The 144,179-nt window shown below is 33.9% G+C and overlaps 10 protein-coding genes and 1 pseudogene across 12 annotated transcripts; 4 read left to right on the top strand and 7 right to left on the bottom strand.

Moving 5' to 3' along the window:
* Positions 1 to 30,457: 30,457 nt before the first annotated feature.
* Positions 30,458 to 32,404, bottom strand: LOC133673032 (cytochrome P450 71AU50-like). Its single transcript, XM_062093632.1, has 2 exons — positions 31,371 to 32,404; positions 30,458 to 31,289 (listed from the first exon to the last, which is right to left on the bottom strand). The coding sequence occupies exons 1-2, from the start codon at positions 32,247 to 32,249 to the stop codon at positions 30,675 to 30,677; spliced, it is 1,494 nt and encodes a 497-aa protein (XP_061949616.1). The 5' UTR covers positions 32,250 to 32,404; the 3' UTR covers positions 30,458 to 30,674.
* A 5,054-nt stretch (positions 32,405 to 37,458) lies between these two features.
* Positions 37,459 to 38,078, bottom strand: LOC133673321 (cytochrome P450 71AU50-like). The gene has a single exon (XM_062094057.1). It carries the CDS (start codon positions 37,996 to 37,998, stop codon positions 37,459 to 37,461), a length of 540 nt encoding a protein of 179 aa, XP_061950041.1. The 5' UTR covers positions 37,999 to 38,078.
* A 7,346-nt stretch (positions 38,079 to 45,424) lies between these two features.
* Positions 45,425 to 47,006, bottom strand: LOC133672420 (cytochrome P450 71AU50-like; annotated as a pseudogene).
* Positions 47,007 to 57,131: 10,125 nt separating this feature from the next.
* LOC133673320 (uncharacterized) lies at positions 57,132 to 65,854 on the top strand. Its single transcript, XM_062094055.1, has 21 exons — positions 57,132 to 58,412; positions 58,685 to 58,888; positions 59,498 to 59,602; positions 59,820 to 59,885; positions 59,966 to 60,130; positions 60,415 to 60,489; positions 60,585 to 60,715; positions 61,057 to 61,171; positions 61,255 to 61,324; positions 61,418 to 61,536; positions 61,636 to 61,692; positions 62,030 to 62,161; positions 62,286 to 62,378; positions 62,892 to 62,977; positions 63,051 to 63,117; positions 63,192 to 63,258; positions 63,342 to 63,478; positions 64,479 to 64,570; positions 64,661 to 64,727; positions 65,070 to 65,152; positions 65,605 to 65,854. The coding sequence occupies exons 1-21, from the start codon at positions 57,132 to 57,134 to the stop codon at positions 65,852 to 65,854; spliced, it is 3,462 nt and encodes a 1,153-aa protein (XP_061950039.1).
* Positions 65,855 to 66,563: 709 nt separating this feature from the next.
* LOC133672733 (cytochrome P450 71AU50-like) lies at positions 66,564 to 68,746 on the bottom strand. Of its 2 annotated transcripts, none has more exons than XM_062093243.1 (3): positions 68,514 to 68,746; positions 67,441 to 68,351; positions 66,564 to 67,325 (listed from the first exon to the last, which is right to left on the bottom strand). In XM_062093243.1, the coding sequence occupies exons 2-3, from the start codon at positions 68,305 to 68,307 to the stop codon at positions 66,711 to 66,713; spliced, it is 1,482 nt and encodes a 493-aa protein (XP_061949227.1). In that variant the 5' UTR covers positions 68,308 to 68,351; positions 68,514 to 68,746; the 3' UTR covers positions 66,564 to 66,710. The 2 variants fall into 2 exon arrangements, with proteins under 2 accessions (XP_061949227.1, XP_061949226.1); XM_062093242.1 differs by having other exon boundaries at positions 67,441 to 68,356; positions 68,514 to 68,745.
* Positions 68,747 to 72,733: 3,987 nt separating this feature from the next.
* LOC133672725 (uncharacterized) lies at positions 72,734 to 75,478 on the bottom strand. Its single transcript, XM_062093232.1, has 6 exons — positions 75,197 to 75,478; positions 74,624 to 74,947; positions 74,484 to 74,533; positions 73,977 to 74,045; positions 73,139 to 73,271; positions 72,734 to 72,932 (listed from the first exon to the last, which is right to left on the bottom strand). Exons 1-6 carry the CDS (start codon positions 75,303 to 75,305, stop codon positions 72,916 to 72,918), a joined length of 702 nt encoding a protein of 233 aa, XP_061949216.1. The 5' UTR covers positions 75,306 to 75,478; the 3' UTR covers positions 72,734 to 72,915.
* A 4,022-nt stretch (positions 75,479 to 79,500) lies between these two features.
* On the top strand, positions 79,501 to 80,203 carry LOC133673491 (large ribosomal subunit protein uL24z). The gene has a single exon (XM_062094339.1). The coding sequence runs from the start codon at positions 79,585 to 79,587 to the stop codon at positions 80,023 to 80,025; it is 441 nt and encodes a 146-aa protein (XP_061950323.1). The 5' UTR covers positions 79,501 to 79,584; the 3' UTR covers positions 80,026 to 80,203.
* Positions 80,204 to 89,237: 9,034 nt separating this feature from the next.
* LOC133673068 (serine/threonine/tyrosine-protein kinase HT1-like) lies at positions 89,238 to 94,085 on the bottom strand. 2 transcript variants are annotated; one of them, XM_062093693.1, is made up of 5 exons: positions 93,413 to 94,085; positions 90,857 to 91,726; positions 90,222 to 90,677; positions 89,892 to 89,996; positions 89,238 to 89,703 (listed from the first exon to the last, which is right to left on the bottom strand). In XM_062093693.1, exons 2-5 carry the CDS (start codon positions 91,673 to 91,675, stop codon positions 89,431 to 89,433), a joined length of 1,653 nt encoding a protein of 550 aa, XP_061949677.1. In that variant the 5' UTR covers positions 91,676 to 91,726; positions 93,413 to 94,085; the 3' UTR covers positions 89,238 to 89,430. The 2 variants fall into 2 exon arrangements, with proteins under 2 accessions (XP_061949677.1, XP_061949678.1); XM_062093694.1 differs by lacking the exon at positions 89,892 to 89,996 and having other exon boundaries at positions 93,413 to 94,084.
* Positions 94,086 to 98,540: 4,455 nt separating this feature from the next.
* On the top strand, positions 98,541 to 101,788 carry LOC133672913 (pentatricopeptide repeat-containing protein At2g22070). Its single transcript, XM_062093478.1, has one exon. It carries the CDS (start codon positions 98,651 to 98,653, stop codon positions 101,006 to 101,008), a length of 2,358 nt encoding a protein of 785 aa, XP_061949462.1. The 5' UTR covers positions 98,541 to 98,650; the 3' UTR covers positions 101,009 to 101,788.
* A 7,862-nt stretch (positions 101,789 to 109,650) lies between these two features.
* Positions 109,651 to 113,686, top strand: LOC133672539 (alanine--glyoxylate aminotransferase 2 homolog 1, mitochondrial-like). Its single transcript, XM_062092978.1, has 9 exons — positions 109,651 to 110,032; positions 110,225 to 110,455; positions 110,809 to 110,979; positions 111,068 to 111,211; positions 111,349 to 111,528; positions 111,678 to 111,903; positions 112,833 to 112,946; positions 113,063 to 113,149; positions 113,374 to 113,686. Exons 1-9 carry the CDS (start codon positions 109,799 to 109,801, stop codon positions 113,415 to 113,417), a joined length of 1,431 nt encoding a protein of 476 aa, XP_061948962.1. The 5' UTR covers positions 109,651 to 109,798; the 3' UTR covers positions 113,418 to 113,686.
* Positions 113,687 to 114,745: 1,059 nt separating this feature from the next.
* On the bottom strand, positions 114,746 to 120,420 carry LOC133672540 (transcription factor TGA1-like). Its single transcript, XM_062092980.1, has 8 exons — positions 120,223 to 120,420; positions 118,457 to 118,802; positions 118,288 to 118,362; positions 117,711 to 117,770; positions 117,474 to 117,615; positions 116,517 to 116,788; positions 115,580 to 115,828; positions 114,746 to 115,261 (listed from the first exon to the last, which is right to left on the bottom strand). Exons 2-8 carry the CDS (start codon positions 118,646 to 118,648, stop codon positions 115,109 to 115,111), a joined length of 1,143 nt encoding a protein of 380 aa, XP_061948964.1. The 5' UTR covers positions 118,649 to 118,802; positions 120,223 to 120,420; the 3' UTR covers positions 114,746 to 115,108.
* Between the last annotated feature and the right edge of the window lie 23,759 nt (positions 120,421 to 144,179).

Here is a 144,179-nt window from a genome sequence, read left to right as displayed (position 1 = left end):
TATGAAGAATGAACATGCAACATGCCAAGCCAATGACATAAAAATAAAAGCGCTTACTGGGAGGCAACCCAGCACAAAAAAAAAATCAGATTTGCTTTCTTTTTTCCCTTATCTTTTATTTTTCGCATTTTACTTTATTTTTGTCATTCTCCTATATTCCATTTCTTTTATTTCAACATTGAGGACAATGTTGTGTTTTAAGTGTGGGGGTATTGGGAGAAGTTTGGTTTTCTTTGTTATTTTTCAAAAAAAAAAATTATGTTTGATCTTTAGAACTCCCATTGATTTTTGAGAATACGAGTATTATATATGAGAATTAGTTGAGATAGATGAAGATATAAATCAAATGAATGAGTGTGCATGCCAATTTTAAGATTTAATTGGTTTAGGGATTGACTTTGAGAATATGCCATGTTGACTTATAGTGTTATACCAATGCAAGCTTTTGAGCCTTCAACATTATATTTTTTTTTATTGTGTATTCTTTCAATGATATGTATCTCTAGAACTTGCTTCATATCTTGTTAAGATTACATTCGCATTACATGTGTACATGAAGATGATAAAGGCATTAGAAATTTTAACCACTTGAACCAAAAAGCCAACCTAAAGCATATTGTCCTTAGTGAGCCTCTTTTGAGCTTGTTTATCTTTTCTTTGCTTTATCCATGTATAAGCCTTAACTTTTTATATGTTTTCCTTTTCCCCTGGCCAAGGATTAGTAGAGCATATACTTGTGATATCTTATGGAATTATAGTTGGAAATTATGTGAAAAGAAAGAAGAAGTGATGCTTGATGAAAAGATGGGCAAAGTTGCCAAACGTGAAAAACAAAAAAAAAAAAGTGTTCCTTTATATTCTTAAGATTTTATGTTGAAAGAGCTTGAAATCAAAAGAAGAGAAGCATTGATGATTAAAGATGGAAAATTTATGTGCTTTAATGGAATATCTTGTTTGAAATATCATTTTTCAAAATGCTCTACTTTCTTTGGTTTGAACCTTTCCTTTTACTCTCTTTTACCTCACCTTAACCTTAGCCCCATTACAACCGGAAAATAAGACCTTTTGATTCATGCATTGCTTGTAATATGTTAGTAATGGAGATGAGATTGAAAAGCAAGTTTATGGTAGAACATATTCTTTGATTGAATTTGAGAGATTTAAACACATAAGCCCTAAACACGTGAGTGTTGGAGTGTACATCAATGAGAGGACCTATCACTTTGGCATGGCATAGATTTCATTTAAATCCGAACGATTAATTGAGTTTTGAAGTTTGCAGGTAAATGAATTCATGAGAATTATACTATTTATCATTCTTAATTGTATTCTTGTTTATAATGCATATATTCTTGGACATTGATGGGAGATTAAGAGATTGATCATAGTTATTTTCAATTTGATTTTATCTATCCTTTCTCGAGGACGAGCAAGAGCTAAGTGTGGGGGTATTTGATGTAACCATATTATTCGATAGTTTCACCCACATTTAACTAGTGTTTTGCCTATGTTTTATGTATAAAATACATTGATATTCTTTGTTTTATGTTTTGAAGGCACCTTTAGATGAAAGATGCAAAAAGGAGTAAATTGGAGGTAATTGGCAGATTTGACCCTCGGTCGATGTTTTGTGCAGAGCGTGAGTTATAAAAGTCAAAACGAAGTGATTCCGGTGGCATTAGAAAGCTAACATCCATAACGTTCTGGAAATCTAAGTCAAGAAAAATAAAAATACAAAGAACATGGAAATCACATCCTTCAAAGTCAAAACTCGTATTCTGCCAGTGTTGACCTTTGTCCATTCAAAATTCAATATCTGGAGCTGTAGATATCCAATTGATGACAACTCAATTGTTTTGGATTCCTGACTCAAAAGTATATAAACGCTCCAAATTTCAGCTAAAAACGATGTCATATGAGGGAGATATGAGTTTTCAAAGATGACAACTGAATTCTGCCAGCAAACAGGTTTCGTGAAGAAACGAGTCCAAATTACATCCCGAAGCATCAAAACCGACATCCAAGTTTTAATTTCAGCAATTTAGCTCCTCAAGAACATCAATCCAGAAGGTCAAGGAAGGCAGCCACCAACCTCAAGCCACCAACCTCAAACCACCAACCACAAACCAGCTGCCAGCCACCAGCCACCAGCCACCAGCTGCCTTCACACTACCACCATCTCTTGATGTTCACACTTGAACTTTGATTTTTCTTACTTACAATTTGTGTATAAATAGGCAGCTAAGTTTATGATATGAAGAGAGCCAAGAGAGAGGGAGAGAGAGTGCAGTAGAATCAAAGAAAGAAGGGTGGCAGCCATAAGAGAAGAAACACAAACTCTCCCCTCTACAACCCAAAAATCATGTATTCTTTCATCTTTAGGAGTAGTTGTTCAATAGATATGCAAGGCTAAGCTCGTTTTCTTGGTTGTAAGGACGCAAACACCTTCAGATTTCAAGAACTGTGAGATTTATTCTTCCATTTATTTTCAGTTTGTATTATGAATGAGTATGTTTGTTTTTCTATGCATATTTTCTATGATTGTTTATCTTAATTGCTAGAGCGGACTCTAAGTTATTATTGTGAACAATCTATTGCTAAGTTTGATATCAACACCGGAGTTGTGGTATATAAACTTGTGAAGCAACTAAGCTTGATAATTGTAGCGGAACTACGTTGTTTTCTTGCGACCAAGGTTTGCGATGTGTTATTATCTGCATTGTTTTATTATCTGATAAAAACTAAGGTCTTGTCGTGTTCTCTAATTTTTGGTATGTCTATGGTTTAAGAAAAGTCCTCGTTAGTAAGGAGGTCCTTATCTTATCGGGTAAAAACCTAATTGTGCTAACGTCAAATAAAAAAACTACTTTTTTAATATCGGGAGTACATTTTACGTATAAATCCGTAATCCCGGATAGTAAAAAAAAACAAAATATTTTTTGGGTGTTTTTTGAAATATTGGCCTTGTTCTCGTTATTTTAATAAACTAGCTATTAAAGTCAAGATGCATGCTAATACATATTTTTTGAATTTTTGTTGTATGAAAATATGATGTGATTTTTTCTTTGAGAGACTTGGCCATATGCATGAGAACAAAAAAACATTTTTTTTTAAGTTTTGACGAAAACCGGGTATTTTAATACCGCATTTGTGTTTTTACGGTATATAAAAAACGAACCAATATTAACTAAAATGGATAGAAAAATATGCGAGAAAATCATGGATGTTTTTGAAAATGTATTTTTTTTGTAAATTTTTGAACGCGCCGGACCTGGAACAAAATTAGGCTAGGACCGACCCGAATAAAACACAAACAACCTTATATTGGGCGAGTAATTATTTTTCCTTGAATTGCAGAAATGTGCACATTGCAGCAATCACCATGATTGTCCACCCCCTGCCACAACCACCACCACCACCGGTCTATCCACCTCCATATCCACCAACCTAGATCTTCATAAGAGGCGGATCAGCCATCGCGACTGTCACCATCGTCAGCCTCTACAGATTTCTTCTCCTTTCTTCCTTTTCTTGAAGCAACCACCGTCTGCCACTGCAGCAACACGATAAGACCTTATCTTTTTACCTGATAAGATAAGAATTGCTTACCGAGGAGGACTTTTTTTAAACCATGGAAAGACCAAAAATTAGAAAACACGACAAGACCTTAGTTTTTATCAAAAAATAAAACAATGCAGCTTACCTTATGTAGGGTGTATTTGGGGTGCTAGTATATTCCCTTTACGCAACCAGTCTCCGTACCCGATCTCTGAGACCATTTAGGGTTCCTAGTGACCAAAATACTAGGTGGCGACTCCCATTCCATTTTTTTCACTGATAAAAGACAAGAATTACTTGTCTTCCCACATTTACTAGATATATATCCATACATGAGGGTGGATGATCGCCGCGACGCCGCACACGTGCGACAATCCTAATCTCTTATGATCAAATCTCTACCCCCATTTTGATCTCATCCAAATATTTTTTTTTCTATTTGACTTATACAATTTTACCTTTTGAATTATGATCATAAATTATTTATATTAGCTTATCCTTGATTCATCATTGTTGTTAAACATTTTATCCCGGCGCCTAGCTATATTGTTTCCTTTTATGTTTTACACTTCCTCCGGCGCCTTTTTTCTTCAAATTGTCTTCTGAGAGGACTGCTTGTGAGGGACAAATAGTGTACTTAGCAAAGAAAACGTCTAATGGTTTTGGAGGCCATAGTCGCACCTAGTTGAGAAACAGCTAGATTTGCTTCTGATTTGCTTCTTCAAAACGTCTAATTTGAATTAGTTTAATTAATGAAATTAAAAGAATTAATAAGTTTGTGGACTTAATTAATATTTGATTTAATTAATTAAATAAATTCAGGGATTTAATTGAAATTAATTCAAGGGATAAAATTAAAATTTATTGATTAAGGGACCCAATTGATACATTTCAAAACATCAGGGACCAATCTATAATCTGTCATTTTCCATGCCAAATGACGCCGTTTTAGAATCCTTCTGTTCATCATCTGCTTGTCGAAGAACGGTTCAACAGGGAAGCTGGAAAATCGGCAACAAAGTCGACCCAATCGTGACCATGTCTTTTGCCACGATCCCGGTAGTGGAGGAGACGGTTTTTGAAGCTCTCTGGCCTTATAAAAGGCAGGGGGAGAAACAGAACAACGGGGGGGATTTTGGGGGACTGAAAATGAGAGAGCAGGCCACGAACCAGTGGGGAGAACACTGAAAACCAGAGCATAAATCCAGAGCAAAAACAGAGACAAACGCAATAAAAAAAACTCAGAGGACCAACATTAACATCACCATCTTCTCGAACGCAGGGGACAGAGAGAAGAACGAAAACACAGGGAGAGTGGAAACAGAAAAAAAAAAAAAAAAAAAAAAAGAGAGAACGCAAGCAAAAAGTGTGATGAACAAGAAAGCACACAGAATCCCTGAAGGAGCAACTTAGCAGTGAACGTTATGTTGATCTAATTAAAACAAGACACTGACACATTTAGTTTCATTTGTTAAGGCGATATGTAGGAATAGCTTCTACATCTTTCTGTGGAGAAGGATGGGATGCCCAGCCAACAATAAATAGGTTAGGTTGCATCTCATGCCTTTCAAAACACACCATTTAGGAGAGACAAAAGGAGAGTAATATCCAATGAAATTGTCGCACGTGTGCGGCATCGCGGCGATCGTTCACCTTCACTGTAATGGATATATATATCTGGTAAATGAGGGGAGACAAGGAATTCTTTGTCTCTTACCGGTGAAAAATAAAATGGGAGTCACCACCTAGTATTTTGGTCACTAGGAATCCTAACTGGTCTCAGAGATTGGGTACGGAGACTGGTTGCGTAAAGAGAAGGTATTAGCACCCCAAATACGACCTACCTAAGGTAAGCTGCATTGTTTTATTGTCTGATAAAAAATCTAAGGTCTTATCATGTTGGTCCGTCCATGGTTCAAGAAAAGCCCTCCTTAGTAAGGAGTTCTTATCTTATGGGGTGAAACTTAACCGGTCTAATGTCTATAAAAGAACTACATTTTTAATATCAGGATTACGTTGTATGTATAAATTTGTAATCCCAGACATTAAAACAAAATATTTTTATTTGTTATTTTTTGAAATATTGATCAAAGTTCTCATGACTTTAATAAACCGGTTATTAAAGCAAAAATGCATGCTAAAATAATATATTTTTTTGAAGTTTTCTTTGTTGTATAAAAATACGATATGATTTTTTAGCTTTGTTGTATAAAAATATATTTAGTTTAAAAAAATATTAAATTATTTTTTTTTAAGTGGTTTTGATGTATTAATATTAAAAATTAAAAAAAAATCTAAAACAAAAATTTTAACAAAATCACATTAAATTATACCGTAATATTAAACAATGCACTTAATACACTGAAAGTTGACCAGCAATTAAAAACGGTGCGCACCATTTCTTTATGTGGAGAAGGATGGGATGCCCAGCCAACAATAAATAGGTTAGGTTGCATCTCATGCCTTTCAAAACACACCATTTAGGAGAGACAAAAGGAGAGTAATATCCAATGAAATTGTCGCACGTGTGCGGCATCGTGGTGATTGTTCACCCTCAATGTAATGGATATATATATCTGGTAAATGAGGGGAAACAAGGAATTCTTTGTCTCTTACCGGTGAAAAATAAAATGGAAGTCGCCACCTAGTATTTTGGTCACTAGGAATCCTAACTGGTCTCAGAGATTGGGTAAGAAGACTGGTTGCGTAAAGAGAAGGTATTAGCACCCCAAATACGACCTACCTAAGGTAAGCTGCATTGTTTTATTGTCTGATAAAAAATCTAAGGTCTTATCATGTTGGTCCGTCCATGGTTCAAGAAAAGCCCTCCTTAGTAAGGAGTTCTTATCTTATGGGGTGAAACTTAACCGGTCTAATGTCTATAAAAGAACTACCTTTTTAATATCAGGATTACGTTTTATGTATAAATTTGTAATCCCAGACATTAAAACAAAATATTTTTATTTGTTATTTTTTAAAATATTGGCCAAAATTCTCATGACTTTAATAAACCGGTTATTAAAGCAAAAATGCATGCTAAAATAAATATATTTTTTTGAAGTTTTCTTTGTTGTATAAAAATACGATATGATTTTTTAGCTTTGAGAGACTTAGCCGTATGTATGAAAACAAAATTTTTTTTTTGTTTTTTTTTTTGAAAACTGGGTATTTTTAATACCAAATTTGTATTTTTAAGATATAAAAATACAGACCAATATTAGTCGAAATGACGTAGAAAAATCCGTACGAAAATTACAACTTTCAAAAAATATATATATAGATAATAAAAAATACACAAAACAATAAGGATAAAAGAAAAACAAATAAATAAATAAAAAATTGAAATGGACTGGACTCAGCCCAACCGCGTGGGCTGGGCTGATGTTCCAGCCCAAAGAAAAAACAGAAACCATGACTGGTTATTGTGCATGAGCACAGTAACCAGTTAATTAATTAGCCGGTTACTGTGCACAACACAGTAACCGGCTTATTATTTCTTCTTGCATGCAGAACGTGCACAGTGCACGTTCTGCAAGCAAGAAGATGACTAATGACCGGCGACTAGGGAGGGGAAGGGAATTTACCTGAGGCGATGATCTCGGATGGCTGAGCTGATGGTGGTGCTGACGACTGTTCTCGGTGGCGCTGCAGTGGCGGTTACTGGAGAAGCCCGATGACAGTGGCGGTTCTTCTTCTCCACGGCGTAGGGACACCGGGCCACTCCGGTTCACTCTTTCTGTCCTTTTTTCTTCCTTTTCTCCGTTTGCCTCTCTCGGTCTCTCTGTTGATATCCCCGGTTTTCGATTTCTACTGTTTCGGTTCCTTCTCTCTCAACACTGTCGGTTTCTCTCTCTCGGTTTCCCTCCCCGTTTTCTCCCATTCTTTCTCTTTTTCTTTCCTTTCGGGTCACTATTTATGGGGGCGGGGGGGCGGGGTCGACCCTGCCCCATCCCATTGTCGCCTATGCATGGGGTGCACGTCGCCTGCTCTGCCACGGCGCCGACAACGGTGGCCAATGGAGGCGTCGCTTGTGGGACACGGCTGCTCTGGCATCTCATCATGAGATGGGTGGCGTCTGACTTCAGCTCTAAGGCACGTGGGAGGAGGAGACAAGGGGAAGAAAACAAAACTTTTCTTCCCCTGCTGCACGTCCAGGGGAAGAAGAAGAAGAAACAGTGCCGCCTCAAAACGGCACCGTTTCGTTCTTCTCTTCTTTTTTTTTTTGAAAACCGCATGAAACGGCGTTGTTTTTCTTAAAACGCGCCGTTTCATTTAAATGAAAACTAGCGCCAAAGCACCAGACTACAAGTCAATCCTTCAATTTTCCATAAACTTGTAGTCAATCCTTCAATTTTCCATAAACTTGTACTTTCTTCCTTCCTAAGGTCAAGTTTTTCTTACTTGTTTTCGTTAGCTCATCTTTGAATCAAGAAGCGCATCTTAAATGATTCTCCTAGTGATGTTAAATCATTCGATCGTCTTGTGTTACTGTATCCTCATCCTCTATCGGACTCTTATGTCTTAGCTTCTTCTCTTGGTCCTATCGTCCTGTTGTTAATTGTAATTTAGAGGCGACTGACTAATCGCTAAGAGTTCGTCCCCGAAAGAACTCTCAGTATGGCATTCAGTAAGAAGTTAGCCAAGTTCTTTTAGCCGTTATGTTAGGGTGACTCGAGAAAGTTTGAAAGGGAATTCCGATAGCCCTTAATCTTCAAGCTATCTGGCTTCATGCCGTGAAGGAGGAATCCGAGTTACATCCTCTTAAAATAAAAAAGATCATTCATCAGTGTTTTCAATAATTAAGAGTCAATTAGGTGCGTAATCAAACTCATATCATTACTTACGATCTCACTCTCTCAATCTCCTCCTATCTGAATTCTTTGCTTAGTCAGAGTTGAATCCTATAATAAGGACAAGAAAGAATGGCATTCAGGTAAGGCATGATTCGGAAGATAGTGAATCTCTCCTTACTTGACTCTGGAAAGCTCTTTCTTTGCAACTGGCAAGCAAGACTATGGTTAAAGGGAAGGAATAAGCAAGAAGGCAAGCATTACTCTACGCGGTCTAGAATAGCTGTCTATATAGCGCCAATCTGTTATGCTAGTGAGTATCCTTAAATAATCTAGGGCCAAGCGTGCCAAGTAGTTCCCATGCTCAATTAGAGTAGCTTGGGTTTCAATAAAAATATAAAAAAATTAATTTAATATAATCTAATAAATAAAAAGTTAATATATGATTTGGTTAGCCTAAAAAAAATACCAAGAATTTTTTAAAATTTTTTTAAATAATATTAATTTATATTTTTTATAAAATAAAAAATTAAATTAACGTTAATCAATCCACTTAACTTGTGATTAAAGATGCATCGATAAATCGATTAAAAACTATAATCTTGACCTATACAATAAAGAATCAAATAAAATATTTAAGAATATATAAATTATAATGAAAGATCAGTTGAGTGATGTTTCAATTAATAAGTTACGTTTTAAAATTTAATTTAAAAAAATAATCTCATGTGTACCCGTTGAGCAACGATCGTTGGTCTGACTCGAAATCAAAAGGTTCCACTTCCTAAAGAATTAACCTTTTTTCTTTTAGTTTATTTTATTTCTCAAAAGTTCCCAAAAACTTATGGTTTTTTACCAACAAACCCCTACTTTTTCTAAAGTTATCTTCTCTTCCTAAAAAAAATGAAAAAAAAATCTAGGATTTATTTAGGAGTTTGCACTACAAGATTTCACAGTTTTACTGACGGACAAATTTCATTGGTGTGTGATTAGAAGTTCGTCAGTGATTTTTTTACCGGTGTACTCACCGACAGATTACGTCCGTCAGCTTTCCCTTCGTCGGTGATTCCCTATTCCGTCGCTATATCGGTCGGAAAAATAAAAAAACCATTTGCTGATGGTTTTACAGATGGAATTTACGCGCCAAAAAAAAAAGATTCCCGCTTGAAATAAACCAATGGATTTTTAGTCCGTCGGTATATTGTAATTGACCGACGGAAACTAGCCGTCGGTAAATCTGTCGGTGAGTGTATGAAATACCGACAGAATATTTCCGTCTGTAAATGCGTTGGTGATTGTGTTAAATGCCGACGGATTATGTCCGTCGGTAAGTCTGTCGGTGAGTGGTTAAAATACCGACTGAATTCATCCGTCGGTAAAATCCTTGGTAATAGTTTTTTTCTTAATTTGTTTTTAAAAAATTATTTAGGATATATAATATAAAACTATATAAATTAATTGTAATACAAACCAATTATGCAAATAAAATTTATATTAAACATAAAAAAAAACAAAGTTAAATAATATTCATTACAAACTGAATATGTTTCAAGAAAAATAATAAATGAAGTTTTAAAGGTAAATAATGTTGATTACAAATTAATATAAAGGTGATGGAGCTTGGGGAGGAGGAGGAGATCCTGGCGGAGGCTGGTGGTTATACGACCAAAAAGGATTAGGCGCACATGTTCCGCTATTTGACAATTTCATAATCATTTCGTAAAGCTGGTCATAAGCCGCTTTTTGTTGTTCATGAGCCGCTTCATACTCCGCTTTTTGTTGTGCTTGAGATGCTTTGAATTGCTCAGACTCCGCTCTTTGTTCCGCTCTTTGTTGTGCATGAGACGCTTTGAGTTGTGCGTACTCCGCTTTTAGGTTATCGTATTTCTTGGTGAGTTGTTGCAAAGCCACGAACTCCATAGATTGGGAGCTCGATATTGATTGGGAGCTCCCAATGGTTGAAACACTACGGGTCGACTGCAAGTTGTCGGCCGTAGTGTTGGAGAGCCCGTAAACCCGATTTTTATCGGGTCCACCTAACGAGCCAACCTCCATCCATAAATCCGGATCGAATTCCGGATGGGTCAAAGTATCGTCCCCATATCTCTCCCTCAACCGATTATTATAGGTCTCCTGAAAATAAAATAAAAAAACGTAATCATCATATTCAATACAATAAACATAATAACTTACAAAATAAAATGGTTGAACAAACATACCACGAAATGCTGAGCATGGTTATCAACGAACTGTTGCGCCCCTTACTGGCAGTCTTGACTTCGCACGTGCGTCTCCACAAACAGCTCCATCGGGCTCGGCTCATGTCCAAGAGACGCAGCTTATAATGAAAAAAGATATATTAACAACAACTGAATTTAATGATATATTTCATTTAAATTAATCTTACCATCCGTTTCGTATGTGCAGCAAACGGAACGGAGCCGCTAGTGTGAGTTGTCACCCCGCCATGAATTGGCCGATTCTGGTTGCCAGCACCGGACTGTGAGCATCGTCTGAACCGCTCAGACGTCACGTGCTCAAGATAGTGCGGCCATATATCTTCTGGGATGTATATCGGTTTGAAATCCCTCCAAACCGCAACATCGTTCCAGCCTTGGAAACCTCTATCCCTTGCGGGTTTTTTTGCCTTTTTCTGTGCTTCGTACCAAAAATCACGCAACCTGCTTCACGCAACCAAAAATTACATTTCGAAACATAAATTTTTGTCTAAAAAAAATCCTGTATTGTTTTCGATCTTACCTAGTTGCCGCGTGATTTTCCCACACCCTCCTCACAACAGTGTTATGCTCAATGTCCCAGCAGAATTTGTGCTTTGTATAAATAAACAAGTTTAAATAAAAATAATAATTTATTTACAATTACATTAATAAGCTGAAAATTATAAATTAATACCAACCTCAAACCTGTTAAACCATGCATTGATTTGAGGCATCCATTCAGGATGCCTGGATATCTGACTCCATTGAAACAATTGAATCTCCATCAACGATTTAAACGCCGATGATATTACTCGGGCTACTTCAATGTTTGTGAACCTGAAAATAAATGAAATAAATTCAATAGTGATTACTTCATAAATTATGTTGTAATTTAAAAAAAAAAACTAAAACCTTAACAAACTTACATTGAAAGGTCGTCCTTCCACTGTGCCTCGTACTTGCGGGTAAATTGATTCCGCTGCGAAGGCATGCCGCCTCTACGCTGTGAAGTATCGCTGGAAGAGGCAACATCGGTTGACGGCGCAGGTGGTGTAGGTGCCTCTTCTTGAGAAGCACCTAAGGAAATATCATCCTCGCTGCTAGACGAACTAGCTGCAACCGCACCTGAGCGACCAGCTCTGGTTTTCGTTCTACGCATCTACACAATTTGATACAAATAATTATATAATTAAATTCAAATGTAAAAAAAAAATCGACAACACCTCCCCTATACCGGATACTACCCAAATCCACAAACCTGCACATATTAACAATAGCCACAACCAATTTACCCAATCTATACTAATTATTCCAACATATTCAATTACTAATCCTAAGGTAAATTCAACATTAAGAATTACAATTCAAGTAATTATTCAATAATTATGCGAATACAACAAAACAATAATAAAAAAAAAACTCAAGAATAACAATCAAAATAAATGGAAAAAATTAAACACAAAGCATGCAATAATAGAGTAAAACTAATAATTATTCCAACATATTCAATTACTAATTCTATGGTAAATTCAACATTAACAATTACAATTCAAGTAATTATTCAATAATTATGCCAATATAACAAAACAATAAATTAAAAAAAAACTCTAGAATAACAATCAAAATAAATGGAAAAAATTAAACACAAATCATGCAATAATAAAGTAAAATTAATAATTATTTCAACATATTCAATTACTAATTCTATGGTAAATTCAACATTAACAATAAAAATTCAACAAATTAACTAATAATAATTATGCCAATACAACAATAAAAAATATTCAATAAATTCAAAAAAAAACTATATACTTTAGCAATGAATTATGCAAAAAAAAACTATAGACTTTATCTACATTACAAAAAATACACCAAAACAAAAAAAATAGCAAAAAAAAAACTATTAAAGTAAAATGAAATAGAGGAAACACTAACATTTTAAACTGATGAAGATGATGAAGAAAACTTGCTAGAGATTGGAGGTGAAAGCTTTGAAGAATGGAGAGGATTCACCAAAGGAGAGAAACGAAGGAGAAGAAAAAATGAACTGAACGGGCGGTCACTTGAACTTATATGGCCGTTTTACCGACGGATTCCGTCGGTGATGTGTTAAAAATCCATAGGTAAATTTTGAATTTCGCACCAAAATTTTTAATGACCCTCCATATTTTTCGTGGTCCGTCGGTAATTCCGTCGGCAAGATTAATCGATCAGAGGTGCATTTAATGCGCAACCCTTTGAAATTCACGCGGTTCGTCGGTAATTTTGTCGGTAAAATTGACCTGCCGACAACTTACCGACGGACTTAAATTCATCGGTGTGGCCGTCGGTGATTGGGTGGCATTTCAAGTAATATTTTCGAACTCTCTGTGAAATGCCGACGGACTTAAGGCCGTCAGTGTGGCCGTCGGTGATTGGGTGGCATTTCAAGTAATTATTTTCGAACTCTCTGTGAAATACCGACGGACTTAAGGCCGTCGGTGTGGCCGTCGGTGATTGGGTGGCATTTCAAGTAATTATTTTCTAACTCTCTGTAAAATGCTGACGGACTTAAATTCGTCGGTGTGGCCGTCGGTGATTGGCTGGCATTTCAAGTAATTATTTTCAAACTCTCTGTGAAATGCCGACGGACTAAGTCCGTCGGTGATTTGGTGGCATTTCAAGTAATTATTTCATGTCACAAAATATATCATCCATTATCAATAATTATTTCAAGTAATTATCTCATAATTGTGGCATTTCAACTAATTATTTCAAGTAATAAATATTTTGTGTTTCAAAATATATATATCATTCATAATCTAAATTACATGAAAAAAGGGTATTACATAGGGCTTCATTTTTGTAGTTAGTCAGAATTTTCTTCTTCTTCGTCATCAATTGAATTGTCATCACCTTCATCGCAATCTTCAATATGAATATCATCTTCTTCATCGATATTTGGTTGTCTGCTAGAGCTCAAAACAAAATTTAACTCCTCTGCGTCAACATCAACAAGACTATCATCGAAAACACGAAAATTTGAATTTTCTTCCAATTCAATCGAAGGAGCAACTCTATATGGTTCAACCAACTCACTAACTTGAAAGACTTCATCTCACACACTTGTGTCTTCGTTCTCATCCTGAACAACCTCGACACGACCCCAGGGTTTCGTTTTTAAAACTAACAACCAATCCACTCTTGATCGATCCTTTCTAAATGAAGGGGTGTATGTGTAATAAACTTGTTGACATTGCTTTGCGAAAACAAAGACATCATTTATGTTGCGGAGTCTAGCTTTTGAGTTGATTTCGACCAGACCATAGTGCGGATCAACTCTGATTCCTCTGTCAGTCGTGTCATACCAATAGTATTTGAATAAAAACACTATATTCTGCTCGTTATGATATTGCAGTTCGATGACCTCTTCTAATCTACCATAGTAGTCAACTTCTAACTCACTACTAGTGGATCCCTTAACACAAACACCGTTGTTTTATGTCTTTCTTCCTTGCCTGTATTCTTCAGTATGGAAAACATATCCATTGACAAAATACTCGTTGTAGCACTTACATTTTCTTTCAGGCCCCAGGTTTAGTGAAGACAATGACTTAGGTGCACTCCTTCCCATTGATAAACCTTACATGTAATGTACAACAATAAACAGTAAATGAACGAGAATCTTGTAATGACATGCATACGTACAGTAATTTTGCAAGTTAGAATGAGTTTGTGATAGTGCTTACATGTGTTCTGAACCACGTGGCAAACTGCTCATCTTGTAATTGAAAGATCTGGGATTCGGTCAGCTGTGAGTTATTGGAGAGCAAATATTGATGATTTTGCCTGCAAGTGATAATGAGTGTATGATATTGTCGCACGTCTGAAAATTCGCGCGGCGATTCGGCTTGGCGATTTTTCTTTATGCGTTTTGCTTTGATTACATTGTTGGGAGTCGCCACCTAGTAATTTATTGAAGGCTACTAGGAAACCCGGGTACTGGTCTTATCAGAGATTCGCAGGTAAGGAATTGGTTGTGGTTAGGGAAGGTATTAGCACCCCTAACGCACCCTACCTGAGGTAAGCTGCTTTGTGGACTTGATGTGTTAAAGAAGTTTTAAAAATTATGTTCTTTCATCGAATTTTAGAAATATGACTTACATGTAAGTTCATAATTGTTTATCCGTGAGCAAATCAAAATCTTAAATTCTTCTTTATTCTTGTAATTTTATCATACAAAAAAACATTCATAAACAAAATACAAACAAACACATACATTTTCACTGTATTTTTTCTTTTCTTTTTCTTTACTGTATCTTTTCTTTTCTTGTTCTTTTCTTTTTTTGCTTCCATGTTTACAAAATACAAATTTCAAAAACTCAAAACTAAACAAATATTACATTAAACAAAAATTACATTAAACAATTATAAAATTACAAAACAGCCATTCAAAAATCCATAACAGTGCTGGGACTAGTTCTGTGAAGCCAAAGGACAGTAAGAACAGTGGCGGCGCGTCTTCCCATGCGCCGCCGCCACTGGCGGCGCGTGGGCTCACATGCCGCTGCCGATGAAGGTGGCAGAACCAGTAGATCGGGGCCTTTTTCCTCTTCTCTGTCTTCCTATGCCGGCGGTGAAGGTCATCGTCACCTTCAACAAAGGAAACAATGCAACAACAGAAGTTGATTTTAGTTTTGCTTTTCTCTTTTGGATTTGCTCCTCTGCCTTCTCTTTTAGATCGGCCGATCTGCCCCTTCTTTTTTATTTTTGTCTTCTCCTCTTCTAGTCCGGCTTGTGTGGGACGGCGTTTGTGGGGGAGGAGCTGGAGGAGGAAGGCGTTGTTGGGTGCTGCCGGATGAAGAGGGCGCCTATGTGGGGTTGGTCGGCTGGAAAAGAAAATCGAAACCAGGGGGAAGATTTGTGGCTCGGTGGAGGCCGGTTCTGTGGAGCTGCTTCTCCGTTGCTGTTGATAGCTGGCCAAGGGAGTGTGGACGGTGCTGCTGGGTCTGTGGGGGGTTTCACTCCGATTGGCTTTCCCAAGGCCACGGGAGGCGGCAGCTGGAGAGGTTGTCAGCAGATGATGGAGAGAGAGGAACCGGCTAGGAGAGGGGAGAGGAAGATGGGGCTACGGTGGAGGCTGATTTGTGAGGGGAAGCTGGTCTGGTTTGTCTTGGCAGAGAGCAAGGGAGGAGATACCTGCTGGGGAAGGCTTCGGTGTGAGTGGTCCTTGATTCTGCAGGGAAAATGGCGATGGGAGGGGTTGCTGGGTCTGTTGGCTATGGGAGAAGGAAGTGAGATGGAGAGGGGAACAGTGTCGGCAGTGAAAGGAGCCAAGCTCTTGGCTGGCCAGGAGAAGAGAAAATTTTCCAATAGGGAGGGGGCTGCCCCGGTTTGGTTTGCAAGAGAGGGGCTGCTGCTTGTGCCAGCTGCTGCTGGTTGAGGGAGAAGAAAAAAAAGTCCTCTAGAGAGGGTGGCTGGGGAAGAAACCAGAAGAGAATCAGCTCTCTTTCCCCCCTCCCCTCGTCTCATACGTCAGGTCTGCATATATGAAGGAAAAGGGAGCAGCGGGGAAGGAAGAGGGACCGGGGACCATCAGTCCTGTTGCCAGCTGCTGTGGGGAAGAAGAAAAACCAAAGGGAAGGGCCTCCTGTCGGCTGGAAAATGGAAAAGAAGGTGGGGCTGCTGTCTAGGCTCCTCCCCTGATTTTCAGTCGAAAGAGAGGGATGAAAAATGGTGTTGGACCCGGGGGGAGCGGCTGGTTTTTGGGTGAGGAAAAAGAAAAGTTAACTTTAACCCTTTTTTTTGTGTTGCCTCTCCCAAATTACAATATCCCCCTTTGAAAATTCAGTATAGCATGGTATTTATAGGAAAAGTTTTGCTAGGTTTTCAAACTAGTCCCTCAACCTTTCCTTTCCTTCTCTTTTCCTCTTTTTTTTTGTAAATTTTGATTTTTCTTATTTTTTTGTATTTTTGAAAAACAAGCAATATCAGCGTCGACTCAATGAGGAAAATCAATGAACGTTAAAAGTTGAATGCGTTTGAAAGACCTTTGAAAATTTAAATTCTTTTTAGACGACGCTGAAAATGCTAAAAACGATGCAAATGTATTAAAAACTTATTTTTTTTGGATTTTCAATGCTTTTTGCTATTTTTGGATTTTTTCTGAAAATTTATTAAAACATGGGTCAAAAATTGGGTAGCAACAAATATTACAATATATAATTAACCGTATATTACTAACAAAGTTTAATTAGTATAAACTTATTGAATAAAAGATCTCAACTCATCACAGTTAAATAGAACATATTTGTGTGCTTGTTTGAACTCTATTTCCGACAAATATGTTCCTCTTACGACATTTTTAGGTGTGGGTCGTCCAGTATTGGAGAATATTGACAAGTTCCCACTAGAAGGCACTTCACCGCCATCATCATGTCGTGGAACGCGATTGATTCTCGTTCTCAGATGAGGTTCAAAATAGTACGAGATAAATGTTGAGATCTCCTTGACAATATAGGCCTCGCATATCGAAGCCTCAACATGCGCCTTGTTCTTAACCTTTTTCTTGAGATTAAACAAGTACCTGTATTGAATTAACTAAGTATGTTCAATTAAGAAAAACATAGAAAATACTTTTATATATGAATTACATTACAACTGTAATATCTAACCGTTCGAATGGGTACATCCATCTATATTGGACTGGTCCTCCAGCTTTTGCCTCGAACGGTAGATGTATAGGGAGATGCTCCATTGAGTCAAAAAATAATGGAGGGAATATCATCTCGAGTTTGCATAGTGTCTCGATGATATTCGTTTGAAGCCTCTCAATGTGATCAACATTCAACTTGTTGGAGCATATATCTCTGAAGAAATGACTTATCTCCATGAGTGCATCCCATATTACCCTTGGCAACAAATCACGAAAAGTTAATGGGATGAGTGTTTGCATAAACACGTGGCAGTCATGACTCTTCATTCCATACAATCTGCAGTCCTCTATATTAACCAGCCTTGATATGTTCGATGCATGTCCATCCAAAAAATGCAGACTCTTAAGCCATTTGTAGACTAGCAGTTGTGTGTTTTTCTCTAACACGAAGCTTGCTCTTGGTTTTGCGACCCGTAACTCATCATAAACCAACTCCATATTTTTACGGTTACAGTATAAAGCTATATCCAATCTAGCCTTGATGTTGTCCTTTGTCTTCCCCTTCACATACATGACGGTGTTGAAAATATTCTCAAACATGTTCTTTTCGATGTGCATGATGTCAAGGTTATGGCGGAGCAGATTGGTCTTCCAATAAGGAAGCTCAAAAAAGATACTTCGCTTTACCCAATTATGGGTCAAACCAAAACCAGGAAACTTTTGCTTACCTGATTGAAGGCCAAACACAATGTCACCGTACTCTGAGACAACATCATGCAATTCTTCACCAGAAAGATGCGGGGATGCAACATCCTTTTCAACTCTGCCAACAAAAAAATCTTTTCTGTTCTTTCTGTACCTGTGATGAAGTGGCAAGAAGCGACGGTGACAGTAAAAAAAAGAAGCTTTACCTCCATTTGCTAGCGTGAATGCCTTGTTGTTTTCCATGTAGTATGGACATGCGAGTTTCCCATGCGTGCTCCAACCAGAAAGCATTCCATAAGCTGGAAAATCATTGATAGTCCACATCAATGCCGCCCTCATAATGAAACTTTATTTCCTCGATATATCATAAGTCAGAGCTCCGGAGGACCACAACTGCGCCAACTTATCAATCAACGGTCGAAGACAAACATCTATATTCCGCCCCGGGCTTCTTGGACCGGCTATGACAGTAGATAACAACATGAACTCCGGCCTCATACACATTCCTGGTGGCAAGTTATAAACTGTGAGTATGACCGGCCAACAAGAATAAGGAGCAGCAAATGACCCAAATGGGTTGAATCCGTCTGTACACAACCCAAGACGCACATTCCTTGATTCAGCTGAAAAGTGAGGATGCACACTGTTAAAGCGTTTCCATGCTTCGCCGTCAGAAGGATGAACCATCACTCCATCAACCGCATGGTGTGCTTGGTGCCATGTCATGTGCTCAGCAGTCCTTGGTGACATGAATAACCTCTGCAGTCTAGGTGTGATCGGGAAGTATCTAAGTTTTTTATATGCCACTAGAGTCTTGACACGACCAAAAGATTGATGTCTTCTCCCAAGTGCAGGAGTGTCTTGTATAAATTATAAGCAACAATAATACTATAACAATAGTAACAATAACAATAATAGTGAAGAAGAAGAGGAAGAAGTTGATGAGAACTTTGAGATGAAAGATTAATGTAAGGATTAAACAATGATAACAACAAATGTCAAGGTTCGAGGATCCACTAATGGTACTTCAAACAAGTATAGTATAAACTCTTATTATTTAATTGGAAACCACACACAAAGGAGGTTCCAATCAGATTATAAATTGTTAACATGATTACATTAGTTATCTTATTCGAATAATGCTAATACTTGTAAATGTTGTCAGGCATTCATGATTATAACTTATGTTAACAACAAATCAAGTTCCTTTCATAGCTCAGGTGTCGGTTATACCATACAGTATGGGCTATGAAAGTGCCAAGTATTTGTTGTACCAAGTGTTATACAACATAAATCTAGATTAACCATTTAACAAGCAAAGTATTAAAAGTGAACAAGATAACAAATATGAAGCATGTTAATATCCAACATTAAAGTCCATGTTAAGTTTATATTATACTTATTCTTACACCATTAGTGTACCCTTTTCACCTTGACATAATTAACTTAGCTAGACATAATGAAAGAAAGAAACATAAATAAACAAGATAAGAACATAAGTAAGATAAAAGTTAACTAAGTAAAGGAAAGGAAATGAAAGGCATAAACTTGATATTAATGAAAGCAAAGCATAAGCAATACAAAGAGAGAAAGCAAGAGCATGATCTTGATCTCAACACCAAGATGCCTAAATACATGGCAAATGCCTCCTTTTATAGGCCAAAATTCGGAACTATTGATTTGTTGACTAATTGATGAGTGGGTGGCCACATCTTGACTTGGTGACAATTCTTATCTTCTTGTCTGCCCAAAACGTCATTGATGACGTCATAATTTGAACAAAATTGAATCATGAAAGTTCTAGGAAATTGTCTCATCTTTCCAGGGTAAAAATTCGAGATCATTTGGACTTCTAGAACTTGAGATATGGGCTGAACACTGAACAGTGTCTGGGCTGCAGGACAGATTCGGACTTCTTCGTTGTTGCTACAATTTGGACTTGAAAACGGCCTTTTTAAATCTTGGGCTCCACATGAAAGTTGTAGGCCTATGTCTTATCTTTCCATCCATATAAAATGGACCTAAATCCAAGATCTACAGATCCAGATATGACCCAATTACCGAACAGTGTTCCAGTTTGGACTGCACCAACATCTCTTTTTTAAGTTTGGCCATCTCTTTGTTCTTTCAATTTCAGTACTTCAACTCATCAATCAATTCTTTCATTTATGTGATAGGCCTGCATTTAAGATGAACATTTACCATAAATTAAAGGTATCTTATATAATTAGATATGTTATTAAAACATGCTTTAGTTGAGGAGTTATTAATACTTTAAGTGCAAAATGATGATATAAAACCTTGATAAAAATACACTTTTAAGTACTAATCACACCCCCCAACCAGCTTATTACTAGTCCCTAGTGATTAAGGCGTTAAAATAGAAAAACAATTTGCAAATTCCACAAAGCAAGGCATTCATCATTCAACTTCCATTAATCTATTCAGATAAACAAACTCTCATTAAATTTTGTATATCTGCTCAATATCTCTTAAACAAAATATTAATAAACCTTCCTTGTTATGTGCTCAATGTATGAAACATAGATGATGGGGCTTTTATTGGAAGAAAACAATATTTTGTTCTAATGTTTAAGGTTAACTTCCTTGGGTTGGGATTATTTTATTTTATTTTACTCTTTTTTTTTAAATATCTATACATATAACTTAAAACACAATGCATCTTTAACCCATGTAACGAGCTTTCAGCTAATGACTCCCAGACCAGTTGATCTTAGGGCATTAGGTGTTGAGACACCCCTACGAGCTTAGTAACTCGGGTTGCAGATACTGATACGTAGATAGTGCAATGTTTGATTCCCTTAAGCTTTTCTCCTTAACCCATGTAACAAGCTTTGGGCCAATAGCTCCCAAGTCAGTTGACTTTAGGGTATTAGGTGTTAAAACACCCCTTCGGGCTTAATTGCTTAGGTTAGGGAGGCTACGAAACCAAACTTATCTACGTTTTTATTATCATCATTTTTTTTTCTTTTTTTTTCTCTTTTTTTTTTTGCTTTTTTTTTTTGCAAATTATAGACTATCCCTATCCCTTAGTTGTTACCTTTAACAAAAGAACATAAATAATGTAATAATCCAATGTGCAACCCACAATCATATGTTAAAGTGTGTGTGTGAAAATGAAGGTTTAAGAATATTTGTTAAATGAGTATATGAGCAGAACCAAATGATAACAATACGAGAGTTTGTAAACCTGAATATTTCAAGAAGTATTCTAATAGGCCTTGTTATGAATATTGCAAATAACCATTAGAAAATGTTTACTAAGACGCGTCTCAAGAGTCATTCCCCCTTACTCTGCCATCCTAGTAATAACAGTTTTGCCAAATGGTTTTTTTAAAAAAACAAAAATAGTTAGTTGGTTAGTTTTTTTTTTTTTTTTTTGTCGTCTACTACCCTCTCCCCCCAACCAAAACGAGACATTGTCCTCAATGTCCTAAGGTAGAAAGATAGAGTATAGAAGACATCACCTGAAACAACGAACACTGACAAACCTGAAACACACTTAAACAAATATAAGAGATAACAAAACAGAAAAAAAAATATTATGCTATTAATAAAACTGAAAGACATAAATTTTTACAAACTCAGACTCAAATCGTAGTTGTGATTGTGGCTCACATCTTCCCTTGGTTTTACGTCCAAGAACGGCTTAAACGCCCTCTATGGGTCGGGGATAGGCTTCCCATCCAATTTTCTTAAAAACTGGCAAACAGGGTCTTTTTTAGTCAGATTCCCAAGACTAAGTCGATCATGTTCTTTATGAAAATGGGGCCATAAATCATGAATAGCACGATGCACATCTCCACTAGGATGCGTCTCAAGGGTTAATAGAAGATTATCTAAAGACCCCTTACTCAGGCCATCCTTAATGAATTGTATTTTATCTTCACGGTTTATAGATACCATTCCTAAAGAATGACATGTTGCATTACAAGTCCATCTGGCACATTTGTGACAGACTTTTAGTCGTTTTGCACGACGTTTCTTTGCAAAAGTGCTTTTACCTGTTCCAAGCATGTGTGAAATGAAAGAATTGGAGGACTCACCTGATAATCGGACCTTAGCTTCAATCAGCCAGCGAATATCTTCAGGAATTCCATGATTCATTAATAACTTCAATCTTGCACACCTAGCACGGTAAATTTTTGTAATCGCATTCTGAGGCAGAGCGGGAAAATACTTTTTCAATTTTTCAAGAATGGTGTCCATTTTGAAATGAGAATTGGAGAAGAGATTCAAAGAAGAGAGAAAGAGCAAAGGATTGCACAAATATATACAGATATCAGTTATTATGGGAAACTGAAAGAACCGACTGAAGTCACGGAGTACCGTTATCCGCCTTTTGACCGGGATGAGAGACTAGCAAAACAAGAGTCACACCAAAAGGAAACACAAAAACAATGTGAGAAAAACAAAATAATCAACCTTTATCTACAGGATCATTCAAACCAATGGATTCATTTTCACTAGGAAAATTATCAAAGTAAGTTTTCAAACGATGTCCATTTCTCTTAGAAACATTGTCATTCTTTGAATTCTCAATATCAAAGGCCCCACAAGGATACACATGTTTCTCAATAAATGGACTGCTCCATCTTGATCTTAACTTTCCAGGAAATAAATGGAGTCGAGAATTATAAAGCAAAACTTTTTGACCAGTATCAACTTTTTGAAAATTTTCACAAGTTTTGCAGAATGCATGTGTGTCTTTGAACATGGTGGGCCAATAAAATCCATTTTGAAAGATTTTTTCAATGGTCTTTTTTGACGAGAAATGACTCCCACATGCTTCAGAATGACAAAATTTAATGACACTACTTACCTCATTGTCCGCAATGCATCTTTGAAATATTTGATCAGGACAATGTTTGAATAAGTTAGGGTCATCCCAATAAAATTGCTTCACTTCGTTCAAAAACTTACCTTTGTCTTCGATACTCCAATGAGTTGGCAAGTCTCCTGAGGCAAGGAAATTGATATTTTTAGCAAACCAAGGCATTGGACTAAGAGAAAGTAAGGATTTGTCAGGAAAGTAATCATCGGTTGGTGTGATGTCAGATATCGAATTTGTTGTCACTCTTGACAAAAGATTCGCATCAACATTTTCGGTGTCTTTTTCATCCGTGATTTCTTCCTGAGAATAAGTCATTTGCAAATCATCAAACTCAGTATTACTCAAAGTAGATTCAAATTGATCACAAACTAATTCTTCAATAAGATCTACTTCTTGTAAATCATTATCATCTCTAGGTTGCTTGCAAATGTTGAAAATATTCATCTCCAATGTCATGTTCCCAAATGATAGCTTCATCAGTCCATTCCTACAATTAATCAATGCATTAGAAGTTGCAAGAAATGGACGTCCTAAAATAACAGGAAATGAATTGCATGCTTCAACAGGTTGTGTGTCCAAGACAATAAAATCCACGGGATAAATGAACTTATCGACTTGTACTAACACATCTTCAACTATTCCTCTAGGCACTTTTACAGATCTATCGGCAAGTAAAAGAGTTACAGAAGTTGGTTTTAACTCACCTAGATTGAGACTTTGAAAAACTGAATATGGAAGTAAATTCACACTAGCTCCAAGATCAAGTAAGGCTCTTTCAATTTTATGTTCTCCAATAAAGCAAGAAATTGTAGGACAACCAGGGTCTTTATATTTCAAAGCATTATTGTTCTGAAGAATGGCACTTACTTGTTCGGCTAAAAAGGCTTTCTTTTTCACATTCAGTTTTCTCTTCACAGTGCACAGATCTTTCAAAAATTTAGCATAAGAAGGAACCTATTTAATAGCATCCAACAAAGGTATATTGATCCTTACCTGTTTGAAAGTTTCAAAGATTTCAGAGTTGTGATTGACTTTCCTTTGTTTCGTCATGGCATGAGGAAATGGAAGTGCTGGCGGAGAATCAGTCTTTTCTTTGCAATGATTAGATTCAACCCCTTCCTTACCCTCAGAGATTAACTCATCATCATTCTCACAAGGTTCAAGAATGGGTTTTTCAATAACCTTACCACTGCGAAGAGTGATGACTGATTTTACGTGATCCATGTGTTGGCTTCCAGAACTACTTGCATTTGCATGGTACTGCCCCTTGGGATTTTGTTGTGGTTGAGATGGAAACTTACCTTTCTCTTGGAAAATGAGAGCAGATGTCAATTTTGCAAGAGTATCTTTAAAATCTGTCATGCTTTGAGCAAGTTGAGTGTTAATTGCCTTTTGCTTTTCCATAAATGCATGCAATGTTTCCTCAAGATTTCTTCTAGGAGGGGGAGCATAAGGAGGTGCATATCCATGAGAATTTTGGAAATTATGATGTGCTGGAAACGATGGCTGTGAAGTTTGAGCATTATTGTTCTCACTCTTCCAACTGAAATTTGGATGATTTCTCCAACCAGGGTTATATGTTTGCAAATATGGGTTATGGTTGGGCCTTTGAAAACTGTTTAATGCATGGGCTTGTTCATGGAGACATTCTTTAAAAGAAGGCAAGGTTGGACAGTCATTGGTTGAATGTTCGTTGGTTTCACAGATTTGACATGCAATGTCTTGAACAGATTTTAATTGACCACTCTTTTTTAATTCTAGTGCCTCAACCTTTCTAGCTAAAGATGCAAACTTGGCTTGGAGGTCATGATCTTCCCTAAGGTTGTACATACCTCCACTAGATGTATGAGGTTGGGTTTTACTTGGTGCCTCATAAGTACCTGTGGTGTCCCAATTTTGCCCATTTTCAGCTAGCAAGTCCAGGTATTCCATTGCTTCATTAGGGTCTTTATCCTCAAAAGTTCCATTGCACATCAATTCAACCATTTGCTTATCTCTAGGAGTTAACCCTTCATAAAAATGTGAAACTAATCTCCATGTTTCAAAACCATGATGGGGGCAAGTATTAAGTAAGTCTCGATACCTATCCCAACATTGATAAAATGTTTCTCCTGGTTTTTGAGAGAAAGTAATGATTTGTCTTTTGAAAGAGTTTGTTCTGTGGGATGGAAAAAACTTCTTTAAAAATTGTTGTTGCATATCATCTCAAGCACGAATGGATCCAGGTCTCAAATTTTGTAGCCATGTTTTAGCTTTATCTTTTAATGAAAAAGGAAAAGGCTTCAATCTAATGGTGTTCATGCTACAATTTGAGTCATTATACGTGTTGCAAACCTCCTCAAATTCCCTTAAATGCAAGTATGGATTTTCTAAATCTAAGCCATGAAAAGATGGTAAAAGTTGAATAATGCCTGTCTTAAAATTAAAATGAGATGCATCAGGAGGAAAAACTATGCATGAGGGTGCACTTGTTCTTGTGGGATTCATGTGGTCTCTGAGAGTTCTAACCCGAATATTCTCATTATTCTCATTATGAAGCGATTGGTTATCTTCTTCAGCCATATTTTCTGAAAATGATGAGGATACCCTACAAAGTCTACCACTTAATGTACGTGACCACACTCTCATGCACGTGTAAGAAGAGAATAAAAGGAAGAAGAAAACAAAAGAAAGAGAAACAAAACAAAAGAAACAAAGTTAGATACAAGAAAAGAGAAAAGAGAAAATAAAGTAAATACTATAATTTGTACAAGAATTTACCTCCCCGGCAACGGCGCCAAAAACTTGACACGACCAAAAGATTGATGTCTTCTCCCAAGTGCAGGAGTGTCGAAGTAATAAATAACCCGGCAAGACCGAGGTCGAACCACAGGGAGGTTGCTTGTATAAATTATAAGCAACAATAATACTATAACAATAGTAACAATAATAATAATAGCGAAGAAGAAGAGGAAGAAGTTGATGAGAACTTTAAGATGAAAGATTAATGTAAGGATTAAACAATGATAACAACAAATGTCAAGGTTCGAGGATCCACTAATGGTACTTCAAACAAGTATAGTATAAACTCTTATTATTTAATTGGAAACCACACACAAAGGAGGTTCCAATCAGATTATAAATTGTTAACATGATTACATTAGTTATCTTATTCGAATAATGCTAATACTTGTAAATGTTGTCAGGCATTCATGATTATAACTTATGTTAACAACAAATCAAGTTCCTTTCATAGCTCAGGTGTCGGTTATACCATACAGTATGGGCTATGAAAGTGCCAAGTATTTGTTGTACCAAGTGTTATACAACACAAATCTAGATTAACCATTTAACAAGCAAAGTATTAAAAGTGAACAAGATAACAAATATGAAGCATGTTAATATCCAACATTAAAGTCCATGTTAAATTTATATTATACTTATTCTTACACCATTAGTGTACCCTTTTCACCTTGACATAATTAACTTAGCTAGACATAATGAAAGAAAGAAACATAAATAAACAAGATAAGAACATAAGTAAGATAAAAGTTAACTAAGTAAAGGAAAGGAAATGAAAGGCATAAACTTGATATTAATGAAAGCAAAGCATAAGCAATACAAAGAGAGAAAGCAAGAGCATGATCTTGATCTCAACACCAAGATGCCTAAATACATGGCAAATGCCTCCTTTTATAGGCCAAAATTCGGAACTATTGATTTGTTGACTAATTGATGAGTGGGTGGCCACATCTTGACTTGGTGACAATTCTTATCTTCTTGTCTGCCCAAAACGTCATTGATGACGTCATAATTTGAACAAACTTGAATCATGAAAGTTCTACGAAATTGTCTCATCTTTCCAGGGTAAACATTTGAGATCATTTGGACTTCTAGAACTTGAGATATGGGCTGAACACTGAACAGTGTCTGGGCTGCAGGACAGATTCGGACTTCTTTGTTGTTGCTACAATTTGGACTTGAAAAAAGCCTTTTTAAATCTTGGGCTCCACATGAAAGTTGTAGGCCTATGTCTTATCTTTCCATCCATATAAAATGGACCTAAATCCAAGATCTACAGATCCAGATATGACCCAATTACCGAACAGTGTTCCAGTTTGGACTGCACCAGCATCTCTTTTTTAAGTTTGGCCATCTCTTTGTTCTTTCAATTTCAGTACTTCAACTCATCAATCAATTCTTTCATTTATGTGATAGGCCTGCATTTAAGATGAATATTTACCATAAATTAAAGGTATCTTATATAATTAGATATGTTATTAAAACATGCTTTAGTTAAGGAGTTATTGATACTTTAAGTGCAAAATGATGATATAAAACCTTGATAAAAATGCACTTTTAAGTACTAATCAAGTCTTTCCCCTGCTAGTTCTAGGTTTGTAACGGGAATGCCCGCATGTCATGCACTCGGTCATCTCAGCATTTTCAAGGTAGTATAACATGCAGAAGTTAGGGCACATGTCAATTTTGTGGCATCCTAAACCGAGGGGTTTCATCATGGACTTCACAGCATAGAAGTTTTCTTTCAGCCTGTTTCCTTCAGGTAAAATGCTTTTTGCCCATTCAATAATCTTGTCATACCCGGCCTCACTCAACTCGTGATTTGACTTGATGGTGAACACCTGTGCTACGCTGATAATTTACTGTGGTTCGTGCAGCCATCCCATAATGGTTCGTCAGAATCTTTTAACAAATCAAAAAACCTAGCTGCATCTACATTAGGTTCTTTTTCTACGATTGGACATTGACTGCCATTACCTTGATTCATTCTCATTACATCCATAACCATATTTCTGTAAGGATCAGTGTTGTCATTTTCCGTTTCATGCACGTTGCTAGCACTAGAACTAGACACAACCACCGTTTCTTCCATTCTCCTCTCACTTTCGCTAACAAATACTTCTCCATGTGCATACCAACACTGGTAATTCTCCATAAACCCTTTGTGTAGAAGATGCATCATTACAACATCTGGATGCAGTTACTTTTTATTTTCACACTTCCTACATGGACACCTAATACCGCCTCCAGTAAAATTTCTGGGAATAGATGTTGTAAAATTAATAAAACCCTGAACCCCGTTACAGTAATCCATCCTCCGCAATCCTTGGGGTGAATCTCGATACATCCATGAACGATCATCCATGACTTATATCGAACCTCTATAAAATTATGATGACATCATGTATTAATTAACTAAGTTAGGTAAATAAACTTGTAAAAATATTACTTTACCTCAAGATTATCCAAAAAACCAATCACAACTTCTCATATATAAATATTAAATATTCATTATTATTTATCAACGTCCATACGAATTAAAATATATAAATTTACAGAAATTACCACTCCGCAATACCATTGATAAAACTTTAAACGAGCCCATTAAGCAAGCTATTAATTATTTCAAAATAGCACATGTAATTCGGTAATTCCATAAAGAAATAACAATTTACAAACAAATACAATCTTACAAAATCTAAAACAAACCATAACAGGTACAAAATTATACATTCATATACTACAAGTTTGTTTGAGAAATAACAATAAAACATGTACATCTACTAACAAAATACATATACTAAAAAAACAATAAAATTGACATTTAATTAAATGTTAAAATTTAAAAAGATATAATTACTTACAAAAATTGATAAAATCCGTTGGTAAATCAGAACACGGATGCTGTGACCACAAAACTTCAAGAAATATAACTTGTTGTGCTGATATGAGGAAGATTTTTTTTTTTTTGAGGGGGGGGAAGGGGGGCTAGTTGTTTGCAGATGGGGAGAGTTGGGATGAGGAAGAAGAAGGAGAAATAGGGGATGAGAGGGTCGGCAGAGCTGTCATATATTAACTTTTTCAGACGGTTTCACAGACGGAAACTCCATCGGTTATTACGTCGGTGATTCTGACGGAAACATAGACACGTCACCGTACGGATCTGCAATTTCAAATCCGGTGAAACCGGTCGCATCACTGTACAGGCACTGTACAGTCTATCATTTTGAATCCGTCGGTGATTCTATCGGAAAAAAACCCCTGCCAAAACCTCCATGTCAGCGACCCGCTTTTTTTTTTAATTTGAAAACTTTTCCGTCCGTAATTCAGTCGATAACTACCGACGGAAAAGTTTCCGTCCGTAATTACAGACAGAATTACAGACGGAAAGTGGTTGTCGGTAATTTCGACCTCAAAATACCGACAGAAATATTCCGTCGGTAAATCTGTTGGTATTTAGCGAATTTTTGGTAGTGTTGGTATAGATTTTTTTAAAAATGTTTTAATTTAAAAATTTATCTTTAAAATTTTATTTTTAAAAGAAACACATCAAAACGATCTAAAAACATAAATAAATTAAAAACTAAAAAAATTAAAAAATATATGATTGGATCACAATGTCAAATACCACCCTAATCTCTTATGATCAAATCTTTATCCCTATTTTGATCTCATCCAGAATTTGTTTTTCCTATTTTACTTATACAATTTTACCTTTCGAATTATGATCATAAATTATTTATATTAGCTTATCCTTGATTCATCATTGTTGTTAAACATTTTATCCCTAAAGATAAGGTAGTGAGGATTACAACTTTATTGTTTAGTTTTATTGTTTATGTACTACTTTCAAAACTTAAATCAAGATGCTTCTTGTCTAAGAAGTAGTATGTATTTGCTGGTAGACATAATCATGATGTTGAATTCATTTATGTTGTGTCAAGAGAGAGCTCAAAGACAAGTAACACAAGACACATGCTTCTGAGTGCTGATTATTTTTTTATAAATTGGTTGGAATGGGTTTATTTGAGTATTTTACTACCTAAAAAAAATATAGACACATGTTGAGCATGCATCATCTACTTGGTCGTCTTTAAACAGCATATGCAATTAATTTCAGCGGCCAAAAAGGCCCTTCCAACGTGGCTTCAGCTTCGTCTCAGTATCTCCTCATTTGATATGTGGCGCGTGCATTGATGAGAGGTCTAATTTGTATCTGGTTTTTTTTTTTTCCTTCTTTTTTTCCTTTTTAATTTTCAATGTTTGTGCCCTGCCACCCGATTTTTCAAGTCAACTCCTATACATCTATGTATTTTTTATTTAGACCCTGATTTTTTTGTTATATTTTTTTGGAACAATTCATTGAATTATATTTTTGTTTCGATTTCATTCTCATTTAATTTTTGGTATGTCTAAGATAATTTTTAAAGTTGTTTTTTTTTCGATTCACCCTCCATAAATTTTTTTCGATTCACCCTCATTGAATTATATATTTTTTTGTGCTGCCATGGTGCCTTGATATTGGAAAAATTATTCCACTCTTTGAACCATTTAGTTGGATCATCACCAGAGTATCTTGGAAATTCAATCTTGAGAACATCTATCTTCCTCCTTAAACTCTTCCCTATAATGACCACTACAGTCAATGGTGTTACTGCTGGATGCGTCTTTAGTCGAAAGCAAGGCCACAAATAGCTTATTGATGACTTCCTTCATATGATGTAACTTGTCATGAAGACTGAGTTCCATTCGACTCACTATTTTGAAGTCCTCCAAGCCTAGCTTCTAAATTTTTAGTTCTTTTTTTGTTGGTTGCCATTGTAAGATATAGTTTGTGATACCAATGATAGGTACAGTCAAAGCAATTATAATTGCTAATTAGATAAAATTCCTCTAGGAGGATGAACCACAGTAATTGACTCTGAATAATCATATTCATTATTGCATAATAAAAGGGTTTAAATACATCAGCATGCTGATATGAGTCTACAATTGATTCCATGAATCCAAGGGAAAGACTTATAAACATTCCATTCTTAGAGTAGAGAAGCAGCAAAGAAAATCTCTACATGATCACAGTTCCAACAGAGAATATTAATTAACTAGAAATCGAAACGTTGCTCAAGTCATAATCAGAGGTGAAGGCGATATGTAGGAGTGGCGCACAGATGATTTGCTCTCGGGGTTGCAAGACCAAACTCCTCAGTCATGTCCAATTCCTCCGGCAACATATTGTTAGGAAGTTCCCAGACAAAGCAATGCACCAGCTGTGCCACAATTTGCCGAACCATGGTTAGTCCCAAATGCATTCCAGGGCAGCCCCTGCGCCCTGACCCAAAGGGGAGAAGCTGGAAATCGCGTCCACGAACATCTATGTTACACCCAGCAAACCTCTCTGGAATAAACTTATTTGCATCAGTCCAAGCACTTTGGTCGCGTCCGATAGCCCAAACGTTTACAATTACACGTGTTTTTTGCGGGATGAGGAAGCCATCTACAGTGCAATCTTCCATTGACTCGTGAGGGATAAGTAGAGGTGCCACTGGATGGAGCCTGAAAGCTTCCTTTATAACCATGTGCAAGTACTCCAAGCCCTCCAAGTCTGATTCTTCCACCATTCTATCCATGCCTATTTTCTCTTCTAGCTCTTTCTGGACTTTCTTCATTACTCTTGGATGCTTGATGAGCTCGGAGAGAGTCCACTCAATTGCTGTGGCTGAGGTGTCCAATGATCCTACAAGCATGTCCTGAAAGAGAAAGATACAGATTTAAAGATAATCAATGTGATTTATGTGCTGCTTACTAACAGTTATTTTAATTCTATTTACCAAGATTATGGCTTTGATGTTGTCTCGACCAATACGATACTCAGTTTCTTCAGATCCCAAGAAGTCCAACATGACATCAACAAAATCTTTGGTTCTGTTTTCATCCTTAAATTGAATGTGCTCATCAATAATCTTCTCAAGGAAGTCATCAAAAACCTTGCCTACGGCCTTCATGCGCTTTGTAAAACCCTGAAGGTCAAGTGGTGCAATTGGAGGGATGTAATCTCCCAAGTTAAAACTTGCTGCTAAACGCATGCCCTCATGAATCACTGGTTTGAACCCCTTCTCATCAAATTCCTTTTCCATGTATTTCTTTCCAAAAACCATCCTACAACTGATGTCAGCGCTTAGAGATGAGACCTTGGCACTAAGATCAACGGCAGCACGCTCACGAGAGGCATCTTTAATGTAGTCAATCAAGAGGTCAAGCTCTTCTTTCCTCGTGGACATGAAAGAATTTATTTTATGGTTGCTAAGCAACTCAAGGGTACACATCTTGCGCACGTTGCGCCAATAAGAGCCATATGGAGCAAATGATAAGTTCTTCTGCTCGTAAGAGAAATGCTTCGCAGCCTCATTTGGTGGCCTACTAGCAAACACGAGGTCATTGGTCTTAAGAATCAATTCGGCAGCCCGAGGCGATGAGACAACTACAGTAGGCACCAAGCCTAACCGCATATACATGATAGGGCCATACTTCTTTGCTAGTTGATGCAAGTCATGGTGAGGGAACTTCCCTAACAGATGTAAGCTACCAAATATAGGAAACCCTATTGGACCAGGGGGTAACTTGCAATCCTTGATCTTTCTTTTGGAAAACCAAGCTCGGAGGAAGGAAGCGAGCGCAATCAAGGCTAGAGCGGTTAATATCCAAGCCATGCTGTGTCTGATTTATTAAGGTTGGTTTCTATGTTCCAGTGGTGAGCTATAGCTAGCTTTTCTTAGTGAAAGCAAACCTAAATCCAACTCTTGCTTCATAAAGAGAAGACGCTACACATAGTCGTAACTAGGGAGATGATGACAGGAAGAAGACAAACTGGGGATAAGTTCAACGTCTTTATTTTTTATTTTGAAGAAAGTGATCAATTTTGAATATCTGAACTCAATTACTTTTCTCAATTTGGTTCCAACAATTCTACTAGTAGGACGAAATCAATCAAGAAAAAGACATCAATGTTAGCATAAAGGTGTGGTTTCTTGCGTGTAAGAGTGGCACACATATAGACACGTGGTAGAATAAAAGCATGTTTATTTTTGTATTTTAAATGCATTTTAAAAAATTATTATTATTATTATTTATTTTAAATTATTTTTTGTTTGGTATTTTCATATTATTTTGATGTGTTAATATTAAAAATAATTTTTTAAAAAAAATTATTTTAATAAATTTTAAAGTAAAAATATTTTGAAAAAACAATCGCTACCACATTTTTAAATACCTTTAAAAACCTTTAGCAGGATATACATTTAGTCATGTTCGAGAAAGTTGAATCAAAACAAATTTAGTGAGATTTTATTATCTAGCCATAGCCAACCACACTTGAATATTCTTTAGTTCCTTTTAAAGCTTAACCAATCTAAGCTTAATCACGTTCGGTAAAGTTGAATCAAAACAAATTTGGTGAGATTTTAAACCACACATGAATATTCTTTAGTTCCTTTTCAAGCTTAACCAATCTAGACTTAGTCATATTTTAGCTTAGCTAATCACACATGAATATTCTTTAGTTCCTTTTCAAGCTTAACCAATCTAGACTTAGTCATATTTTAGCTTAGCTAATCACACTTGAATATTCTTTAGCTTCTTTTCAAGCTTAACCAATCTAGATTGTTTCAAGGTAGCGATATTTTAGCTTCTTTTACTCGAGACCCAATGTTGACTGGGACGGTGCGCTTTTTATTTGTTCTTCTAGTTGTTTTATTTAATTGTTTTAATATTATATTTATTAGAAATAGGTCTGATTTATATCATCAAGTGCTTTTCAAGCAATGTAATCTTCCGCGTATTTTAGAAATCGGTATTTGTATATTGTTACTCCACGAAAATATGAGACTAGTTTTATTGAATTAATTTTTTATTTTTAAAAAATTAAAAATTAAAAAATTAAAATTGAAAAACAAAACACCCCTATTGATTCTTGATTTGAGAAAGAAAGTGTGTGTTTTTAGGGGAAAAAAAGTTATTGGCTGGATAAGATTTCAGTCGTAAAAAGCATTGTTATTGGTACCAATAAATTCCTTTTTATAAGAAATATTCCATTGAGATGTTTTTTAATCTTCATCATGCCTGAAAAAATAAAATGAATCTAGGAAAGTTTTTTGAAATCGAGTTGATTATGCTTGTTAAGATCACTTTTTTTAAAGTTTAAGATTGTAAATGAGTTTCTAAGGTTTTTAGAATGTTTTTTAAGTGTTTTAAAATTAAAATTAATTAAAAAATTGTTTTTTTGATTTTTCAAGTAGTTGGACCTTGATTTTCTAAATTCTATTATGGTTGGAATCTATATTTCTAAATGAAGCGTTGTTTGTTGTTCGTTCTCTAAAACAAGTTCTTTGTTTTTTAAAAGAAATTGTAATTTATCCTTACACGCAAAAAGTATTTAACGGAGACACAGAGGTTTAGGACCTTGGGTTTCTTGTCAAGCACGCTTAGCCTAATAGGCTAGGCTTAGAAGTGAGTCTTTTTTTTCATTATTTATCTTTTTAATTCTTATTCAAACTTCCTTCCTTCTGTGTATTTTTATTTTACATTACTTTTTTAATTTAAATTTTGATTAATACCATTTGTCTTATTTTTTACATTATTCATCATTCATCTAAACAGAAAATGGATTTTAAAAGACAAAATTATTAAAACTATTAAGAGCTATAACGTCCAGGTTATAAATTAGACGGGTTAATTCAAGTTTATTCAGGATGTTATTTTTGTATTTTTAAAAAAACAAAAGAAAAAAATATCATGAATATCATATATTTTAGTTAATTGTACACTTTACGTTCATAATTTTAAAAATTACAGAAAACATCCTATATCAATGCAAAAAATAAATAAATATACCGTGATACATAATATAACAAAAAAACCTCATATATATGATATTGGTTCAGTCCAAACTAGAACATCATTCGGTTATTAGATCATAATTGGAGCTGTAAAACTTGGATTTAGGTCTGGTCTATATAGATGGAAAGCTAAGACATAGGCCTAAAACTTTCATGAGAGTTCAAGATTCAAAAAACCATTTTCAAGTTCAAATTGTAGCAACAACAAAGAAGTCAGAATTTGTCGTGCAGCTTAGACACTGTTCAGTGTTCAACCCATATCTCGAGTTCTAGAAATTTAAATGCATCAATTCTTTTTTAGTTGAAAAGCTGAGATAATTTTCTAGAACTTTCATGAGACTATTAATGCATTTAGGCATCTTAGTTTTCATATCAAGATCATGTTCTTGCTCTCTTTATTTGTATTTTTATAATGCTTAAGTTTTGTTTGTATTAATCTCTTAGTTAACTTATATCTTATTTATTTTATTATCTTGTTTATTTATATTTCTCTCTTTCATTATGTTTAGTTAAGTTTAAAATATCAAAGTGAAAAGGTTGCACTAATGGTGTAAAAATAAGTATAGTATAAACTCAACATAGACTTTAATGTTTGATACTAACATGTTTTGTATTTGTTATTCTGTTCACTTTTAATATTTTGCTTGTTAAATGGTTAATTTAGATTTATGTTGTATAATCCTTGGTATAATAAATATTTGGCACTTTCATAGCTCAACCATATGGTATAACTGACACCTATGCTATAAAAGGAACTTGATTTGTTGTTAACATAAGTTATAATCATGAATACCTGACAACATTTACAAGTATTAACATTATTCGAATAAGATAACTAATCTAATCATGTTAATAATTTATAATCCGATTAAAACCTCATTTGTGTGTGGTTTCCAGTTGAGTAATAAAAAGAGTTTATATTATACTTGTTTAAAATATCATTAGTGGATCCTCTAACCTTGACAATTATTTTATTCTTGTTAAATCCTTACATCACTATCACATCTCAAAACTCTCTTCAACTCCTTTTCTATTATTATATATTTCTTTATTTGTAATTTAAATAGTTAACCTCCCTGTAGTTCAACTCTAATTTTATCGGGTTATTTATTACTTAACACTTCTACACTTTAGAGAAGAAATCAAATCTTTTGATCGTGTCAATTACTGATCTCATAGTTAAATACTAATACTGTATTTTTGACTTCAAACAATGGCACAAAAAGCCCATGTAGACTAAGATTTCGCTTCTCTGCCATTAATCGAATGGAAATTGAACAATTTAATATTGAACCAGATATGAATTCAACGGATCAAGTATAATCCTTTTCAATTTATACATAAATGTAAATACCAACAGAAATGCAAATGGAAAGAGGAAGATGTCTTTATTGATCGTGATCGGTTATTGAATGATGACCAAGAAACATCAAGATCAATTATCCGTGAGATTATTGGTGATTTGAATATCCCTGCCAGGGCATTCATGATTGACAAGATATTAACTTGTGCTCGGCAAATGGCTATGGATAATCTTTACTTGAGTCGTAAGGTTTTGTATAGGAGGGTAAAATTGATGTCCCAGCGGGTTTTGATTCTTCAGATGATGATATTGGGGCTGAGTTAAACTTAGCGCTGCTACTAAATCATCCAATGAGGCTTTGGAGGTTATTAAAGTTGAAGAAGGCTATGCTAAGCAGCCGTGTGCAGTTTGCTTGGAGGAACTTTTGATTGGTGGTGAAGCAATTATGTTGCTTGTGGTTGGAGGCACGATCATCTGGTAGGTCCGATAGAAATGGGGTGTACGAGACTCTCTAACACTACACCTGAGAACTTGTGGGCAACTCATGGTGTTTTGATTGTTGGATGCTCGCAATAGATTTTGAGCACTCAAACTCTAAAGTTCACGGATGTTAGACCAACGAGTACACACTTAGGCAACCTATCTTAATAAAAAATATAAATAACTCACTGCTAATTATGATGAACTCTGCCGATTGGTAATGGAAATGAGATCACAGATGGGTGGTACATGTATACCTCCTAATTGGCCTCACGGTCCCACCAACAACCAGCCTTCTTCTCCTTCTCTAGCGTCACCTCTATTTTAGATTTATTATATTTGAACGTACATTTTTAATAAATATTTTATTTTTATATTATTTTAATTATTTTTCTACTTATATTCAATATATTTTAAAAATATTACTGACGAGGTTACAAACGAAACAACTCTATCAGTATATTCCAGAGAGAGTTAGAAAAGAATTGTTGTAAATGTCACTGCTACTGTTAACTCACCAACGAAATTACAGATGGTGTTTTATCAGTGATATGTTATATTTATCGATGGATATACCAACGGATAAATAAAAATACCATTGACAATACATACAGTTTTCATGTTGGTGATATGTTAATTTTACCGATGGAGATACCGACGAAGTGAAGAACATAATTTATTTATTTTTTTTGCACGCTTTGTCCGTCTGTAAATCCATTAGTATATATATTACTGACAGACCATAAATTACTGACAAGAGTTTTTTCGACAGACTGTTTCTGTCTATGAGCCCGTCAGTAATATACATACCGACAGACTATGAGTACAAATGCTCGGCAAATGGCTATGGATAATCTTTACTTGAGTCGTAAGGTTTTGTACATGAGGGTAAAATTGATGTCCCAGCGGGTTTTGAGTCTTCACAAGATGAAATTGGGGCTGAGTTAAACTTAGCGCCTGCTACTAAATCATCCAATGAGGCTTTGGAGGTTATTAAAGTTGAACAAGGCTATGCTAAGCAGCCGTGTGCAGTTTGCTTCGAGGAACTTTTGATTGGTGGTAAAGCAATTCTGTTGCCTTGTTCCCATGTTTATCACTGTGGGTGCATTCGTAAATGGTTTAAAATGATTAATTGATTCATGAATGGTTAATTTTGTTCCCATGTTTTTCCTGAACGATTAGGGTTTGTAATCTCTTATAAGTTTTAGAATTTATTAGTTCAAGAATGAGAGATCTTGAAGTTCAATCTGATTTGATTGAACTGAGGGACGAAACCTTGGCACTCAGATCGACAGCAACTCGTTCCTGTGCTGCTTCTTGAATGTACTTAATCAACAGATCAAGCTCCTCCATTCTCATTGGCTTGAAAGACGTAATTTTCAAGCTACTAAGCAACTCTACTGTGCACATCTTACGTATGTTGCGCCAATACGAACCGTATTGTGCAAAAGCCATGCCTTTTTGTCCATAAGAGATGTACCTTGCAGACTCGTGAGGTGGTCTACCAGCAAAAACAAGGTCATGGGTCTTAAGAAATAATTCGGCAGCTTCAGGCGAAGAGACAACAATGGTCGGCACCAGGCCTAACCGCAAATGCATGATGGGGCCATATTTTTGAGCAAGCTGATGAAGAGCTCGATGAGGAAACTTCCCTAACAAATGAAGACTTCCAAAAATTGGAAACCCTCTTGGACCAGGCGGTAGTCTCTTATTCTTGGTGCTTAACCATTGGAGCAGAAAGATAAGTGCAACAAAGGCTAGAGAAGTCCAAATCCAAGCCATGGATGTGATTCTATAGCTTGCTGTTCTTGAAGTGTATAAAATCTCTACCCTTTTATTTACTTGGATATTGTGACTTAGGAATTGAAAGCCTGAAGGAAAAACAAACAGAAGAGGTAAGTTCAACGTTGTTGTTGTTTGTTGTTTTACAACAACATATTAACTCTTCAAAGTATTTTTTACTTGAAAATATATTAAAATAATAAATTTTTTATTTTTTAAAATTTATTTTTGACATCAACATATCAAAAGATTTAAAATTATAAAAAATAATTTAAAATAAATGAAAAATATTTAAAAATATTTTTTTAACGAAAAACATACTAACTCTTCAATTTGGATTTCGAACAACATGTTACTTAGGATAGCATAAATTATCCAATTTTAATGCACCGAAAGTTGACCAACAATTAAAAACGGTGCGCACCATTTCTTTCTGTGGAGAAGGATGGGATGCCCAGCCAACAATAAATAGGTTAGGTTGCATCTCATGCCTTTCAAAACACGCCATTTAGGAGAGACAAAGGAGAGTAATATCCAATGAAATTATATGAGGTATTTGTCAGAGAAGCTCTACAATGTTTACTTTTATTAGAAGAGAAATTATTAATTGTTTTCTATTAATAAAATATTATTGTAATTTTTATTTTATATAGTAAAAATTTTCTCATACCACATAAATTCTTATATGTAGTATTATTTATTTTCCTTGTTATCTTAGAGTTGTGTATTTTATATAGCATGCCGGCATTAGAGACTAAAATTAAGTGCAAAGTAACAAAAGTGCCGTAAGCTTTTGGTATTCTAGATTTGTCAGAAGCTAACCATTTCTTCTTTCTTTGTTTAGGTTAAATTAAATTGATGTTCATGTAATTTATATTATTTGGGCTTCCTGGATTTTACTTTCTCTTTACATCTTATCCTCCGTGCCTTATAGCATTATGGTAGGTCTGGTATCTTTTATGGATTTTATTTACCAATAACAGGTCTCATTGATGATTTTTTTTAATTTTTTTTTGTGTTTGCGCCCAAATTTCTATTTCTTTTTTATTTATGTCCTACTTTTTTGTTATAATTCATTGAATTATATTTTTCTTTTCATTTCATCCTCATTTAATTTTTTATCTTGTCAAATTCAATCCATATTTTTTTTATTGTTATTTTTTCTTGAGATTCACCCTTGGTAAATTTTTTTCATAATAGATTTCATTCTCTTTCTTTTGATTGTTTTTTTTGCTTTGCAAAATTTTTAAAAGCAGTAATTTTTTACTCGATTTAATTTTTCAACGTGTAATTGGTTTGAGTTTAAGCTTGGTTAAACCCGTGTTTAAGACTTCACTAGTTACAAGCTTTGAAAAACAACATAACTTCATGAGGTTTGTCTAATATTGTATTAGTTTTTTTATCATTTTTTTTAATTTAATATAGTGACATATACTTTGAATAATTGTTGCCAAATATTTTTTTATAGTTTATTTGTTATCATTGTTTTTAGTTTAAATTAAATTAGTGGACTACCCGATTTTATTAAATCACATTGTTTTAAGTTCTCGTATTTCTTTATAAATATTACTGTTATCTAAACATCTTTTCTTTTTGATGGACCCGCGGCGCAGCACATCAGTGATCTATTGATATGCTAATATTTCTTTATTAGTATATCAATAGAAAAAATATCTCGCCCTCATTTTTTGCAACAAAAAAAAGAATGACATCACCACATTCCCGGCAACTGCCACCGCTTCATCCGTATTTGTATGCTCAAATTCGTGAACCAAAAAAGACGTTTGCATCCGAGCCCCTGATCTCTCTTAAATTTTATATGATCCCCCTTTCTCTACGAAAATGGAAAAACCCTCCTCTTATGCTGATATGATAAAATCCCCACCCGTCTGTTCTCTACAACTCTCAACACTCCATTCCTCTTCATTTACCCATGACTGTTCTCAAATTTACTATCCCACTTCGCACGCATCACTTGAAATTAAATGAAAGGTAAATGTTCAGATGGGTGCCGAAACAACGGTGGTATGTAGCCGATAATGGTTGTTGTTATTCAAAGTTGATATCAGTTATGGGAAAGAAAGGTCAAACCCAGATGGCTATGTGGCTCTTTATTTGAGATGCGTAACAGGGGTTGGATTTGACTTGTCAGAAGTCCGACTGCAGCAAATCCCCATCAAAAGAATTGTATCTTCGTTGAATCAACAATGACTTTGATGATCAAAGATTGACGTATAGAGGGCAGATGGGCTAAACCAGTTTGGTTGATTTTGAGGACCTGTTTATGAACTGGTGACTGTCTCGAATCTGAGGTCCCTACAACCAAGTTTGGATAGTCGTCAGCTTTAATTGAGAAGAAAAGGCCCAACCCACCAGAACCAGCAGCTCTGGACTGGGCTTAAGAGCATGTTTATCATTGCCTTAAACTATTTTTTTTTTTTATATAAATTAATATTTTTATTGTTTGGTTGCTGATCAAAAGATTAATATCATGTTTGATTTTGCCCTCGAAACTCAGCGCTTTCCTTGTAATTGTAGGGGGCAAAATCATCAGTGTAGTGTAGCAATCCATAATATACCGAGCCTTGATTTGAATCACTACGTACCAAATGTAGCAATCTATTTAATCGAACAGCAACATAATTAGACTCAACAGTCAATTCTAAGAAAACTGATAGATTGTGAACTTGGAATCCCTTGTGGTGGTCCAATTGTTGCCGTATTCTGAACTTGCTCCAAGCAATCGTAGACCTCAACAAGTAAAAGGCCTTCAACACGCTGAACGAAAATTAGGCCTAGCTTTCATCCTTTTCTTGCTAATATCTAACAGCGTTTATATTACCTCTGCATTTGCATTATGATATCTTTTCAAACAACAAAAAAGGAACTTTCATTTTGTGAGACAGTGGCTTTGATTGACACGAAATGCAGTGGATAGCAGGGGAATACATGGACGCAAGTACAAGCTCCTAATTGATCCAGAGAAATACAAATGCTTGATACATGAAAGCAATTTGAAGGCTGATGCATCTTTCGGTAACAAACCTGAACCTCTCTGTCCTCGGTGACCTTGTTTCCCCGCATAGCTGCAAATATACCACTTGCTAGAGACACAACTATGCTGAAAAATTTGTGGTTGCCATGCAGAACCAGCTGTTAACAGAGGCAATAGTACCCAGAAAAAATGAAGCATCTGATTTCGAAAACAAATTTAAAGCCTTCTACATAATGAGATAACATCAATAATTTACGAGAATGATATAATATATGATAAATGACCATCAGTTAAATGTCCAGGAGAGGTGATGTAAGGGTTCTGAACGGTCAAATGCGAATCTTTTACTATTGAACCACATGAAAAGCCTTGCATATATATATATATATATATAGATTAGTTGGATAGGTCAAGCTCTGCAAGAAAGGAATAAATTTCTTTTTTCCTCCTTTTCAAATAATTTTGAACATGCTCTAAACTTCATTGTTTGCTGAAGGGTTATATGCATTTCAAAGTATTTTTGGTACACTGCAAGCTAATGTGCTTGCTATTTGACCCAAAATAGAAAATTTTAGAAGTAGAATTCCTTTAACATGTCGCAGACATCTCCCACCAGCACGCTAAATTATTTCATCATGTAACTTGACGTGATAAAGGCAAGCCCTCCTGAGATCCTTGATGTAACTTTCTCTGCTACTTTCTCACTTTAACATATGAGGTAGCTTGGGGCTACAAGGGGAGGGGAAGAATGGGGAAAACGGCATTCAAGCTAGGATTATAATGGTCCTTCGATATCTACTCGATCATTGTTGGGAAACCTTCTGAGTGTACACAAAAATGCCTTTTCAAGATACTACATGCCCTAAAAAAGTAACTTCTTTTAATCAGAAGTCACATTTATCCAACTTGACATACAACTAGCGGCTCCTTAGAGTTTGTAGTGTCTGTCTCACGTGCTGTTCATGTTCCTTATAGGATTTGAAGTAAACCAAGATGTCCTCGATGAATACGACAACAAACTTATCAAGGTATGGTTGGAATACTCGGTTTATTAAATCCATAAAAGTACTGGAGCATTAGTTAATTCAAAGGGTAGCACCAAGAATTCAAAGTGTCCGTAGCGAGTTCTAAAGGCTGTTTTTGGCACATCTTGCCCTTTGATTCGCATCTGGTAGTATCCTGATCTTAAATAAATCTTTGAGAATACTTTAGTACCCTTTAACTGATCTAACAAATCATATATTCGTGGAAGCAGATATTTGTTCTTTACCGTCACTTTATTCAGCTGACGGTAATCTATACAAAGCCTCAATGTTCCATCTTTCTTCTTCACAAATAATATGGGTGCTCCCCAAGGTTAGTTGCTTAGTCGTATGAGCCCTTTATCTAAAAGCTTCTGCAATTGAATTTTCAACTCATCTAATTCTTTTGGGGCCATTTTATACGGTAGTTGGGCTATAGGAGACACCTCAGGCAATATGTTGATGGTGACTTCAACTTCTCTTTCTAGGGGTAGTCCTGGCAATTCTTCCGGAAATACTTTTGGAAATTCCCTCACAATTAGAATGTCAGACAGTCCTTTTTTACTTTTTTTTTTAATTTAACACATAGGCAAGGTATGTTGTACAACCTTTCTTTAGTAGTTTTCTTGCAACTATACCCGAGATTATATTTGTAAAGTTGGAAATTCTCTCCCCCTTGAAGACCATTGTTTCACCCTTATCCCCTTGAAAGGTTACTGTTTTTGTAAAGCAGTCTAGACGAGCCTTATTTTTTCCCAACCAATTCATACCTAGAATTATATCAAAATCACATAATTCTAGGGGTATTAAATCTTCTTCTAGTTTACACCCACTAATGTTAATTCCCACCCCTTCAAATGCAACATATGCTTCCACAGTTTCACCTAAAGGTGTCCCAATAATAAATTCTTTTTCTACCCTTTTTGTTTCCTTACTCAATTTGGTTACATTTTTATTTGCTATAAAAGATTTGATTGGTAAGGATCCCAACCATTGGTTCAAAGTAGCCTCCCTGAGTTGTCAAATCTGCAGGAAAAGGCTGCCTGAGTTGACCTCTTCACATCGTCGCCGGTGTCGCCGTGTTGTCATTCATCCTGAAACATTCACATGGAATTGTAGAGGAACTACAAGGGATCCGTTTCGTGCAAGTTTTGTTCGATTTTATGGAGAAATCAAGCATTAAATGCACCTGCAAAGTAGGTATCCTAGCAGTTTCTTTCGGGTAAAAGAATAAGACAATGAATAGTGACAAGACGACGCGTCGTCTGGTCCTTTTTTTCTTAATGTAAAACGGCGCCGTTTTGGATTGAATTAGGGATTTAAACTGATTTTTAATTTAGTCCTCTAGCTTTCAATTTCTTCCAATTGAACCCCTAATTGACCATAAACTTTTGATTTAATATAATTAGGCCCCTGCAGAACTTCAACTTCAGCCCCGTATTTACGCGTCTTTTGCAATATGGTTCTTGGTCTCGGATTTATGTAATTTAACCCCTAATTGACCATTAAACTTTCAATTTCTTCAATTTCACCACCGATTTTTGTCAATTAAGCCCCTAAAATCTAGCGTCTTTTGCAGATTGGTCCTTGGCTGTCAATTGCTTCAATTTAACCTCTAATTGACCCCAAAACTTCAATTTTCTTGCAATTTGGCCTCTAATTTCAATCAATTAACTTGGTAAAAATTAAATTTGGTCTCTTAAAATTCCAATCTCCTCAATTAAGCCTAAATTAGGCTCCCAAACTTAATTTTTCATCAATTAAGCCCCAAATAAAATTAATTTGACCCATTTAAAGTATAATTAAGTCCTTGCACTTAATTAAATCCTTCAATTGAACCCAAATTAATTCTTAAACATAATTAAAATTCAATTTGGCCCATAATTAAATCAAATTGGCCTATTAAAAATTTAATTATGTTCTTGGACTTAATTTTTATGCAAATTCATCCAATAAGCATTTAATTTGACCTTGAATTTGCATTTGTTTCTCTATTTTTTGGCATAATGGGGTACAATTAAATCTTTAATTTCCTCCAAAATTGCAGCTTGATATTTTTCTATTTTTGTAGTCCTCCTTGATCTACTTTCTCCACATTGTCAGCCTTTATTTTATTTTTTTATTTTTTTTATTTTGAAAAAAAATGAATTTTGGGGGATAACACATAATTGGGTTATGACACTTAAGGTGGGGGGATTGTAACATCCCACATCGAAAGAAGAGTGTCCAGAGCCAACTTAAGGTAGTTGATACCTAACCTTGCAAGATGCGTTTTGGGGCCTGTGGGCTGCCAGGAACAAAACCGTAAGAAGTGGAAGTCGGGTTGGGCTGAGCTATAGCAGATAATATTCTGCAAGCGGGAGTGGGTCGAGCCTTACATTGATAAAGCTTCATCAAAATCTTCACAATCAACTGGTCCGAAACGAGCCCAATGTTCTTCCTCAAAAACCTCCCATGTCAATTCTCTCCATTTTTCTATGTAGGCACGGCGTAGCTATTGCCACCATTGATTAGCTTCACCTGCGAGGTGGAATGATGCCAATGACACTTTTTGTGCTACCATGGTGCCTTGGTATTCGAAAAATTGTTCCACTTTATTGAACCATTCAGTTGGATCATCACCAAAGTATCTTGGAAATTCAAGCAACTTAGATGAGAACATTTGTCTTCCTCCTTCTGCAGACTCCTTAAACTCTTCCTTATTGTGGCGAGAATGACCACTACGGTCGTTGGTGTTACTGCTGGATGGGTCTTTAGTTGAGAGCAAGGCCACAGATAGCTTATTGATGACTTCCTCCATGTGATGTAACTTGTCATTAAGACCGAGTTCCATCCGACTCACACTATCTTGAAGTCCTCCAAGCTCAACTTCTAAATTTTCAATTCTTTTTTTGTTGGTTGCCATTGTAAGATATAATTGTCATACCAATGATAGCTCCCAGTCAAAGCTATTACAATTGCTAATTAGATAAAATTCCTCTCAGGGTGAGGATGAACCACAATAATTTACTCTAACTAATCATACTCATTACTGTATAATGAAAGGGTTTAAATACTTAAAACAAGGAATTCAAATAGCTACGGTTAACAAAATAATAGCTAATAGCTATGGACCAAGCCTTCCAATGGAATGATACCAGCAAATCCTCATCATGCAACTGGTGTTTTCTCCACATCCCCTGCATATGGCACGTTTCTCCCCCTGCATGAGGCACGTCTCTTGCATGATTCATGTCATAAACCATAGATTCTTGATAGGAACACGTAGTGACCTTCTTGGTGGTGTATCAAAAGAGCTATAGACATTCCATTCTTAGAGTAGAGAAGCAGCAAAGACAATCCTTACATGATCCCACTTCCAACAGAGAATATTAATTAACTAGAAATCGAAACATTGCTGAAGTCATAATCAGAGGTGAAGGCGATAAGTAGGAGTGGCGCAAAGATGGTTTGCTCTCGGGGTTACAAGACCAAACGCCTCAGTCATGTCCAATTCCTCCGGCAACATATTGTTAGGAAGCTCCCAATCAAAGCAATGCACCAGCTGTGCCACAATTTGCAGAACCATGGTTAGTCCCAAATGCATTCCAGGGCAGCCCCTGCGCCCAGCCCCGAAGGGGAGAAGCTGGAAATCGCGTCCAAGAACATCTATGTTACTCCCAGCAAACCTCTCTGGAATAAACTTATTTGCATCAGTCCAAGCACTTTGGTCGCGTCCAATAGCCCAAACGTTTACAATAACACGTGTTTTTTGCGGGATGAGGAAGCCATCTATAGTGCAATCTTCCATTGACTCGTGAGGGATAAGTAGAGGTGCCACTGGATGGAGCCTGAAAGCTTCCTTTATAACCATGTGCAAGTTCTCCAAGCCCTCCAAGTCTGATTCTTCCACCATTCTATCCATGCCTATTTTCTCTTCCAGCTCTTTCTGGACTTTCTTCATTACTCTTGGATGCTTGATGAGCTCGGAGAGAGTCCACTCAATTGCTGTGGCTGAGGTGTCCATTGAGCCTACAAGCATGTCCTGAAAGAGAAAGGTACAGATTTAAGGATAATCATGTGATTTATGTGCTTCTTACTAACAGTTATTTTAATTCTATGCATTCTTACCATGATTATGGCTTTGATGTTGTCTCGACCAATACGATACTCAGTTTCTTCGGATCCCAAGAAGTCCAACATGACATCAACAAAATCTTTGGTTCTGTTTTCATCCTTGAATTGAATGTGCTCATCAATAATCTTCTCAAAGAAGTCATCAAAAACCTTGCCTACGGCCTTCATGCGCTTTGTAAGACCCTGAAGGTCAAGTGGCACAATTGGAGGGATGTAATCGCCGAAGTTAAAACTTGCTGCTAAACGCATGCCCTCATGAATCACTGGTTTGAACCCCTTCTCATCAAATTCCTTTTCCATGTATTTCTTTCCAAAAACCATCCTACAACTGATGTCAGCGCTTAGAGATGAGAACTTGGCACTAAGATCAACAGCAACACGCTCACGAGAAGCATCTTTAATGTAGTCAATCAAGAGGTCAAGCTCTTCTTTCCTCGAGGACATGAAAGAATTTATTTTATGGTTGCTAAGCAACTCAAGGGTACACATCTTGCGCACGTTGCGCCAATAAGAGCCATATGGAGCAAATGATAAGCTCTTCTGCTCGTAAGAGATATGCTTCGCAGCCTCATTTGGTGGCGCCTATTAGCAAACACGAGGTCATGGGTCTTAAGAATCAATTCGGCAGCCCGAGGCATCGAGACAACTACAGTAGGCACCAAGCCTAACCGCATATACATGATAGGGCCATACTTGTTTGCTAGTTGATGCAAGTCTTGGTGAGGGAACTTCCCTAGCAAATGTAAGCTACCAAATATAGGAAACCCTATTGGACCAGGGGGTAACTTGCAATCCTTGATCTTTCTTTTCGACAGCCAAGCTCGGAGGAAGAAAGCGAGCGCAATCAAGGCTAGAGTGGTTAATATCCAAGCCATGCTGTTTCTGATTTATTAAGGTTGGGTTCTATGTGCCAGTGGTGAGCTATAGCTAGCTTTTCTTAGTGAAAGCAAACCTAAATCCAACTCTTGCTTCATAAAGAGAAGACGGTACACATAGTCGTAACTAGGGAGATCGATGATAACAGGAAGAAGACCAACTGGGGATAAGTTCAATGTCTTTGTTTGTATCGCTTCTTGTTTTTTATTTTGAAGAAAGGGATCAATTGTGGATATCTGAACTCATTTACTTGTCTCAATTTGGTTCCACCAATTCTACTAGTAGGAGGAAATCAATCAAGAAAAAGACATCAATATTGTTAGTATAAAGGTGTGGTTTCTTGTGTGTAAGAGTGGGACACATACACATGGGATAATTTGTTTATGTATTTTAAAAGTGTATTAAAAAAGATTTAAATTTTTTTATTTTTTTTATTTTAAATTAATATTTTTTGGTGTTTTCATATTATTTTAATATGCTCATATAAAAAATAATTTTTAAAAAATATATATTATTTTAATATATTTTTAAATATAAAATATTTTGAAAAACAATCACTACTATACTATCGAATATTCTCAAAAACCTTTAGCGGGATCTACAGTTAGTCATGTTAGGGAAAGTTGAAGCAAAACAAATTTAGTGAGATTTTATTATCTAGCCATAGCCAAACCACAATTGAATATTCTTTAATTTGTTTTCAAGTTTAACCAATCTAGACTGTTTCAAGGCAGTGATATTTTAGCTTCTTCTAGTCTATAAAATTTGTTTGTAGGGCTAATCTTATCTCTAATGGAAGATTCTATTAAGAAGAGTTAAATTTGTTTTTTCTTTTTCTTTTGTTTTATTTTTAATCATATCCTACCAAGTGAAAAAAACAGATTGAGACCCAAAAATTATTATAACAAGCTTAATCCTGAAAATTATTGCTAGTGCGCTTGTCGTGATTTAGTATTTTACAGGCAATCCTTAATTTATAAAAACCTAACAGACATTTTTAATCACTGTTGATGGATGAAGATTTATCAAAACATTTTTAATATTTAATTGAAAGATATTTACTTTTAGCATAAGCCCATAATAATCATGAATCCAATTAATAGGCTCATCTCTAACACCTTGTGGGCTCGGACTGCATACCTGAGCCCAGCACCTTGTTGTGCGCTTGAGCGCACAATGCGAGTCCAATGTTGAGCGCAAGTGCAACATCTTTTGTACTCGAGTGGTGCTCCCGAGCCCAATTCCAAGGGTTGTGCCCGGTCATTTTGGGTTATTATCTGTTTTTTCAGCCCATTAACATGGCCTGGTTTTCTTGGACCTAGTGAGTGTCTTAAACTCATTTTACTTCTTCCTTCATTAATGCACGTGAAAAATATATCTTCTCTTATTAATGCATGTGTAAAAGATATTTATTTCTTATAAATATTATCATTGTAAATTTATTCTCCAACTCCTCCACTCAAGAAGAAGTCAAAGTTCAAGAGTTATAAATACCTCTTAAACTATCTAGGTAAAAGGTTTAAGACTTTACATTCAAAAAACATATATATCCAACACAAAAATCACTTTGTTTTTAGAATTTAAGGCTCTCAAGCATATTTATTACTCCTTTTCTCTATAAGATTATCTATTTTACCATCAGAGGATACTTAAATCCCCCAAAATAGAACTTTTTATAGGTATCCAGAGGCATTTATGATCAAAGGATAATTTCCTTCACTTTGAAAAAAAAGAGTCATTTGAATGTACATTTGATTAACATATAATTCAACCACCAAAAAACTTTATTCCAAAGCATATCGGATTTTTAAACATCATCAATTGGCATCATTTGTTGGGAAACAATTAAAAAAAATAATCAATTTTTTTTTCTTTTTTAATTGATTTTTTTTTAATTTCACCTTCCAACAACTCATACCCCGGATCCAGGTTTGGTAGATTGACAAGGGATGACACGGTTTATTTTTTTGGGTCCTTTTTATTATTGTTTTTTTTTAATTTCACATTCCAACAACTCTTTTTTTTTATTTAGTTTTTTCTTTATAATATTAGGTTGTTTGGGAATTGGGTTTTATAATGTTTTTTTCTATTTTCTTTTGGTTGTATTATACCTATCTCATGGATTTATTTTTTTCTCTTGATTTCAACATTCAACATTAAATTTGTTGAAAGTGGAGTTTTATAATTTATTTATTTTATTTTTATAAAATTATCCTGATCTCATGATCTAAATTAAATTATGGGTTTAGTAGATTATGGGTTTGGCTCTATAATCTTTGTTTCTAATTCCTTAATCCCATTTTTATTTCTTTCTCGTCATCTTACTAGCAATTTCTTGGTCAGTCACCGTACTTGCTAATTTCTTTATTTAATATTCAATAGTCTAAATTAAATTATGGGTTTAGTATATTATGGGTTTAGTATTTATTTCTTGGCTTACACTCTAACCGGTTATTGCGATTCTCTTTCTCGATTTGATTATGACCAGCATACAGTGAAAAGAAAAATATTATGGTTTCTTTATCTTAAAATGACAGCTGAATTGTAAAAAAATATATATGATTTAATAAACTCTAAATATCAATACTTCTTTTTTTTTAATCTAATAAAAAAATAACATACACTATTGTTTAAAACAAACCTATTAAAAAAAAACTAAATCAAATAAAAAAAAACTGATGAGGCTAAGTCAATTATGGTAGACCAAGACTCAGTATACTGTAAATTGCTACAGTTCAATTATGGTTTTGCTCTCCATGGTACTAGTCAAGGAAGTGCAAGTTGAGGCGCAAGTTAATCTTTTCACGAGATGTGATTAACATTATTAAATTTATCGAGGCTAAATTACTCTTTTTATTTTTATTTTTTTCACAATAAAAATATTTAATTATCCTTAAAATACAAAAAAAAAATAGCTTAGGATCTAGAGGCATCTGAATCCTTCATTTAAAAAAAACTGTTAAATAATTAAATTACTTTTAAAAACAAAAAAAAAATTACCACACAGAGAACTTGCAGGCATTAATAATAATGATGCTCGACCCGGTCTATGATTTTACACTAAACTGCTGGACCATCAGTCTATGATTTTAACTTGGCATATGATGATGTTTCTCTAATCACGGTGAGACAGTAAGCCAAACTGGGCTCAATATTAATATTATTTGTCCTCTCTCTTGTATATTTTTCTCACATTTAATTCAGAATTCAGGGCCATAAAAAATCCATCCATGTCTTCCTTCAGTATTATGTAATACTGGATAAGATTTTTTAATGTTTTTACATCATTTTTATTATTTGTTTATATTAAAAATAATTTTTTAAAAATAAAAAATATTATTTTAATATATTTTTAAATAAAAAATATTTTAAAAAATAATCACAACTAAACTTTCAAACACTTGCTAACTTAACATACTCGTGTTTGGCGTTGAAATTAGACAACCTTCATCTTTTAACTATTTTATTTTCGGTTAAAAGGTGAATTGATTCCTCTTTATCGATAGCGTTCTTCTGTTAATTAATCAATTAAGCCAATGCCAAACATTAGCCAAAAACCTACAGAATTTTTTATTTTTTTTTATGACTAAATTCTCGATCGTAAATTCCACCAGTATGTAAAGGAAGCATGTGTTAATCCTGCTCAAATCAATATAGAGCATGTCTAGCCTAAAATCATGGAAAATATTTTGTCATTAATTCTGGTTTTAAGAGCTGATTCTAAGCTTAAATTATATAGCTGTAAATTATAACGGTAGCATAGAATTAGCTTCATCATCTACAGGTTTCCTATCTTACACTCTCAATTGCTCTGTATATAACACAGACCTTCTATCAAATAAAGCAAGAGGGAAATTTTATTCATTGCAATCACAAGATGTATCTGCTTCTATTAAATGGTATCAGAGCTGTCAATCTCTAACGAGTCACAGATCCAAATCGCCACCATGAGCTCCTCCGATCAAAATCTAAATTTTACTCTCAACACCCAACCTCCTTCCGCATAAGATAAGCCATTAATTGCCCTCAACATCACAGCACAAATCAATGAAAAGCTTACTCCCTCCACCTTCCCTCAATGGCGTGCACAATTTGAAGCTCTCCTCATTGGTTATGATCTACTTGACTACGTCGAAGGCACCATTCCGTGTCCCTCATCTGCAGGTATAGCAGTTGATGAGCTGCACAAGACCCACTGGGTTCGACAGGATAAGCTTATCCTGAGTGTTATTTTAGCCTCCACATCTCCTTCAATTACTCCACTTATTGCTGCAGCAAAGACTTCCCATGAAGCTTGGAAAAAACTTAAAAACTTATATGCTAACAGATCCAGAACTCGTGCTATGCAGTTAAAGGAAGAACTCACCTTAATCCAGCGTGGAAATCGGTCCATTCCAGAATATCTTCATACTATGAAGGCCTTGGCTGATGAGATAGCCATTATCGATCATTCAATATCAGATGATGACCTAACCCTTTATGTGTTGAATGGCTTAGGTCCAGATTTTCGGGAGATTGCAGCACCGATTCGAACCAGAGAATCATCATTGACTTTTGAAGAGCTGCATGATCTTCTAGTTGGACATGAAGCATATTTGAGGCGGCTAGAAACTGCAACGCAGCAATTGGTTGCCTCTGCTAATTTCACGAAGACGAAACAGTATGCTCAAAGGGGAAATAAATCGTGGTCATCCAACAATTACTCTAATCCACGTGGACATCAAAGCTATCACTCAGGCCGAAACAATATTCAACGAGATGGATATCGATCCAACAACTATTCTGGTAGGTCAAATAATTTTAATAGGTGGTCCCAACCAAAATGCCAAATTTGTGACCAATTGGGCCATACTGCTAAGTCCTGTCCTCAATATCACTCGCAGCATGCCTCTGCCAATTGTGCCACAACTTCTACTGGAAAGGATAAAACTTGGTTGCTTGATACAGCTGCCTCTCATAATATCACGGGTGATATTTCCAATTTATCTATTCATTCTGAATATGATGGGATTGATGAAGTAATTCTCGGTGATGGTTCAGGTTTGCCAGTTTCACACATTGGCTCTTTGGTTTTACACTCACCTCATCGCACTTTTACATTGCGTGATACTCTTTGTGTTCCTAATCTCTGCAAAAATTTGATTTTTGTTCATCATCTCACCAAACAAAATAATGTCTTTGTTGAATTTCACCCATTTTATTTTCTTGTGAAGGACGAGATCACGGGGACGATTCTACTAAAAGGAGCATGTAACAATGGCATTTACACCTTCCCCACTTCAATGACGGCATCCAAAAAGGCTGCTAATGTGCATGAACAAACTTCTATTGATGGATGGCACAAGCATCTTGGGCATCCTACCCTTAAAATTATCCATCACCTTGTTAAGAATTTTTCTCTCCCTACTTCATCAACCAACAAGTTGTCTTCATTATGTCATTCATGTTCTATTAATAAAGCCCATCAACAACCTTTTCGTGCAAATAGTCTTCAGAGTCATGAACCTCTTGAATTAATATATACAGATGTGTGGGGTCCTGCAAATTATACTGCCATTAATGGATCAAAATATTACCTTATTTTTGTTGATCATTACACAAAATATATATGGTTCTATCCAATGGTCACAAAATCAAGTGTTTCCACAATTTTTCCACATTTCAAAAAATTTGTTGAAACCCGTTTTCAAAAATCCATCAAAACACTATACTCCGACAATGGTGGTGAGTTTATAGCTTTAAAATCCTATCTTTTACATCATGGCATATCTCACTACACCACTGCTCCATACACTCCCCAACAAAATGGTGTCTCCGAACGTCGTCACAGTCATCTTGTTGAGACCGGCCTTACACTTCTTCATGATGCACACCTTGATTTTTTCTACTGGCCCTATGCTTTTCAAACTGCATCTTATCTCATAAACAGACAACCCACCCCTCTTCTTCAAGGCAAATCCCCCTTTGAAGTTCTTTTTGGTAAACCACCAAACTACTTAAAATTAAAAAAATTTGGTTGCATTTGTTATCCCCTAACACGACCCTATAACTCCAATAAAATGCAACCAAAATCAAAAGCTTGTCTTTTTCTCGGTTATTCCAAAACTCAGAATGCATACCAGTGCTTTGACTCTCAAACCAAAAAATTATTTCTCTCCCGCCACGTGCTTTTTGATGAACATCACCAGCACATCCGCCCCTCTCATCCTGTATCCTTAGTGTCATCTCAGTCATCTCTAGCGACTCCCAATCGTCTTCCTCTTTTTGATGCCCAGCTGACTCCAGTGCCTCCATCAGTGCTGTCCGGATCACCTGCCTCATTGATCTCTCAGGAAGGTTCACCTGCCATTGTTGTGTCCCTCTCTGGTAATTTTCAACCCTGTGTTTCTTTACTCCCTGCTCCTTTGCCATCCCATAATTCCAGCATCACTCCACCGCATCCTTCTCCACCTCCACCTCTAAATCGAACTGGTCCTCCATTATCTCTGTCATCATCATGCCCTCCTGATACACATCTACCTCCCGATCCTCATCTCCAACACCCCGACTTCACAGATCCAACCCAACGCACTCACACCATGACCACTAGATCAATGAACAGAATTTTCAAACCTAAACAAGTTCATACAATATCCAAGCATCCCCTTCCTCCAATCCTAGAACCAACAAGTGTAACCCAAGCCATCTCTCATCCTCACTGGCGTGAAGCTATGTCTACAGAGCTTACTGCTCTGATGAAACATGGGACTTGGGATCTTGTTTTGCCACCTTCACATTGCAACCCCGTGGGATGTAAATGGGTATTCTGGGTAAAAAGGAAAGCTGATGGTTCAGTGGAAAGATTTAAGGCCCGCTTGGTTGCCAAGGGCTATAATCAACGTCCTGGCGTTGATTACAAACAAACTTTCAGCCCTGTAGTTAAGCCAGCCACCATTAGAACTGTATTGTCACTTGCAGTAATGCATTCGTGGGATTTGCGGCAGCTGGATGTTAACAACGCCTTTTTGAATGGAGAACTGACTGAGACTGTTTTTATGGTGCAACCACCGGGGTTCAAGGATTTGTCTAAACCTGACCATGTTTGCAGGTTAAAGAAGGCGATTTATGGTCTTAAACAAGCCCCACGGGCTTGGTACACAGCACTAAAAACTGCCATTTTTCAGTTGGGTTTTCATAACTCTAAGGCCGATTCTTCTCTTTTTGTTTACAGCGAAGGATCAAATCTCTGCTATCTCCTCGTATATTTTGATAATCTTGTTATTACTGGAAATAATACTCTCCTTGTGGCTAAGATTATTCAGCAACTGGGTGATATGTTCTCTCTCAAAGATATGGGTCCTCTTCATTTTTTTCTGGGGGTTGAGGTGATTCCTACCCGCACTGGTTTATTCCTCTCCCAACATAAATATATTCGAGAACTGTTAGCCAGCACTTCTATGAGTGGTGCTAAGGATGTCTCTACTCCTCTCTCGACCACAACATCTCTTCAGTTAGTTAATGGCTCTGCTGCTGTAGACAGTTCAGAATTTCGCAGCATCATTGGCCGCCTTCAATACCTCTCATTGACACATCCTGACATCTCATTTGCAGTCAACAAGCTTTCTCAATTTATGCACAAGCCCACTACCAATCACATGGCAGCCATCAAACGTCTTCTTCGCTACTTAAAGCAGACAATTTTTCATGGCATTCACCTTCAAAAATCTGGCCACCCAGTGTTAAGAACATACTCCGATGCCGATTGGGCTGGCAATGTGGATGATCGAACGTCCACCTCTGCATATATTAATTTCTTGGGTTCTAATCTCATTTCTTGGAGCTCCAAGAAACAAAGAGCAGTTGCCCGATCCACAACAGAAGCTGAATACAGGGCACTTGCTACCGCTGCCTCAGAGACAATGTGGTTGTCCACGCTTTTGAAGGATCTTGCATTCCCAGTGCCAGAATCCCCCCATCTCCTCTGTGACAACCTTGGAGCTACATATCTCAGCTTCAACCCAGTCAATCACTCACGCATGAAGCACATTCAAATTGACCTCCATTTTGTGCGTGACCTGGTGCAGCAAAATCATCTTCAAGTCAGACATGTCCACACTAATGACCAATTAGCTGATCTGTTAACAAAACCGTTATCCAAACAGCGCACGGCATTGCTTCGTAACAAGATTGGTCTTGCTGATGGAAGCTCATGTAAAGGAAGCATGTGTTAATCCTGCTCAAATCAATACAGAGCATGTCTAGCCTAAAATCATGGAAAATATTCTGTCATTAATTCTGGTTTTAAGAGCTGATTCTAAGCTTAAATTATATAGCTGTAACTTATAACGGTAGCATAGAATTAGCTTCATCATCTACAAGTTTCTTATCTTACACTCTCAATTGCTCTGTATATAACACAGACCTTCTATCAAATAAAGCAAGAGGGAAATTTTATTCATTGCAATCACAAGATATATCTGCTTCTATTAAACGGTGCAGGTCAGTCATCTTGGCATGACTGTCATTTGAAATGGAATCAATGGGCCTGATAGGTGGCTTGAATTGAATATGCGCCGCCTGCCGCTGCCTTCTACACTCCGACCAAGTCTCCCAAGCCCAAACTCCATGTACAGATTCGACATTGCCTCCATTAAATTTCTGATTATGTTATCATACTTCAAAAAATAATAATTTTAAGTAGAAAAATTAAATATTTAAAAAACATGGTCTCAACAATGTTTCAAACGTAGCTGAACATCTTATTATTTTATATTTAAAAAAATTAATTTTTTTTATTTTTTCATATACTTTAATTTAATATTTTTATATTATTTTAATATGCTAATATCAAAAATAATTTTTACAAATAAAAAATATATTATTTTAATATATTTTAAAATAAAAAATACTTTAAAAAATAACTGCTACTCTAATCACAATCATCCACTAAGTCACTATCTATCTAAAAGAATTATTGAGTAGCTCTTTTCACATGACAGTGTAAACTGCGATGGTGCGTTTTTGTTCTTATAGTTATTTTATTTAATTTTTTAATATTATATTTATTAGAAATGGATCTGATATATCATCAAGTGTTTTCCAAGCAATGTAAAATATGAGACTATCATGGTTTTATTGAGTTAATTTTTGATTTGATAAAAATTAAAAAATTAAAGAATTAAAATTGAAAAAAAAGCACCCCTATTATTAAAAAAAAAGGTACCATTATTATTTTCTTCTAAATTTTACCTAGACTGGAGTTTTATAAAACTTACATTTTTTTTTTGTAGTTTTCAAGAAACAACAAAAAAAAAAGTTATTGGTTAGATAAAATTTCAGTCAATAAAATGTTTTTTGGCAAGAAGTATTCCATTGATATGTTATTTAATCTTCATTATACCTAAAAAAGTAAAATGAATCTCGCAAAGTTTTTTGAATTAAATTAAGTTGATTATACTTGTTAACACCACCTTTTTTTCAAGTTTAAGATCATAAATGAGTTTATAAGGCTTTTAGAGTATTTTTTTAAGTGTTTTAATAAGAGAATTAGGGGTTATACTAGCAAATTATATGGTTTCAATTAAATTTAAATTATTGCTCTTCTTGTATATATAAATTATCATATATACATATATAAAACTTTGATGGCTCCCTGCATGACAATATGATTAAGTGTTGATTAAGTGTTTCGATGTCCGTTTATCTTTCAAATGCTCTAATTGCTATTCAAGTTTAAAAAGGTAATATTATGATAATATTAATATTTATTGGCATATAAAAACCTTAATAAATCTTATTAAATATATATTTTAATTTTGAATTCACAATTAAAACTTTTCTTGGTGCTAGAAAACTGGTTCAAAAAAGTTACACTTTTTCTTTTTCTTTTTTGCGTTAAACAAAATTTGATCCAACGGTTGACGAAGAGCAGGCAGGTAACTTGTTATTATTCTGGTCCTCAGTTAATTTAATGAGCCACCCATAGGACCTTCAGAATTACAGGGTTTTTTTTTTTTTATATCAATTTGCACCAACTGAAGGAGAAACTAAAACCACCAAGAAAACCTATCATCTCTCAAGATTCACACGTCCTCTCGGCGTCAAGAAACTTCAATTTCTGCAAGATTCATCACCACCACTACCAAATGGCCTCAACTTCACCAGAACCACCATCAACTCCAGAAGAATCCCGACCGTTAACACCACCATTATCACCAAGTTCAACAGAAATCCTTGAAACAGCAGCCCAACATGCCCTAAACAGTGAAGACCCTTCTTTCCTCATCGCTGTTCTCAACGAGCTCGACCTCCCCGTTCTCACCTACCGTTCCCGTATGATTTTGAACCACTTAATACAGTACCACCCTATCCCCCTCTGTCACCGCCTCTCCAAAATCATTTTTTCCCTCAGGGATACCATAACTAAGGTGACATCTGCAGTTGCTCTCGAGATTTTCAAGAGCTTCTTCTCTGATGCCTCCTGGGGAGAATTCATTAAACCTTTGCTTCTTGATCTCAAAAGGGATGACTATGCAGTAGAAATTATTCCAATTATAAACGAACTTTTATCACATTTCAATCCCCATTATATACCAGAAAATGATTGGCCCGGGTTCACAACTGCAGTGTGTGATAATTTGGATTCTGATAAAGAAGAAGTACTAGAATTCGTACTTTCAGTGATTAACAGGTTGTTTACTGATGGTGCTGAAAAGATATTAGAACTAAGTCTTGAAACTTTGTGTGACAAACTTAAGAAAATATTACGTTCTAGTGATGTGTCATTGAAGGTGAAAGAAGCAGCTGTTGAGGCCTCTTTGGGTTGTATCTTGCGCCTTAAGAATGCCGTAAATGATGAATTCTTGCAAGATCTTTTGCGTAAAGTAATCAATACAGTTTTCTTTAATGGTGAAATAAAGTTTGATATGAGTCAAGAGGGATATGCGCGTTTGATTCTTGATCAATTGGTTGCATTGGCCCGGACGGACGCGTGGTTCTTGAGAAACCAGGTTGATAAGGTACTTGAATTTACGTTTATTATCATGGAGAATCCTCATTTTGAAGAAAGAACAAGGTTTCTTGCGATAGAATTTGTGCTAGTTCTAGTTGAAGATAGGAAAGGTTGCCAGATTTTGGTAAGTACGGGGGGTTTGCATATCAAGAGGATGCTTTCTCAATTGTTATGTATGATTGCGACTATAAACGAGAACACGGCATTGGATAATCGTGATGAGAGGGATCAAGAGCAATGGAGATTACTTGACCAGGGAATGAAGAGCATGGCTCGATTTTCACAAGCATTGGGTGGGAGATTTCTTTTGGAGGGCTTTCCTCAACCGTTTGAATCTTGCTTAAATTCTGAGGCATGGCAAAGACGCCATGCTGCTGTTAGTTCACTCTCCATTATTTCAAAGAATTGCTCAAAGGTATGGAAGCGTGACCTTCTGTTAAAATATATATGTAAGTTTTTCCCTTTTGGATGTGTTCATTTAAAGAGATAGAACGAACTTGAATCACAGCTCTGCAGCCTCTAACCTTCTTTCAAGTCCTTAAATATGATGTTTCTATCTACTGGTTCAAACTTCTGTTCTTCAGTCGTCCATTTATTTTCCCCATAATGATTTCCTCCTCTCCTTCTTAATGTTTTCGTTCAGTGAAAAAAGACGTCAAGTAATCACTTTTTTTGTTTGTGTTACAGACATTAAAGTCCAAGGTAGATCTTGTGGCCAATCCAATTATGAAAATGGTTGACGACATCCATCATCATGTGCGTTGGAGAGCTATGTATGCAGTTGAGGAATTCTCCAAGTATTTACACCCTGAATTGCAGAATCACTATAATCAAAAAGTGCTGCCTGCTTTAACGAAAGCTATGGATGATTTCAGTGATTCCAAAATTCAGGTAAATTTTTTTCTTTTTTTAGCTGTTTTGAATCACCCACCACCCCCAACATATAGTCCTGCCTTGTTCTTAGTTTCTTTTGCGCATCACCTCTTACTAATTAATACTTCAAGTGGTAATAGTCAAGGTATTCTCAGACTGCAAAACTGCCGTATTGACAGGCCTATCTATCATAAAAATAGTTGATGTAAGTGAAGTCAATGACAAGAAAATTAGATTTTGTAGTCATTGACGCAATCTAAGGTTGTTCTTCATCTACTTAAGATGCCTCAGTCATGAAATGAAACTCGAAGTCAGAATTGACATACCAAAAGCATGATGAGAATGAGCTTGCAAAGGGGAGACATCGCAGCCTTTGTAGTGTTGATTTTTGTTCATTTGGAATGAATTTTTAATTATCTGCCTTCTTTTGCTTACAGAATCTTGTCGTCTACCAAATATTTTGTATCAAATCCTCTTAGTTGGATTTAAGCTTTGGTTGAACTCGGTTGTCAAAATGGGCTCACTGCCTTCAAATATCTGGTTATCTGGTTTATGCATCTGTGCATTAACTCGTACACGTCTAAGTGAACTGCAATGTCACACAATACATTTGTTCTATCTTTTCAGGTGCAAGCTGCTATGGCAACTTATCACTTTGTTGAATATTGCACTTCAAATATGTTAGAACCTCACCTTGATGAGATTATCAGTAAATTGCTCAGATGCCTACAGGTGAGGTAGCATGTGATCTTTCTAATTGTGAAATATCTTTGTGAATGCTTCCCGTGGAGGATCTAGCATGTGTTTTCTTTTTTCAAGATTTCCTTGATAAATATAAAAACTCACATGCACAAGCATAATTGTATAAAAAGAAGCCCGAGTCCATATGCAACTATATCTTGTCACTGATCTGCAGTCTTTATGTTGATGTTGCATTTGTACAATCCAGAAAGGGAAACAACTATTGAAACTGTGGGCCTTATCAGCATTAGCAGCAATTGCTAAGTCATCACAGGTACCAGTCAAGAGTCAAGAGTTGCTTGTGGCCTTTTTTAAATTTTCTGGTTTTTTATATTAATTATTGTACTTTTGCAGGACCGGTTTCTAGAGTATTACAGAACAGTTATGCCTTACCTAAAAGTTGTGATGACGAAAGCAGAAGGGGAATCTAACAGCAAGCTCCTTTCTGCAACTGTTTCGTGCATTACAGCAATTTGGACGGTTTTTGGAAAGGACAAGTTCGGTGACGATACTCAACAGGTAATATTCAATACTGAAAATGTAAGATGCGGCTTTCGGATAGGGTAGTTGCTAGTTATTTGCTTGTTAATCCTACATGGTGTACCAAAAAAGATGTAATCTGTTTACATGCTGTACCGAATTTGGATTCATGGATGGGTTCAGAAGTCTCTTGAAGCCACCCAAATCAGAGATGTTTTAGAGTTTGCAAGACATATTGACCTAAGTACTTTTTAGTATAATGTTTTTGTTAGAACACATTCATACAGTAGCATTATTGACCCTTTTTTTTATCCTCATGCAAGGTTGTGCAACTTCTTGTTTCCACACCCATATCAAATCTGGAGATACATGACCCAATGAGAATTGAAGTGTTAAGAGTATGTTAATAGTAGTTGCACAGCTGCCACTGAAAAAAAAAATTTGGTTCTTTATTAGAACCTTGTTCTTCACTGAAACATGTAAGATACTGCAGGCATGGGGCAGGCTTTGCAAATGCTTAGGCCACAGGTTCCAGCCTTATATGGAAGTAGCCATTCCTTGTTTGCTTCAATCTGCGCAGCTCACTTTGCCTGATGATGCTAACGTTGAAGAATCGGATGAAAGGTGAGTCTTCTTATTAGGAAAGTTTAAGAATTACTAGAGAAACAAATTGATGAGCTGAAAAATAAATGGCAGAACATGAATGTTATTCATATATACAATTCTGATTCTCGCATATGAGCGATGGATGAAGTGATTAATCATTCTAAATCAACTTCACTCTGAAATATTGAATATGTCTTGCGAACTCTAAACAACGTTATCTATCATAATAAAATTAGTTCAATAATTTTTTCAAAACTGGAACCCAAGTAATAAGTACAGGATCAAGTATAAACCATGCTATTTTTGGATATTTTTTTTTATGGCTGATGTATCAATTTTCTGTGTGGAACACTAATAAGAAACCGGATGATTCAAATCAAAACTGAGACTCTGGAGGAGAAAGCCACAGCTTGTGTATTGTTGCGTGATTGCGTTGCTGAACTGAAAGAAGGCATTGATTTATGGATTGATGAGGTGGTTAATTTTGTAACAAATAATAGTTTCCATAGCTTGACCTATGTGAACGAAATTTAGCATTTTTACGAGCATCTGTGCAGGTTGCTGAAACTTTAGTTCCACTTCTCAATTTTTACGAGCATGCTGAGGTTAGAATAGCTGCTGTATTAGGTAATTAAAAGCTAATGTAGTCTCCAATAATTACTTTTATGCATTTCTTAACCATCTCCAATAATCACAATTTCCTTTCTGCTTTGTAACTAGCCATGCCTGAAATACTGAAATCTTCGAAAGCAGCAATTGAGAAAAGGCTTCTTCAGAAATCTCCCTTTGAAAAGCTGTGTTCTGATATAATACCAGCTTTGATTGAAGCACTGGTTAAGGTTATCCTGTAATTCATAATTAATATTATTATTATTGAATTGAATCAGATACCTTGTGATTATGAGAAATCTTTAACTACTACTAGTATTTGTTTGTAGGAAGAAGTCATTAAAATTAGTGCAGTAATGTTGGATTCCTTGGAGGATTGCTTGGAGGTCTGTAGCATTTTTTTTTCCCTTAATGTGTTAATTGGTCCACTGATAAGAACATAAATATCAGTCTGAGAAATTTCTTTCTTCTATATGCTGTTAAGAAAGACTACGCATTCTCTTCCTATGAAAAGAACTGCATTTTATGCGTTAACTTTTGCTCATCTCTCCAGCATGAAAAATCTTAAATTGCTCCATATGTGTATAAATTGTTATCTGACAGTTGAGCTTATATGGCTCCACCCTTAGATTTGACTGGATTACTTTCCTCATGCTGAATAGTCTAGGTCTCTAGGGAAGAATTGATGCTTTTATCTTATCAGCACAAACTTCTCTCCTTCAGTTATCGGGACCTGTTTTAAATATAGACCAGATCAAGCGCTTCTTGTCTGTAATAATGGACGTTCTCGACACTAGCATATCCATTCCCAAAGGTGATGAAGCGTCAGAGCAAGGAGAAAAAGTTAGTAAGAAAGTAAGTGATTGTATCACTTTTCACTGGATGATTGACTCCGCAACCGCTTGGCTTGCTTTCATTTCAACCGCTTGGATATTATAGTAAGTGTTTTTTCTTATCACATATTTGTTTCTTGATAAAGGTTTGTGCTTGCTTGAAGATTTTCATGAAAACTTACAAGGGTTCCTTGTTGCAATTCTTCGACCAGCTTTTATCACGTATGGAACATATGTGGGTAGGTTTCATTCTTTAAGTCTTCCATTTTTTTACCCCTCTCTTACATAAGCTCAGTTTACTGTGATTCCCCTGTTAGTGACCAATTAGTATGTTGATGTCTCATGCTTAGTGAGCAGCATTCGCATCTGTATAGAAGGTTGAACGGCCATGTCCACGCTTAAAACTGGCCTTTTCTTGTAATGTAGGTTTAGATGTCATTCCACGCTTAGGTGAGAAATTTCTGGCATAAAAATCTTCAGTATTAAGTTGGAAGTTGTTTTCCTTAAATCATATTGCTCGAGTACGAGGCATGGGAATAGAAAACTGGATATGTTGACGAAGGTGGGTGTAGAGGTTGATTCTCTAGTCAGTTGTAATGCTACATCTGATAAAGAATGGGAAAATTACCAGTGCACACTTTTTTACTCTTTGAATAACATATTGTGAATATGAGCCCATGGAGCTTCAGAAACAGGGAGACAGAGAACTGAAAAATTGAGAGAGCTCTGCTCCATTTATTGTTTTGCCGCAGGTTAAGGATAAAACAGTTAAAGAAAGAAAAATTGCCTTGAAGATTTTCACTGATGTTGTAGAGGAATTCCGAGAAGAAGCTTTCAAGTAAGCCTAGTCCTTTTTAATTTGGTTAGAGAAGGTAAATTTAATGCGCTATAATACCAAATTGCTAAAGCAGGTTCTGTGAGAGTGAACTCTCGTTGCTATTTAAAGCTTGCAATGATGAAGAACCAGAAGTTCAAGAGGTCTGTTTATGACCCAGCCTAGTGATGACAATGATGTTAAGCAGCTCATAAATAGAGAAAATCTCTTATTGCAGATTGCTGCACATGGAATTGGTGTTGCTGCAGCCTTTGGTGGATCTATCTTCAAACCTCTGGTTGGAGGTAGCGTGTTTATTCTTCATGTAGTCCTGTTATTACCTGCGCGCAGTATTTATACAATAAATCCCATTTTTTTCATTTGGCAGAAGCAGTTTCTGCTCTAAATGCTAACATAAGCGATTCAATGGCATTGCACCGAGATTACATAATGGCCCATGATGCTGCTGTTACAGCTCTCGGACAAATATATCTATTCCACGAGGACAGAATCAATGCAAGTGAGGTGCATTGCTACTCTTGCTTCTTATATTTTGTATATTTAAGTAGTTTTGAATTTGGTCTAGAAGTACAGAAAAGTGATTTCATTTTAAAATTCAAGCAATCTAGCTAGCTAAAAGACTATTTCTTGTAACTTCAATTGAGGGGTAACGTGAGGTTGTAACAAGGCAGAAGTAGTCTACCATTACGTTTGACATCTTTCCAGCTACCAAAACTAAAATTTATGATGATTTTTTCCAGCATCTTCAATATTCCAAAATGTTGGAAACATGTTTTCAAAATCTTGAAGGGCTGGTAACACAGTCTAATTTATTTTGTTGGCTTTACATAGCAGAAATGGCTCGGGTATAGGGTTGTCAATTTTGTATCTCTGAAGAGATTCGGTATGATATTTGTGTCTGGTGCTAAAGCTGAAGCAACTCTCCCCCATTCTGGTTTTTGACTGCAATAACAGCCAAGAGCTATATTATCATGGTGTAAGAAATATTCAGGTGTACGTGTGATCTTACTGTCAGAGATGGTAGTAAGGATTATAAAATCACATCTGTAACTTATTCTAACCCATAGACTCAATCTGAAATGTCTACAAAGGAACGTGGCCTAATATTTCAATCTTCTAAGCTATCCAATGTAATTTACAGAAAAGTTGCTGTTGAAATTTTCTGCAGGTCCCAAAGGGATTTCTCTACAGCTCTTAGTCTGTGGAAGCAATTTGATACTATATTTATGCTTCCATAATACGAATAGTTATAAACTTTATGCTAGAAGTTCCAGCAGGGTTTTCCATGCTGAATTTTGCTAGAAATGCTAATTTTATGATTGGATTTTTGCTACTTGTATGCAAGATCTCTCCGTAGGTAAGTGATTTGTTATGTAAAATCCTCCTTCCTCCTATCCTTCTCAAATTGGATTGTGCTAATTTCATCAACTTCCATTTCTATCATGTTTCTTCTTCCTTCTATTCTACAGACTCTTGCAACATTTATTTCTAATCTACTTAGCAGGTGTTTAGTACATGGTTAAGCCATTTGCCAATAAAGAACAATCTACTCGAAGTCAAAATTGCACATGATCTGCTGTGTTCAATAGTTGAGAAGTAAGCCATAAGATAATTATTTTACCATATGAAACTGGTGTAACTATAATTGTCAGAATCAACTGTTTGTTGCATTTTTTATTCTCTCAGATCAGAGGACGAACTTCTTCGCCAAGATTTTGCTTATCTTCCCAAAATCATCGCTGCTTTTGCAGAGGTAATTTCTCTCTCTGACCTGTTGTGGGTAATACTCATAATATCTCTCAGTTTTCCCACCTCCATAAGATTTAACAATTTTCACTTTCTCTAAGTAGTTCCTTTAAGATCCAGAGTCATAAAAATAGTATATTGCTTGTGAAATCTTTCCGGTCTCTGGCCTTTGGAAAGACATCAGGTATATGGTACATTTTGCATTCAAGTACAATTTTACCAGACTTAGCCCCAAAAGAGTGTTTATATACTCATCAAAATACATACAACATAGTTTTCACTCTTCGTTAAGTTTCTGCAAGTTCTGAAAAGGAAATAGTAATTTCTGCTGTAAATACTTTCCTTGCAGATACTATGGGCGGATGATGAAACTTTAGCAACAGAGGAAACCGTCAACCGAGTGATTAAACAGTTGAGGGACTTTAAGAGCAGGTTACCATCAAACATTTGGTCATCTATCCTGTCAACCTTGGAACCCTCTCGTCAGAATGTTTTGCAACTTTCATTGTCATCTTAGTGCACTATTTCTGGGCATCATGGAGTCCCTTGAGATTGAGCAAGGATTTGTCATGGATACTCCTGTTTGAGCCGCATTAAACAATATAAAGCATTTGTTTAGTGAAACATTCTTTTTCTGGTAAATCTTCTCTTCCTTTTTTCTCACTACGAACGAGTTTTTTAGAGGAAGGAAGGTGATTTTTTCTTATAATTAATGGGAAATAAAGTCGGCAATTAAACAGATAGTAACAAATAACAATAATTTAAGTCATTCTCATTGAAATCTGCAATATATGCGGTGAAAAAGATTCCTAGTTGGTTCAGGAATCCGAAGCTACCTAGGTTTTAGATCTTGCATAACTAAGTGTTCCTCTCATGTTATGAAGTCTCATGGTTCTCTCCTTCTCTGTCACTCGATCATCTCAATCTCCCCACTCTCAGTTTTTGTTTCAACTACTATTGGTTAGAGATATGGAAGACTTTGGTGAATTGCGTTTCCATCTTACTCCACTCGACATAGTTAAACCAGGAGATGCTTCCATGACATGTGACAGGTTCTCCGTAGAAGTTGAAGCCTCTTTCATGCCTCCAATACTTGACGAAGAGGATCTCGAAGAATATGAATCACTATTATAAAATTGATAAATACAAACAGAAACATTGATGTAATTTTTTTATCGATATATTGTAATGATATTTACCAATAAAATTTTTCATCTTTATATCTATTGGTAAACACCGACAGAAAAAATCCCTTGATATGTTGGAGATTCGAACCGGTGATGTTCGGATAGTTGTCCATTAAAGGCTTGGCACACTGAGACACAATATTTAACGTGGTTCGGCAAATCGCTTACATTCACGGGAGAGTTCCATATTATTAGAGATAGAGAAATGATACAATACAAATACATGAAGAAAAAAGGATAACTTCACTCAACTCAACTCATCTCTCATTATTGCACTTGCAGCTGCTGTCCTTAGCAACCCCTCTTTCTCTCTTCTTCTCTCTTTTCTTTTGCTCTCTCAGTCTTTGTTGCTCTCTCTCGGTGCCTATTTTTAGGCAAGAACGGTGCCACCAGCTCCAGCTCATTTTCAACAATAATGGTTGCATTAATAGACGGTGTTGTCCATTAATGGTTGTTTGTATTTGTTAATGGACAGTGTCGTCCATTTGTTGCATATTAATGGCAACAAACCCAACATGATATATACCGAGGGAATTGTAATAGGAAAATAAAAAATGAAAATAAAAGGTTAAATAGTATAATGATGTGTAACTTTTATAGACGGCATTACCAATGAAAATAACCCAAAGATAAAGTACGTTCGTAAATATATCGCCTGAAAAAAAAAATATTTGCTCTTATAAAGATGGTAAAATCCTTTAAAGAGTGTGATGAACAAGAAAGCACACAGAATCCCTGAAGGGGCAATTAATTTAGCAGGGAACATTATTTTTATCTAAAACAAGATACTGACACATTTAGTTTCATTTGTTAAGGCGATATGTAGGAATAGATACTAGATGCTTGGACCTGCAGAGTACGAGACCAAACTCTTCTGTCATGTCCACTTCAGATGGCAATATTCCATTTGGAAGTTCCCAATCAAAGCAATGCACCAGCTGCGCAAGCACCAGTCGCACCACAGTTAGCCCCAATTGCATTCCAGGGCAGCTTCTGCGGCCAGCGCCAAATGGAATAAGCTGGAAGTCTCGGCCCCGAACATCTATGTCACTGCCAACAAACCTCTCTGGGTAAAACTTTTCTGCATCGGTCCAAGCTTTTGGGTCTCGACCAATGGCCCATACATTGATTATAACATGTGATTTCTTCGGTATGTGGAAGTCATTCACAACGCAGTCCTCCGTGGCCTCATGAGGGATCATCAAAGGACCCGCTGGATGAAGCCGCAAGGTTTCCTTCACAACCATGTCTAGGTACTCCAACCTCTCCAAGTCTGATTCTTCTACCATCCTTTGCTTGCCCACTACTTCTTCTAATTCTTTTTGCAGTTTCTTCATAACCCGTGGATTTTTAACCAGTTCTGAGAATGCCCAGTCAATCACAGTTGCTGAAGTGTCCATTGAACCCACAAGCATGTCCTGCAAAATGTCATGTGCAAGAGCATAAAGATATTTAGATTAGTAATGTGCTACCATTATTGTGTAGTTAATTTAACTCTTTCATCAAAGATTAAAAGATAAAATGTTCATTTACCAGCATTGTGGCTTTCATACAGCCTTGATCAACAAGGTACTCGTTTTCTTCGGATTTCATGAAACTTAGCATGACATCAACAAAGTCCTTGTTTTTTCCCTTCTCCTGGTATTGGACATGCTCATCAATAATCTTGTCAAGAAAGACATCAAACACTTTGGAAATAGCCTTCATGCGTTTTGTCAGTCCCTGGAGATCAAGAGCTGCGATTTGAGGAATGTAATCTCCCAAGTGTGGAGCTGCTGATAAATGCAAGACCTCTTGCATCACAGATTTGAATCCCCTCTCATCAAGATCCTCATCTACATATTTCTTCCCAAAAACCATTCTACAGCTCATGTCAGCACTGAGGGACGAAACCTTGGCACTCAGATCGACAGCAACACGTTCCTGTGCTGCTTCTTGAATGTACTTAATCAACAGATCAAGCTCCTCCATTCTCATTGGCTTGAAAGACGTAATTTTCAAGCTACTAAGCAACTCTACTGTGCACATCTTACGTATGTTGCGCCAATACGAACCGTATTGTGCAAAAGCCATGCCTTTTTGTCCATAAGAGATGTACCTTGCAGACTCGTGAGGTGGTCTACCAGCAAAAACAAGGTCATGGGTCTTAAGAAATAATTTGGCAGCTTCAGGCGAAGAGACAACAATGGTCGGCACCAGGCCTAACCGCAGATGCATGATGGGGCCATATTTTTGAGCAAGCTGATGAAGAGCTCGATGAGGAAACTTCCCTAACAAATGAAGACTTCCAAAAATTGGAAACCCTCTTGGACCAGGCGGTAGTCTCTTATTCTTGGTGCTTAACCATTGGAGCAGAAAGACAAGTGCAACAAAGGCTAGAGAAGCCCAAATCCAAGCCATGGATGTGATTCTGTAACTTGCTGTTCTTGAAGTGTATAAAATCTCTACCCTTGAAAATAAAATAAAATATAAACCTAAAGTTATTCTTCCCTCGTGTATAATACGGAAATAAGAAAGAAACCCTCACTACTGATCTCACCTAGCACATGGCATAACTAAAATAAAATTAAAATAAATAAATAAATAAACTAAATAGCAGCAGGAACCTGATCAACTTAATTTCCACTAGCTATTGCTTTGCCATTTGGGACGACCACACCATATGAGAGTGTAGAAAGGAAAACCCGCCACCTCCACCAAGGATCGCCGGAAATAGTTGATCCGTGAAATTGTGAGAGCTGCGCGCTTAGTGAAAATAGTTGGTGCAGATTCAAGATGCGTATTTATGGCTCGCTTTCTCACGTATTTATTAATTTTGTCTCTTTTCTTTTCGTGAAGAAGGATGGGATGCCCAGCCAATAAACAAGTGGGCATTCCTTGGATTTATCTCTTTACTTAATTTTTATAATAACTTTATAATTTATCAATAATTTTATAAATAATATTTCTAATTATTTTATTACTGTTTATTATAATAATTAAAACCACATTTTACTTAAAATATTCCCACCACGTGCATCACGTGGATATTAAAGTTAATTAACAATCCTCTAGAAAACATGGGAAAGTACAGTAGCTTTTCCCACGCTACTTCTTTATTTTTCTTTTTTTTTTTTTATATATATATTTTTTCTTTTTTTTCCTACATTTGTTTTTTTTTTCCTTTTTTTTGGGCTTTACATGTTTTTTTTCTTTTTGTTTTTTAAGATTGTCTTCTTCTTTTTTTTTATTTTTTTATTCTTTTTTATTTTTATATTTTTAAAAAAAATTATCTTTGTCGATTTTTTTAAATATGAAACTGGTTAAAAATTTAGTTATGTAGTTTTTTTCTTTTATTTTTTCCCTTATTCTCATTCTTTTTTTTTTTTTTGCTTCACAAAATTTTCAAAAATAGTATTTTTATACCCGATTTAATTCTTTAACATGTAATTGATTTGAATTTGAGATTGGTTAAGCCCGTGTCTAAGATTTCACTAGTTATAAGCTTTGAAAATTAACCTAACTTCATGAGATTTGCATAAGATTGTTGTAGTTTTTTTTATTATTTTTTTAAATTAATATTTTTTTTATTTCATCATTTAATATTTATTTAATTGAAGATTGAGCTTTATTTTTTTTTCATGCTTTCTATAACCTTAGTTTTATCATTTTTTTATTTAATTTGGTTACCTTAGGTCTTTTTATTTATTATTCTTTTTATTAAGTTTATTTTTTAAAATTAATTTTATTCTTTAATTAAATAAAATTGACTTATTAATTATAAATGAATGCTTCTTCATTTTATTTTGTATAATTTGCTTTTCTAGGACGCTGTTGTAGCGATCCATGCAACTTTTTCTTATGTTGTTGTTTAGAATTTTATGTTCAGGTTCGAATTATCTCGTATAGTTTTTTTAATGATGTAGGATGTCCACAATAAAATAAGAATAAGTTGCCAATGATCTTCTTCTTATGTTGATATACAACCTTTGGTGAAGACACTTGATAAGTAAGTTAAACTCACGAGGACTGAGCACCGCCTTATGCTGTTTGAAGAGCTTGGCAAGACTGACAAGTGGCTTCAATGCCTTGCGGTTTTTGTGCCTTTTGACTCTTTGTATCGAATCTTTATGTGTTTTGGGTTGTGAGTACTTGGTGTTAATGAGATTTTGTTTAATCTTCTTTTCTTGTTCATATATTATATGGGTTTGGTTCACATTTTGCTTTAGTTGTCGTTGGATAAGTAAAAGAAGTGGTTTTTAAGTGAAAGTTTTTCTGTTCTTGGTCTGGTTTCTTTGCTTTTTAAACCACGACCATTATCAAGTTGTAATTGAAGATTGGAAATTTCCATGTCACATTCTTGTCATGTGAATGTAATTATACATTGTGTTGTCATTTTTACCTAAAATAGATAAAACGTATGATATTGTTCCTGGAATTAAATTGATTCATGCTAACTACAGTATGCAATTAAGTATAGAAAACTTCAGAATTATGTCGCACACATCACTTGAAATTAAATGAAAGGTTGTTTACTTACAAGGTAAATGTTCAGGTGTTCATATGGTTGACAATATCATTTGATTTTGCAATCATCTTTCATCTAATGACAAATATTATGAGAATTACTAATTGACTTTATTGAGTTTTACAACAAAAATCTCAAGACATTTTAAATGCTATATATTTGGTATCTAATATAAAAACTTTGATTTGAAAATTAAGAGATGGTGGTTAAGAACTCTTTTAGAAGAAGTGACATCATTTTGTAAATATTAAGACATTGAAGTTCCTAATATGGATGCTTGTTTTTCTAATATAAGATTATCTCATTGTCAAAAAAATTCATTCACAATTGAATTTCACAACCGAGATGATATATTTACAGTTATCATTGATTAATAATTGCAAGAACTAAATAATATATTAAGTGAGCAAGTGACCAAGCTTCTTCCATTGAGTGTAGCTTTAGATCAAAAAAACCTACAAATTATTAAGTGTTGAGTATTTATGCAGGCTTGTTAATAAGTTCCATCTTGAAGATTTTTCTGACCAAGAAAAAATTCATTTGAGATTCCAATTATAGCATTATGAGCTTGATATACCCAATCATCCAGAGTTTTAAGAATTTGTTATTGATTGTTGATTTATGTCAAGGATTGATAGAAACTAGAAAATCAATAATTTATCAACTGACTAACAAATTGATTCGGTGTATTTTGACTCTTCTTGTTTTGAAGGCAACTGCTGAAAGAGTTTTTTCCGCAATGAAGATTATGAAAATAAGACTCCGCAATTGAATAGAGGATGATTTTCTTGCAGATTATTTGATTGTCTATATAGAAGAAAAAAAAGTTGTTAAAAGATTCACAATAGATATGATAATTGATGGTTTATATTTTATGAAAAAATGATGAGCATGATTAAAATAAATATATAAAAATCTTTTTTATTATTTTTTTATTATTGTATTTTATTTAGAAAAATTTACAAAACATAAATAATACTTCGTTTTAGCTAATTTTTTTTATAAACTTTGATGTTTATATTTGATAGGTATGAAGACCAACAAAATTAAAGTGATGGATGTATTATGAAGATAAAATTAATTTCATAGTTTTGATTTAATTTGGTATTACTCTTGCCCTCTTATCCCATACAAAGATTGTTCTATATTTGTGTAATAAGTTATTCATGCAGTCTTTTGTGTTTACAACTAATGTATGGTTGATTAGAAGAAAAAAATTATATTTCTTGTTGTATTAGTTTTGACTCAGAGAATTATCCTAGCTAGGCCATTGACTAAAGCTCTTGTATACTTTTGGAGGATGAAAGGTACTGACTGGTGCCAACCCCATGTTGTGACTTGTAATATTCTTTATTTAAAGATCTCGATGAGAGCATTGTTTCGCCTGACATATATACATATAATGGCGTGTTGGATGCATATGGGGAAAATGGGATTATCTGAGAAATGGAATATGTACTTTCTCGCATGAAAAGTGATCAATGTAAGCCTGGCATAATTACTTTTAATTTGCTGATTGATTCTCATATGGGAAGAAGCAAGATTGCTTGTTGGCTTAAACGTGACATTCTAGCTATGGACCTTACCAATTTACATGCAAGATTTAATGCTGCTTCTCCTTCCTTTTGCTACCTCAAAAACCAAGCCAGATCAAGTGAGATCATATTTCAGCAAATTTCTGTGGCTGGAATGGTTTTGGTTTGTTTTGATTAGTATATTCATATTGTGGTAAGTAAATATCCAGTAGCAATCATATCCTTTCCTGCTTGTTTTTTTTGGTTGTTTTGTTTTCTTCTAGCAGCCCAAATGCAAAGAACAAATTTCTTTTTTCCTCCTCTTCAAATAATTTTGAACATGCTCTAAAATTCTCTATTCTGCATTCGATTGCTGTTTTCATTCCCTTGGCAGAGAAAGAAATCCATCATTTGAACTGTCAAACTACAGATGACAACAGCAAGTGGTGATGGTGCTGCCAATTGGGTGCTGCAATGTTGGCCAAAAAGCAGTCTGCCACAGTTTAATCATGGCTATAATAACGAGATATTATTCTGGGTTTCCGCTGCAAAGCTGTACACAGATAACAAATGAAACCAGAAAAGAAGAAAGAGCCATCACATCTAATGAAGTTAGCACGCATGGGATGGGATGTTAGCTCATGATCAAGGTGTTGTCAAAATACCCAAAATACCAATTCAATGCCCACATCCAAAAGAGATCAACTGCCGTCATTCCATTGAATCCTAGCAGATTAATTTGGAATAAATGGGTCCACATCTTGTATCTAGGAGGTCCATTTAAGTGAGAAATTTACACGGCATATTGTCAACAGGCGAGACTACTTTTCAATTAAGAATAACCACGAACATACATAGCAATGGGAATTGGGTACAGTTTCTTGCATTACACTACACGTTTGTACAAGCACAGAATACTTTAGAACCGATAGGGTCAGTGAGTGCTGCATCTTCTAAACAATGACTAATTGGATGGTATAAATCCTGTCAATCCTCGTCTGACTCTGCAATCAGCGTTTTGTCCATCAGAATCAAAGTATTACATATATAATACAAGGGAAACAAGGACAATTTGTTTATTAAGAGTTTTCAGACTTGAACAACATTCAAAAGTATGACATAATAAAGGGCATGCTCATCCACTCATCCATGCAGTATGAAAATCAAACATTGCAAAGGCATTGAATATACTTTTGCATTAAAAGCATACCATGTATGGCTTCCATGTTATCTTCCTTGTAGACACCGAGAGGTGAACCCCGCACAGAGAGAAGCATTTCACCAGGTTTGGGAAGCCTTAGAGTTTTTGGTGTCATGCCAATGGAAAGTCTCTGACTGCTGACCTGCATCAACAATGAAGGCATGTCAGACACTGGACATTTTTGGTGATTAAAATTTAAGAAGGCAAATTGAATTGCCATCTGGATGCAACATCAGATCACATAGATGCAAAAAGAGAGAATGAAACTCCTTAAGCTTCAATGTGATATTCATTAGAACCTTAAAAAAATAGCTCATGAGACATGCCCTGGATCAGTCAATTCATAGCAATGGAGCTGCCTAGCAGCCCACTGAAAATATCATCCAGGGGAAAAGGCTTTCATGAAGACTTTTGTGCAACAGAAACATGCTTTCCTAATGATTCCAAATATTTCCACCTGAATAGTGTCGCAGGCTATATGTTATGAAAGACTCAATTGCCAACGGCAATTTGATTTGATAAACAATTATCTAAACTTCCAACCACCAATTAATAATTTTCTCAATGCTCTTGACTGCTCCAAGAGTTTTTTCATCACAACATTCAATAAAACACTCTAGGCAATGGACAGCATGGTTGGCGCTGGCAAAATGCTTGGGTGACGGACAAGCCACTCAAATACAGCTTGCAGCTTGCAATACATTACTGTAAGAGAAGCTAAAGAAATTTATAGAACCTAAAAGGATAGTCATGTCTTCCACTTGATCATTTATGTTTCTCACACAACTTAATAAAAGGAAAAACAAGAGGACGAAAATAAGTTACAGATCGTGGAGAAGCTACTAACCCCAGGAGTTTGGAGACCATCACCATCATGCATCCCAAGCATCTGAAAATCAGATTGACCCTCCAAAACCTATGAAAAAGAAATGTTAATTGACGTATAATAAAGAATGGAAGTTTGCCTTAATCATTAACACCAAGAGGTGTGGATGACCTACAAATGCATGCCTTTACAAACTTAATGCATAAAGAAACATGTTTAGCTATATCTGAAAAAAATGGACTTTTTTTGTAAATGAAAAATAAGGAAAGAGAAGGTTAGAAATTTTTAATTTCTTCACCGTTCAAGGAGTGTGCTAATTAGGTTTGAACTACGGACAATTCATCTTCAAACATAACCAGTAAACTTGTTTTAATGATAAGAAAACCTTCCTACCACAGCAAATGCAACAAATATAACAAGGAAAGGTAACTCTTCACACCCTTCAACTAAGGAGTCGAATGGTTGTAAAAAAAACTCTGTTTCCATTCTAGTTTCATAAAATAAAAAATAAAATTATATAAAACATACAAAGTCCGGCATCTGCAAATGATCAGCTGCGCCAAATATGCTTGTTTTCACTGCCACCAATCAAGCAATCAATGTCAGATAGGCGACTAAGTTCTATAAAAACAAATTCCCATCTCCATTCTCCATTTTTTTTGTTTTACCTGCATCGCTTGATAATCCAAAATGACCAACAGGTAAGTTAGCAGAACAACTAGGATAAGCCATGGACAAACGACGTAAGAGAGAAGCATTAATGTTCCCCCCATCTGAAAAACCATCAACATTGTCATTAAACTTCACAAGAAACTCTCCATTTTCCTCATTTCTTTCAATAGACAAGTTGGGCAGGTTTTCTTTAAAAAACTGCAAAACAGGTGTTTTCAGCTGTTCCTTAGTAAAATACGATCGCAGCAACCGCAATTCTGTTAGCAAATGCTCGATTCCCACATCACGCATTGCCCTAATTGCCGCAATTTGACGCTCCACTGCACAAAACAGATTCAAACCCAAATTTAACCCCGGAAAAAAAAAGATCCTGACTGCTTAAAAAATAATTCAGATACGACTGACTGCTTAAAAAATAGCTAACTAAGTAAAAATCAACCCAAGAAGAATATGAAAAAATGGATTCATAATCTCCAGCGAAACCCAATTTCCTTTCCCTCAATTCACTGCTAATTTACTTGAAAATTGAAAAAAAAAATCAAAGAAGCAGAAACTTGAAAAAAAAGTACCTGCTTGGTCAATTAATGGGAATTGTTCGGGTTCTTCAACCTGGGGCTGGTTCTCTTGTTTACTCGAGGCAGATTCTTTCACAGTCTTTTTCACTCTCCCTCTAGCCATTATGAGCCAAACAGATCTTAAAGAAGCATAATACAGTAGGAATTAAGCAATCAATTTGAGAAAATGTGAAGGAACAAAACCACAAAGGATCTGTTGATTTTGGAGTGGCAATGCATTTTTTTTATCCGTTTCGGAAATTCAAATCTTGTTTTGTTAAAAAGGAGAGGGGGAGTAGAAGCCCTAAACAGAAAAGCACAAGATCATCCATGGCAAATACACGCGGCCCATTAATCCAAGCCCATCATCACAGAATTTTGTTTGTGTGACCCAACTAAACTTGCCTTTTCGGATTCAATCCAATTATTGTTTATATATATATATATATATTATAAAACAAATAAATGGTGTGGCATTTTGCACTGTACACACAGACTGAATGTACTGTGGACTGTGGCAGTGCCCGGGCGATTTTGCCCTTGATGAGTCTGTGCATTTTATCTCTTCTCTGGCCCTGTTTTCGTCTCTTCCTCTCACTCTCTTCATTTCATGTCTCTGCTCGGTTCCTTTGTTTTTGGCAGAGAGAACGACGGGCTGTTTGGCTCACGGCTGCTCGGTCGGCCCAGGATGCCGGTTCGTGGGCTGGCTTCGGGTCGTTCTTCGTGTTTGATGAGGTATGATTTCGCCCCCTTCTTTGCGCCAATTTCTGCTTTCTCTCGGTTTCTTTGCATTGGGTTCTTCGGTTCGTGTTTTTTTTTTTTCATTTTTTCCCCTCTTCTCACTCGATTCATCTTCTTTCTGGTGTGGGTGTTCAGTAATTGATTGTAGTTTTTGATTTCTCTGGTCTGGGTATTCAGCAATTGATTGGGTTTTTTAGATTGCTCATTGTCTGTGTGTTCGGTTTTCTTGGGTTCGTGCTCGGGATGCTTGCGTTTGGTCGTTTGTGTGTGTTGGGGGGTGGGTTATTGGTTCAATTGGGTTCGGGTTGGGTTGATCGATGGTTTGGAGGTCGTTCAATTCTCGGGTAAACATAGTCCTTGGTTGGTTTGATTCGGGTGCTCTTGGTTTGGTTTGATTGGCTGTTATTTGTGTTGATTTGGGCTCATTGCTCTCGGTTTAGAGCTTAACATAGAATGAATTGATTATTGAGTTGGTTTTTGCTCTCCGTTGATCGCTTAATTTTTTTTTCGGTTGCTTTGCTTTCTTCGATTGTTGTTACTGTTCCAATCTGGTTTCGTTACTTCAATTACTCCTGTTGCCCCATGTCACTTCACATTAATTAATTTGTCTGTGCATTTTGCAGGGTGACTTTTTTTTTACTTCTTCTCTTATGATCCTTGCCTCAGTAGACTGCGCCGCCTTCTTTCCTCTGTTAAGTAATTTTTTCATTCTAATTGTAATGTTTATCTTTGCTTTTTGTGCTGTTTCCTCTCCTGCATATTTCTCTTGCGTTTCATTTCGTCTGGTACCTTCTTTTGCTTTCCATTTTTCTTCTCAGCTCTGCTTTGGATTTCTTGCGTAATTGATCCTATTTCTTTTACTCTTCTTTCTTGAGGTTCTGGCCTGTTGCTTCTCACAAATTGCTGCAAAGACTCACCCTTGCTGCAAAGACTCACCCTTTGTGTTGGTCATTCTACTTTTGAGGTTTTGAGGTTAGTTGGCTTTTTCTAGGACAATTTTGGACAAAAAACAGAGATCACAGAAGAGTATATTCGCTTTCTCCAAGTACATATATGTATGTATGTTTTATCTATACATCCAAGTCTTCTCTTCCTTTTTTCTAATGTCTACAATGATTTTTACAGCATATGATATTAATTTTTAATTGTTTCTTTACTGATTTGCTGCATTTATTCTTCCATAATATTTGCTGAAATTTTTGAATGCATGACTTAATTTCCTCATCATTTCATTTATTACTTTGCGAATTTTATTTTTTTCAGGAAGATTAGCAACAAAATGATATGTCTCATTTCGAAGGAGGGATTTCACTTCGTTCTGCACCTCAACATCCCTCTATTTTGCGCTGATGTACAAATTGTATAATTAGCACTCTTTTGTCATCTTTTGTGACACTATGTATATACCAAAAGATGTAACCTATGTTTACAAAACAAACTCTTTTATATTGTAGTTCTAACTTATATATTATAAGTTTATCGTTTTTAATGTAATTATATAATATTATATACGCAGCAATGCCCGCGGCAACGCGCGGGCATATAGCTAGTATATATATATACCGAGAAGGCAGATGAAAAGATATCAAGCCACTGTTCAAATCGACAATGTTTATAGTTTTTTTCATATATATATATATATGAAAAAAACTATAAACATTGTCGATTTGAACAGTGGCTTGATATCTTTTCGTCTGCCTTCTCGGCGATGGGGGCACTTCTTCTCTGCATTGACATCCACTTGAGATGAGATTTCAAATGGTTCTCAATTGGTTGTTTTTTCCTCAAATTTACAAGTGTGTTCCTGTTTCTTCTCTAATAAAAGCTAGTGTTGGCGTGTGTTATCGTGGCAATTTGAGGTAGCAGGCTAGCAGCCATCATTGTGCATTTCTCGCTGTGCATCATCTTTTTGGCATCGAGGGAGCTGCTAATTGTGGGTGGGTTTTGATGTGTGGTTCATTTTGGACAAGTTCTTTCTAGTTTCCAACCAGATGAATGCCTTGAGCTTTGCTGCGGACTGTATCCCAACTAATCAGTGGTATTTTGTAAAGTAAAACATGATTGTCGCAACCATTTTGCACCGTATTTTTCTAGCAATGCAGAAGAGAAAAACAACATGGAGAAAAAGCTAGCAGAAACAGTTAAACAAGAAACAACTTGTTTCTTATTCTTTTCTTTTTAATTTCAGATGGAAATCTCTCGCAAAACTTGATGCGATTATTTTTTTTAATTATTAATATGAATGTTTAAATTAGTTTGCGTGCATTTTAACTAATCCTATAGATTCTGAAGTTAACAAACATATAAACATATAAATTTTAATGGTTATCAAATTTTTACCAAACTTGATGCGACTATTTAATATCAAATATTTTAAAAACATCAAGGCCAGATTTTCATATCTGTGATTTCTTTCAACCTTGGGCTCAACTACTGACATTGTCAATGAATATCCCAATTGCTCAGTTTGTGGTTACTGGCAATAAGGAAAATTTTGTTGTAGTTCATGCCTTCAAGAGCGCAGGAATATTATTCAAGATTCTAAGAAAGATTTTCTTTCCTTCAAATACTGAATTCTTCAATGCTTGGAACAATCATCTGGAATTAATAATGTTTGTCAGGAGTTTGAGAGAGATTGAGGGTAAATACTTAGATGATCTTTTAGCAGTAACCATGAAGAAGATTTTGTTAGTCGCTCCACTTGTTCAAGATCCTATTATAGAAGATGATAAAAAATCAGAAAGCACCACCAGCCTCAGTCTTCTGTTCTTAATTACAGATTTAAAGAAAAAGACGTGTTCTCTTTTATGTTTTTTAATTTTAATTAATATCATTCCTTATTTTATTTTCCTTTTTATTATATTTTTTATTCACCTTTTTAATTAATATCATCTCTCCTATTTTTTAAATTTATTTAGATTAGATTACATTTTTAAATAGTTGTTGTTTTTTTTATAAATTTTCAAAAAGGTTGATGCAATTTGTCTAACACTCTTTCTTTTTTATATATATAAATAAATTATATTTTTATGATACATTTATAAAAATAAAACTCATTTATTCTCGGAAAAAAGAATAATTTTGAAGATGAAATAAAAAAAACCTTCAAGATTAAAAAAAATAGGGTTTGATATTTGTATATATATCTAGAAAAATATCCTTTTATTTTAGTATTTTATTAAAATTAACAACTCTTTATTGGTTTATCAATTTATAATTTTTTTTTTTTGCTCGTGTATTAAAAAGAATCATGATATTTAAAAATGTATGTATAATATTAATGCATTATTTTATTATATTTAAAATTAAACTAAAATGTTACCCGCAACGACTTGATAAGACTAGCGTTGACTCAATTATTTGTACCAGAAAAAATAAAACCGACAAATCAATTATTTTGTAAATAATTTAGTGGTAAAATTGGAAAAAGAAAACTAAAACAACCCAACTTAAAGGCCATAAAATCAAATCAAATTCCAGCCCAAATACACAGATGCAGGCCCACCCTGGGAGCCCACCAAAAACTAAAAACCCTAGTCCCTGACATCCTTTCACCCTATATAAATGCCTTCAGTTTCCGTTCCTCATTTCGTCTCCGCAGCGCCACCTCTCCCAAAAAACCCCTAACCCCCGCAGCTGCAGTAGCCACATCAACCGTCACCATGAAGTACAACCCTAGAGTCTCCTCCTCCAGGCGCAAGAACCGGAAGGCCCACTTCTCGGCGCCGTCCTCCTTGCGTAGGATCCTAATGAGCGCCCCACTGTCCACGGATCTCCGCCAGAAGTACAACGTTCGATCCATGCCTATCCGCAAGGACGATGAAGTCCAGGTTGTTCGTGGGACTTATAAAGGACGTGATGGCAAGGTGGTTCAAGTTTATCGCAGAAAGTGGGTAATCCACATCGAGAGGATTACACGTGAGAAGGTGAATGGGTCTACAGTTAATGTCGGTATCAACCCGTCCAAGGTTGTTATTACCAAGTTGAGGCTTGATAAGGATAGGAAGTCTTTGTTGGATCGCAAGGCAAAGGGACGCGCTGTTGGAGATAAAGAGAAGGGCACTAAGTTCACTGCAGAGGACATCATGCAGAATGTGGACTAATTGGTTTGTCTGCAATGAAATATTTAGTTGGTTTATGTTTACAAGGACGAGGTTTTGAATGATTTAGCTAATTTCTCGATACTACTAGTATGCTATCTTTTTTGTTAATGCTTGGAGACTTTAAGGTTTCTACTGTGACCTGGATTTTGTTACTTTCTATTGAGGCTTTGTTCTGGAACTCTTATTGTTGTCTTTTTTTTTTATTTTTTACTGCTGAAATTGTACTTGGGATTGTGTTTGTTCGGATCCTGTAGGTTTAGACCAGAACTGGGTAGCTGGGGGTTTGTGGCTTAAGTAGATGGGTTCTTGCATGTTAATGTGTATGCTTTCGAGTCTAATTGTTTGAAACATTAGTAGGATTTTTGTTTTGGTCTATCATTTATGGGTTTTAGATTGGAATTGGAACTAGGCAGTTTCTCTGAATGTAAGCAGGGATAGGGCTTGGAATTTGGTAGGGTGTTGGGACAGTGTTTTGTTTTTAATTAGGTTATTCAATTCGTGTTAGGAATTGGTATGCATTTGGGTCTAGGTTTGTGCTACAAACGTTTTTTTTTCTAATTGGTGGTCTTCACTGTAATTCATAAGTTTAACATATAAACATGGGAATATATTTGGAAATGTAGTAGCTTAGGCTAAAATTAGAATGGCACATTGCGGTTTTAAGAATGCAGGAGAATTTATATGCCAGTCTCAAATATGTAATTTGTGATTGTTTGAGTAAGAATTAATTGGATGCTACAAACATGATTCCATTGCATGTAATTTACAAGTGCATATTGCTTATGAGAAGTCTTCATGATTGCAGAGTTGGATTCTCATATGATTGTGGGATTGAGAGTTTACCTTATCAAGTCATCATCATTGTTGATTTTTTCATCTAGTATAGATCATGAAAACCTTGAATTGAAAATGATACGGTAGCTCTTGCATGGGCAGGCTTGGTGATTTATATATTTTTTTCATCTAATTGTATACTATATCATAAGTGGATTTGTAGATCTTTGTAGTGTTTTTTAAATGAATCTTTGTAAGCATACAGAAACGAGGTTGTGATCGTAGACAGTTGTTGTTTGTACCCTATAACTTAAACTTGACTTTGTGCATTTTATTGACAAGAAATATATGCCTTTTCAATTATCTTACCATGTTTCTTTACATTTGGTGGTATCTCAGTATAGTTCATTGACTATTGGAAACAAAACAGTTGTTTGTCTTTGAAGAACACCTTTGACATAAATGACCTAGGATTGATAGCAATTGTGCCTGCATGTAAACTTTTGGTATATTTGTTCATGCTTTGTTGCAGCTTTTCTAGTCATTTGTATTAGTTCTGATTTGGGTTTATATCTGTAGTAAGTAAATTGTGTGGTAAATCAGATGTGTGGCCTATTGTTTGAGATTCTTGATGTTAATGGTGATGATATTCTAGACGAGCGATGAATAGAGAGCTCTCTGCTGAGGCCAGTTAACGTGCAATTTTATTAATGTCAGGGTTAGGGTTCCACTGAAGGCAAGATAGCTTTCTAGTTAGCTAGAACATCAAGATAGCACAATTATTTGAAGTTTTCCATCATTCCCATAAAATGAGAGTAGCAATCGAGTCGATATCCATAAAATAAACCCTGCTGCGACGGAGAAGTGAATTTTTTCTCCGTTCCCCGCCTTTCACCATGTATCATCACAATAACAACCTATGGCGACAAATACATAATCTTAGAGACTTGCACAGGCCTGCGCCGATTTCACCTCCATCATCAGCTAATTATATTAAGCGTCCATTTCCAACCTAGCAACAACAACAAATTAGATTATTGAGCTGTTGGAATTAATTGTAAAGTGTAAATTCAATTTATCCTTTTCATTCTGTATGATTTATTTATGATATAGTTATTCTTTAAATCTCTAGAATTATCCCTATATTAGTATAAATACATGTATTGAAAGCATTATAATCCAAGTTAAAGTCTACATGGAGTTCCTCTCTTATAGAATTGGTATGAAATGAATAAGATATGTTTCATTAATTTTAGCTCATCTTTTTCTTTTCAACAAAGTGGTATCAGAACTACTTTGATTTTTTTTCATCGCTCACATTCAAGTTTAAACTTTATCATGTATAGTTTCAATCAAGTTTGAACTGTTACTCTTAATAAATAACTGTTTGATGAATTTTAGTTAATAACATATCTGAAGACTTTGCAAGAACTCCTTTTGAAACATTTGAATACACTGTGTGGGACTGCAACACCCGTTTTTTCCCTGCCGATTACTGCAGCTTCATTCTTTCGGATGGATCCGCCATCAACTTCGCCCATATCCCTGAATCGAAGAAAGCATCACCAAACAGTCTCGACGAGGGCGCTGAACAGCTTCTGGAGGCAGCTGCTTGAGCATCAGCCAAGCCGGGCTTCAAACCTTCATTATTAGGATCAATATCGAGTCATTTCTTGTAGGTAGAGGCAACGTTTTGGATTTGGTGCAAGCATTTCAATCAAATAGGAATACAAGCAGTGCTTGAATACAGTTTTCGTAAAATTTTATAAAAAGTGTTTGATATTTTATTTTTAATTGCTCAATGATTGTTCAACCCATCTACGTAGCTTCTAATAAAAGCAAAACTAACAAAAATAATTCTAATTTGTATTATGATAAAATCTAGGTTAGTTGATTCATTCACAACTCAACAACTACTTACATCAAATATTCTAATCCTTAAGCTTCAATGATACTGACGAACTAAGTCATGTCTAAATTTGGCCTTAAAATATCTGCTAACTGGTTTTTTAAGATCAAATATATTTCTCAAACCATATATCGAAACAAGCTGAAATTTTACATGGAAATACAGAACATATAGAATTATATTTTGATAAATATTTAGGTTAAATGAAGTTTAGAAACATATTATTTTAGAGGGTCGAAGTTACTAGACAAATCTTGTTTAATCTATTCGACTAGATCTTTATGTACTGTTTGTGGCATATATGAGTTATAAGTGTAATTTGGTTTCGATTCAAGTTGTGATGCAAACTATACATCTCAAGTTTTTCAATCGTATATGGTAGACTCATTAATTTATTCAGACGAGAGAGAATGACGTGTTTGAAGTTAGCACTGAATATATGTCAAGATTGTGCGAAAATTGAAGATTTGGGCTACTTAGAAGAATTTTAACATGGAGACTTTGGTTTTATTATCCTATTTTATTTATTGATTTAATTTTAGATAATTATTTCTAATTTGAATTTGTTCTGGATCATTAGATATCGTTTAGGAGTTTATTTCGTTATTTGATTTATGTTAGTTGATTACTAGTTTAGACCTATTAGCTTACAACCCTAAAAGGATCCTTTAGGGTTAGTTAGAAGAGATTATCTTATGTTTTTTTAACTACAAATTCCAGTAACAAGTTAGAGAATAAACGTAAGTTTTTTTTTATTTGTGGTAAAACAACCTCTCTTTATAGGGACAAAGATCATACACTGACTTCTTGAAGATTAACTAGTTTCATGAAATCATTCACATACCTAGGGTTCTTAGATACAAGGTTATCCTTGGATCTAAGTCTTTTTATAATACATATGGTTCTTAGGTACACGAGGCTACCTTTGGGTCAAGATTCTATTAAACTTGATTTTCAGCTTTCCAGATTATTATCTACTTCATTAGGGGTTGCTTGACCATGTGATAAAGAAATTCATATTAGTTGGTATCAGAGCTAGGCTCTAAAAATCAAGTATTTGGCCTTAAAATGTCTCTTGACTAGTTTTTCAAGATCAGGTATATTTCTCAAACCATATATCAAGACACATTGAAATTTTACATGGAGATACTAAATACATGGAATTATATTTTGGTAAATTTTCAGGTCAAATGAAGTTTAAGAACATATTATTTTAAAAGGGTTAAAGTTACTAGACAAATATTGTCAAATCTGTTAGACTAGATCTTTGTGTACTGTTTGTGATTTTCAGCTTTCCAGATTGTTATCTACTTCATTAGAGGTTGCTTGACCACATGATCAAGAGATTCACATTAGTTGATATCAGAGCTAGGCTCTAAAAATCAGGTTATATCCTTTATTTTCTTGTTAGTTTCGATTTCCTTAGTTTTAGTTGTCTTTGATTCGATTTTTTATTATTTTGTGTCCAGAGTTTAGTAGTTTGTGTCTAGGGTTTCTTAAAAAAAAAATTGGTATTATTTTAGTTTATTTCTATCTTAGAATATATCAATAGTAGAAAGAGTAAAAAAACAAGAGAAAAGAACATCCAAAAGTCACTTTTGTCGAATCTACCACAATACACAAACAAGGAAGAATTTGGACCAAACCAATTCCTAAATTTCTAAAATTTTATATACTGATTCTAAAATTCCTAACCACATCTCATATAAAATTTGAGCTCATTTTGAGATCTTTTAGTATAGTAAGCAAGGTCGAAATTAAAACCTGTCATAACAGGTCAGATTCGTATAAGAAGGGAATTTCAGGTCAAATAAATTTAGAAAATTATAAACTTTTATATGCTAGGTTCTAATCGCATCCCATATAAAAATTAATTTCATTTAGAGTTTGTTTATTATATGAACTAAATTCAGGATTGGAACTTGTCGTAACGAGTCTACTTAATGTCTGTAATTCAAACTTGTTTTGCTGCTGTTATTTTTCAATTATAACAGTATAATAATATCATAATTAATATATTTATGTTTCATTTAGTTTTTTATATAACCTTTGCATCTTTTTTCTTTCGTGTCTTCAAAAATATTTATTTTTCGTACAAATTCACTTGTTACTCGTGAAATTGTAATCGTAGTTTTGTCTTTGCTTATTTTTATATTTTCTTATGTATTGAGTCATATACACATATTTGGATACACTTCTATGACTGTTATATTTGGTATTGATTTCAATTCCACAAGAGTCGAAGAAAGGTGAGACGAGAGAAAAAGGGCATAGCAAGTATATTTAAATAAAGAGTCTATATTTAAGTGAAACACGAAAGGAGTATAACATGTAAGGGAGTGGGTGCAGAATATATATTTCTTGCCAACTAACTAATTTTTAGATTTAAAGATGTCAGAGGTAAGTAACAACATGGCACCATATAGAGAAGACAATGAAATTATAACTCAGTTACGCATTCTGATTCAGCGGATAGATCAAATGACCAATGAATTTAGAGATAGGTTGGAGAGGCAATGTGTTAATAACCATGGTAGGATTCAAATTAGACTTGAGTGGAGAGAATTTAATGTTAGGAAGGTTGTTAGGCGATTTAACACTAGTTTGGATAAGTGTGGCTGATAATGCGGATATGAGTAATGCTGATTTCGAAGAAGTGTCTGTGGGACATAGGGAATGTTTTGGAAATCAGCGGAATTGTAAGTTTGAAGGGGAAAAATATAGAGATAATTTTGGCTAGAGGGATAATTATAGGTACTGGGATCATAATGCTAAGTTAGGTAGAGATTTTGGTACAATTAAGTTGAAAATACCGACTTTTCAAAGGAAGAATGATTTAGAAGTTTGTTTAGAATGGAAGAAAAAGGTGAAGTGGATTTTTTAGTGTCACAATTATCCAAAGCCAAATAAAATCAAGTTTGTTTTGCTTTTACTGACTATGTCAATGATTACTTTTCAGTTTCGGAACATATTATTTCAGATGGTCGAAATTACTAGATAAATCTTGTCAAATCTGTCAAATTAGACCTTTGTGTACTGTTTAGGACATATTTAGAGCTACAAGTGGAATTTGGTCGTGATTCAAGCTGTGATGGAAACTAGACATCTCAAGTTTTTCAATCATATAATGTAGGCTCATTAATTCATCTAAACGAGAGAGAACAACATGTTTGAAGTCAGCATTGAAAATCTGCCAAGATTGTGAGAAAATTGGATATTCGGGCTAAATAGAAGAATTTTAGCATGAAAACTTTGTTTTTAGTATCCTATTTTATTTATTTATTTAATGTTGAATAATTATTTTTAATTTGGGTTTGTGCTGACCCATTAGACATTGTTTAAGGATTTATTTTATTATTGAACTTATGTTAGTTGATTACTAGTTTAGGTCTATTAGCATGCAACCCAAGAAATGTCCATTAGGGTTAGTTAGAAGAGACTATATTATTTTTTTTAGCTATAAATTTTAGCAGCAAGTTGGAGAATAAACGTGATTTTTCTTTTGTTTGTTTATGGCAAAACAACTTTTCTTTGCAGGGACAAAAATTGCACATTAACTTATCGAAGATTAACTGGCTTCGTAACATCATTCACGTGCTTAGGATTCTTATATGCAAGGTTATCTTTGGGTCCAAGTCTCTTTCCAATACCTTTAGTTTTTAGGTACATGGTTACCTTTAAATTAAGATTCTATCAAACTTAATTTTTAATTTTCTGAATTATTATCTATTTTTTTAGGAGTTGCTTGAACCTTAATCAAAAAAAGAAATTTACCTCATTATAATATTCCAATCCTAATAACTTCTATTTTTTACTTTAAATTGAACTCTACCGTAAGAAAATCATTGGTTCTTACAAGTATAGAGCCCCCGTAACAATGATAAAAGAAATTACAACCGATATCTTGTTTTTTTTTTTTACTTTTAAATTGCATTCATTCATTATATTTGACTTAGAAGAACATGGTACTGAAAATGGAAAACCTTCAAAAATTGTCAATGTCCTTCATCTGAAAGTTACAGTCTAAAATCTGGCAATTTCTTAGCAAGAAAACAACAAAAGAAAAGTGCGTGAAGTATGCTGCAGCTCAGAATCAACAACCTGTCCAGGATTCGTGGATCGATGGCCTGCTAATACTTTTTTATAGAAGAAAATTAGAGAAAAAGATTCTATGAATTCACTAGTGGAGAGGAGCAATGAAGAGGATTCTATGCTATCATGTATTGGATGTCCAGAATTCTTCTACTTAACTGTTACTAGTTCCATTGCATCTGTACAAGTTTAGGACTCCTTCAACTAAACATTGCATGCTAACCTAACCATGAAAGTGACAAAAGCAAATAAATAAAACCCACCGCAAGCAGCCATAACAGTATACAAGTTGTGATTCCAACTCTCGTGAGTTCTATCATGTCAGATCCACATGAAACCTACAAATGTTTTATAGCTTGGAACCAAACCACCGGAAAATCTCTGTTACTTTTGTTGTGTAAGAGAATTTTGTTTCTATTTTTACACTGCATTATTGTTGAACAGGTTATGTTGGGTGAGGCCCGCCATTAATGAAGTCACAGCATCCTTACCATCTATGGTGGAAGCAATAAACGGTGGATATATATATTTTTGCCTTTGGAAATGTTGTTACGTGCTTGTGTCAACAGTGAACGAAAGCTCTGCCAAAATTGACCACCCAACAAAGCCATTCCATGCAACCCCACCAAGGCGGAGATGTCATTTTCTTCCTGGATGATGAAAGGCAGTGCTATTTGGTGAAGCAATAAGTTCGAAAAAATAAAAAATTCCTGGTCATTCGGGTCACTCCCCAACAACTAGTGGTCCTCGTCTTTTCAAGCCACGCCCGAACAGCGAAACACCTTAACGGTTCGGGCCAATCTCAAATGACCAGAAACCCTAGCCTAACACCCTCCGAGCTCGACGGGCTGATCAAGATATTTTTGGGCCTCAAACCAGTACTCCTACTTAGACACGCGCCTCAATGTATTGCTTGAGTTTTGAGAGGTCAGAGCAATATTTCGCACTGTTCACTAATGCAGGCTTTGCACATCTCCAAATCACTCACTGGTACACCAAATTAATCAAAGATACAGGGAAAAAAACCTATATTGATAAAAAAAAAATTACCAAATTTATTGTAATAAATCAAAGTTTAACACCAAATTCTTTGTACAAAACACCACAATAGAGCTCCCCACAACTCACTACAAACTCCAGTATTTGCAACATTAATATTTATGAAATAAGCGAACATGATCAAGATTTATAAATATATATGATCACTAAGTAAAGCATTCAAGTTCAATCTATTCGAATATTTGAATTCATTAAAAAACTTCACACCAATACATTCGATAAACACACATTTCCTAAGTTTTTTTTATATATATTATTTTCTCCAGCTTAAACCATAATAAACTTGCTTTTCAAAGAAATACTAAACTCATAGAGAAAAACCTACATTTGAGCCCAATCACCTTAAGCCAAAATGCAGCCAAAGAAAACCCAGTCCAGTGTGAAGATGTTACAGCTTCATCACTGTTTATAAAAAGAGATTGCATGTCGAGGCCTTCTTTCCTGTTTCTTGATTCATTGTCTTGCACCAATAATTTAGGACAAACAAGAAGATACAAAAGAAACCGAGAGAGATGTCTGGTACCCGCATTTGCTGTCCATGCAAGAAAATGGGAAAAATATCCAATAGCAAAGCTATAATGACAAACTATTTTGAACGCAATAAATCTATTTTGCCTACCTGTGAAGAAATAGTTGTTCACACAAACTATTACTGCTATAATGACACGGGGAGAAGCACGAACTTGTTTGAAAATACCCTTATATCATCAAATATATATATATATATATATATATATATATATATATATATCAAAACAGAAACAAGTTGAGATTAATGTTAGCAAAGAAATGTAAGACATCAGAATTGAGCGAGACATTGCCGAGTGATTTGGAAATCTATGAACCCATGACCATATTACAAGTCAAAGGTGAGCATACAGTAATCGTAACCATCACGGATAAGGTGGTATGGACGGAATATGTGGGCATCCACGGCACGACAGCCCCAGAGTGAAATATCTTAATGTCAACAGGAATTCAATAAAAAGAAAACAATGTGCGAGGCAAAACATTCAACCGTTTACTAAGAAAAATGCATGGCTATCACCTCTAACCCGTGGAAACCTAAGCAATGGAGAGAACCAATCAAATCAAGGTAGAAAACAATTGATCTTGAGGTGCTTGGCAACACATATTAACTTGTTCTTGATAGCATAATTTGAGAGTTAAAATGCATGACAAAAGTACTACGGAGAACAGCAAGGCAACACGAAAAACATCAGATGACGTCAGAAAAAATAGAGGAAGAAAAGAATGAGTCCATGACAGATAGTTTACCAAACAGGAGAAATTTAAACAAGGGAGAGCTGCTCCAAGATCATAGCCTTCTAAAAAGAACTATTCTATTTTCTCCTGATGCGTAAAATGCTTTGAACGCTTTGAACACCCCAAATTATGATGATTTCTTGTGTATATTTGTAAAAAGATGACATTTCACGTGAGAGTACGCCTACCAATCTCTTAAATTGACCCTCGCATGAGAAGAGTACAAATAAAGGGGCTTAAAAAAAAACCCTTTTTAATTACAAGTGACCTGGGTACATCACAAAAGCCAAGCCATAAAAAAAGATTCATGTGAATTTAGGTTTAGGCATTGGTGTGCTATTAGGATTCACAGTACCAAGCTTTTGAATCCAATGGAGCATTCCTTTCTTATGATCCTGGCAAGTTGGGTTCGGTGCCAGATTCAAGGTTCCGTCATGAGCAAGAGAAGATTCAAATTGCTCCAATACCTTTACAATCTGCCAAAACTCTGGCCTCTTATCTGGCTGCAATGACCAGCATTGCTCAATTAGAGCTCCCATGGCAGCAGGACAGTCCCTCGGGATAACAGGTCTTGAATTCTGGATAGACATTAGAAATTTCAAAAGTTGTATTTTTTGTATATAAAACACACCATTGATTTCATATAACATAGAGAACTAAGACATGATGGGGAAAGAATAGAAGGAAAACAAACCAAACCAAAAGGAAGCAATCAATGGAAATTCTTACTCAGACTATCAGCCTAATCCAAACAGTTTCAAATTACCATTAATCTAGTACTTATGCAGATACCAAGGGTGATGAATATGTCGCTAGATTTCACATTCCTTACACAAAGAGAACGAAAACAGCTTTGGTCCAAAATCCTCCGCTAAACACACAAGATGGATGCAAAAAAGTTAGACAGAGGAAAACATGAAATAAGGGTTGGTGGGTCAAAAAGGAGTTCATAAATGCAATCAATGAAAGACAAAGCTTGTACACAGATGAATGAAATCATGGAGAAATGAAACAAAATAGGATAAAATGTACCAGATTAAATTTATGAATTCAAACAAAAATATTGACAATAAATAGAGTACTAGGAACTGCATACCTTATTCACTACTGCAAAGGCAGCTTGGATGGGAGTCATATCCTCATAGGGAATTGTTCCAGCCACCATTTCCCATAAGATGAGTCCAAAGCTGTACACATCAACTTTTCGCCCATAGGATTTCTTTTTTATCATCTCAGGTGCCATCCATCTATAAGTGCCAGGGTCATCAGCCAAGGAATCACAATATGCATCTCCACAAGCTATACCAAAATCAGCAATCTTTAAGTGGAACTCTTGATCAATAAGGACATTCTCTGGTTTAAGGTCCCTATGAATGACACCTTGAGAGTGAATGTATTCCATTCCACGAGCAATGTCCAGAGCAATTGTCATTAATTTCCCTAAGGAGAGACTTTTATGCTCAAGCTTGTGCAAGTATGCTCTCAAGGAACCCTCGGATAAATATTCTGTTATAACACAATAAACTGGAGGCTTTCTGCATGCTGCTACAAACTGTATTGCCAAATCAAAATATATAACTTAGAAAGGATTAAACAAGTTAGCAATCTAATACTCATTCCAATAATGATAATTTCAGTGATGGCTAGAATTCATCAACTATTAAAAAAAAGTTTCCAATTTGCATGATTCCTCTAAGCAGCGAAATTATGCAATACGACCAGACTAATCACCTTAATGACATTTGGATGGTGAAGGTGAGATAGAAGCATGACTTCTCTGTTGAATTGATTCTCTAATCGAATTGCTAGGTTTCCATTTTCATCATCATCTGGTACCCTAATAAGTTTAACTGCAACAGGTTCATCTTTATATAAACCATGGTAAAGCCTACTGTGTGCCCCATGAGCAAATCTAAGCCCGAGAAACAGCTTAGACAGATCAACACTGCATTCGTCAGCTGCTTCCACAGCATTAACCTTTCCTCCACCATGATCAAAATACTTTGTCCAAGCAGAGTCCTTCTTGCTCCTAGACTTTTCATGACCACCCTTCATCAAGGCTAAGTGCCTAAGTGGGCTTGTATTGAGCTTCTCCTTGGTTTCTTTTAACTCTTTATGCAAAAATTTTCCTATAATTCCCATGTTTTGATCTTTTCTACGAGGAAGTGGCGTCGAGAATCTCTTATTAACAGACCTTGCTTCTTTAAAAGTATCAGGAAGGATTGTTTTAGGGAGAGGAGATAAAGACCTTTGCTTATTGGTGAGTGGATTTCTCTGAATCTGAGAATTATTAGACACTGATGATTTCTGACTGGGAAAGGAAAGTGATTTCTGATTGGGAAAGGAGTGTTGAGAGTTTTGATTAAAAAAGGATTGCTGTGATTTCTGCTTGGGAGAAGCAGTTCCTGTTCCAGGCCTGGATTTCAAGCCCACAATTCTCTCTGTCCGAATATTGATAGGAAAAGAAGCCAACCTTGAAGAATCCAAACGGTGACATACTGTGTGAGAGAAATTAGTCCTCCTTATCCAAGAGTTAGCCTCCTCCTCCATTTCTTTTTGTTTTCCCTCTTCTCTATCCCACCAATTCAATCGCTGAAACCTCTAAAATCAAGAAATCATTCAAACCCATTAAGACAAGACAAGACAAGAAAGATACCATGTTATATGCAGACTTCAATCTTATCCGAATCAAAACCAAAACCCATCAAATCCATCACAACCCTTGAAACAAATAGAGTAAAAGCCCTCTTTAACCATTAAAACCTTGACAATCCACTACCAAAAGAAGGTTTTTTTTGGCTCTTCAACTGACCCTCTTTTTCCTGTTCTGGCTTCAATGTAAAATGTCACCTTCATAGAAGCCTAAAAAACCCACAATCCCAATAAACAAATATATTCACGACAAAAAACAAGGCACGCTCAACTATTGTTGAAAAATAATGAAACAATAATTTATCACATTTTTTTTGCCAGGCTTTTGTTTGATTTTAATTTTACTTTCGTTGAATAAAGCATGAAATATAGTCTAGTGAAACTTAAACTTTTTTATTTTTCTTCCACCCACTCTCAATTCTTAGAAATGAATATTTTTCTGTACCTGTTATACAAACAGTGGCAAGCATAAAAAAGTAGATATATCATTAAATATTGCATCCATTTACATCATTATAGCATTTCATTGCAATGAGAATAATTCAATAATAACTTTTGACTTTCCTCTTCCTTGAACTTTGTTTTTCATAAATGAATAAAATGAATTGATGTTTTTAAACATGTTTTGAAGTGTTGTGCTTATGTTTATTGTTTGGAACAGGTTGTCTCTACATATGGTAGGCTCTTGTCTTTTCTATGTAAAATGGCAAACAAGAAGATGTGAGTTAATTTAAGCATAAGTTAGGTATGCTCTAAATACTTTCCAGTTTAAAAGAACAAAGTCTTTGAGAGTCCTGGTGAATTCAAGCAAATGTTTGCTATCTCTTGTGTTACAATAATGATCCATTCCTTTTATTGACCATGAACAATTTCGTTTTTCTTAATCTTCTTGAAGCATAAGTGTCCAAGCATAAAATTCAATGGCTTTGGATTATAGATCCATTAACCAGTTGGATGCCCCAATTATGCAAATTATTGGAATGTGGACACTTTGAATGTGATGCCATCAAGGTTCAATGCAATTCCATAAGCGTTTTAAAGCAAAGAAGAGCAAGCAGCAAAGAAAGAGATGCAAATTGGCACAAACAGAAATTATTGTATTTATTACGATGACAACCTAAAAAACCTTAGCACAGGGACTCGTACACCAGAAACCTGAACTTGATGCGATAAGAACAAAGTTGAACACATGGAAACACATACTACAGCAGCAAAGAATAGTAAAACACGTCCATGCAGCGTACTCGAAATGACATATGCAAACACCCCGATAAAGGGCAAATATTCATCCCAGACAGCAGCAAAATGCACACTTTGGGTTGATAAACAGACCGAGACAGTCAAAGGAATGTCTCAGGGAACTGGACACATCATCAATCAACACAAAAACATAACAAAACTAAATCAGTACCCTTTTTAAGGGGCCCTAATCTACAATTCCTTATTTTCCTTCCTCTCAGCCTCTTTTTCAGGGGCCCATCAACATCACAACGGGGTCTCCGACCCCTCACATCGCATCAAAAACCAATCCGCGACAAATCTGCCACTTTCCATTTCATTATTTTTTCTTCTTTAAAAAGAATACAGAAACTGAGGAGGAGGTGGAGGAGGACGACGACGACGAATAGGAGATACCTGTTGAAGATTCTGCCTCTACAGTGGTGACGGCGCGTGCCAGTCACGCGTCGATGCCTGGTACGTCTGGTCCCACGAGGCGATGCTGCTTCGAGGCGTGTTGGATGAAGCTGGAGAGGGTCGTTGTATTCTTCTTGATTCTGTCAGCGGTGCAACCCACCGCTACCTAGAGGGAGATCGAAGAGGATGAAGAGTAGGCGGCTTGGACGGCTTCCAAAGCTGCTACTCGTGGCGGTTGGTTGTTGTTATTATCTGTTCTTACGGCAGCCCGAGGTGGCTGCTGTTTTCAGGCGTTGTGGAGGTTGCCGTTGACGAGAGAAAACCGAGGTGAGACAGAGATCGGACGAGGAGGAACCCTGGTGAGATGGATGAATGGTGACAACGCTGCTGATGCCGGCGTCAAGAAGCAAGGTCGGTAGTGATTGTGAGCTGTGGCCGCTGCTGGAAGAGAGAAAGGAAAGGGGGGGAGAGGAGGCCGGCGTTGGCGGCGATGGTGAATCGGGGGCGCAACGAAGAGAGAAAAAGGGAAGGTGGTGGCGGAGAATGTTTGTGCTGGTGGGTCTACCGGCCGGAGAAAGATAGAGGAAAAGGAAAGGGTAAGAGAGAAGAAGAGAAAGGAGAGAGAAGGAGAGAGGGATTATTTTTGTTTTTGCTTCTTTTCATTTTTTTTCTCCCTTTTGACTTTTTTCCTTTAACTTTGGTGGTACCCACCAAGGAAGAGAGAGAATTCGGTTTGGGTTTTTTTATTTTTTGATTAAAATAATGAAAGAAGAGTCATTGTCGGAGAGAATGAAGCGGTGAGAGGGAGCTAAGCCAGCTAGCAACTGTAAAACGGTACGGTTCGCACGGATAAAATTTATCAAGTTTGGAAGGTGCTGCTGGTGGTGGGTCCCGGGGGTGGGGGTGGTGGGTGGTGGGTCCCGGAGGCGGGGGGCGGGGTGGGGGGACTGGGCATTTTCTTTTTTTTAGGCAAGATATTCTCCTTTGTTTTGAAATTGTGTGTACTGCATGCTTTGAATTGTATGGCTGTCAGGGAAATTTGGAGATTTGTTTATTGAATGGTTGTTTTTTTTTGTTTGGAATCATTCAATCAAATGGCATCTCCAAAATCATTAACAAAGTCCTTCATTCCAGTATTGGACATTGTTTGTTAAATTACCATGTTGTTTCTGGATGGAAAAAATGGAAGCGTCGAGGGTGATTTATTGGTTATTAAAAAATTATCAGGGTATGTTAATATTTTTTTAATTTTATATATAATAAAAATATATTTTTACTCTCAAAATTAATAAAATTTAGAATTATTTATCCAATATTTTTCATCTTTTCATAAATTTTAAAATGATAAAAATACTTATTTATCTCGAGATAAAAAAATATATAAAGTTCTTGATCAAGAGTTTTTTATCTTCCCTTTTTAGTAGACATTAAAAATTTGTATTTAACCTTAGAAAATACAAAAAATAATGTATATGTTTGGAGTGTTTTTGTCCTTTAACATGGTTTTTTTTTAATTCTCGGGATCATGAGGGGTATTTTAGTATTTTTCTGTTGAATTTTTAGTTTTTTATTTAAAAAAGTTGTTAGTGCGTGCTTATTACGCCTTAGCGAATGGTTGGCATCTGTACCATTTGAGTGGCGCATGTGACGCCATCCAATAGCTTAACCTAACGTTCCACCATGTCATTGGAAGTGTTGTTGTATCCTCTTCTTCCTAGTGTAGCACATGACAATGTATGATGGTCGAAATATCGTTGGGTGTCATTTCTTTTTTTTTTCTTTTTTTCTCTCTCCTACAAGAAAAAATGCACGATTTGTCTTCTTTGTTTTTTGTTTTTCAATTTCAGTTCTCATTCTTTTGATTCTTTTGATTTTCGTTCTCGTTTCTTTTATAAGATTTTGTTTGTTTTCAATTTAGTCATTCAAATACAATTTCTCATATGTTTTTTTATTTTTATTTTGGTCCTTATTCTCTTTTTTTATTATTATTTTTTCTTGGCCCTTTTGTTAAAGTTTATTGGCTTTCAATTTAACCCTCCAATTAAAAAATTTTGTTTGCCCTCTAATTTATTTTTTTATTTTGATTTTCACACCCATTCTCTTAATTACAATTTTTTTAGATTGTTTTGTGTAATTGACTTTTTTTTCCAATTTCAACGTTCAACATTTGATTTGTTAAGAATTGGGCTTCATATTTTTTTTATTTATAGTGTTTTTGATCTATTGATCTTGGTCACAGGTTTGAAAAAGTTAATGTCATTCGATTGCTCACTTTCTTTTACAATATTATCATTGTACATTACTTTTTTTAATAAAAAAAAATTATTTGTGATTATCTATAATTTATTTTCTATAAATTAATCTCAGTCTCATGATCCAAATCACGAGTTTTGTATAACTACTTCTTCTTCAAAGATAACATATCTTAAATATTCCACTTCCTTCTCAAATATGGAGAACTTTAATCTTTTTTAAAAGAGTTGGTTATCCTTTAGTTTCTCCAAGATTAAACTAAGATGATCAAGGTGTAGTTCTCATGTAGAACTATACACCAATATATTATATAAATAAACATCAAATATAAGTTTTCTCCGGAAAGACTTTAAGATAGCATTCATCAATGCATGAAATGTTATTGGTATATTAATTAATCCAAAAACATCATTTTAAACTTATAATATCCGTAATGTGTTTTAAAAGTTGTTTTTTTCACATCCTCTTCAAAGATCCCCACCTAATGATGCCTAGACCTTAGGTTCAATTTAAAAAAGAACTTTAAACTATAAAGTTCATCCAAGGATTCATTTATCAGCGAAATTGTAAACTTATATTTTTATGGTCAAATTGTTTAACTTTTATTAGTTAATATAAAATCTCCAAATGTTATTCTTCTTTTTAACTAGCAGTATTAAAGAAGCAAATGGATTATTGTTATGCTTAATTATTCCATTCCTTATCATTTATTTCACCAACTTCTCAATTTCCTTTTTATGCATAAGCTTTCTAAGCACAATGCTGAATTCTTTTAATAATGCTTCCACAACTAGATGTTGTACAGTATTTTATGTTGATTTAATAAGAATTAGTCTTCAGGTTTTTTTTTTAATCTTTTTTCTATGGGGTTATCTCAATTATGAGTTTATAGTCTCGAGGTTAACGGGTTAAATCTATTTTTTTTCTTTTTCTTTTCATTCTACCTTTCAACATTGGATTGTTTGATAATTGAGTGTCATAGTTTTATTAAGCTTGCTTTTGACAAGGTTATCCTAGTATCAAGTTTAAGTCGCAAATTTAGGTAGCGTTTGGGAACGCGGCTACGGCTGCGTTCCTAAAAAATTTGATTTTTTTTTTGCTAAAATTAAGTTCGGTTTGTACTTTTTGGATCGTTTTGATGTGCTGATATCAAAAATGATTTTTAAAAAATAAAAAAACATCATTGGCATGCATTTCGGCACGAAAAGCTATTTGAAAAGCACCCGCAACCACACTGCCAAACACGTTCTTAACATGCTAACTCAGATGGACTTGAATTGATTTTTTTAGCCTTTTTTATGTTGTTAAATTTTTTTTTGTAAATTTATTTATTATCATTGTACTTTTGTTATTCATATTATTTGAAGTAATTGAGTTTATTACTCACAATTGAGTCAATGGTCCACTTTTTTAGGAACACTTGCATTGTTTTGGTATCTTTTTTTTTTATATATTGAAAAAAATTAAGTCAACCTGAAGGATATCGCAAGCCCTTATCTAGTTAGGGTCGTTTTGGGAGTATAATAGATGTTATATTTTAAAATATTTTTTATTTGAAAATACATTAAAATAATATATTATTTTTATTTTAAAAAAATTAATATAAAAATAATCTAAAAACAAATAATAATAATAATAATAATTTAAAGCTAAAATATTTTTTAAAAAAATATAAGTTGAATCGGAAAGGCAAATGGAAACTTAGGGATCGTTTGTTTGCCCGAAAAGTGGTTTTCTAGAAATTACTTTCCAAACTTTCTTGTATTTGTTTGCCAATAGAAAAATTGATCAATGGAAAACACTTTCCAATCAAAGAAAATCTTGGCTTGATTTTCAGGAAAAATAATTTTCTTTTATTTTGGACGGAAAACACTTTTCAGAAGTTGTGAAAAAATTAAAAATATCATATTATTTTTTGATTATATCAAAATTAATCCTCAAACTTTTGATTGATATATATTTTGTTTGAATATTTTTTTTCAATTTTATCCCTTAAAATTTGATTTAATTTAATTTTTATATTAACTTTAGTCCTTATTTTTATTATTGTTATTTGCTTTTCTCTTATTATTTTTTTTAATTGAAATTTTTTATCTATCAAACCACTTTCCAAACTTTCTTATGTTTATTTGTCATTAGAAAAGTTGGTCAACGGAAACACTTTTCAGTCACATGAAATTTTGGCTTGATTTTCAGGAAAATATTTTTCTTTTTATTTTGGGCGGAAAACAGTTTTCCAGAAGTTGTGAAAAATTTAGAAATATCATATTATTTGCTGATTATATCAAATTTGATCCTCAAACTTTTGATTGATATATATTTTGTTTGAATCTTCTTTTTCTTTTTTTTTCAACTTTATCCTTTAAAATTTAATTTTTATATTAACTTTAGTCCTTATTTTTATGATTGTTATTTGCTTTTCTCTTATCATTTTTTTAATTAAAATTTTTTATCTATCAAATTTGGTTCTCATTCTTTTGATTGTTACTTATTTTATTTGAAATAATTTATGAAATTGTAATTGTTATTATTATTATTATTATTATAATTTTATTATCTTTCAATTTTTTTATTTGTTAGATTTGATTTTTATTATTATTTATTTTACTTGAGATAATTTATGAAATTAAATTTTTTTCAATTTCATTCTTATTCAATTTTTTAATTTGTAAGATTTATTCCTCATTATTTTAATAAACTTGAAAAAAAAAAACATTAAAAAGTTATTTTTCAACTTATTTTCTATAATATAATCAAATACTGGAAAGTATTTTCTAACTTATTTTCATGATATTATCAAACATTAGAAAATAATTTATATTTAAAAAATTCACTTATAAAAAAATTCACTTTCTAACCCAAAAAAAAAAAAAAAAAAACTTTCTTCAAACAGCCATCAAACGGGCTTAGTTTGCTATAACCAATCTTATGCTGCTTCCACAAATTAGCATTACGTAACATTAACCCGTTTTAATCCACCCTCCAATGGAGATCCCCAACCCACCGTATTTCTCTTGTCATTCAGAGTCTTGTGCCCATCTCCTTCAAACTAGCCTTAAATCGAGAGACCCTTTAAAAGGAAAATCAATCCATGCTCAAATGGTTAAATTAGGCCTTACCTTCAGTGTCTATTTAATGAACAACCTCATGAACTTGTATGCAAAAACCGGGTTTCTTTTAGATGCCCACGATTTATTCAATGAAATGCCTGTGAAGACCACTTTCTCATGGAACACAATTCTTTCTGGGTATGCGAAGCAGGGAAAATTAGAGAAAGCCCATCAGGTGTTTGATTTAATACCTGTTCGTGATTCTGTTTCGTGGACTACGATAATCGTGGGTTATAATCAAATGGGTCGTTTTGAAGATGCGATAAAGATTTTCGTAGATATGGTGAAGGATAAAGTTTTGCCGACCCAGTTCACACTTACTAATGTCCTTGCTTCATGTGCTGCCACCGGGTCTCGAGGTATAGGGAAGAAGGTTCATTCTTTTGTTGTTAAATTAGGACTTCATGCGTGTGTTCCTGTTGCAAATTCGCTTTTAAATATGTATGCAAAGACAGGGGATTTGAAGATGGCCAAGGTTGTTTTTGATAGGATGAAGTTGAGGAACACATCAAGCTGGAATGCTATGATTTCCTTGCATATGAATTGTGGTAGGGTTGACCTCGCTCTTGCTCAGTTTGAGCTATTGAGTGAACGCGATATTGTTTCATGGAATTCAATGATTGCAGGATGCAATCAGCATGGTTTTGATAATGAAGCATTACAGTTCTTCTCTAGTATGTTAAAAGATACGTCTCTGAAGCCTGATAGGTTTTCCCTAGCAAGTGCTTTATCGGCTTGTGCCAATCTTGAGAAGTTGAGTTTTGGTAAACAAATTCATGGTTATATTGTTCGGACAATGTTCGACGCTTCAGGAGCTGTGGGAAATGCTTTGATCTCAATGTATGCAAAGTCTGGAGGAGTTGAAATTGCTCGAAGAATCATAGAGCAGAGTGGGATTTCAGATCTTGATGTGATAGCTTTTACGGCCTTATTGGATGGATATGTCAAGCTTGGTGATATAACCCCAGCCAGACAAATATTTAACTCATTGAAAGACCCTGATGTGGTTGCTTGGACTGCCATGATTGTAGGTTATGTACAGAATGGCTTAAATAATGATGCTATAGAGGTATTCAAAACAATGGTTAGTGAAGGGCCTCGGCCAAACAGTTTTACTCTAGCAGCTATGTTGAGTGCCAGTTCAAGTGTGACATCTTTGAATCATGGAAAACAAATTCATGCAAGTGCAATAAGATCAGGGGAGGCATTATCACCTTCTGTGGGCAATGCTCTGACTACGATGTATGCAAAAGCTGGAAGCATAAATGGTGCACGGAAAGTATTCAATCTTCTACGTCAGAACAGAGATACTGTATCTTGGACTTCTATGATTATGGCTTTAGCTCAACATGGTCTTGGAGAAGAAGCCATAGAACTATTTGAACAGATGTTGGCACTTGGTATCAAGCCTGACCATATAACTTATGTTGGGGTGCTCTCTGCCTGTACACATGGAGGATTGGTGGAGCAGGGCCGAAGCTATTTTGATCTGATGAAAAATGTACACAAAATTGATCCCACCCTGAGCCACTATGCATGCATGGTTGACCTATTTGGGCGTGCTGGATTGCTGCAAGAAGCATACAAATTTGTAGAAAATATGCCTACGGAACCAGATGTTATAGCCTGGGGTTCACTTTTATCTTCTTGTAAGGTTTATAAAAATGTTGATCTGGCAAAAGTTGCGGCAGAGAGACTGCTACTTATTGAGCCTAACAATAGTGGGGCATACTCTGCCCTTGCTAATTTGTATTCATCTTGTGGAAAATGGGATGATGCTGCAAAAATTAGAAAATTGATGAAGGCTAGAGGAGTTAAAAAGGAGCAAGGACTTAGTTGGGTTCAGATCCAGAACAAAACCCATGTATTTGGAGTGGAGGATGGTCTTCACCCACAGAAAGACGAAATCTATAAGATGATGGACAAGATCTGGAAGGAGATAAAAAAGATGGGTTTTGCTCCAGACACTGAATCTGTATTGCATGACCTTGAAGTAGAGGTGAAAGATCAGATTCTTAGATATCACAGCGAGAAACTTGCCATCGCATTGGGGATAATAAGTACTCCAGAAAACACTACATTGCGGATCATGAAGAATCTTCGAGTCTGTAATGACTGTCACAATGCCATCAAATTTATCTCCAAGCTTGTGGACAGAGAAATAATTGTGAGAGATGCTACTCGTTTTCACCATTTCAAGGATGGATCCTGTTCTTGTAAGGACTATTGGTAGACATAGCATTTAGAAACAAACTTCAATTGTCAAGTCTACAAAAGTTGGTTGATTCAGGATTTACTATGAAAAGGCAGATAGTTGGCATAGGAGGAAGTCACAACTTTGGCTGATTCCCTACTCTTCAACATTCTTGTTACCCATTTTCAGTCAACTCCTTATTGGAACTCTGCTTAATGTGTAAATCTGAAGAAGATTCTGGAGATGTGCGTGTTGTTCTCAGTCATGAAGGTCCGTCACAAATTCACAATGGCTTCTGCAGGGCTGTTTTCCTCAGAGATGGGACTGCCTTATTCCGGCAAGCTAAATATCTTTCACAGAGGACTGTCATATCCACCATTTCTATGCTAAACGGCTTGAGGATTCATAACAAATTTACAGCTGCTTCTGCAGGACTGTTTTTCTTGGAGGCGGGATTGCCGGTTCTGCTATGCTAAATAGCTTTGACTTCGTACGGTTACATCTGCTCCTCAAGTTGTGCCTACAACGCATGAACTCACTCGATTTGCTAGTTCTACTTCTAAAATTGAAGGATATATACTAGCATAGCTGCTGCAATCAGATGTTGCATCCCATGTTGCCATGTGAAAAATACCCCCCCACTTCATTGAATTATCGGTCCATGATCCATCATAAACATCAACTACTACTAAAAAAGATTTCTGTTATCTTTTGCATTTAGGGTAATGCTAACAAGTGCCTACAAGGCATTGATAAGGAGCATATTGATTAAACAATTATTTATGCATTAGAAAATAAAAATGCTCCCTTTAGTGGCCATGCATGTTTTGGTCCTTATTTATTTTTATATTTTAAAAGTATTTTTAAAAAAAATTAATTTTTTTTCCTTTGCTTTATTTTTTGATATTTTCAGATTATTTTAATGTGTTAATATCAAAAATTATTTTTAAAAAATAAAAAAATATTATTTTAATGTATTTTCAAGTAAAATACACTTTAAAAAACAACTAGTATCATATTCTTAAATATTCTTTTAACCTTTACATGTGGTTGATTCATAAATGATTAATCGACACTCCTTTTCAAAACCCTTCCAATCAATCATGTATTTAAAAAAATTTTAAAAGTATTTTTAGTTTTAAATTAATTTTTTTAATATTTTTGAATCATTTTGACGTGATAATATTAAAAATAAATTATAAAAAAATAAATTTATTTCAACATATTTTTAAATGAAATATATTTTAAAAAACAATTTTTATTACGCTTCTAAACAAGTCTTTTATCTTAATAGGTTTATCCTCATTTATACATTCATTTTTATTTTATTTGGCACTACAGTTTAACCGTGATTTTGAATTTTTTTGAAGTTTTTTTTAGCTTCAAATTAATTTGTTCTGATGTTTTTTGGATCGTTTTAATGTATTAATATAAAAAATTAATTATAAAAAAATATTATTTTAATATATTTTCCAACAAAATATACTTTAAAAAACAATTTTTATTACCTTCTCAAACAAATTATTTATCTTAACAGGTTTTAGCGTCTCCCTAATATAGTAGACGAGTTGGACTCCCTACTTTGCTCCAAGGAAGATCCTCGTAAGAACATTATAAAACCTTAAGAATGTGGTCCTCCCTAAACGATCATACCAGCTAAACTAAGCCTCCAGGAATGTCAGGCTAGCAGCTGTTTTCAGACTTGGTATTTTACTAATGAAGGATTGGTTCCCAAACTAGAGCAGCGGGGAGAAACATAAGCTTGTACATGCCAGAAAGGAGGGAGGGGAAAAGAAATGGAAGAAGACGAACTTGAATTATTTCATTTAAGTTCCAAACTGGATAATCAGTACAGCCATTGTAGTTTCTGTGAAGTACGCATCGCCGGAGAAACTCCACCACCACCTGTTAAACCCTCCCAGTAAATGAGAAAAGGGCGGAGGAACTGGTATAGGAACATTGATGCCAAGCTGGATAGAAGCGAATCATGTTACACATGCTTGCATTTCACTAAGTGCCTATTTCATGCAGAAATAAACACTCCACGAGATAAATTTTGTGAACCCTCTAATATGACAAGATTAATGCTGAGAATCTTCAAGAAAATATCAAAGCTAAATCACCCTATAAGTAATTCTCCATTGTTCCTCTAATTTAGCACGAGTTATCAAATCTTTCCACAAAAAAGGGTAATTGAAGCCAAATAACAAATAAGTTATCAGTCTGTCTGTAGCTCTAAATATTCTCCAATGATACAAGTGATTTTTTTTATTTTACCTGCCCAGCATCTATTTCCGTTAATTGGATTCCTTTCAGCAGCAGCAGCAGCAGCAGCAGCAGCAGCAGCAGATGTAGTGAATATGGCAGCTCCATTTCCACGTCTGTCAAAAGAGCATTAATATGTAAAATGTAAACAAGAAACACAGTTCATGGAAGGAAAATGATAAAACAGGCAAGCGAGAAGTCAAGATGGGAAAGTAATTATTAATGTTCATGATGTCGATGGCTTCTTTAAAGCTGTCAGCCTGAAGGTTAGCAGAAAGAATAAAGGATACATGTTAATTCATTGCCATGCTAACTGTCAGATGCCTGATTATCATATACAGAAACATAAAGGGTACTCAGGAAGAACGGGGCCAAGAATTTCAATGATGCGAGATGGTAAAAACTTTATAATTCACATTAAAAAAAATAAATTTTTATTTAATGAAACGATTAATTAAAAAAAAACACAAAGACTAATTAAAAAAAATATTAAAGGATAAAATTTTAAAAATATTAAGATATTTGATCTCGCAACATAATTCATATAGTAAATTATATTTAATAACAATGTTTCTTATAATATAATTCTTATTTAATTAAATGATTATCTATGCAAATAAAGGTTTTAAAAAAAGTCATAAATAAAATTATCTATGCAAATAAAGGTTTTAAAAAAAGTCATAAATAAAAGTGAACTGAATCAAACTATAAAATTTAATTATAAAAAAATTAATGTTGAATAATAAAATTAAAAAATATTAGGTCACCAGCGTTAATCCGCTGACCTTGCAACCATGAGCACATGATTGGGATAACCCAATAGAAATAAAAATGAAAAAAAAATCACAAAGATCAATTCCTAAAAAATTAAATGTTAAAGGATGAAATTGATTTTTTTAAAATGATATTAAAAAAAAAACCAAAGTCAACACATGTTAACTTTCAAAATTCGTGATTATAAGGCAAGGAATAACCATGCAAAAGGCAAACCTAAAAAACAACGAAGTAAAATTCTCAATAAAAAAAATATTGAAGCATGAAATTAGAGAAATTTTTTTAAAAAAGAAACAACAAAAACTCAAGTCAACTTGGGTTAACTTGCTAACCCTGCAATCATGGGCATAAGATTTGGATAATCTTATAGAAAAAAAAGAGAGAGAGAAAAAAGCACGAAGATCAATTTTATAAAAATCAAATATTAAAGGATGAAATTGAAAAAAAATTAATTTTACAAAAAAACCTAAAAAAGATCAAAGTCAACCCGTGTTAATCTTCAAAACCCGTGTCTCAATAAAAAGAAGTTGAGGGATGAAATTTGAAAAGAAATGCAATAAAAAAAAGATCCAAAACAAAATAAATATTACTAAAAAGAATAGGGGAAAAATTCAACATAAAAAAATTAAAATCAAATGATGGAGATGAAATTCAAACAAAATTTAATTAGTGAAAGGATTAAAAAAATTAAAAAAATAAGGATCAAATTTGATATAAAAATCAAATGAAACCTAATTATTAGGGATAAAATTGAAGAAAAAAACCAATCAAAAGAAGATAAAATAACAAAATTAATGGTAATCAAAAGAATAAAAACTAAATTGAATATGAAATATAAATGGTAAGACACTCTCATACTTTGACCAACCACTTTTTTTATTAATATTTTATATTTATAAAATATCAAATTACCCATCATTCAACTTGATTATATAAAAAAAAAAAGTTCAAAATGAAATGACAAAACCTCCTTGAATGGAAGCTTTATTTTTATTGATTTCTATGGCAGTTGAATAATTTAATTGTGCTCGTTAATATTTTTTTTTTTTTTTTTGCTTATAAAGCTAATTTAGTTTCATAATAAAAGTCTTGCGCCTACTTATTTTATTAAAACTTTTTTTTTTCAAATTACAAATGCAAAACCAACCACAATTTCAGGAAAATGAAAAAAAAAAAAGAGGAAAAAAACAACAACTAAAGGGTCAATTGAAGAAAAAAAAGGAAGGAAGATCTGCTGGAAAAGAAAAAAAAGATCTCAATTTTGTTTTTTTCAAGTAAAGGGTCAACAGTTCCTTAGAGAGAACCCAGCCATGCAGAAGCAAGCAAGAAAGGATTACAAGCAACAGCAATTTTGGTTTTTTTCATTGGACCGCAGTGACAACCACCCTTCTTTTTCAACTTTGTTTACTAGCTAATGTGGCCAAGAAAAAAAAAAAGACATTTCTTTAAAGGAAAAGAGGCAGTATTTTTTTTCATAGTTTATTTCAGTCCTAAAAAATTTAATTTACTTTTATAAATCAAATTAAATTAAATTTTAACAAATTAAACATCAATTAAATATCAAAAACAATTTCCCAACATTGTGAGAACCCTATTATAAAAAGCTAAATAAATAAAATTGTAAGTGTTTTTTTTTAATCAGAAAAAGCTAATAAAACAAAATAGTCGATAAAATTCTTCCAAGAAAGAAAGCACGGTTACAATAAATCATAATTTTGAAACCTGACCCGGCCCGGAGCTGGAACCGGGTTGGGTTGAAGAAAAAATAAGAGAGGAAAAAACCCGGCGGACTTGGTTGACCTGGTAAGATCCAGTTGCAACCCGTTGACTTTTGTTTTTTTTACTAAAACGACGTCATTTTGATTTTAAAAAAATTGATCTAGGAGACCCGATGACCCGGTTAAAACCAGAAACTCGGACCTTGGACCGGGCCGGGTCTGAAAATTATGCAATAAATAAGGGAGCTTCTTTAGTTTTTTTTTTGTAATAAATGCATATGCAACAATTTTTCTAGGATTTAAACTATAATCTTTAAATATATATATATATATATATATATAAAAAAGGATCATTATAGATTGCACTATCTATAGTAAGTTTTCCTAGCAGTTACAATAATTTGTCTCATCTCTTGATTTGTTGTTAATAATAAAAAAAAAAGATACGCGATTCCAAAAAAAACACATGAATATTTTTTTCAAAGCCGTGAAATCTAAAATAATAGTATATATAAGAATAAAATTGAAAAAAAATAAATGATTGAAAAAAAACAATCAAAACTCAAAATATATATATAAAAAATACTATAATGAATTGTGTCTTTTAAGATTATTTACAGTAAAAACATCATTTTTTTTAATTTTGTTTTTTAACTTGTAGTGACCAAAGCTGTGTTTTATGACTTACACTTGCTTATAGGACCCCACTTTAGAAATTTATAGAATATATTATCAGAGAGAAAAGACAGTGCTGACTAAAACAGGTTTACGAAAACACAAAATTAGCCAAAACGAATAATTTTAAATGTTCAGGACAAATTACTAGAATTATTAATTTTAAATGTTCAGGACAAATTACTAGAATTATCATGACACATCTTGAAGTTCTCAAACTTCAAAACTATAGAGTACACATTAGTCATTTGATTAATTCACTATACACCAAGCCACATATCAATATGAATTTAAATAATAAAATGATTATTTTGTTCATCTTAAATAAAATCAAATGACTTATTAGTAGAGGTAATATAAATTTTTTTCATGTAATTTATTGATTATTATCAAATTAATCAACACAAACAGGTCATCTTGTATTTTTTATATATAATAAAATAACTTAATTACTTTTAAAAACAAAAAAAGTAATGATTGTACTCTTTTGATCGGTGTGTGTGGTATCACTCAGTGACTATATACAGACGTTCAGGGTGGTGTTCAAATTTTCTCGGCAACCTCTCCATCCCTTGGTAAAGCATATGGTCAACGGACCTCCGGTTTGGCATTGACTATCTTTTTTTGTTTTTATTTTCTCTCTCCTTCTCATTTTGGCGCCTATTTCTTCTATTCTTAAAACCAACCCTTTAATATATTTTTTTTCCAGATTTGGTCCATGTTATTTTTATTACAATTTATTTTATATTAAAAAATTAAAAAATTATATATATTTTTTCAATTTCATCCTCCTTTAAATTTTTTCATGTGTCAGATTTGATTCTCATTCTTTTGATTGTTATTTTTTTTATTTGAGATAATTTTAAAAATTAAATTATTTTTTTATAATTTCATCCTCCTTCAGTTTTTTCTTATTGTATTTGACCTTTATTCTTTCTTATACCTTGACAACTTTTTTAAATGGATATTTTTTCCTTATTTCATTTTTTAATACTAAATTGGTTGGCAATTAAGCTTATTGAGTCTAGGATTCAATGAGTTGCAATTTAGAAGATTAACTCATATTTAAGAGATTCGTTCAGGTTAGCTTGTTTTTATTTTCCTTGTATAAAGCTCATATTTTTTTTTTAATTTTATCATTCAATATTTATTTAATTTAAGATTAGGCTTTGTTTTTTGTTTTTGTATTTACTTTCTATTGGATTTTTCACTAATTTGAAAATGGCACGAGTTATGTCGGATCTTTTTGTTTGTTATTCTTTGTTAAATTTATCTTTTTTAAAAGGAATATTGGCATGAGATGCTCACTTTATGATATATTTTTTTTGTTTTCTGGGTCGCTACCTTGATAGTGCGTGCGACCGCTTTCAGTGTCATTGTGCAACCTTTCATAATGGCGTTAAAATCACCTTGGTGAACTTTTTCTGTTGATTGGGTGGTATCCCTAGTGGAGTGACGGTGAGTCTTTAATCAGTCTTTCTTTCTTCTCCTTCCGAGTATGATATTGACAGTTATTTTTTATAGTTAATTATTACCTTTTTTTGTTTGCTTTATTTACTATCGTGTCTTTTTTTAATCATATTATTAAATTAACTGGGCTTATTGAACCTAGTTATGCCAATGACATGAGTCTCATATTTTTCTTGCTTTTATAAAAATGTTAGTGTCACTTGAATATTTTTTTTTTTTAGAAAAAATTTGACCTGGTTCACGGCTTAGTGCGGGATATTTATCCAATAACACCTAAAACAAAGGATACTTAATCACTACTACTAGGTGATAAATCAAAACAAAGCATGGGCCTAATCTATTTGGATGCAACATAAAAACAAAACAACAAATAACAACAAAACCAACAATGTAATCTAAAAAAATAAACTAAACATGAAATGGAAATTAACCAATGATAAAACAACGTATTTATTTGTAAAATCTTAGATATAATAAATTATGCAAGCCCTAAAATAAATGAAAATATAAATAAATAATAGCCGAACTAATTAAAATAATACCAAAGTTGAATTTTGTAATTCCTTGCCAAAATTGAAACCTAACTTCAAATGAATAGTTCTACATCGTCTTGGTGATTTAGAAGGTATACCATATATCAATGGAAAAATGTGATATTCTAATCTTTTTATTGGCAGATTTAAATCTTTTTACTCTAATCTTTTTATAATGTCTGAATGCTCCTCCACAAGCCCTTCTTGAATATGAATCAAATTAATCAAGATTTGTTTATAATTTCTTGATATTCTCTTGAAATCCACCTTAACTCATGTATATTGAAGAAATCTATTAATTGCCTCAATGAATTTCTTTATTCTAAGTTTTATACATGGATTAAATAGAATCTCTAATGAATTTCTTGGTAATCAAGCTAGTATCCCAACAACTTCAATAGGAAATCACTTGATTCTCTCTCTCCATGCCCTAAAATTTGAAAGTAAATGAAGAATTGAAGGAGAAGAAGAAATTTCCCAAGCTCTCTCTTCCTCTCACAAAACTTTCAGCCTATTATACTGGGAAGGAAGGATTCTCTTAAATTTTTTTTTTTGAGAATTATGCTTATTTAACACATGGTTTATATTTATTTTTTTTTATTAAATTTCATGTAATTTTTAATTTGTTATTATGATTATAGAGATTTTTTCATGATTTTAATAAGATATCTTTTTCGAATATTGATAATTTTTTCTTTGTAAGATAATATAGTTATTATTTTTATTTTGATTTATTTATTACGTGTTTTGATGTGGTTCTTGAATTTTTTTTAATATATTAGTAGCATCTAAATATTATTTTGATGTTAAAAAAATATTCCCAACACCAATCTAATCCAAAACTATACTTCTCCTAGACTAAAATCACGTGAATTTCTTTTGAATTAGATGTAGGCCTTTGGTTGATAAGCGTGCTTTGATCATTGTTTTGTGGTTAATTTATTTAATTATCAGATTGAGTCAAGATAAAAAAAAAAAAATCAAGATGGTGGGTGAGTAGGACTTCGAGAATATTCTCCTCGAAAATGTCCAGCCGCAGTGGATCACCATGAGGCATCTTACAATAAACACTGTATCTTGCTGACAAATGGCCATATGTATTATTAGCTGTCAGAATCTTTGTTTGGTTCAGTCTACTCACATCTATATCAGCTTCTAATTTTGTAAAGTATTTTTTATTTAAAAATAATTTAAAATTTAAAAACAAATTGAATGTTATCAGAGAAAAGGATAACATTAAAAAACACAAAATAATGAGTACATGTTTGCAGAAAGAAAGGAACAAGACGAAAAGCTCCCATAAATAAACACACCCACATAGTCATTCTCCATCACCCCCACCAAGGCATCAGCTATTGTTTTTCTCCCCTCTCAAATTCATTTGCTTTTTGGCCATGGCTTTCCAAACACAAATGTTAAGAAGAAAAGTGAAAGAAGCCAAAGCCAAGTTTTGGTGGAAATCTCTCTGCAGTTCTTTCTCTACAGTTCCTTCTCCTATTGATTCTCCCCCTCAACTTCCACCATTTGATTACCAACCAAAACCTTACAAAGGACCATCAGCTGATGAAATCTTGCAAAAACGCAAGAAATTTTTGGGTCCTTCTCTTTTTTACTACTATCAGAAGCCTGTTAGTCTCTAATATCATGTACCCTTTTAATTTAATGGTTTCCTTCTTCATATATAGCATAAAAGTTTTGATCTTTGTTTGATTTTGCTGTGTTGTCACTCTGTTCATCACTTTCTGATCGTGCCCTTTTGAACTCAATCTATCTTTCCTTTTCATTTTGTGTTGATTGATGATGTTGTTTTCGTTTTGCAGTTGAATATTGTTGAAGGAAAGATGCAATATTTATTTGATGAAAATGGTAGGAGGTATTTGGATGCTTTTGCTGGGATAGTGACTGTCTCTTGTGGGCACTGCCATCCTCAAATTTTAAATGCAATTATGGAGCAAAGCAAGTTGCTCCAACATGCTACTACCATTTACTTGAACCATACAATTGCTGATTTTGCTGAGACCTTAGCTGCTAAGATGCCTGGAAATCTCAAGGTTTTTGGTGTCCTTGATCCCTTTCTTTTAATTTCCTTTCGGTAAATAATCGTAATTCTTGAAGGAATATACAGGAACGATGTAATTTAGGTTTTGATTAATTTTTTGTTTTGTTTTTGTTTTAAAATGATGATCATTATTCTAAGTGGTTGGTTGGATAATGCTTAAAATAATTAGTTAACTTTTTAAAAACATGAATTTTCTTGGTAATCAGTGCGTAATTCATCATTATTTGTGTCAAAGGTACAAAAGATTCCTGAAGTACATTGTGACGACGATTATTGAAGTAAGATTTTGATGCTTAAACTGATTGGGAAACAATATCTAAATTTTAAACTTGTTTGCATGTGCAGGTTGTCTATTTTGTAAATTCTGGATCAGAAGCTAATGAATTAGCTATGCTGATGGCTAGACTATACAGTGGTAACCTTGAAATGATTTCGTTAAGAAATTCATATCATGGTGGAAGTTCTGGTACAATAGGACTGACAGCTCTAAACACATGGAAATACTCAATTCCGCAGGTTTGTTGATCTACTGTTGCTGCAGGAAAATATGATCACCCGTTGTAATTGGATTGATGCCAGTAAATCTAACAGAAGAATACTGCAGGGAGAAATTCATCATGTTATTAACCCAGACCCGTACCGAGGAATCTTTGGCTCTGATCCTACTGGTTATGCCAAAGATGTGCAGGATCACATTGATTATGGTACTTCAGGAAAAGTTGCTGGATTTATATCTGAAACCATTCAGGTTGGTGACTTGACTTTGACACTTGTTTCCAGTAAGACTTTGATACTTGTTCCCAGTAAGCAACGTATATGGTTGTTTTGACAACCGTGAAAATGGCATTTCAAGGAAACTCTATTCTCTCTTTTGGATGAATATAGGGAGTTGGAGGAGCGGTTGAATTGGCCCCTGGATACTTGAAATTGGTTTATGACATTGTGCGTAAGGCAGGAGGTGTTTGCATAGCTGATGAGGTGCAAACAGGGTTTGGTCGCACAGGAAGCCACTATTGGGGTTTTGAGACACAAGGTGTCATCCCTGACATTGTTACTATGGCAAAGGTATTTAAAATCACCTCTTTCAGATTTGTTCATCAGTGCTGCAAAGATACTTCTATGTTTTAAATAGCTCTCACTTCAATATGTTACTTTCACTATCTTTTGAAAACTGCTTGACCATCCCACAAGTAACACCCAATAGCATTTATCAGGGCATTGGCAATGGTTTGCCATTAGGAGCTGTAGTAACAACACCAGAAATAGCACAAGTAATGGCGCAAAAAATTCAGTTCAATACTTTTGGTGGGAACCCCGTGTGCTCTGCTGGTGGACTTGAAGTATTGAGAGTCATAGACCAAGAGAAGCGTCAAGAGCATTGTGCTGCTGTTGGTTCGCACTTGATTGGACGTTTGAGGGAGCTACAAAGAAGTCATGACAGTAATTTATCTTGAACCTAGCATCTTAATACTCTGTTGTGATATTTGCCTCTGTGATTTACATGACATTTTCTGTTCGCTGTATATTAAGTATTCTGTTGGCTGTCTTTTTGCACCATCTGAAATCCGAACTACTTTCAAATGCAAACCAACTATTACTAACTTGCTATAGCAAACCATACTTTTGAGTGTGGTTCTATTCATATACCAACATACATTAGAGTAAACCTAACTAGATTTTTGCTTAGGGCTCTTTTCATCCATAACTATATATAAAAGCACAATTTTTTTAAAAAACTTTTGATTGATTATTATAAATTTAATACAATATTAACATTATAGCATATCTCCAATAGTAATATGTAAATTCCACCTCACTCTAATTAAGGAAAAAAATAAACATTGAAGATATTCTTAAAAAAGAAATTATTAAAACCTAAAAAATAAAGTAATCTCATCTTTTCATTGTTTTCCTATTTCTAAAACCCTAAATAACATAAAATAAGTTTCTTAAATCACTCCTAACTTATATAGTATATCATTAGCACTTTATTTTGCAGAGTTTGTGCCAAAAACCTAGTTCCTGTGTGTGCAGATGAATTTTCTTTTATGCATGTGCTTGTGCAATGTCTTGGGATGGGCTATTACACAAATAAGCTTCATCTGAGTGTTGTGCACATGTGTGTTTTTGTAAGACATGAGCCAAGCTAGTTTCTTTCTTTAACATCTTCATTTAGGATTAATTAGTTTTGCTGCTTCTGTAGCCTTGTGCAGAAGTCTAAATTTTATCAACTTTTTCGTCAGATGTGATGATTACATGAATTTAGATGTTGATATGTAACTTCTGAATTACTACTAGTTTAGTGCATCACATTGTTTAACTTTTTTATGATATTTTAAGCTGCTCTGAAATTTTAATTGTTTTTTCAGTCATTGGAGATGTAAGGGGCAGGGGCTTAATGGTAGGGATAGAACTTGTGACTGACAGGAAGGAAAAAACCCCTGCCAAAGCAGAAACTGCAATCTTGTTTGAGAAACTTAGAGGTAATAAGGCACAACCTCCCAACACCATAAACGTAGAAAAGATAAGCCTTTGATTATGAAATGATTTTCTCATCGATTTCTACTTTGTATTTATCATCACTGGTTCCTGAGTGCAGAGCTTGGCATCTTAGTCGGCAAAGGTGGAATACATGGAAATGTGTTTCGTATCAAACCACCGATGTGCTTCACCAAAGATGATGCAGGTACTCTTCATGTCTCTTCAAGTGCTTAAATAAATTAAACCCTTGTGTTTTTAGACAAGCAATAAGGTAACTTTCAGGAGGGATTCTGAGAGCTTTTAAAAACTGCAGTTTCTGTGGAAAAAAGCTCTGAATTGCTTGCATGATGATTACCATTGTTAATTTTGTTTACATGCTCTTTTTAACCAAATGATCTAATGTCACGGTTTTTGTTTTGGCATACGCAGACTGTCTTGTTGACGCGTTGGACTATTCAATGTCAAAGTTGTGAGGAGCTACCTGCCAGAAGCTGAGATGAATATGTAATTATTCACATTTTTTGGCGTCGATCTCTTCTGATAGGCTGCTTTCAATAATATCGAGCAAATATCTAACCTTTCCAACAATAGGATGAGTTTGCTTGTTTCTGATTCTATTACGTGAAAAAATCGAACTGTATTTCCATGTTCTGTGGATGCACATGTCATGATGTGAACCAATGGATACATTACGTGAAAAGTCATGCAAGGAAACATAATCCAAGAAAGGCTTTAGCGGTTATCGGTGTGTGCGACAGATAATTTTTAGGTCAACGATGCTGGCAAGGCATTAGATTCTTTCGTTTTTAAGGTGCAGGCAGAGTCAATGCTCAAGAAAAACTTATATTGCATGAGGACCTCGGACCTCTGAGGACAGTTAATGTCCAATTTTTCAGAATTACTGGCTGTGTAGTTCCAGGTTTTCGGCAATACCCTCCAAATCAGGCCATGTGCCTAAGCAACCATCTCTAAATGTGGATTCTGAAGACTAAAATATTGATTGAGCTCAACTGGTGATATAGAAGTGGTGGGGATGGATAAGAAGATTAAAAAACTCACAAAGTGAAACTGGAAATGCTCTTTGCTTTATATTTCTCCTTGTACCAAACATAAACTACAAACCAGAAAAAGGGAGAAAAAATTGCCAGTACAGAAGAAAAGAAACGAAAAAGACAAGAAACATCACTAGCTAGATAAAAAGAAGTAGAGACCAATCATGTTAGACTATTCAATGAAGCCATTGACGTGTGGACTCAGGATGGTGGATTGATAGTGGCAATCTGATGAACACATCCAAAGATTTGTCGTTTTAATTAGTGGAAGGACATGGATTGGTTAGTTCAATATTGCTGACAAACGTTGCATACTTCAATGATTACAGCAAGATTAGTAGAACTAGTAATACGATTGTAACAGCATCGCTTTCTTTTTGGCTTTCTACTTACTTTTGTACATCCCTTTTGATTGGTTTATGAATAGCTTTAGCTTAGTTAGGGCTTTGCTTGTGTTGCTGGAACACTATCCTGTTGTATGACAACTAGGTTATTTCCAGTAATTATCCATGCTCATTATGGGATCACAAGACAACTGAGCTAAAGCTGTCCCAGTCAGAATTCCCTGGAAATGAAACAGAATCTAATGGAAACAAAATGGCTATGAGTTGCATCTTCTTAATTGTGCATCAATGATATTACATAATTTCGGCAGCAAAACATCCATGCCATTCATTATTGACCTAGAGTTCATTGTCAGGTAGGGTTTTCCTAGCCTACATTGACCATTTCAGTATAAGCAAGGGAGATGGGAGGCAACAAATAATTTGCAATTCTCACGATTTATGTACAAGGCAGAACAAAAATACAAACACAAGCAGACTACAATTTACATGACAAAGTTTCATCTGCAGACTCAACGTGAAATATCATTTGATGGCAAGACAGTAGCAGCACTGAAAATTGATTTAACCACAAACTTCCTCTTGATAGAATGGCTATTTATATCTAAAACTTTCCAGTTGTAGGAGGCTGCTTGAAAAATGTCAGCAGCTTGAATTGTCTACACAAGATTACATCATTACCCTAAGACACCTTTTTCTTTCTGAGTATGGCTCCAGTGATGATTATCTCCTTGAGATCTTGACCAGCTATAGGGTCCTAATATGAAGCTAGGCAGGCTCACGTAGGCGAGTTGCCCAAACTGAACTCAGATCCCGAAGCCGTTGGAAGTATTCTCCCAAGGCAAGCAGCCCTCGAGCTGCCTGACGTGTTGTTAAGATCCGAGACATCTGCTGCAAAGTTTCCTGGCGTATATGGTCTGCCTGTTAAAACAAAGAGTTGATGTTAGATATATCAACAAGCCCAGCTGATTGACCTCATTCAGAAAGCTGGGGAGCATAACTTCAAGCACAACCAATTTTGACCTAAATGCTAGCGAAAACTTGGATATCACCCACATCTGCATAACAAGGTTATTTCATGACACAAGGCACTAATATGCTTTGATGCAAATTAAGAATGCCTTTTCCTCTGAAATTGAAGTGATTACTTCATGGATTGTGTATGTGTTATGAGTGCACATGCCTAAGAACTTAGACTAAAACCATTCGAGAATGCAAAGAGAAGGTGCATTATAAGACCTGCTGCACAAAGCGGGCCAGAGCTTCTAACTTCTCCATTGCAGTTTCCTTATGAGGCGAGTAACTTGCTTCACCCAACTGGTAACTTGCTTCACCCAACTGACCAGCTGCCACAGTCTCTGCTACATTTTGCTGGAGTTTTTCCAAACCTTGTGAAAGAGCATCTTCAGCTTGCTGGCATGATTGTCTAAGATTAAGAACATCCACAAGTTGCTGTTCTGTCAAGGGCTCCATGCAAGGCACGAGAATCTGTAATCAACATAAATTTGTGAATATATCTCAGAAGAAACTGGGTCGGAATAGAAAATATGACAGAAAGTCCAGAAACACAGAATAAAATGAATACTTGAGTCAATGAAGCAACTATTTGAATGATATAAGAACTTATTAATTGTATGAACCAAATGATAAGATGCTAATCTATAGCATATGTTGGTGCCGATACTTACGTCTAGGAAGTGAGAAATGCTCTATTAACAACCACATGCAATCAGCATGACTCTATACCAATAGCATAACCCTCCAAATGAATTATCACTGTATAAATATTTGCGCTTTACATGACTAGACAAGACTTGCTGGCTATTATGTGCAAGACAACACAATAACCACAGTTTTGGAGTAACAAGGGCCATAACCATATTTACAGCAAAGTAGACAATGACCAAAAACCAACACCAACTGTATAATTAATAAACCAGATTGGCAATATGTCACGCACTTTAACAATTGCCAGCATAATGCTCCACGTGAAAGAAATTTAGTACACCGAGCCGAGCATCAGTGCAGACTGGAATGCAGTGATAAGTTGTCAAAGTTTTAGATCAAGTTTACCCACCTTGGCAAGGTGGTGAGATCAAAATGAGGTATTTCATAAGTTCAAAGGCACCCCCATATATAACCTTCAATTGATAATTTTAAATAACTAATTCATCACCTTAAGAAGCTCTGAAGGGCGAAACCCTCCAATCCACAAGAAAAACCTTTCTGCCGATGATTTCCACAAGCCAGACATCACATAGAAAACATCAGCTTTTGCTGCAGTTGCTTTCAGGCGAAAAAGTTCAAAATAGTGGCTCATGTCACGCTCTACATGTATGCGGAGCTCTACATCACTTATATGATCGTTTAAAGCAGTCCTCATGTCACAAATATGTCTGTTTTGCTCCTCCAACCAGTGCCCATACTCCATCTCAAAAGTTGCAATCCCTACAGAATCCTCAGAGTCAGCATATGGTTGATAGATAAATGTGAACGAACAAGATTAAAGTTAAACCACAAGAAGTAAAATGTCAAGAAATTAACAGAGAAAATACAGGCATTTTTCAGGTGAGAGTCATGTATCGATGGGAACCTCTTAGGATCATATTTTAAGTGCTAATTTCGGGCATGTCAGCCAATAAAGGGGACAGCAGTTCACCTTTTATTTGCCATTGAAGTGCTTAATCATTGTTTAAACATTCTACATAATAGTAGTGCATGAAGATCGAGTTACAAGTATATGAATTAAATAATGCAACAAATCGCTTCTACTTTGGATGGTCTCCGGTGCTCAGATGAGCTCAAGCAAACTGAAAATTTTTCAACTAAAATAATTTTACGAATTTATTAGCAACTAAACCCCCTATCTTCTTTTATAATTTTGTCATTCTCTAGCAAGAATCAAACAGAGAGTAAACGACTAACTTGGAGACAAAAATAAAAAAGAAAAAGACAGCTCATATAGAAAATAAAGTGAACCATTAACTTTTAAGAATAACTTAAAGGTCTATGGCATGAAACATTTGACAATGCCCACTGCAAAGTGAGAGAGACATGTAATCAAACTTGATAGACCACCATCTGGGAGTTCGGCAGCAGAACAAAAAGTAATAGAGTACTTTGGCAGACATACCTGAGTTTGTAGGTCCTCCAAAACCTAGCTGACTAGCATCTACTCCACCACCTATATACAGGCCATGTTGTCTAGCTCTGTCAAGCTCCTGCTCCAACTGAATGAGCTTCACACGACTTGATTCTAACTGCTGAACATAAGCCTGTAAATAAAAATTAAAATAACATTTAGTAACAATAAACCTCTTATTGCTTGTAGGCCAGCAGTTTTTAATGCATGGTGCATAGTCCTTCCTACCTTCTTCCGCAAACGGCTTTTACGAGCAGCCTCGCGATTTTGTGCAAGACGTCTTTGTACCTGTAAGCATTCATATGTATAGTTACGAAGCAAGTATTCATATTTTTTCAGAAAGAACTCTCAAGGTTGATTTTTTTGTTGTCATAAGAGAAGCTTGTGGTTGAAACTTTGGATGATGAACATATTTGTATCAATAGACAGAAAACAGCAGATTCTAAAGATCTATGGATGAAATGATCTAAATATGGAAAAGGTCACACTGTCAAACATATCATATTATTTCAGTGTTAATATCTTGACAATCTCAATTAAATAGTGACCGAAACTATAACAAGACTAAAGTAAGACTTCAATGGAGAAAGAAGAGATACAAGACATGACAATCAAGAGATAAAAGACATCCAACATAGTTTAGCAGAACTAGAAATCCATATCTATATATGATAACATTACAATTATTTGTTATGGAAGTAAACGAGCGAGCGCATGTGTGTGTGTAGATAGATAGATAGATAGATAGAGAGAGAGAGAGAGAGAGAGAGAGAGGTCCACAGCCAGCATCACTATCAGACTTTACCTTATCAGCAGGTTTAGATGCTTCTTGGTCATACTTGTTAGAATGTCCAAGAGTACCCTGTGAAGTATCCTCTGACTAAAAACAAATAAATAAAAAATATGCATCAGCTTGTAAATCCGAAAGTGAAACCAGATATTAGAACTAAGAGCGAGCTTCCAACAATTTTCACCTGATTGTCCAGCTTTGTGTCTGGTGCTATAATCATCGATGCAGACGCATTTGGATTACCAGCTATGAACATTGTTGAAGTATTAGGATTTCCATTACTCTTAAAATTTTCTCCCCACATACCAATCTGATGCATAGGGTCATAGATGCCCATCCTTCCGGAGGTGACAAACTGAGTGGATGTGGAATTCATTCTCCTTTAAATTGGGGAGGCAGATCAATAGGCTCTTGGCATAAATGCATAAATGCGGAGATGAAAATAATAGGAGGCGCTTGAGTTCAGTTGACAATGGAAGAGTTTCAGAAGTTGGGACAAGAAGTCTTCACATTAAGGCTACGATACAGAACTGAGTACACAAAAACACAATAAGACAGCGACTGACAAAATATAAATCAAAATGACAAAGTGGTAGTGCCAAACAGCAGAAAACTAAAGGGAAAAAAAAAGTGAAGCAAGTACATGAGATCCCAACTATACCAATCTGGTATCAGAGACTAATATCTTACTGCACATCACTATTCATGACTTTCTGGTACCATTTGAACCCTAGGGAGGCAAAAGTAAATGCACATTCATGGCAGATAAAGAAGAATCTTAGATTCATGGAAGTGCACAAGCCACTGACACTTCCCCTGAAAGGCATTCCACAGCCACGAAAAGTCTGTGAATGTGCTCTATCAAAACACTCACATAACCTTCACATAGAGAGAGACTACCAAGCATGAACACCCCCCGCCCCCCTTTTTTTATTTCATTCTTCTTGTGTCTCGGCTCATTCCTATACCACCATTTTTGGATCTACTGTTTGCTTGTCTCACTTAACATGCTTATGGTGGAACCGGTCCTACATGCGTGGTTTGCTATTGTGGTAGGAAATCTCCAAACATGTGGTATCTTTAATCATTGCCACCAGAGAAGAGGAGCAAGAGGTCAACTAGATTGTTGTGTCCTTGTCGACAATAGTGATAAATGGATTGCACAGAAGTGAAAACAGAGGAAAACTAGTGTAACTCTGTGATCCGAAACATCTCCAGAAGCTTTTCCTACCATCAATTTTAAAGAGTATCTCACAGTTACAGATGAGAATTACAGCTCTCGAAAGCCAAAAATAATTGACGAAAAACTTGTTTTCAGACCGAAGCAGCACAGCTGCAATCATAAAAAGGAAAGGTTGGAAGCAGAACAGCTTGTTTTCCTCACAGAGAAAAGCAATCATTCATCAATTTTGGCTTCCATCCAGGCCAGAAACTTAGAAGAAACTCACTTTCAATAGCTAAAAAAGAAAATCCAAAGGAAAGCAGAACATATTCAAACACTCAAAAATTTTAGGACATCAAAAAGAGCCCCTCTTCCACGTCAATCAATGATTCGCAAATCTCATCGCCATAAGCATAACTCAACTCTCCAACATCCTCTAATCAGCAAACAATTCAAAACAATATCATGTCAAACATATAATCATCACTCGAGTAAGACTTTTGTCCATAAGAAAACTTTGCCAAAGAAAACAAAACAAAACACATACAATTAGTTCAAAAAAATACATACATACATACATATATACATACATACATACATACATATGTATATAGTAATATAGTATCAGCTTTAGAACACTTGAATTCTCCTAGCTAAGCTAGACTTGAACAGAACAGCTTGAAAATTATTAGATTTCCTTCTCTTTGTCGAGCCCTTTTCAACTTTCTCAATAACCAAACAGACTCCCTCAAAAACAAACCAAAAGGAAAGCAAAGGAAAAAACAGACCTTTTTTTCAAATCAAAGCAACATGAAAGAAACTTTCCCGCCTCTGCAACTGCAAGAAGTAGGGCTAGAGGCAATTTTTGGAAATTTTCTGAAGTGAAATCCAAAGAGAAGAAGTAATAGAATTTGTTGCAGTAATTCTCTCAAAACCACCAGTCCCATCATCATTAGCAACAAGAATCGAATGACAATAAGACAGCTTAAAAGAGACTCTCTTCCCTTCAATAGTGTTCTATATTCATTTTTTTATTTTCTTTCTTTTTCTTTTTTATATTTTTTTATACGTATGGAATTAAATATATTGTATTTATATTTTAAAGAAGATATACTCTACAACTTTTAATTTTTTATGAAAACGTCGCAGTTAGTGTAAAATTTTAGGGAAATAATATTGTTTAAAAAAACCCTAGGGAAATAGCATAGTTTAACATAACTATTATTTTGAACATGGTTTTAACCAAAACCGTGATTCAGAATATCAATTAGATAAAACAATCATGATTATAAATCATGTTTATAATTAATATTTAAGCATTCATAGGTTCTTCTTTGTACTCGCTCTTTAAAAAAACATAAAAACTATAAAAATCACCATAAAAATAACCTCCAATCATTTAAAATAATATTCAATCTGTTATCAAAACACCATAATCATCTTCCCATCATCTCCACAAGTCTTTCTACTATTTTTTATTGTAAATTGTCGGCCTAAACTTGATTGGCAGCCTCCTTATCATTACAACGCCACTAGTCATAAAAAATCAATGTAAAATAATTGTATTGTCTCGTAATTTTATAGGTTTTGTTAATGAATTGAAAATTTTTGAGTTTTGATTTATGATTATTTGTATTATGTGTTGATAATTGAGTATTTTGCTGATGTTGATGTTGATGTAATTTTGGGTTTTGAGTAATGCAATTATGTGTGTTTTTATGCATTTAATATTATTTATGGAATCAATTAGGTTTGAATTAGATAAATTAAGGTTTGAATTGATTTTTGGGTTACTTGTCATATGTGATAATATTGTTTGAATTAGATAAATTAAGGTTTTAAATTGAAATTGATATTTTTATTTTATAAAATATGTCTTCCAACTTCTTTATGTTATGTCATTATGATGGTATTATTGTTCTTGATACGAATAATAGTATAACTTATATTAATGGAAGTACTATGTTCTTGAATGCTACTAGAAGCATATCATTTAAAGATACCAAATAAGTTATATATGGAAGACTTGAGTTGAATTATAATAATGTTGAAATAGTTATCACTTGTAAGTGTTTTATTAAGAAACATCAGTATTTTCTGTACCGATTATATATGATGTGGATTTTGAAAATATGATGGAATTGTTTGTCCAAAGTAGAACAAACATGATTGAGTTGTATGTGAGTAGTTGACCTAAACTTAGAAGCTTATATAATATAAAGCATGGAGATATTATTGTATCTATACCCATATTTGCTCAACCAATTAGATAATCATCACATTAAACTGATACTGGTATGTTTAGGACATTGAAAGACAGGATTATGGGAATTTGTGGTGAAATATAATTAAAACTATATATTGTTATCAATATAACTATGACTCCTACAAACCTAGTTATAATGAAGATGAGGGTGCTATGAGTTTAGTTGAAACATTAGATGATGCTAATGATAAGATGATGAGGCCTCATGTTCTAGAATTTGATCATGATATCGAAGTTAATGATATAGTTTATAATAATTGGTCTATTTATCATAGAAATTTAGCTAGTGATGTTGATTTGGTAGTTAGACATGCTTGTAGAATTAAAGATGATTTAATCAATAATGTTAATCAATAGCATATTGTACATTCGCTTAAATATTAATTTCATCATTCAAACCAAATATTTATTCAATTACACTGTGTTCATGCTCTTAAAAGTTAATGGTACTTACATGGGCTTAAGATAAAATTATGTTATGTCATAACCGACCAATTAATGACCGCTATTCACGTTAGTGTTTGTGTATTAATAAATTGTTATTGTCATTAATTGTTATTTAATACAACCATTATCTCTATTAGTAGTTTATTAATAAAACCTCAATTTTTATTGGTTAGATTGGTAAATAACCCGCAACTTTTTATCTAAGAAAATTTTATTTTAAATAGCTGATTTTTTAGTGAAGTTAAACATCGGTCCATGTTTTAAATTCTATAAAATTAAGGAAAAAAAACAAAAGGAAATTAATATATTTTCGGTGATGGTATTATCTGTGATAACCACGAAGAAGATGTGTATTTGGTCTCAATTAATAAAGGACGGTCCATGAATTTATTTAAATTTTAATTACAAAACTAAAAAATTTAATTTTAAATAGTACTTTTATTTCTATTTATATTACATCAAAAGGGTTAGGTAGGAGAAATGTATTTTCAACGGTACATTCCAGAGGGAGACCTAAAAGAGAGGGATTTTATTATTAGGAATGATCAATCTAGACCACAAACAACATATATTAAAAAAAAATACAATGTTCTTAATTATTGAGTTCTTGATATTATTTTATTATGCCTTGGTTTTATTGGCTCATCATGGCTACAGGGAGTCAAAGTTTACACAGGCGTCTCCACCAACGCTAATGTGCGCACCGGAGGATCTACCATTGCTCCCCCTCGAAGGTATCTTGTTCAGGAATACGGTGCAACTGTTTTTCAGTTAAATTTGAGTTTTTTATTTTAAATTAAGTTTTTTTTAAAAAAATTATATCATTTTAATATATTAATATTAAAAATAAATTTTAAAAATAAAAAAATTTATATCATTTTAATATATTTTTAAACAAAAATTATTTTAAAAAACAAACTCTATCATATTATTATTGAACACCCCTGCACACCTCCGCTGCGTTTGTGTCTGACGTCATTTTCCGGTGAGTATTTCAAGCAAATCGAACAAGTTCTTTTTATCTTATAAGACAAGTTATATTGCAATGGAACTGCAAATTTTGAGATTTGAGTTTTGAGTGGTTTACACGGGCATGTGAAGAGCGTGAGCCAGGGGATCAGAGTGAGATTGTTATTGCGGGTATGGGGATCAGCCGAGAGCATGTGTTTGGTTACAACGTGGTAACACGCGCTATGTTTTTTGCGAGTAGGATTTGTTTTCCTGGAGTGGCATCTTAACGGCTACAATTGGATTAGATGATATTATTAATTATTAATTATAAATCTACCGTGCAAAATACACCTTGTATCCCCTTCCATGGTACAGTGTTTTTTTTTTTAAATTTGACTTTAATTGTAACAAATTATAGGCTAATTTGTTGGACAATAATTGAATTGAAAGACCAGAAATTAAAGTTTAAAATACAAATAAAATTAGTGACTTTAAGCGAAATGTTTATTGTAATCCCCGTATTTTTCAAATTATAAATATTGAGTCTTTTTGGTTTTTCAAAATTTATGGGCAAAATCAATTTTAATCTCAAATTTTTTATTTTTTATTTTTTATTTTTTTGACCATTGATAAGAGAGATGTGAGAGAAAGTTGGTGTAATCTAACGTTAGAGAGAAAAAATTTATGTTGACACCGATTCTTACAAAAAAAAACATACTAAACTTTTCTATGAAGAGAGTTTACATTAGTTTTTTTTCTTGAAATTTCCTAGAAAAACATATCTAAACTTGGTAAGATTTTTTATCTAGGGTTTTGGAATGGTTTTGTGGGGGGGTTTTTTACGCCATGAATAAGTTTATCAAGTTACTTAGAATGTTTTCTAAGTGTTTTGATTTAATGGGTTGAAAGATCAGTTTTTAGGTCAAAAACATTATTCCTCATTTTTCTAGCCACCACAGTGGCTGGAAATTAAACAATATCAGATGATGTGTCGTCTGATTTTATTTCAAAAACATTGTCATTCACCTTGTTAAAAATAAAAATTAAGAGCTCAAGCACGCAAATTCTAATTAGATAGGCAGCGCCTGACCTTTTCTTTTTTTTTCAACATTTTTTTAATTAATTCCTTTTATATATTTATATTTTCAAAATACTCTTTTTATCTTTTATTTTGTTTATATAGACTCTTTTAAATAACAGTTATTTTTTAATTATTTTGTATGTGTTTAATTTTTTTGAGAAATTGTTCTTATTTATCTTTATTTTTATGTTTTATATATAAATGGAATTTATATTAAAAATTAAAAAAATATTTTTTTGGACAATATTTTTAATGTGTAACCTTGCATAGTATATTTTTGCTTTTTATTTATCTATTCAATTTCTTTGTGTCTATTTTTATTATAATTTAATTAAACAAAAATAATAATTTTTGTGAACAAAGTCTTTAAACAAAATTATCTCAAATATCGGAGTTGCAAGACCAAATATCTTGGTCTATTTTCAACTCTTACTTTTTTAATTTTAATTTTAATTTTTTATTAATGACTTTTTATTTATTTATTTATATAAATATATAGCTTTTTATTTATTTTATTAAATATATACATAAAAAATTTTATTTTATTTTTTATATAAAACAAACACGTTGGAAAAGTCTATATGTTTATTTTTTTTATAAAAAAAATATTAACTAATGAATAGCTAGTATTGCAAGTAGTTTTAGATGGTAAAAGTCAGCTAAAGCATGACCCACATGATCTGCACGTGAATTGGAAAGTCATGCATTGGAAAATTAACAGTGACGGAAAATCTTAAGATAATTAATTCCATTGAATCACATCAATTTAATGGCTAAATATTGAAAAACTAAAGCAGAGTAGGCATTATTATGCATGGTTAAAGAATTTAGGTGTACATAAACTAATTAAGATACATAATTTAGATATTAAATTAAAAAAAAAATATCATGAAGTTTCGTCATTGCTGACGATGTTGCAAAATGACCCTATGGCTGTGGTATGATCACCATGCATGAATGAATATGCATAGATAATTGACTAGCTCACACAATCATAAAATACGCAATTATTAAAATAAAAAATAAAATAAAAATCATACCAAGATTAGAGTTGAAGAAGAGAGAAAAACTACAATAAAGAAGAGTCTGCAGGCCATTTTCTCCAAAAAATACTGCATAAATATGAAAAATTAAATAAGTGTGCAATACATACATCAAATATGTTGAATAGCTCTTTTAAGGAAATTCCAAAAAAAAAAAAAAGCAGGGAGAGAGACATTAAATAACTTCATTAAATATGAGGATTAAAAACTAACCACTTAGATTAAAAACTATAAATAAGAAATTTATAGATAATTATACGTTTGATAATATGGTTCAACCTGTTTCTTGAAAAACAATTTATTTGAAAAAATCAAACTCATTATTTTTTAAATATTTTTTGATAGCTTACATTTGGTGATGTTAAAAATTAAAAAATTAAAAAAAAATATTATTTTAATATATTTTTAATTAAAAAATATTTTTTAAAAACAGCATACACCATATTATTATTGAATATACACTTAGTTTGGCTCTAGAAGAAACAAAAAATGAGATCTTATTTGTTTGCTATAAACTAGTTTTGTTTCGAAAAATAATTTTTATGGAAGGTGAATTTTTGAAAAGTTAATTATTTCTTGACATTTGAAATATATAAAAAAATAAGTTAAAAAATAATTCGCAGTATTTGGTTATATTATGACAAATGAACTAAAAAATAATTTATAAATATTTTGATTTTTTTTTAATTTTATCCAATATATATATATATATAACGTTGAATGTAATTATTTAAACACTTTCAATAAAATAATGAGATATAAAAAGTGTAATATTGAAAAAAAAAAAAGAATTTATTATATCATATGTTTATATATAGCTTATTTTATAAAATATAAATATTTAAATATAATATTATAGACATATAACCTTGTTAAATATTTTTATGTAAGTTTCATTTTGAAAACCTCAAAATATTTTTTTAATTAATGAAAAAGCAAAATTAGTTAATGATATTAATTAATAGTTTATTTATACAAAATCAAGTCCAAAATCTCGTTCTCCTTTGCCGTCCATTGCATGTTAAGTTTGTCACGTGACCACCATTAAAAAATAATTGTCTTGTGGAAAAAGAATAGACCCCGTCTTTTACGCATCACACGCCTCTCTCACCGTCACCCACGTAAACCACATTTTCTTACCTGATAAACTAGTTAATGTCCACTTCTACTTTTATAGTTTTGATTTTCTAGTATTACCCTTATGATTTTTAAAAAGTCTTAATTTTATCCTTTTGGAAGCTAGAAGGGTAAAAGATATTGAAAAGTCTTAAACTTTTAAGAGTGGCAGTGGAATATTGATGATTTATAGGGGCAAAACAAAAACAAAAAAAAAATAAAGTTTACCCAAATGATTAAAAAAATAAATAGATTGAGAAAATCCAAAATTTGAGTAGGAATCTTGATCCACTTACGTGGTTGTTTGTTACATGTCTTCTAAACAAATATTTTTGAAAGCTTGGCGATCCTACCTAACCATAAACAGCTTATGGCTCTTCATGCCCTGCAAGGACAAGATCTAAGTTGTAAAATCCTATACGATTAATTTATATAGAAAATTAGAGATTAATTGGAGCTTGATCACAACCCATGTTATTTGAATTGATTAAACTTTTGACATTATGAAAGGTGTTTGAGAGTTTGGTAGATATTACTTTTTTAAAGTGATTTTTATTTAGAAATATATCAAAATAATATTTTTTTTAATTTTTTTTTAATTTTTTTTTAATTTCAAAATATCAAAACAATTTAAAAACATAAAAAATATATAATTTTAAGTAAAAAAATAAATTCTAACCAACCTCTCTGTTTGCACCCCACTCCCTCTCCCAAACAGGGATGAAATATATTATAATTGATTGGGATTTTAATGTCGAGTCAACTATAAGCAAAAATAATTCTTCTTTAAATACAAAAAAAATTAAAACGTTCATTTAATCAAATCATAATATCCAAAAGTGAATGGATTTATGTTTTTTTTTAAATTATAAATTATGGTTATTGTTATTTGGATATTTGAATTGTATTTTTTACTTGGAACGTTTAAATCTTTAAAATGTTATTTATTTTTCAAATTAATTAAAAAGTGAGTTTGGATTGAAATTAAAAGACGTGTTGAAACTAAAACAAATTTATATTGAATCATTTTTAATATAGAATTTGATAATTAAACCACCAAGCTAACCAAGAACTCACAGATATTTAAGTTGATTACCAGATCTTTAGATTGAATCCGACGATTTTATACAAAGAGTCACCTCAACATATATAATTATAAACAAGTTGCTCCTAAAATATTCATGGGTTTCCTGCCTGTTGTCCACTTATATATCACTTTGTACTTAAAAAAAAACAAGAAACTTTGGCTTATCTGCGCCAATAATTAATTAATTTAATTATATATCCTTTGAAGCTAGCTAGATACACAGTTTCTTAGATATTTTATACATAAACTGCCCATGCATATCCAACAAGCAAGCATTCAAGATCTAATCGCGTTTACATCATTAATTTAAGGGAAGGAAATCCTAGAAATAACGAGTGATCGATGAATATATCCATTTAAAGCTTAATGGACGGTTTTCAGCCTCCTTTTATATGCTAAAGAATATATCTTTTGGATGATAGGAACATATCAAGGGAGGATATTTGAACAAAAAGATTAAAATATTTTCTTACAAGTACTGAATATATATATCCAGATATAGCTAGCTAGCCAGTCTCAAGGTATGAATATGAATCTCCCGATAAATAGGAAAATAAAATAAAATCAATAATTATATAGATGCTTTCAACGGATGGCATTGATGCTTAATTCCTTTTATATCATTAATTTGGATGGTGAGATTAATGGGAGCAAGAACGTACGTACGTATATGTGTCCAGCTCTCTTACACGTTCAAGATCTTTGCCAAATTAACTCAGTTGCCCACGTATATTATGGCCCATGCATGAGCTCTTTCCATTTTTAGAGGATGTTCCGAGCTCAGTTGTCAAACCGACACAACAAAACTAGCCTCGCTCTTTCGACAGGCAAAATGCATCATCCCACAGGTACGCATTATAGAGACAACATGTGCGTGCGTGCACGGTCTTGTTTGATTCATGAAGTACGTTTCTTTTTTTTTATTCCTTGTCGTAAAGTCGAGTTAGTAATTAAACCCTCAAATTCAACTTTACGTACTCTTGCTACTTGCACACAATGATATCATTTCTTGAAATATTAGCTATAATAATTTAAGTTTTTAAATAAAAATAATTATTTATCATGACATCATAACCATGATAACTAAAAAAGTTAGAGCTCCAATCTTATTATTTTATTTTAATTAATAAAAAAAGTTAAGTATAAAGTAGAATAAACATATATAAATTATATTAAATGTTGCAATAAATCGGATTTATTTGAATAAAATTCTCTGCTTGATTAATGCATGGATGTATTTATTTTTATTTTTATTTTTATAGCTTTACAGCAAGAGTGTCCTTGAATGAGTATATTATTTGCATGGACTGCTATACCATGTAGTAATTAATTTCACGAAATGAGTCGAGCATTAATTTATACTATGATCCATATATACCATGCAAGGAGTCACGAGGCGTCACATCCACTAGCTTTAGAATTAGAAAGTTCATACAATCACTTTTGCTTTTATCCAAATTTACGACGATAAAGGATCTATGCCTCGAATTTTCCACAATGTCAACCGTCGTGGTATACTTTTTTTCCCCACAAATTAAGTAATTTACTTTTTGGTCTTTTAATTGGATCAAGGTTTCAAGTCACTAATTATTGCAATTATTCACTAATCGCTAATTAGCTATAGCTCCCGTGGAGAGTGAGTTATGCTGTGACTAGCGCGGCTTCTTTTTTTTTTTTTTTTTTTTGAGGGTTAATACAGCAGTGATACTTTAACTTATCAGGCAGTAATTAACCTGCTCTGGTAGGGATGGATAAGTAGTTGGTAACTTGGCATGGATTAAAAAGAAAACACCCATGACACAGTAACATATTTATAAAGTATTATTAGCAAACTGATTTCAAACATATTAAAATACTAGCTATTTGACTTGCATTCCGTTGCTGCCAGATATTGTCTTTCTTCAAAATAATTTTATAGGATTTTTTGATGTATTTTTATAGTTAAAAAAATTATAAGTGTAAATAAAAACCTTTATATATATATATATATATATATATATAAATATATTAAATAAGTTGAGAACTATATGTGTTAATAAATAAATAAATAAATAAAATCATCAATGATAATAAAAAAAATCAAGAGACAAGTGCATGTCAAGGTATTTAATCTTGTAGGATGAGACATTTACCCTATTGTGTTTACTAAATTTTATTTATTCAATTTATTTATTTAATAAAACTGTAATAGAAATAGACAAACATATTAAATTAATTGAATAAAATAAAAAGTAAAACAATCATGCAAGGTTGTACATATCATAAATATTATCTAAAAAAATATTTTTATTTTAAAAAGTAAATTCATCTATACAAAAGATGAAAAAATAATTATAGATGAATCATAAAATCTCTTTAAAAATTAAAACACACAAAGTAATTTTTAAAAAATCTCTATATCCAAGGAAATAAATAAAAAAATCACAGATGAACGATATCAACCAAAACACAAATTTAAAAATCATTTTACAAAAAGACATATAAAAAAATATCAATAAATAAAAGAAAATTCAGAAAAAAAATAGTCGGACATTGCGTAAACAACGCCGTCTCCACAATAAACATCTCCACGCGTATTAGTTTTTTTTTATCTAATTTCTAAGAGACATGTAATCAATTAGATTTGCCTCCAGATTACAGGAAATGGTTAAAAATAAAGTGATTAATTATCTTTATTAATCAAAGATTTTTTTGAAGGAAAGGAAAAACTAAACAAGTAGTAATTGGTTGATCAGCTACACAAGTTGGTGGCAATTAATTATATTTTATGAGACATTCTTAGCTTGTTTGAAGAGACGCAATGGGAGAACTAATAAATTAAGAAGTAAGGCCAATAAATATAGAGTGTGGATTGTCTAGTAGGAGAGAAAAATAATGGGGAAAAAAAATCAAGAAAGGATAAGCTTGAAAAATAATAATAATAATAATAATTAGGAGATGGTGGCAATGATGTGTATAAGGCTGCAACTACGGCTGTGGTGGTGCGTACTGTATGGTTGGATGATTCCCTAGTGATTTTCCTTTTCATATATATTCTCTGTTTATTTGTTTGGAATAAAGAAACAGAGACGTCACGCAAACACTTGCCATGGCTATCGTCTCCTTCTTCTTCTTCTTCCTTTTCTTTTTTCTTTTTTTTCCCTCTATTTGTGGTGTTATTCTCAAGTGCAATCGAAAGTGGCCTTGCCACTAAGAATGGTTCTCAAATATTTTTGGTTCGTTCTTTCTTTCAAAAATAAATCATGGAATAATCTCTATCTCTCTCTATCTCGCTTTCCCCACCCATTTTTGGATGCCATTTCGCTTTTGTTCATACAAAATTCTTTGCAATTTGATACCAAACAAAATTCCTTGGCATATGCATGCACGTGGGAAGTACACGTCTTTGCTTACGTGAATGCTTTTGCATCAGCTGCTGTCAAGTTTTGACAGAGAGAACTTTGAGAGAGAGGGGGGGGGGGGGGGGGGGGGGGCTCGAGCTCCAGGCTTTTGAAAGGAGGGAGGGGCTATGCTTTATTGAATTTTTTTTTATATTTTTTGAAAAATAAAAAACAAAAAACCTTTCTGTTTTTTATTCAAGATTTTAAAAATAAAAATCACCTTAGCAATAAAAAACAACTTTGATGGTGCAGTTCAATTGACCAGGTCTTGGATTTGTTTCTTAGAGGTCACCAGTTCAAGTTCTATAAATCTCAGAGTCACTGAAAGTTTACATAGTCATTAACTTCGGAACTCATAGGATTAGTCGAGATGTGTACAAGCTGGTCTGGACACCTATGTTAATCTTTAAAAAAACCTTTCTGTTTTTTTAAATTATACCTTGGTTGTGTAAGCCCACGCAGCCAAGCTTACACAATTAACCTAGATCCTTTTCTCTTTCCTTGTTTTTTCCCCCCTCTCCTTTGCTATATCTCTTTTTTCTTCCTTGCAAATCAGACTTGTATGCCACACACCTGTATCATTGTTATTAAAATAACGAGTTAACTCTTAAATTCTTACGATTTTACGAGTCAACATGTATCTAACATGCTAAATTGAACTGAAAACTCGAAACTGGTAAAATCAGACTTAACTCGTGCAAAATTGGTAAAATCGATAAACTCGATAAACTTGGTCCGATTTTACGAGTTTACTAAATTTATGACATGAATCAAGTCAGGTTCAAATTTGACCTTAAAATGTCTGCTGATTAATTTTGCGAGATTGAGCATATTTTTCAAACTGTATATTGGATAACACTGAAATTTTATAAGAAAATATTAGATACATGAAAATATATTGTGATAAATTTTCAAGTCAAATGGAGTTAGGAAACATAATATTTCAGAGGGACAAAATTAGTAAACTAATGTTGTCAAATATGTCAAACAAGAGATTCATATACTGTTTAGGATATATCTAGAGCTATTGATCGAATTTTGCTTTAATTAAAGTTAGGATAGAAACTAGACATCTGAAACTTTCCAACCATATATTGTAGACCTAATAATTCATCAAAACAAGAGAGAACAACATGTTTGAAATCAGGAAAGAACGACATGTTTAAAATCATGACTCAAATATGCTAAAAATATGCAAAAATTGGAGATTCAGGCTACATGGATGAATTTTAAAGTGAAGACTTTTTTATTATTCTATTTTATTTATTTATTTAATTTTAAATAATTGTTTTTAATTTGAATTTTTTCTAATGCATTAAACATTGTTTAGGGGTTTATTTCATTATTGAATTTATGTTAGTTAATTACTAATTTAAACTCATTAGCTTGCAACCCAAAAGGGGTCTAACAAGACTTATTGTGATGGGAATAACCAAGTTGTCACTAAATTTATGTTTGCTTCCTAACTTTTTGTGATTCCTCTATATTGAGAAATTTTGTTCTGAAACTTTTTATTTCTCAATATCATTAATTTATTGATTTATACTATTTATCTCTCTCATTTTATTTAGATCACTAATTGATTATAATATTGTTGATTCATTTTATCAAATTTTAATATAATTTAATTTCTTGACTAGAATTATCAATATATAATTATTTAAAATAAATTACTTAAGATTTTATGATATTACAATCCGAGTGTATATTGTATTTTTTGTGTCGTGTTAAAAAAATATTTTTGACACCCTTACTTGTATGCATTGCTTTTTTCAAGTGCCACTAATCTTTATTTTACTTTCCATTTCATGTATATTAATCTCTTTTCATATATATATATATATATATATATATATAAGCATTGAAATTTCCCATATTCATATGTAAAACTGGTTTGTTCAGTTCCAATCCAACTTAAATGCAGTCAACTAGGGAAGGTATATTTTTTTCGTGAAATTTTTTCAATTATTATATATGCTAAAATTAAAAAAGACTTCTACTCTATATAATTGAAAATTCAATTCTATGTGCAGTTAAGAAAGAGACTTAAAAACTAATGTAATTCTTAAAAAAAATAGGTTAACCTCTTTTTTCTATTATATGCCTATTATAATTTCTTATTCAAATTAATTTCTCCTTATTTTATTTGGAATTTCATGTTTTTGCTGCCTTTGACGGCCACCGCCAACACCTTATGTCAACATCATTCCTTATTTTAGTGTTGTTTACGCAATTATTTCCATTAATATTTTATCATATCTGACTATCATGGATGCCGGATTCCTCAGCCTTGTATCCGTGCGAGCAAGAGTTAAGTATTTCGAGTTTCTTGAGAAGGTTAATGAACGAGGTGTCAGGGATTACTGTGGTTTAAAATAAATGTGTTAAAATAATATATTTTTTTATTTTTTAAAAGATATTTTTAAAGGCGTGTTTGAAAGTGTAGTAGCGGTTGTGATTTAAAGTTTTTTTTACTTGAAAATACATCAAAATCATAATTTTTTATTTTTAAAATTATTTTTGATATCAGTACATTAAAACGATCTAAAATTATAAAAAATTAATTTTAAACAAAAACAAATTTTAAATATTTAAAAAACACGATTTCAACCATATTTCTAAACATTATAAAAAAAAGACCCGAGTCTCCCCCAACACGACTGCGGACACACCAAATCCTTTGGTAAGCTAAGAATCTATGCCCAACAAAAAAAAAAATCAATTATGCCACACCAATCTCAAGAACATGGATTTCCTGATGCTACCATTTGTTTTATTATTCTAGCTTTTAAATAAATAAGAAAATAAGAAAATATAACGATTGAAATAGATGATCTTATTATATTGTTGTTGTTTATCTTATACTAGTCAAATCATGGATTTTCTAATATGTGCACTAAAGGTGAAGGAAACCCGAACGTCAATAAATAGGAGTTTTCCGCATAGTACAAAAACAAAAACCAAAAAAAATTATATGCCCAAATGAATCTGTATATGATTTTCTTAAATGATAACGATGATGAGGATCTTAACGGGGGACCCCAAAAAAAACATGTTAATTGCAATGGTCAAGATTGTGCTAAGATTTTCCAAGTTCAGTAAATTTATTTTGCAAAATTTCCCATGGAAGAAAATCAATAGATGAACTAATTGTCACATCTTTAATTTTCTCGTCAAAATTTTTAGCTTGTATGCGAGAATTTAGTTCCTCTACACTCAATCACTTTATTTTTTGATTCACTCGTGTTTACATACAACTTGTGTTGTTTTATAAACTTAAAAAATTACTTGTAATTTTTTAATATTGTAAACAAGCGGAATACACATAAGAATATTAACATAAACAAGTACATAAATTATTAGAGAAACCAATCCCAATTTTTTATTAACTCATAAGGATATATACAAGTCTGTCTACGTGTGTTCTATGCAAATATATTCTGGCTCTAGAACTTGCATTGCCCACGATGCATTGGAATATTTGGGCAACTATTCTGCTAATTGTTACACTCCATGGAATATTTGCTAGTGAGCATATCTAATAAAGCTGTTTTTTCTCCTAATTTTATATTTTAGTTGTGGCCTTGATGATCCTTCCTATCCACTTTGGTGTTCTTACAAGAAATCATACTTTGAAAACTTTTTAGATGCCTAAAACACCTTTCCAAGGATTTAATTATAAACAATTTGCACCCGTTTGATTTTGTTCTTGATGCTTATCTATGCTGGTTAATGGTTATCTTTGATAAGCATCGGTGAGCCTGTTTGGAAATACGATTCAATTTATATTTCTAAAAATTTTAAAATTTTTTGGTTAAAATTAATATTTTTTTAGTATTTTTGGATCGTTTTAATTCACTAATATTAAAAATATTTTTTTAAAAAAATATTATATTAATATATTTTTAAATAAAAAATATTTTGAACTACAGTCTCTATCACAATATCAACAAACAGTCACGCTTGCAAGTGCAATGCCAGCACACAAACAGACACGAGAAACGCAGCGTTTGGACTAGGTTCTGCTGTATAAAGATTGTAGAGGCAGAGGGTGATTTTAGAAGATGAAGCTAGGTCATGCTATGTTTGTACCTTGGGCCCCTGAGGCTACTCAAAATAAAAAACAATAAATAAATAAATAAATAAATAAAGTCGGTTCACTTTATTTATTTATGAACTATATTTAAAAAACCTTTTAGAACCACTTGATTAGCTAGATTTATTAAATCTAAATGCTAAAAGAAGAAGGATTTTAGGCATGCTAATAATTTTTAAAACAACTAATCTATTTATTGACAACATATATAAAATCACAGGAGATTATGAGAGGCTAATTTAGGCCTTCTCTCCCATGAAATATAAAACAAATTCAATGGAGCCTCATTAGAGATATTAATCATATCGAGGCCCAGAAACTTAAGAAGACATGCGGCCCAGAAACTGGAGAAGACATGCGGCCCATAACCTTACTGAAATGAAATATCAAGCCCAAATCCACTATTAACGTGCAAGTCGAAGTTGGTGGGGGCATCAATAAGGCGCTGCTGCTGTTATTGCTCATTTATTCCATTTTATTTATTTATTTATCTTTTCTCTTGGACCACCAATATGTTCCTCCTATATATATATATATATATATATATATATATATATATATATATATATATATAAAACATGCATGGGTTTTTCATTTAAATTAAAGAATTTATATAATTTTAGTGAAATTTCAACAAAATCTTCCCTTAAGTGAACTTACCTAAAATTTTGTTCCGGAGTAAACACCTACACAATGCAATCCAAACCACGTTCGGTTTACACTATCAATGCTTATAGATAGCCTTAAGCATGCCATCAAACAAATATCATTAATTACAATTATTTACAATATTAATACATAATGAGTTTTTGTATCATTGTACAAGTTATATGCAGTCATATGTATACGTTATACATACATATACATTGAAAACAATAATGATTAGTAATCCATCATTTTACTTGTTCATGAGGAGCGAGTTTATCTTTATTGTTAAAAGATGTAATATCTTATAAATCAACTAAATAAACATCCATATTCAGATCGTTGAAGGAATCTGAGTTTATAGTTTTAAACAAAGCTAAAAAAATAGCATAATAATTTTTAATGTTTTTTTTTATAATATTTCAAGTTGACTCAAGTTTCTACGAGCAATTTATATATTGTGATAACTAATCTGAAATTGATGGAATATTAAAAAGTAAATGTAGCGACGAGCTTTGATATATTTTTTAAAAATAAAATATCATAAAATAATTATTTTCGAATGAGATTATTTTTATTTACATGTAAAGTCAAAGGATAATATTATGAATCTACTGATAAAATAAAAATTTTCATTTACTTTCTCTCGGGTCCAACACCTGTATTTTTTAAAGCGAGAATTGAGTTTTGTTATCATGTCGATGTTTCAAATCACTATCTTAGGTTTAATGTTTATTTTATTTTTTTATATAAAAATACACATACTAGTTTAGATCAACTTTATCAAGAACGTAACATGTATTTTTTTAGTTGAGGTGCATGTAAACTGATCCGGATACCCAAATTAAACTAAAAAAAACATGTATTTTTATTATTTGGGTAGTGTTTGTAGCATAATCGGCTCATTAACTAAATCCTATCTAAAACTCTTAAGATTAATAAAGTTTCTAGTTACAATAAAAGTAATTAACGATTTTCATTTTCCATTTTTTACATGTAGTTAGCTGAAATGTCCCTACAAAACCAATTAAAAATCATATCAATTTTTCTCAAACCGAAACTCTAACAACAAAATCTTTATCCTCTAGTATTGTTTTTAGCAAAAAAGGTCTCCGTAGGCCTCGTTTCCAAACTGAGTAGTTAAATTCACTCACCAACCCTTTCTTCATTGACCAATCCCACCTATAAATTAATTGACCCAACTATTTAAATGTGTGCGTCTGTATACACCGTTAGATTAAGTTTTATGATCTATTTATTTTTGTATTTTAAAAATATTTTTTAAAAATTTAATTTTAATTTTTTTCCTTACTTCATATTAATTTTTTTAGTATTTTTATATTATTTTAATATATTAATATTAAAAATAATTTTTTTAAAAACTAAAAATATAATTTTAATATATTTTTAAATATAATATATTTTAAAAATCAATCGCTACTAAACCCGTAAATAAGGTGTAACGGATTGCTATAAATTTTTGAGAAAATCTGATGAAGAATTCACGTCATTGCCCATTGTTTGTTTAATTACAAACATATTTATTTTTGTATTTTAAAAATATTTTTTTAAAAAATTAAATTTTTATTTTATTTTTTTCTTTGCTTTAAATTATTTATTTTTTGTTTTTTAATTGTTTTAATATGTTAATATAAAAATAATTTTTTAAAAAATATTATTTTAATATATTTTCATATATATATATAAAACCCACATCCATTTCATCGTGCCATTCAAATTAAAAAAGAAAAGAAAAAAATTCTCTGAGTATATGAACCTCCATCGTTTTGAAGTTAGACGGATAAAAAAAATACTTAAATAAGGCCTTAAGAATAATATGCAGGCAAAACCCAAGTACAAAGTGTCTTCTCTAAATAACTTCACGAAATTCATTCTTTAAAACTTATGATTGGCTTAAGAGTTTAATTATATGGTTTAACTGATTAGTGTATTATTTATGCAAGTAAAAATGATTAAAGATTGGGTTATAATTGTCGATGTGTAGTGGAGATATTTTTAAAACTATTTTTCATTTCTCTTCTTCTTTTTCCTTTTCAATAAAAATATAAACTATTCTTAAAAAAAAAAGGAAGTCATAATCTAGAACGATAATTTTAATATTTTTAATTAACGTGGGTGTCCGAACTAGTTTATGCGTACCTTAACTAATTTCATAAGCTCTAAAATTAATGATCACGTAAGCTTTCAGTGACTATTATATAATACTAAATCTATATCATCAAAGAGTTGACCGATTTTTTTATTAAATTTATAAAAAAATAAATTTGACCAAATGTATTAATTAATTCTATAGGACGTGATCTCAAGATTTAAATCTAAATTATAGAAGAAAACAACATTTTAATGGTCACACCAATCTCTTAAAATTACCACACAGTCAGCTAGTGACTAAAATATCTATAATCATAGAACATAGATTACACATGAATGTCCCCTCTCGTGTGTGGGCCCATGTTGAACCAAAACAAAGTCAAAAAAATGTTGTGGTAATTAAATGGAGGTGTAGTTAACCCTGGTTTCCAAATTAACCATGGTCGGGTCACTCGAAATCGCAAACAGACCAATAGAGTATAGACACGACAAGAGAGGCTTTTAGAAAATGCCACAGAGCTTAATAAATTAGAATTGAGAAATAAATAACAATCATTAAAATGGTTTTAAGAACACCCCCACTCTGTCCTTTTGTTAACTCTCCACGGGCAGCCCAAGCCCACGATCTTTTCAAATTTTCACACGGTGAACAGCCCTGCCCGACCTGCCCTAATCCTGACTAAGAAATTACGGGCAGTTAGTCAGTCAGTCACCCCACCCACACCAGTACTCTCTAGCTTTCTCTTTCTTTGTTTCTGAAGATATTTATTTTTATTCTATATCTTGTGGACTCTCTCTGTCTCTACGATCAAGATCCAACGGTCCAAAATGGATGGAGCTCTAAACGCTTGTTTTTTCCGGTTTTAGACCCTGAAACCTTCAGATCTGCTCTCTCTGTGCTCAGATCTTCGTTCCTGGTATGCTTCACCTCTTTGACTCTCTTCCTTGCGTTTCAATTTCTCTGTATGTTTCGCTTCTTTTTGAGCTCGGTTTTGCACTTTCTTACTGAAAATGAAAGTTTCTTCTGTTAATATCTTGTTTACTTGACGTTTTGAGTTTTTTAGCTCTTTTTTCCTCAATTCTCTAGTTTTCAAATGATTTTCGAGCAATTCCTCGTGTTTTGGGTGCCGTTCTGTGAAGTTTTGCTGGCTTTTGCTTCAATCCTTAAGGTTCCGTTGAATTTTAATGCGTTCTCCATTAAAAACTGCTTGTTTTACGTGAAGAACAACCAATTTTTTTCTTTTGCTATGCAAACTTGTTGTTTTTTCTGCTCCTGTTACGATTTTCGTCAATAGCTAGCTTGATTTGGTGATGGTTTTTCAAATTTGGAAGTTGTGTGTCGCCGACAAGGGATTATCATGACAGAAAGTGGTATTTTGTCTAATTTTGATTAAGTATCCACATGAACGAAACTCTCTTTCTTTAACATTCCTTCTTAGCACGCTGTGTAGCCTTTTTCGCTGTTAAACCCAACATTCTTTAATACACGATTTTTTTTTATAATTACGATTCAGTTTTTTTTTTTTAATTTGTCTTTTGTGTGGCGTGAGATCTGACGGCTGAAATGGTTTCTAGAACAGATCTAACGGTTACGGATCCTGTTTGTGCAGGTGTTTTATTTCTCTTTTTTCTTTTTCTTTTTTTGACGCACGCAAATGGAGGCTACGTACGGTTCAGTGACAGTTACTCTTACTAACGGCTTGTTAATGTGCGCCGGCGAGGTTTTGACTACTTTGCTTGTTTCTGCTCTCTTCAAAACCCAACTCCTCAAGGCTCTGGTAAGTTGTGGTGTTATTCATTTTGTTATTGCTAGAAAGGGTTTTCTTACATTTTTGCCTAGCTTGTTGTCCTTGATGCAAACGGGCGCTTTTGCTATTTAGTACTTGATTTTCCTAACAGGGTTCCTGCCTTTTCTTTGGTCTCTGTTTGTGTTTTTAGTTTATCTTTGGTAAGCGTGTTTCATGTTTAATTTTATGCTAACCTGCGCCGAAGGCAGCTGGTTTTGGACCTTGGGTCTGGTATTTGCCATCCACGTTGCTAACATGCGCCACAGTGACTTTTTTCAGGGGTGTGGACATTTCTTAGGTCTGGCTTAACGTGCGCCAATCCTTAGGTGTATGTGGCATTATCTTGCTTTTTTGCTTTTATATGCATCCTTTAGGCTAAAGTGCGCACCGGCTTGGTATTTTAGGGGGTGGTTGGTAATGAGTTTTAAGCCGTATTTTTGTCAAATCTGAATTTTTTTTTATTTTAAATTATTTTTTTAATTTTTTAAATCGTTTTAATGTTCTGATATCAAAAATAATTTCTAGTAAAAAATACTATGGTTTTAAGAAACAATTTGAGTTGACGGTTTTGTTTGCATGTGTGAGCCGGTTGGAATTTAAAAAATAAAATAAAAATCTCTGTTTTAAATTTTATTTTTTTGATGTCATGTTGTAATGGGAAAAGTCAGGTCAAATGAGAAGCATCTTTTGATGGGGGAAAGGCTGTGTTCGAATATTATTTTCGTTGTGTCTTATGTTATGTCATAGGAGATATAACTATTCCTAGACGACACGTGTTATTATTTTATTTCATAAATTCTTATAAATATATAAAAAATATGTAATAATGATATCTTGATTATTTCAAGATGATAAATCAGCCAGAGTAGGAAGGGTCTCCACTTTTTGGCATTTACTGTGATTTGTCTCTTCCAGTTATGTGTTTGCTTGCACGTTTTGGCTTGTCCCACTCCCATCAACTTGCTTTATTTTATTTTTTATAGGTCTTTAATTGTTCACCACACCAGCCTGAATTTGTTTAAATGAAACCAACTAAGTTTGAAACAGTCGAGACCCATTAAAATAAAGGAGTGAAGTTGTTGAGCTACTCTGAATCTTCCAGCGGCCCCCCCCCCCCCCCCCCCCCCGGGAATAGTCATAGGTGAAGTCACCAGCCTAAATTGAGACGATAAAGATGTAAAAGCCACTATTTTTATTAATTTGCTATTATGATCCATCATGGAATCTTTGTACTGATGCTTTGAGTTTCTCGTAAGTGAGAAAAAGTTGTCCAAACAATAAAAGATGAATTATATATGGAATCTTGATTTAGAGTAGTGTGGCCGGTGAAGGGATGTTTCTCCTGTATGTGAAGAGAACCTCATTTCCCTTTCCCATTGTGGTTGCGGTATATATTCCAGTTGCACCGGGGTCAGGTAGCTCTTTCTTTTCAAAATTAGGAACAAAGAATTATCTACTGTAAAAAAGGGATAAAAGAACCTGGTTCGCTTTGTAATGCGCTTTATTATGTACTTTAGTGGCTACCTCTTTAAATGGAGGTCCTTTAATAAGTTTATGGGCCTTAAAGCTCTCAGTTATTCGGTCTACCGCACTTTTTGATACCTTCTCATCACCCAGCTGAGAATTCAACTCTTATTTATATATATATTTTTTTCTTTCTAATTTACAATCTTTTCCCACATGCTTATGGTATTATGGGATTAAATAGGTGTCCTAAATTGATGCAGTTAGAAGTTGAAAAGTTTCTAAGGCCAATAGAAACAAAGAATGTTTAGTTACTGGTTGTTTTCACTTTCGAAATGAAACTTACAAAATGAAGCCAGCCTCTTTGATTTCCTAAATATATTTTTATTCATCAAGTGGTAAAAGTGTTCCAAGCGGCTAGACATCGATTTCACGGGTAAAATCTTTTAAGAGTTTTTTTATATGTTTGCTGGCGACATTACATGTCTACGCTGTTGCTGTCTTCTTAATATTTTGTTTATTATTTAAGCATATGCGATGGTGCTTTTTTATTTTGCTCGTTCTTGGGAAACTATATTGTATTACTAGACTATTTAATGTACTAATTTGGAGACCTTGTGTCCAGCAATCTTTGATTGCCCATGATATACAAAGTCTCCGTTTGACCTGCTATGAAATGCTATTTTGTAAAAATGGTTTCAGGATCCCAGTGGGTTGTTGCTGACTAACAAACCTAGAATGGACGGAGATGAGGCACAAGGCCATGACAAGCCAGTTGATGCAGAAGGAGATGATGACAATGATGATGACGATGATGATGAGGAGGAAGGGGGTGATGGATTAGGAGAAGGTGAAGAGGAATTGTCCTCTGAAGATGGAGGTGACTTGGGCAACAATCCCAACAATAACAAGAGTAACTCAAAGAAGGGTCCAGGTGGTGGAGCAGCAGGTGGGGCAGAAGAGAATGGAGAAGAGGAAGAAGATGACGACGAAGAAGGCGAAGGTCAAGATGATGACGACGACGATGAAGATGATGATGATGATGACGATGATGGTGGAGAAGAGGATGAGGAAGAAGTTGAGGAGGTAGAGAATGAGGACGAGGAAGAAGAAGATGAAGACGAGGAAGCCCTCCAGCCCCCAAAGAAGAGGAAGAAGTGAAGTAGGAGAATAGCGGAGCCTCCTCAGTCCAGATATACTGTTTGTTTCTCCGTGACTTGTTAACTTTGTCGATCTTCTTAGATTACGAGGGGGCCTGTTTAGGATAATGGTATTATGCATAATTATCGTACTTTCCTTGCATGGTTAGAGTACACTCTAGAACTGTGAGCTGCGGCGGCAATGATTAATTCGAAAAATGTAATGATTATGATCTTTAAGCCACATTTAATCAGAGCTTCTATTGTTGCTGATATACTGCTGCTCCTTGCAAATGGGTTGGTTTTATGGACTGATTTGGAACGTCAGTAATAAATCTCAAAAGTAACCAACCGTGAAAAAACAAGGTAAAAAGATGGATAAAACTGGTGGGCAGAAGATGTGCTTATAGTTTATGTAGTTAATTGTTAATATAATAATGTCGATTTGTGTGAAGGCCACAATCGTTGTTAGCACCTAATTCGTTGTTTAGATGCTAACTTGCAAATGGGTGTTTTTAAGGAAAAACAATTAATTGTAAATAAAAAAACCATTTTCATATATAATTAAATAAATTGAAAATTATATATATTAATAAATACAAAAATATAGTTGTTAATCTTAACTAAATTTCAAATTATAAAATTACAATTAAAGATTTTGTTTTTTGTTTTAACTAATTTCTTATTTAATCAAATAATAACAAAAACAAATATACACAAAAATAGAAAAAAAACAAATAATATATAGGGTTGTATATAAAGAATGCTAACTAATATTAGAATAAACGTTATAATATCTTTTGTAAACCAAATAAAAACTAAATGATATTTTATTAACAAATATAAAAAAAAATCTCAAATTTATTTATTTTAATTAATCTCAATTAAAACCTAAGTTGGGCATCAAACAATTACATTTAATCTATCTATTTAAACTAAGTTAATATATATAAAACAAAGTTACAAAGGGGCCAGATGCTTGGCCATAGGTGGGCCAATTAGTCTGCTTTGCCTATCAAAACCAAAAAACCATGCATGCTAGCTGACAAAGCCAAGCTCATGTGTCTTTTTATTTATTTATTTTTATCAAAACTAGAGGGGCATTTACTTATTTTAAAAATAAATTATGATAGATAATGTGTTGCTTGTTGTGGAAGATGATACTTCATCTGAAAACATAGTTTCTAGCCACAAAAAGATTTTTGAATTCCAAAACTTCTTTTCAACATATTTTTATTTAAAAACACAATAAATAAATATATAAATTCTACAAGCCTTGTTAAACATGTTGTGGGCTTAAATTAGCCCAAAACAAGTTTAAGACATGGTACGTGATCGCATGTTTTGTTTTTAAAATAAAATTAAGATAAAAAAACACATTAATAAAACTCTCATTGAATAGAACTCTTAACATCAAGATTGTTTTATTTTATAGTTGAAATCATGCCAACTAACAACTTTGTCTTTCCAATCACTTTTTATATTTTTTATCGAATCAAAAACTAAATATTAAATAAAATAAAAATTATAAAAACTAAGGGGATTAAAAAGGAATTGGATCCAAAGTAAGTGGGCCTAAGTATACTTTTACAAGTAAATTGAGATTGGTAATTTATTTTCTTCATGTGTTACTCTTTGATCCTATGTTTTTATTTTTAAATTTCATCCTGCCATAATAAATTATATGAAATTAGTCATTAATTTGGTCATGGAAGAATGCAATTGAAGAGAAAAAGTTTGATGATAAAAAAAATTCACAAATTCCTTTTCATCTTATTTCGTCATCAGAATCGGGCCAACTGATAATTTGCTTTCTCTACCCCCTTTTTCTAGTCATTTTCTCCATTCCATGTCAAGTTAGGGACTACAAATAAATAAAATGAATTTTTAAACCGAAATGAAAATCGCAAAACCTAACAACTTGTTTGTAACCAAATAATATGCTAAATTCAATTCAATTCAATTCAAGAGCAAATTTTAATTCAATTGATAACTTATTACAATTTTTATATTTGAAATAAAATATTAAATCATGTAATGAAATTTAATTATACTATTTGGAATACATGTGAAAATGAGTTGAATTAACAATCTTTACTATTTCACTTTTAATTTATAAATTATTCTTGTT

The sequence above is a fragment of the Populus nigra genome, chromosome 14 (genome assembly GCF_951802175.1).
Source record: "Populus nigra chromosome 14, ddPopNigr1.1, whole genome shotgun sequence".
In the NCBI taxonomy this organism is placed as follows: domain Eukaryota; kingdom Viridiplantae; phylum Streptophyta; class Magnoliopsida; order Malpighiales; family Salicaceae; genus Populus; species Populus nigra.
This window is presented reverse-complemented; position numbering and strand designations above follow the sequence as displayed.

Coding starts and splice junctions, on each gene's coding strand:
- LOC133672733 (XM_062093243.1), bottom strand. CDS start 68,307: ATGGCTTGGATTTGGGCTTCTCTAGCCTTTGTTGCACTTGTCTTTCTG. Junction 67,326..67,440: donor GTATGAAAGCCACAATGCTG/GTAAATGAACAT, acceptor GACATTTTGCAG/GACATGCTTGTGGGTTCAAT.
- LOC133672913 (XM_062093478.1), top strand. CDS start 98,651: ATGGAGATCCCCAACCCACCGTATTTCTCTTGTCATTCAGAGTCTTGT.
- LOC133672540 (XM_062092980.1), bottom strand. CDS start 118,648: ATGAATTCCACATCCACTCAGTTTGTCACCTCCGGAAGGATGGGCATC. Junction 118,363..118,456: donor ACACAAAGCTGGACAATCAG/GTGAAAATTGTT, acceptor ATTTGTTTTTAG/TCAGAGGATACTTCACAGGG. Junction 116,789..117,473: donor TGGAGGACCTACAAACTCAG/GTATGTCTGCCA, acceptor AGGATTCTGTAG/GGATTGCAACTTTTGAGATG.
- LOC133673321 (XM_062094057.1), bottom strand. CDS start 37,998: ATGGCTTGGATTTGGACTTCTCTAGCCTTTGTTGCACTTATCTTTCTG.
- LOC133673491 (XM_062094339.1), top strand. CDS start 79,585: ATGAAGTACAACCCTAGAGTCTCCTCCTCCAGGCGCAAGAACCGGAAG.
- LOC133672725 (XM_062093232.1), bottom strand. CDS start 75,305: ATGGCTAGAGGGAGAGTGAAAAAGACTGTGAAAGAATCTGCCTCGAGT. Junction 74,046..74,483: donor ATTTGCAGATGCCGGACTTT/GTATGTTTTATA, acceptor TCTTTTTCATAG/GTTTTGGAGGGTCAATCTGA. Junction 73,272..73,976: donor ATGGTCTCCAAACTCCTGGG/GTTAGTAGCTTC, acceptor TTGTTGATGCAG/GTCAGCAGTCAGAGACTTTC.
- LOC133673320 (XM_062094055.1), top strand. CDS start 57,132: ATGGCCTCAACTTCACCAGAACCACCATCAACTCCAGAAGAATCCCGA. Junction 61,325..61,417: donor TAGAATAGCTGCTGTATTAG/GTAATTAAAAGC, acceptor CTTTGTAACTAG/CCATGCCTGAAATACTGAAA. Junction 64,728..65,069: donor TCATCGCTGCTTTTGCAGAG/GTAATTTCTCTC, acceptor CTTTCCTTGCAG/ATACTATGGGCGGATGATGA.
- LOC133673032 (XM_062093632.1), bottom strand. CDS start 32,249: ATGGCTTGGATATTAACCGCTCTAGCCTTGATTGCGCTCGCTTCCTTC. Junction 31,290..31,370: donor ACATCAAAGCCATAATCTTG/GTAAATAGAATT, acceptor TTTCTCTTTCAG/GACATGCTTGTAGGATCATT.
- LOC133672539 (XM_062092978.1), top strand. CDS start 109,799: ATGGCTTTCCAAACACAAATGTTAAGAAGAAAAGTGAAAGAAGCCAAA. Junction 110,033..110,224: donor TTTACTACTATCAGAAGCCT/GTTAGTCTCTAA, acceptor TTCGTTTTGCAG/TTGAATATTGTTGAAGGAAA. Junction 111,904..112,832: donor GCTACAAAGAAGTCATGACA/GTAATTTATCTT, acceptor TTGTTTTTTCAG/TCATTGGAGATGTAAGGGGC.
- LOC133673068 (XM_062093693.1), bottom strand. CDS start 91,675: ATGGAGGAGGAGGCTAACTCTTGGATAAGGAGGACTAATTTCTCTCAC. Junction 89,997..90,221: donor CCTTTGCAGTAGTGAATAAG/GTATGCAGTTCC, acceptor TTGTGTGTTTAG/CGGAGGATTTTGGACCAAAG. Junction 89,704..89,891: donor GCATAAGTACTAGATTAATG/GTAATTTGAAAC, acceptor ATGTCTATCCAG/AATTCAAGACCTGTTATCCC.